Source organism: Pezoporus wallicus, unplaced genomic scaffold, assembly GCF_028554395.1.
Source record: "Pezoporus wallicus isolate ANWC-B61680 ecotype Strahan unplaced genomic scaffold, APGP_CSIRO_Pwel_v1 contig_13539, whole genome shotgun sequence".
Lineage (NCBI taxonomy): Eukaryota > Metazoa > Chordata > Aves > Psittaciformes > Psittacidae > Pezoporus > Pezoporus wallicus.
Window position 1 is genome coordinate 2,790 of NW_026638923.1, and position 144,179 is coordinate 146,968.

General features: G+C 38.9%; 1 protein-coding gene across 1 annotated transcript; it reads left to right on the forward strand.

Moving 5' to 3' along the window:
- Positions 1 to 3,087: 3,087 nt before the first annotated feature.
- Positions 3,088 to 87,830, forward strand: HIBADH (3-hydroxyisobutyrate dehydrogenase). Its single transcript, XM_057413262.1, has 8 exons — positions 3,088 to 3,220; positions 11,501 to 11,661; positions 15,960 to 16,069; positions 18,541 to 18,662; positions 74,403 to 74,536; positions 75,095 to 75,171; positions 82,141 to 82,297; positions 86,823 to 87,830. The coding sequence occupies exons 1-8, from the start codon at positions 3,151 to 3,153 to the stop codon at positions 86,979 to 86,981; spliced, it is 990 nt and encodes a 329-aa protein (XP_057269245.1). The 5' UTR covers positions 3,088 to 3,150; the 3' UTR covers positions 86,982 to 87,830.
- The last annotated feature ends 56,349 nt before the right edge of the window (positions 87,831 to 144,179 follow it).

The window sequence follows — 144,179 nt, forward strand, 5'->3', positions numbered from 1 at the left end:
CAAGTCTAGGGTAACATAAAGTCCAAGCTAAGCTAAAGTCTGAGGTAACCTAAAATCTAAACTAAGCTAGTCTTAGGTAACCTAAAATCTAAGATAAGCTAAAGCCTAAGGTAACCTAAAGTCTAAGTTAAACTAAAATCTAAGCTATGCTAAAGCCTATGGTACCCGAAATTCTAAGCTAAGCTAAAGTCTAAGGTAACTGAATGCGTAAGGTAACCTAAAGTCTAAGCCAAGCTAAAGTCTAAGGTAACCTAAAGTCTAAGCTAAGCTAAAGTCTAAGGTAACCTAAAGTCTAAGGTAACCTAAAGTCTAAGCTATGCTATAGTCTACATTAACCTAAAGTCTAAGATATGCTAAACTGTAAGCTAAGCTAAAGTCTAAGGTAACCTAAAATCTAAACTAAGCTAGAGTCTAAGGTAACCTAAAATCTAAGATAAGCTAAAGCCTAAGGTAACTTAAAGTCTAAGTTAAGCTAAAATCTAAGCTATGCTAAAGTCTATGGTACCCGAAATTCTAAGCTAAGCTAAAGTCTAAGGTAACCTAAAGTCTAAAGTAACCTAAAGTCTAAGGTAACCAAATGTGTAAGGTAACCTAAGGTCTATGGTAACTTAAGGTAAGGTAAAGTCCAACCCAACTAAACTGGATGAACACAGAAGAGTTTCAAAAAACAGTTCACACATGGTTTTTTGCAAATCTCTTCAGGTGCTTAAATGATCCAGAGACAATCAACATCTCTGACCCCCATCAGAAGGCACTGGCCTCCTTCGCACAAAGTGACAGAGCCAACGCCTATGATGGGATGATACCCTTTCAGTCCCTTACGCTAGTGCAGGTTTGGGATGAAATGTCCTCTGGTATTTCCTAAGCATGTACTGTTAGGGAAAGAAGGAAGTCGGGAGAAAAAAGTTGCAACTTGGAAGAGACCTACAATGATCATCAAGTCCAAGTGCTCAACCACTTCAGGGTTGGCCAAAAGTTAAAGCATGTTATTAAGGGTGTTGTCCAAATGCCTCTGAAACACTAATGGGCACATTGCATTGGTCTCCTCTCTACGAAGCCTGTTCTAGTTTTTGGCCACCCTCTGGGTAAAGAAACGTTTCCTAGTGTCTACTCTAATCCTCCCTTCACCGTAATGTATTCTAACCTAAGTCTAACCTAATCTAACTTAACCACAACTAGCCTAAACTAACCTAAACTAAGATATAAGAATTTTATTTGCAAATAAATAAAACACTTTCTCCACCTGTAACCTGACTTGTGTCTGATTTGTGTCTGAATGGAATGGAGTGGAATGAAATGGAATTGAAGGGATGGGACAGAATGGAATGTGATGGGTGGAATGGAATGTGATGGGATGGAATGGAGTGGAATGGAATGGGATAGAATGGAGTGGGATGGAATGGGATGGGATGGGATGGAAGCCTAAACTAGCCTAACCTAACCTAATCTAACTGAGATAAAATAACTTTATTTATTAATAAATAAAATACTCTTTCCACCTTTAAAATGATTTGTGTGTGATTTGTTCCTTTGATAGTGTCTTTGGTCCTGAAAACCTCTTGGCATTTCAGGTAGATAACGGTCTCATCATGATACTACTCACAACTGTGAGTGTAAGGAATGGAATGGAATAGTCACAGAATCATAGAATAGTCAGGGTTGGAAAGGACCTTAGCATCATTTAGTTCCAACTCCCCTGCCATGGGCAGGGACACCACACACTAAACCATGTCACCCAAGACTGCCCAACCTGGCCTTGAACATTACCAGGGAGAATGGAACAGAACAGAAGAGCTATGACATGTTATGCATATAGTTCTGCATGACAAGCTGTGACCTAGGTGTGAGGGGCTATCTGCAGTGCAGATCCCAAGGGAGGCCAGTCTCCTGAAAGACTGTGCCCCTGCAGCGAATGGAAGTCTATGAGGAGCAGCAGGTATCTACTTGCACCCCCTGTAGGACCCCACAGTGGACCCAAAGCAGGCTGTGATCCCATGGGAAGCATGTGCTGGAGCAGGCTCCTGGGAGGACTTCTTACCTTGTGGAGAGAGGAGCCTGAACTGCAGCAGGTTTGTTGACAGGAGTTGTGACCCTGCAGGGGACCCATGCTGGAACAGTCTGTTCCTGAAGGATTCACCCCATGGAGGGGACCTACTCCGGTGAAGCCTGTGAAGAACTGCAGCCTGTGGGAAGGATTCACATTGGAGAAGTTCATGGAGGGCTGTCTCCTGTGGGTGGGACCCCACACTGGAGCAGGGGAAGAGTGTGAGGAGTCCTCCGCTGAAGACGAAGGAGCAGCAGAGAAAACATATCATGAGTTGACTGAACCCCCATTCCCTGTCCCCCTGTGCTGCTGAAGGAAGGGGAAGTAGAGAAAACTGGGAGTAAAGCTGCGCCCGGGAAGAAGGAAGGGGTCCTACTCTGAGATTTGTATGGCAATAAATTAATCCCCATCCCCCCAAGTCGAGTCTGTTTTGCCCATGCTGGTAACGGCTGGATGATCTCTCCTCTTCCTTGACACAGGAGCCTTTCGCTGTATTTTCTCTCCCCTGTCCTGTGAGAGCGGCTTTGATGCGCATCAGCCGTCCAGCCAGGGTCAACCCGCCACAACGACGAAGCCAGTCACAGCCTATGTGCTGACTCGGCAAAAGCAGTACGAGGTGCCTTTTTCGCTCACCCCGAAGGTGCAGTTTACACCATGCTGCCCAGGCCGTGCGTCCCCGCATCTTCGCACCATGAACCGGACCCTCCCTTCACTTCAGCGGCGACACAGGAAGGGGAGGCCGCAGCGGGCAGGCGCAGCGGAGGAGGGCTCTAAGGAAACACCCCCCGGGGGCGCCGCAAGTCGAGGGACGCAGCTCCCCACCGCCCCCCCCCTCCAATGAGCAGCCCCAGCGCCTGCCCGGCCCCCGACCCGCCCCTCTCCGCGCACCGGGCGCGGGGAGAGAGCCCGCCCCCATCCGTCACTGGCCGGCGGGCGGGGCCGGCCGGCAGCAGGGGCGTGGCTTTGTGCTCCCATTGGCTGGGCTCCGCCGAGGGGAGTCTGTGGTTGGCTGCGGCAGCTGCCGCTCGCAGCGCGCTGGCGGTGGCGGGCTGGGAGGTGTCGGGGCGGGTGGCGCGGGCCGGAGGTCACTCGGCGTGGGGCGCAGCATGGCCGCGGCTGTGGTGCGCGGGCGACCTGCGGGCTGGTGGCGCTGGCACAGGCGGGTCGCGGCGATGGGTAAGGACCCCTCCCCTCGGCTCCAGCGGGTCCGCTCTGACCGCCGGGCGGTCGTTGCCGGGCGGGGAAAAGCCGGGCCTTCCCCCGGGCTCGGCCGGAGAGCGCTGCTGCTGCACTGCCTTAGGTGGCCCACGGGCCCTCCGCACCCCGGGGCCCGATGCAGCAGTCGGCCCCGCGCCTGACGGGCCCCGGAGCCGCCTGGCTGCGCAGGACGCCCGGGAACGGACCCCACAGGGCAGTAGTGGGGGTTGTCAGTGGCCCGGCGCGCTCCCGCGAAGCGGCCCCCGCTGCTGCGTTATGTGGGGCCGTGCTGGAGCTTCGGAGTGGCTCAGCTCAGTAAATGTTTTCATTCACTTGCTTAAAATAGCATGCCTGGAATTATCAGAGCCCACGAGTGGTGCCTGTGGCACCAGTGACGTGTTGGCAGTACCTGTTACCTAGATTTGGGGTGTTTGACCCTCTCGATCATTGTATATGATTATTTTCCTAAAATTGAAGGTAAATCAAGCAGCACTTCCCGCTGTTCCATCTCCACAGGCAGTCACTCGCATATATGTTGGTTCACAGGCAGTGGAAGGAGCAAACACATTTAAATGTCCTGTCAGTGTAAGTGAAGGAAGAATACATTTGCAGAACTGGACCTAGGTGTTTTCCCTTTTCAGAGTCCTGAAAATCATGCTATTGTTTTTTAGCACTGTTTCCACTGCGGAAGCAAATGATTGAAAATATACCTTTAGTAGCCTTTTCAATATAATATTGATAGCAGCCTGTGGTTCATGTGTGCCACTGTATAGTTAGGCTCCACACCAAATAGGTGAAAGTTTTTGAAGTAGCAAAGAGGAGGAAATATGTATTTTTAATGCTATATGGTTCTAAAATATTGACACTTTAAAAAGTGTTTCAAGAATTACTCAATTACTTTTTAGTAACTTTTAAACATTTGTAATTCTCCTTTAAACCTCATTTAAACTGATCAGTGAAAAGTGTTTGACACAATTTTGAAATTAGATTTCAGTGTTATCTTTGCTTGACTCTCTCAGTAATGCATGAACTTTATGGGTTTTTTTTACAGTTGCAGCTCTGGTACTGTGCTAAGTAATAGCTCAGGTGCAGTAGGCATATTGGTCACATGCTAGTAAAGTTAAATACAGGAGACCTGTTTGTGTATTTAGTACCGTCTGTGATAACACAGTTCAAATCAATAGCTTTCAGTATATTTTGAACTTGCAGTGCATGGTAGCTGGTGGAATTTTTGTAAGAGCTTTGAAATACACTGTCTTTGTCAATATCCCAATGGTCATATTTAACATAGAGAAGATAGAAGAGATCTTGTTTTTTAGTGGTAAGAGCAGGTGTGAGAAGCAACCAAAAACATTACACTGGCCCTTAAAGTTGAAAAATACAGTTTGTCCTTGCCTGAAGACCTGAATGAGAAACTGTGACTGAGTCTAAACATAAATTGTGACTCTCCCAAGAAACTTCCATAGAACAGAATTTCACTCACAGCATTTATCTTCTGGCTTAGTAGTGACTGCTGAAAGTCCTGTTGGCTCTGACAAGTGTTTATGAGATGAAGGTCTAAGCATTAAGACTTCTTAACTGCTAAGCTCTACTGCTTAGTTATATGTCGAGATTTCCCCATCTCTAATGCGCTTATTAGGCTTGCCATCCTTTTCTTTAGTTTTGAATAGCCTAGAAGTTGTCTTTAGATCAGTGTTTTCTTCACGTATCATTCTGAGTGAAACGCCATCCTAGCGAGAGAACTCTGCCAGATCCAAGAGCTGTCCAACACCACAGCTTTGTTAGTGAGCAGACTATCTTCATTCACTTACAAATGCTCCTCAATTTCTTGTCAGTTGCTCTTTGCAGCTGGTGCAGACCATGATGGTTTGTTTCTTCTGTATGATTATACTAGAGACTGTTAAATCGTCAAGGAGGAAAGTAACAGAATGCAGATTTTGGAGGAGCATCTAAAGTGTGTATGTTCATGTATTATCAAGTTAGACAGAGACCTTGTATTGTAATTTGCAGTTGGCAGTCACTGGCAAATGTGCTTCATGGAGAGGGTGTATATGACCTTACTTGGAGATACGTTTTTGGTGTATGTGGAAAAATCCTCCCCGGGGATTACTAGAGGGGATAAAGTGGGGGTTAATGAGGTGTCATGGCTGAGAAAGGAAGATTTTTCTGGTGAATGAAGATTCATCAACTCAAGTGTTCATCAGAGGAGACACTACCCTGCTAGAGAAAGAAAATGTCTTTACAAGTAATTTTGAATGAATAGTAATGGCCCATTCAGTTAATAGTTAAATAGTACTTTTGTTGGTGCAGGAGTTGTGTTTGAACTGTCAAATGTTTGCATGCTCTGTTGCACAGAAGCGTTAATTAGAAAGCAAGGATTATGACAGAAAGACATGCCATGACACAAGTCAAGCACATTGCTAAATGGAGGGATCAAGTGTAGCGTACACTTGATACTCTTTTAGATGAAAAGTACTTCCTACATATTTTTGTCCTTAATGTATTAGCAAACACTTAATGAGGTATAGCTACAGATAAGAAAAATGAGGTAAGAAGACTCTGACTGTTGCAGGATTGCATGTCTGGTTTTCATCATCAGACCTTTGCGGAGGCAATGAAAAGTAAATTGGATGTTTTTAGTGTAAAGCTGGCCAAATTTTGAGTTGGATAATCTTCTTAAATTATGATTTTGGCAGAGTGCAGTTCTGAAAATCATTGCATAACCTTTAAAAGCCTGTGACCCTGGGGCAACTTAAATTCCATTGGCAAAGCTGCTAAGAGCAGAAAGACCTAATTCTGCCTGTGTACAGCTGGCCTCTCTTAACTTCTATGTTTCTCCATCTAGTTCCCTCCAGGATCTAGATCAGTAGAGGTTTTGTAAGTTTCTATAGAGAAGTCTGCAAAGAACACAGAATCTCTCTCTTTTCATTTTTTTCAAAACAGGAAGGAGAAAAGGGATCATGTCTTCTCTTGTACCAGACTGAGGATGCTAAATCAGTGGCAAAATCCTTTGTTTAGTGGCTTATATTGAATTGTGTCCCTCTCCTTGTTATGTTACTTCATATGCAGCAGTACTTCCTGAGCAAAACAAGTGACATCAGTAGCTGAGCTTCCTCTGTGAATCTTCCCCTGCTCCTGTTAAATCTCTCCAACTGGGTTGGGAAAGAGCTCGTTTGACTGATGCGAAGAGATCAAGAATATTAATGCAACTTTGATTAGGAAATTTGTATGGGACAGGAATGTGTGTGCTATTCTCTCTTGTTCCAGATTTATTGGTTTCATTTGACTGTGGGGCTACAGATTCTATCCCAAGAGCTAGAAATTTTGGAGAGCATGGTTCAAAATAGATTTTATAAAGCCAAAAAGTAAGTAATATAGTTGAGATTACAATTTGAGAGTTGCTGGTTTCTCAGTCCTGTCCTTGGCCGGTTAGTCTGTGCTTTCCAGCCGAGTACAACCATGTTGGACCTTCTCCAGCTCTACTGTCTGTGGTCCTATCCAGCTGTTAGTTCCATTTTGTTTAAATACGAAGAGATTTCCTCTACACTGCATATTGTAGTGACTGTGCAGTCTGGTATTTGCAGTGAATTCAAGGCACCACTGGAGCTGAAATTTCTTCTCAGAACTGTAGGAGTCATTAGGTTGGGAGACAGTGTAAAATGAAAGGTAAACATCTAAACTTGTAACTGTAATCATTCAGATTAAAAAGATAATTGTTTGAGTATCTTTATGTAGAAGCTTGAAAAGACAAGTTTTAGGTCATCGTATAGGCCAGGTATTCTATGGTCAAGATTGCAGACTGTGCATTCCTGAATTTGCTCTCTTAATGGATGTGTTCTATTCAAGAAAAGACATTCAAAGATTCACAAACACTTAATTATTTTTTAATCAAATTATTTTTAAGGTAAAATTCTTATGAAATTGTAGATTAGGCCAAGTGCTACTATTGTAGGCTGACTTTTCAAAGCAAAACATTTTAATCTGTATTGTCTGTAAACCCCCAATATGGCAAGAGGGTCATAAATTAAGTCTTCTCATCAATGGAGTCTCCATAGTCATGGGGCTCTATGAGCACATGTTCCCTCAAGAGTATAATAAAAAATCTCCTGGGGAAAGCCCGAATTCTTTGGAGTCAGTGTAGCTGTAGTTGGTTTTACTGTCTATTAAGTTGATCTATAGATTAATCTGTGTTACTGGTTCTGTTTCCAGTGAAGGAGAATTAGTTGCACATTGTATCAGTGCTTATTTTAAAAGTACCTTCTGTTGCTTCTCTGTCCTGTTAGAATTTTAATGTGTACTGAGCATTTTTCCAGGCATGTGATTGCAGCAGGTTACCGTAAATTTTATGGTTGAAGTAAAATGGACTCAATGCCACAGGGACAGTTTCTGCGAATGCTTGTACAATTGGTTGGATTAGTTAAGCCTATGTGTATGTGGCTTTGCAGAATACCATTGTTCAAATTATACATTTATTTCAAAACTGATCCTGTACCATTTATCACATGGTGAACAGTGCCTGGATATTCAAGCTGGACATCACTTTCCATGATAGCACCTGTGGAGTTTCATTTAATATGAAGATGTGAAAAATCATGTCTTAAACATCCTCTGTTTGGCAAACCCCCACTGTCTTAAGCAGTCATTAAAAAATATGCCATGATTCTAAATGCAGTTGATTCAAATTTAATTGAAATCGGGTATATCCGTGAGCTAATTTTGTCAGTCCTTGAAAGCAGTTTTTCTCTATTTGAGTACCTGGGGATCCGGAGTTTTTTTTCAAAGCTGTTTATCAAATTATATAATTGTGAAGTGTCTAATTTAACACTGGGCTGTGAAAAGTTAAACTACACTAAGAAGTCAGAAACCGAGTCAGGAATAGAACTATTTCTCTTACAGGGCCCAATTCCTGTGGATTTCAATATGTTCTAGCTAGCACAGACAGAAAATGGTCCCTGATTCATGAACTAACATAAGAGAAAATCAACAGAGACAGACAAAGGGGAAAATAATAGAATACAGTGACTCAAAACTAAAAATACCAACAGCATGTTGCCTTGTATTCCAGCTCAGCTGTTGCTATGCCTTGTGGGGATACTGCAAAATTATGATTTTTAAGGAAGGTCTTACAGTAGAAGAATGAGTTGGTTTCATGGATATTTACATTGTGAACAGCTGCCTGAGAGAAGTAATAGAAATGCTTGTTGGCAACAGGCCTGTCATTGCCGTCCAATTACCAGTTCATGTCTTCATAGTAAGATGTGATGATAGCCATGAAAAGTTGTCAAAGCAAAGCAGTCTTAGGTGACATAATGGAGAAAAGTATGGCAGGATGCAAAGAAGGAACAACAGAAAGTAGCATGGGCAAAATGTCCTTCTGAATTCCCAATATTTCCATGAAGATCAAGGCAAGATTATTTCTATTAAATTAACCCAGATGACCATGTTCTGAAGTAGCTGAGATCTCAGATGTGATGAATGAGGAATTGATAAAATTTAAGCAGATCATGGATGGATCTTCTAAGCTTTAGGTGTGAGTGACAAGCATCACTGCTGGTGTTCTGATACAGAAAAAAAAAAGGTATCAAGAAAGTTTTCTGAAGATGCTGAAGAGATTTCTTGATGTTTAGCTTGAGATGATGGTTAGATGTCCATGAGATAGTATGAGGAAAGCAGCAATCAGGATAAAAGTGAAGTCTACAAGAATGAGCCTAGACATGGCAGCCAGATTTATGCTTCTGATAAGGTTACTTGGAATTCACAAAGAAGACTGAGGTTTCGAAGCAAGGCTATCTTTAAAGGTAGACCAGGTTGCTCTGGGTGCTCCAAGGTTGCTCCAAGGATGTAGGTTCCACCACTTCTCTGTGCAGCTGTTGTAGTGCAGAACCTTTCTCATCATCAGGGATGCTTTTCTTATTTCCAACTGGAATTTCCCTTCCTGCAGCTTCTGGCTGTTGTCCCATGTCCTATTGTTGTGCACCTCTATGAAGAATCTGGCTTCATTTGCCCTGTAACTCTTCTTTCCTCTCACTCTGTATGTAATAGAAGACTGCAGTTAGCCTTTGCTTAAACAAGATAAGCAAAGACAGTTCCCTTAACCTCTGGTCATACACCATATCATCCAGCTCCTTGGTCATAATACTTGATATCTGCTGGGCTGTCTGCAGTTTGACCACATCTCTTGTGTATTGTGCTGTGGGGGGTGGAATCAGCAATTTCTTTGACTTGTTCGGTATGTCCTTGCTAATGTTGCATGTTATGTCATTTATCTTTTGCTGCATGGATGCACTACTTACTCAACTTGCTCTCTGTGGGAATCCACAGGTTCTGCAGAGCTGCAGCCTGTGTAGCCAGTCCTCAGCTTGCCATGACATCTGCTGCCCAAAGCACAGGACATTGTATTTGTCTTTGTTGAACTTCTTAAGGCCCGTGTCCTCAACCTTTCTGACTGGTAGTCCTACCCTGCAGTTTTTCAGCTATTCCCCCCATTTGGGTGTCACATGTGGTCTTGCTGAGGGTGCTTATGTCCCATCACCAGAGTCACTCATGAAATTTTTAAATAGCAGCAGCCCCAGTATTGACCTATGAGGAACATCACACATAACTGACTGTAGCTAGTCTTCGAACCACTAATTACTGTTGTTTAAGCCTAACATTCCAGACGGTATTTCATCCATCAGTCCAGTCCAGTGCATACTTTCCACATTTGGCTAGTGGAATATTAGAGGAGACTGTTTTGAAAGCTTTGCTGAAGTCAAGGTAAGTAAGATCCCCTGGTACTAAGTGGTGGAGAAAGAAAGATGCTGAAAACCAGGACTTGAACTTCTTCAGGAAGCTGGAATCTTTGGGCCAACAAGAGGAGCAATCTTAGAGTAGTGTAAGTGATGTACTGGGTACATGATGATTGCTATGGCTCATGATGGTGGTTTAGGCTCTTAGTTCATTTGTTTCCTAGATCTGACATCTAGAGCTTCTAAAAAAAGCAACGTGCTCTTTTCGTGACTTATCTCAGTTCGTACTCAGCATTTTCCCAGTGCAGTTTTCTTTTAAATTGTGCTACTTCTCTAGCTATGTAATTGCTGCAGGCATCCGTGGAAACTGTCTCAGACCAAAGTTCTCTCAACAAACCTGATTTATTAAATGTGACACTTCCAGAATAGTGCTGCAGATCAAAGAGCATGGCCATTGCTGGCTAAGAAGGAGCTTGAAGTCAGAAAGACTTTAAAATGATTAATCAAGTGTTATTGGCCTAGAGAGGATTCTTTGCTAAGCATTAGGACCTCTTAGAGTCTCGATCCAGCTTAGACATGCTCTCTGTATGTGTGCTTCAGTTACAGTAGTTCTGTAGTTAGTTAGCCTCTTTCTGGCTGCTTAGATGCCACATTCCTTAGTGTTTATTCTGCATAACCTTTTCCTTTGTTGTAAAGGAGAAATTATTTTATGAATTGGCAAAGAAATCTCAGCACTGGCAAATTGTGCTAATTTGGAGTGATGAGATGGTAATTGCGGTAGATGAATACCTGCAGTGCTATTTATTGTCCAGCAGTTGATACTTGCTACTACTTGTAAAAACTGACTGAAACTGTAGCATTTTCCACAGATTGTAGGTTATGCTTTATAGTTCTGTATTGTTAGTACAGCAGATAGAATGCAGGAGTTATTCCTGTAAAGACTTCATAATACTGTGTTTATGCTATAGTTTGTTTCAGTTTTCAGTATTTACATGGCTTAAAGTATTTGCAATGATTTATTATGAAAACTGTCACCTTGTATGTGGGTGCAGGATCAGAAGAGTCTAGTTACTGTCTGTGAGGGGCAGCATGAAATAAAGTGACAGCCTTAGTCTATTTCTAGAGAGGAGGTGCTATATCCCAAGGCTGCAACCAAAGTTGCAAAGGAGTCTGTAAATTATATATAAAATTTTATTTTGCCTATCCAGTTTAGGATTTAGACACATAAAAAAATACAGCCAAGCCTGCATGTTTTAAGTCTGTGTTTGAGCCTTCTCAGACCTTAGCTTTCAGGGATGTTGCTGAAGTTTGATTATTACTATACTTTGTGAAACACCCACATAAACCTTTGATATTAGAAAAACCATTCTGGGATGGTTTAAATTATGTAGAATAGGATTCACATTTCCATTGTTTTAAGCATGAAGTTGATTAAATCAGTGAAAACAGATAACATGCTAGCTTTTGTTTCAGCATTGTTACACATTACTCTAAAATACAAATATATTGATATATATTGTTTTGAAATCAGTGTGTTCTAGGGCAATGGCTTCCAAAACCCCAGTTGGATTCATTGGGCTGGGTAACATGGGAAATCCAATGGCAAAAAACCTGTTAAAACATGGATATCCAGTTATTGCATATGATGTGTTCCCAGAAGCTTGCAAAGAATTTCAAGACTTGGGTGCTCAGGTATAGTAATAAACTTTCTTTATTTCAACAATGACTGTATGTGTTGAATGGTTCCTGCATGCAACTCAACTAAATAATCTGGGGTTTTTTCTTGGTTAAGATCACAATTGGAATTAAAACAGCATAGTGAATGCAATCAGAACCTAGGAGGTTTCACTTGTGGGCAAAGACATGATTCTAACCTAAGTAATTTTCATGCTGTTAGCCAGAATTGCTACCTTGCTGGACTTCTCTAGCTGGTTTTTTCTTCCCCCTCCTTTTTATGAGAGTAGGTTGATGGCCTGTTCTTTCACCTCCTTCTTTCTCATGCTTCCTCTTCCCCCAGGTCTAGATGTCCAGTGGGCTGCTTTTCATCTGGTTCCTACTTTGACCTTTTCAGGTTAAATGACCCTAGTTAAAAATTCCTGCTGGCATAGCTGTAAGGGTTATAGGGACATATGAGCTTTCCTGCTGCTTCAAGGTGCAGTCCTCAGGGGTAGGGGAAAATTCTAATTATTTAAGGAAGGTTATGGTGAGAGAAGAGGAAAGAACAAAAAAGAAAAAGGAGGGAAGGAAATCGATCACATTAAGGAGCTTTACCTTCCTGCCACATACCCTGCAAAATCTTGGCCCTGTTCAGTCAGTGCTATTGCTTTTGTTGATCTGTTAATACACCCAGAAACCCTTTCAGTCTCTCAGATGGTGGGTTATTTCTAGGTGTCTGAAATGCATTTGAATGTTTTTAACGTGCTTCAGAGCAATAGCAGTTTAGACGGTTGTGAGTGGGTGGATAGGTGCATAAAACACTGAAACAAAAGAATGTACTCGCATGAGGAGAAACCAATGGAAAAATAGTACTCTGATTTGACAGTGTAGAGGATGGGAAGGAATTCTCTAGCAGTGGCAGGGAAATTGTAGGTAGATCTAGATAGAGGAACTGCATGCATTGAAAGTCTAAACTGTTGAAACTTATTGCAGCTGTTTTATAATAATGAGGTAATATCAAGGTTCCCAAAAGATGAAATGATAAAGTGTACCTATTGGTAATTAACTGCAGCTCCCCTTGAACAATTACAGAATCATGGCCTCAAGTGGGAAACTAAGCTTTGCAGCTTCTTTTCCTAATTACCCTTTTTATTTTGTTAAAGCAGCTGAGATCCTCAGGAATGAACCAGACCCTTCTTGGGTCAGAGACTGGGCAAATGGAACAATTGGTTGTATTTTTAATCTGTATTCTGCAGTGGGATCTCTTTGCTGTGGCTGCCCGTTTAGATAGCTTATTGCCATAGTAATAGAATCCTTGGCATCCTCTGCAGGACTTAACATGTGATATTAAAGCTGAACTGTAGTCCTTTTAAAAATAAATCCCAAAGTATGTTTTAAGATCGTAAATCACTAAGAGAATACATGGGTAGGCTTAAATACAAATAAAACACACTTAAAGAAAATATGCAAACATAACTTCTTCTTCTTGATCTATAGGTGTAAATCCTACCCTGACGTTTTTTTTCAGGAGCTGGAAAATTGTGGGTCCAGGGGGCCTTATAGAAAGTGCTGTAGAAGGAATATTGGGCTCCAAGGGCTGCTTTCTCTTTAGTCTGGCTGGTAGGGTAAAATCATCAGGAGTGTTACAGAGGTGAATAGATTCCCCCCAAGAGACAGTAAAGTTGTCAGATGTTCATTTTTAAAGTCAGTGCTACTACCAAGGCATATGGAGGGTGATGGATGCTTGATCATGATTCCATATATTCTGTGACTCCACTTTATCTTCTAAAGTAAAGAACTGTGAGGTAATGTATGTCAGGAGGCAGCCACCTGCCTGCTGATGGTGAATAGTAAGGGAAAAACTGTCTGAGCAGGAGCATATGGAACCGCTTGCGGTGAAACTTGGAGAAAGTTGCAAGGCTGCAAACAAAGGCAAATACTGCTCACGTGCTGTGAGCAAGTAGGCTGCCTCCACACTCTACTGTCTTTCTCCTTCCTCCTAATTATCACTTTCTTTCTCACACATATGTGTCACACAGTTGCTTTGCTTCAGTTTATGTATCTATTTGACAGTTTGAGAACGTTACTGAAGTCATCTGGTGCATAAAGCAGCATAAAAACAGAGTTTCCTTCAGTGTATTCAGTAAGAATGGCATTTCAGGCAAGCAGAATTATTGACTTATCATAAATATAAATAAAAAATTAGGAAAGCATTTTGGACAGATATAAGCAGATGCACATGTTGAAGGGCATAAACCAATGTCCAGTTGAAGAAAAGTCTCCCCTACCTAGCTGCGCACTGGAAAAGTTTGTTTGAACTGGCAGGTGTCAGAACATATATGAAACTTGGTGAGTATCACTTGGTGATACTCCAACCCCGTATGCTCTATGTTAGTAATCAGCAATTAGTATTTGGTATGTTTTTTAAAGTTACACACATATTCATAATTATTTCAAATGCTTAATGTTTCTTTATAGCTTTCAAATAATTAAACTTGATTTCTGAGACAGAAAGTCCCAAATAAAATAAAAGAGGTTGTGTATACTGCTTGTTGAACCAGGTAAATAGGTTTCCTCTGGAATTATTAATCGTATTTGTTCACAGTACCAGAAAAGTCAAGAATGGCAATTCCACTTCAATTCCTACTTGTTTTTTTTGCTACTTACTTCAAGGTAACAAAATGATTTTCCTTTGTGTGGTTGTGGAAGTACTGTCCTAGTCTATGTACATTTTTAATCTCATTTTCTTCCTATAAAAGGTATGTCAGTATTCTGAAACATATGGATGGATGGAATAAATTAAAGACACTACTATGTTTTTTTGTATATCTCTGTTGCTTAAGAATTGTTTAAATCTGTAACAAAAAAAACATCTATATCCTGTCTAGCCAATTGCAAATGTGAGGCTGATGTAGTTTTTAAGCTGTGTGTCCAATATAGTATGTTTCTCAGCTTCTGGTCGAAAGGTGAAAATGGGTCACAAAGTCTTCAGCTGAAAACTTGTAAACCTCTAAGAATACTGGAGATAATAGTTTCAGATAAGAAGATGTATATAAATGCTGGTTCCAGCTACACACATCTTCTCTCTTTCTGTAATAATACCCATTGGAACTGAACCAAACCAAAGATACTCAGAACTAAAGACAAAGGTTTCATACTCTTATATAAAGAGCTAGGTTCTCCTGTCTCCAGGGAAGCAAGTCATAAAATTAACTAATCAGATATAGAAGCTTTTCTGCTTATAATTGCCTCATTTATTCCTCCTAAGCTTTGTTCTTTAGACTAGGGTATGTTTCCTTTTATAACTGTGTGGTATACCAGATGTTTTGTGTACTATTAACTTATTCTTTCAAAACCAAACCTGCCTCTTTCTAAGTCCCGTCTATGCCAGTTTCTTTTCCTTTTTTTTTTCTGAGTGAGCTTTGTTCAGTGAGTATATACATTCTTTTCTTCTCTTACTTATTTTATAGTCAAAATCAAGAAAGTTTCTTCTGCTGTATCCCAGAAGTCCTTCAAGATCGTATTCAGCATTTCTTACAAATGTGTATATAACACGCTTTCTTTGATGCTGAGTCATTATAAATGCATTGTATCTAAAAAGTGAATGCATTTACATAGGGCCATTAGTCTGAAAACTAACAAAAATGGTAACAAATACCTGTAGTTATCAATAGATAAGGAATGGTGAAATGAGGTCATCAATTTGTTATTTATTTAGCAGCCAATACCTAATGATATGTTTTGAAACTTGGTCAGATATTTTTAGTGAAGGATGCTTGAGTTGATAATTTTCCTTTTAAAAATGTCAGCTGTAACATTGTGAGGAACATCAGTTCATCTGATTTTTTTTTTTAAGGGGAGGTTGAAAGGTGCATTAAGTAATATTTTCTTTTACCTCAGTCTTCCTCTCCTCCAGTGTTGTACATAAGACAAGAAAAATAGCGAGATTTTTGTGGTGCTTCCTGTTGTCCCTCTTTAGAAATGTTCTAGAGCAATATTTCGTATAGAGGGGTGGTTTATAGTGAATTGAAGATTCATGAGTGGATTGGTGGGATGCAAGCATCCCCATTGACAGATGTTCTGGAGGACCTTCTGTGATAGGACATCCTTTCCACATTTTTTTGTTTTCTGTTACTGGATCCAATTAATCAATGTTTCCATTAGGAGGGCAGGTTTTGCTGTGTTACATTTTTTTACCTAGCTTTGTTGTGACCAGTGCCCTGTGAATACTGAAAGCAAACTCAGGAAATGTGTCTGATGTCTCTTTTTCAGGAAGTGTAAGCTTGCATAATTTTAATATGGGTTTGGTTTTTTGTTTTTTTTTTCTTTAAAAGGTAACAGATTCCCCAGCAGATGTAGCAGAAAGAGCAGACAGAATTATTACCATGCTGCCTTCAAGTCCCAATGCAAAAGAAGTTTACACAGGAGCAAATGGAATTCTAAAGTAAGAATTTTTTGCAGTTTGGAGCATTCCCAGTCCTGCTCATGGCTGTATTACATTGTTTGTCAAATGATTGCTGTTGCTGTGACTCTTGCTGTGCCTTCAGGGCACATCATGTTTTCCTCTGCTTGTCATTACTGATATTTCTAATTACATGAGTTCTCTTAATCTGTGTTTGCATTTGAATGGCTTTTAGCTAAACTCTTCATTTATTTTCAGTAGAATAATAGTTCATGTGAATTTGAGGTAATTTAACTATTATCTACCTTCTCAGTTGCATGTTTCTTTTACTGTATTACAGACAAGTATAACTAGAATATTTGCTGGCAAAAATTATTTGCTCCAGTGCTTCATTCTTTAACTTCAAATTCTATAAATTAAATGTTCTGAAGTGATGTCATTTTGTCTCATGGTATTAAAGTGCATTAACATGGAATACCTCACAAGGCTTTATTGTTTTATACTCTTATTGCCTGTTTATTACACAAGAAATTATCTGAAGAGTTTGTTTAATGCAAAACTGTTTTTTAACTTTTGTGGAGAGATTTCCACAAATCCATAGTTTGGGGAATTCTAATACTCACAGTTTTTGGACTTTTCAAATAAAAAAATAAATAGTATTTAAAAGGTTTTTCTGTACACATGTGCACTGCTCCTGACAGGCTGACTAAGGCTACTCAGTACCTCTGGGGATTATGTAGGATCTCACAGCTATCCGGGTTAATAATGTAAAGGAAGAAACATACAGAAGACAAAAACACAGTAGATTGTCTAAAACTGATGATAGGCAATATTAAGGTGGATGATAAGAAAATGAAGTAGAGGAGGATTATTTCTATTCTTCTTGCAATATCAGAAATAATAGCTGCTTCCTTCCCTTACTGTCCATAATTAATTCCTCACAAAGTAGGACTGAGCAGATCTAAGTATCCATAACTTAAGACTCTTCAGGGAAGGGTAATTGGATCAGTCCCACAATGCTGGGCAAGCAGCTGCAGGAGAATTGTATCCAGGATGGCGGCACTTGAAGACTTTGCAGTACTTACTGATGTAATACAGCCAGTTAATCTTTTGAGGACCTAGATGTGGAAGAGCACAGGGGGAGCAGGGAATGTGGAAAGCAGTCCTGCATTGCTGCAGTTTTTCAGCCACTTCAAGAGAAGAAGGTGTAATTTGACAGTAGTGGTTAATTGTCACACTAGAGTGACCTGGTCCTTGGTGATTGGTTTGACTTTGATCATGTTCTGAAGAAGTTGGTTTCTTTATCTACTGAAGAAAACACTGAGGCTCTGAGTGTTTAAAGGTTAACTTTCTCATCCTGTTGTGTTACCAAGGAACTGCTCCTTATTCTGAATGTTAGGGGAGATGATGTAGTACTGTATCTACCACAGTGGTTTTCATTTACATATGTTCAAACTAACTGCAGCAGCTCATCCCACCTGTGAAAAAGGACAGGTTCTGCCCAGTATGTGGCACTGTTTGAATCTGAAGCTGTAGTAGGGCCCACGGTTGTATGTGTGTATTCAGACTATTTCCAGCAATCTAGGCAGTTTGATTCGGCAAAATTCACTGTACTGTCAAGAGCACACAAGGTGCAGCAAAGCTCTTCATCTGTTATGCATAGCTTCAAATTACTTGCCTTTTTATGACAAAAAAATTATGCTGTTTGATTTCATGGTGGTTGCTGGTCCAGTGGACATGAAGTCATGCAATTGAATGGAAAGAGGGATAAAAATATAATCTTTTTTATTATTGTTGAGGGCATTAGAAAATTGTACTTTAATTGCATTTTTTGAACACATATACAACTTTTTGTGTTCTACAGTTTGGGGTACAATTCTTCTGCCTAAATTTAGCAGCTATCAATGGGAAAATTTAACATTTTCCCCCCTGCTTCACTTTAGAACTGCAGTGGGTTTTTGTGGTGTTAGTTAAGACCTTTATGTTGAATAAATTTTAGCAATGATTAAAAGAATGCAGTCAGGCTATTCTGATAAGTACTTAAGATATTGTATATGTATAGAAAGAAAATTGTATTAGTATATATGAAATTTTAGGCTGCTTTACCATTTAGTTCAGTTGCTTGCAGTACATCTTAGATGATCCTTATGTGATATACTGCCCAAACTAGATGATTTTGATGTCCTTTCCAACCCTAACCATTCTCTGATTCTATGGCAAGTTTTCCTAAGGCACCATTTTTGTGTATTTTTTTTAATAATAGTGTTTAGGAAGCATATCCTTTCTTGTGTTCAGATTTTATTGTGTTTGAGTCATTTAGAACTGCAGTATACATACTCAGCAGTGTACATACTGAGCAGATCTTGCTCAGTAACTTTTAAAACTTTCTGTTTATTAGTGTACCAAAAAGTGTCTCTACATTTATCATGTTGAGGAAAGCCAGTACCGTGATAATAGTTGCAGATGTCTTGTACAACAAATAGTTAACAATAAATCATAAATCTTAATTTTAGGAAAGTGAAGAAAGGCTCATTGCTAATAGATTCCAGTACTATAGACCCTGCAGTTTCAAAAGAATTAGCCAAAGCAGTTGAAAAAATGGGAGCCGTTTTCATGGATGCCCCAGTTTCTGGAGGTAAGTCTTCATTAAGAGTTTGCCTCATATTGGACATGTTGTCTCTTTGTTTGCAATTTCAGCCATCAGTTTGTACCCTTGCTGGTAAAAGTTGCTTTTTTTTGCTACATGTACAGCATTATTTTTTATTTTTATTTTTTTTTTAAGAAATGTGTGTTATTGTAGAAATATTTTTAAGATTGAAGAATTTGCTTTTGTGTTAGACCTGGGAAAACTGAGCTTTCGTATGATGTGGTACAGTGGTCCTTTTAATATATTTTGTAAAGTTGTATTTTTATGCAGGTATTAACATCTCTTCAGTCTCCATACATTTCTTTCTGTTAGGGAAAGACTGTTTAGTTACCATTAAGCAGTTCTGCTCCTTTTTCCGTTAATTAACAAGGAAATAATGAAGAGAGGGATGAAGGATTTTGTTGTCTGAAAAAAAAAGGGAGCTTTCCTCTGGTTTTATAACAGTTGAAGAATGTGGGTGATACTTATATATTCTTGAAGTTGCTGGTTACTGATCAATGAAATACTGAGTATTTCATCTCTTGTAAGAAATAACATAGGGCAGAGAGGTCTTTTATTCTGTGGAGAGAGGAAAGCAGAAGCACCAAATTAATGTTTTGAAAACAGAGCCATCATTGAATTCTTCTCTAAAACCCCTAGAATTAGAAGGTGAGGAAAACTCATATTGTGTGGGAAAATCTCGGAGTATTTACAATCCACTCTAAAATTTAATATTAGTGGCATCATGAGAATTCTTCATTTTCCTGTCTTTAATGAGGTAGTTCAGATAGTTGTACCTGAAAGAGGATAAAAATGTGAAGGGTAAGAGAATGTAGCCTTACAGAATTTGTAAGAGGTATGATGCTCAAGCTAGAAAGAGCATAGCCTGAATTACAGCTCATGAAGATGAGTGTGGGTGAGGAGCAAAAACTAACCATCCTTTTAATTTTCAACTGAAAACTAAGGCAGGGTTTGGCTACACACTAGAAGCCAAAATTTTCATTCAAATTCTAACGTTAACAGAAAGTTGGAAGATTAAGGTAGGCAATATTGAAAAAGATAATGGGGAAGACAAGATTCTTGCTTCTCAGACAAAATATTAATCCCTTTTTTTTATAAAATTAGATAACTTGTCAGCCTGGGAATAAAAACCATGGGAAAAAAGTATGCTGTGGGCTGATTATATATATCTGATCCTTTTCTAAACACAGCATGGCCTTCTACTTATCATTTGGGCAATTCTGACATCTTCCATGTGGTTCTTTTCAGTCGCTTTCCCCCAAATATGTTGTTTACCCAAGGGAATTATTTACCTTCTAGAAATCTCTGTAATTGTTTTTTAACTGCGAGGCTTTAAGGCTGCTATAACTACGAAGAATGAAAGAAAACCTTGATTCCAAACAACCCTACCTGTCTTGGGGGTTTTGTTTCTTGAGAAAATGGTGATGTTGAGTCTGGGTTTAATATACAGTGGACTGGTCTGAATACAAATTGCCTTTTTGGCATTAGTGGTTTATCTGAATACAAGTTATTTGGTGTTTAGTGTCAGTTACAGATGGAGTGATATTCTGAAGGAGGGAAAAGAACTGAGATTTAGCTTTCTAGTACATCAACATTTGTGAATGCCAGGGAGTGCTCTGTACAAATCATGTTTGAAGTGGGCAGTTGCTAGAAATGTGGAGAGGTTAAGTGTGTTGGAAAGAGATTTTATGTTATGCTTTGTTATTTCCATCTTTCAGGACCTAGCACATCAAGTTTTTGGGTGTTTTTGAATGTCCTGACTGGATTGTTGGCCTTCAGACAGAAGACTAAATGGAGAAGTATGCTCAGCTCTTTAGAAATTGGCAGGCATTATTCTGTTGCTGTAGACTTGGCAGGAGTGTGAGGGAGGGTGTTTGTGGGATGCAGTGAGGAGGAAGAGAAAGCAGCATGCCTGAGCTGTTGTCTTTAGATCTGTCTGTTTACTAGCTGTTATTGGCAGACAATTCCACTTGTGTTTTTAGATATTTGGGTGTTGCCTGATGGACGCTCATGTTCATCTGCACTGTGAACAAGTTATTTCTCAAACTAAATAATATTTTGAATATTGCTTGGGTTATAAACCTTACAGAGAAATAATGGTGATTTTAATCCTGTCTTGATATTGCAACAAAGTATCTTAAGGCCTAGTGTTAGTGCCAGATTTTATTGGCTTATTTGCAGCCCTTAGCCCTGAAAGATACCCCTGATCTTTTTCAGATGGCCTGTGCACCAATGTAGTAGAGACGTCTTCTTCATATGATTCATCTGCAGCATTTACTTGCAGCTTACAGTCAGGACGCATTAGTGGAAATTGATGCACCAAGTTATTTTGTATTAACTGACTTTGAAAGTACTTCTTATCCCTGTAGTTGCATGCAGATTATGCTGCTAATGCTGTCTAGAGATAGCAATCGGTTTACCCTGGGATTAGGATCTCTTGCAGGTCCACATGAGAAAGTTGTGTCAGAGTTCCCAGTGCTGCCCTGATTTGTGAGCTTTGTGAGAATATAACAAATGAGGAAACTTCTTCAAAATCTGTGTGGTTAGGTTTTTTTATTGTTTTGGTTGGTTGTTTTTTTAAATCTGGAGGAGTATATCTTTTTGCAAAGATTGGTTTCTGCATCTTGGTATGTATTAAAGGCTTTTAAAGCACACATTATCACAGAAGCGTATTTAAAACTGGCTTCTCCTGGTGGTGAAGATACTGCTGGTTGAATAAAGGATCTAAATTTAGCCTTCAAGAATTGGATTGAGTTTGTCCTTCCACTGATTTCACTGACAGTATGATACAGATTCCCACCTTGCAATCCAGAACAAGCCTTGCTAATGCTTTCACTGATGTTACTGTAACATTTCTCTCTTTAATTCAGTATACAAAATGTGGATTGTCTAAAGTACAGTCGGTGAAATGGCTTTTTTGTTCCTGATGTGATACTTTCTTCATTGTAAGCATTGTTAGTGTTCAGATACTACCTACTGACTCTTGAAATTACATCAGCTCCTCTTAGGCTCAAAATACGTTGTACTGCATTCTACTGGAACTTCACAAAAAGGTGCGACAGCTGGATTTACTTTTCTGGTTTTGGAGGTACAGATAAACTGTTTTCAATTCTTTTGTAAGTGCAGTTCTTTAGATCCGATAATGAAACTAGATCTTTCCTCTCATTGTTTCCTTTAGCCAATAAAAAATCAGACTGCTAATTGTTAGTAACAGCTGTCATTCAGAGAACTGGAATCATGCTACAATGATAATAAACAGTAGAATGAAACATTACTTTTGTAGGAACCATGGCTTCAAGCTGGTTAGAAAAGGTTGGAGATTCTATTGCAGCTGTCATTTCAAACTGTTTGATCTCATAGTACTACTTCCATAAGCTCCAGCTAGCCATTAAGTGATGGAAAGAACATAAGTAGTAGCACTCGCAAATTGAGATTTCAGCTCTCTGGTAATGTAAAGTAAAATGTGAGTCCTTGAAGGGCAAATTGCAGATTTATCTCCTGTATGACCAGATATGTACTTAATATGGAGCAAAGAAAAATAATGTTTATAAATACTGTGAAGATCTTTTATTTCATTTCAAAGAGCAGTATATTTCAATATTCCAGCTTTTTTATTAAAATTAAAAGAGGGCACCTGCTTAGAACTGAAGTGAACGTATTTCAGTGGCATCATCACACTGATAGCAGATTAAATAGGCCAAACGGTAACTGGTGAATGTGATTCTCTTACTTGAACATTGAACGTTTACTGCAGTGTCTTTTCAAAGGGAAGCAGAAGAGAGGGTCTTGAAGAAAAGTTAAGACTATGTATATGCACACCAGTGCTTGCAAAGATGATTTGAAAGATGTTTTCAGGCTAGACTAAATAATAAAAAATAGTAATTAGTGGTTCAAATGTTGTATCTCTTAGCTTGTAAATTCTGTTGTAATAAGGAGGCAAGGAGACATAACTGATGTGTTTGCCAGATGTTTTGTTTGGTTTTGGCTTTTTGACCTGCTAATTCAGTGGCTGGAATATCTGTTAAGATCCTTGAAACACTGGCATGATGAAGCAGGTTTATGACTTTGGAACTAATAATTCTGACCTGTCACCCTCTATGGCAGGTGTTCTTGTCGGTGAGGAAAAGATCTAACGGCATAGCAGTATTTGCTCCATTGTTATTTCTTGATTTATGCTTTTATGCTTTCTTTCTAAAGCCTGAATGCGTGTACTCAGGGTGGCCGCAATGTTCTCTGTGCTCCTGGTACTGAGCATATAATTTTCACATCATGTCTTCTTCAGCTCTTCCTCAGCCATTCCACATCTTGCCTAATCTTTCCTAACATGTTTCTTAATTTCTGTGTGTTCATTTTTTCTGGGTATATCTGATCTGATTAACTTTTTACAAAGTTGGTGATGTAGGTATGGTGGTAGAAATTACAATGTGCAACCTTAATGTTAAAGGTCATATGAAAAATGTTGTTGAGTTAATCTTAAATTTAAATGAGGTAAAAGTATTGCAGGAAGTAACTGATAAAAAAAAAGGGAGAATCAAGTGAAATGAGGACAAAGAAATATTTTGACATCTGAGATGGTTAAAAACCTTCTGATTCCTAATAGCTTACATTTTAACCTCTTTAATAATACTTACGTTTGTCAGAATTAAGCTGGTTTAATAGACTTATTTTGTTTGAGAGAAGATGGAAATTAATTAAGATCTTGAAAATGTTACACATTCGATGAGGATGCAAAAGGTAGCAGGAGGCATGAAGAATAAACAGGTTTGTTGAGGGTATCATCTAAAAGTGTTCACTGAGGTGGAGACAATTATCGTACTATGACTAAAAGGGTGAAATGACTGATTTTATTAAAGTATAGTGTATTTTTTGGCTGTGCAGTTGTGTGTAGTCTGGCCAACTAGTGACCAATGTGTAGGAAATATATCTGTCTCCATTTATTCAAAGGTGTGAAGATGAGTTATTTGTGATGACCCAATGGGATATAACTAGGAATAATAGGCTGGAAATCGTTAAGGAAAGAAAAAAATGCATGCTGTGTCTACCAGGAAAAACGTCTTAATGACATTCTTAATGCATTGTGGAATAATTTTCCAAAGGAGGTAGTTGAAGCCAAGTATCTCAACATGCTTTAAACTGTACTGGGCAAAGTGCTAGGAACTATTCTGTAGGGAAAAATCTTTAACTGGCAGGAGGATGGCTACATGATCTAATAGGTCTTTTCCATCTCTAATGTCTGCAATTCTGTTGTGTTCTCACACATGGTGTTCAAAAACAGTTAAAGGAACACTGTCCAGATGGAAGTTAAAAATCCCTATGGCACTCTTTGAAAAGGAGTAAGGGATAACTGTGGAATTAGAGCCAACATTCCTTTTCTCAGTAAAACTGGTTCTAATATACATGGCTGTATGTGAGCTGTTACGGCATTGCTAATAGCTGCTCTGTTTGCTTGTGGTTACTTTAATGCTAGTATCTGTCTCATCCTGTCATGTGTTCTGTGATACACAGAGTAAGAAAGTTCTTCACATTTTAGCCTGTCCTAAATCCTAGGGAATAAAATCATTTAATTTCATCTTTTAAATGTTGATTGCTTCTTCTAGAGAACCTTTAAAGTTAAGGAATTGCAGGTGGTGGTTGGAAATGTTTCTGGAATGCGTGATGACTTTGAAGCTTTCTACAAAGTTTGTTTTAATTTTGTATGTTTGTAAGCTTTTTCTCTCTTTTTGCTCCTTAGACAGAGCCTCATGTTTAAAGTGTATATTTTTCATTTAGTCAAAAAAATCTAGTATGACTTCTGTGCTCAGGACAGTGGGGATGATGAGCACCAGACCTTAATAACCCCTTGACTTCTTCTGAGTACTCATACTGTACTATGCTACTATGCTGAATGTGGATGGCACACGTGTCAGCAGCAAGCCCAACACCCCACGCACCAGAGCAGGAAGTACAGACTGGAAGGTGCAGCACAGAGTAGAACTGGAAGAGCACTGTACCGGCACAGCAGCCTTCAGTGTGAGGACAGTCCTCACCCGCTACAAGCATTGGAAGTGCCACTGGAGAAAGTGCAACTTACTCTGAATCTTAATGCATTGAAGTTATACTTGCAATTCAGTGTTGCCTTAAACAGACTTTTTCAGTCTGTGGGTGCAACTCCTGTTGTTTAAAAATAATCCAGAGAAATAGTCCAGAGAAACCTGATTTACTGTCTTGGTTTTGGCTGGGAGAGAGTTAATATTCTTCCTAGTAGTTGCTACAGTGCTGTGGGTTTTGGATTTTTTCTGCGAATAATGTTGATAACACACCAATGTTTCAGTTGTTGCTAAGTAGTGCTTATCCTGGTCAAGGACTTTTCAGTTTCCCATGCTCTGCAACAAGGAGGTGCATAGGAAGCCAGGAGGCAGCAGACAGGACACTTGACCCAAAGTAACCAAAGGGATATTCCATACCATGGAACATCATGCTCCGTATATAAAATGTGGGGAGTTGGCCAGGAGGGGTTGATCGCTGCTCAGGGACAGGAGTTGGTCAGCAGGTGATGAGCGGTTGTATTGTGCATCACTTGTGTTTCTTGGGTTTTACTTTTCCCTCTCTTTTTATTGTCTCCTTTTTAAATGACTATAATTATTATATTTCATTATTATATTTCATTTAGTAAACTGTTCTTATCTCAACCCCCAGATTTTACTCTTTGTTCCAGTTCTCCTCCGTGTCCCACCAGGTGGAGGTGATGGTGCGAATGAGTGGCTGTGTTGTACTTGGTTGCTGGCTGGGGTTAAACCACAATACTTACTTAGATGGATTGAGCTACTGAAGACTTAGAATTACATGTTTTATTTTATCTCTATTCTGGTTTCATCTGGGAAAATGTTAATTCTTCCTAGTACTTCCTATCACAGTAGACAATGGGATAAAGACAGTCTCTTAATCAGCAGGGGAGATCTGCAGATCTTAGACTAGACACATGAGAAGAAACATTAACATCCTAAGTAAAAAAACCCAAACCAACCAAAACCCCAAAAACACAATAGATGGGGGAAACTATTTGTCAGTCAGGGTCAACTGACCTTGCCTTTGAAAGTAAATTGTTTGTTGATCCCCTAAATGGCAAAATCCAGGATCAGCAGGAATGAATACCAGTCTTCTATAAACTCATATCCGGATGATGCTAGTATTCTGGGTTACTTATGTTTTCTTTTTAAAGTCATGGTGATGAGTTGGGCAAGGATGGGATTTAGGTGTGACACTCCAGAGCCATTCTAGGTCACTGGTTCGTTGCAGAAAGTTCTCTTGTAGAGGAGGATATCTTTATATTTTGACAAATTTCTTGAGGTGTGCTAATAAAAAAGGGGAGAATGTTCTGTTGGAAGTACTCTCTCTGCGGTTTAAACAAATATCTAAAAATTATTCTGTATTTATAGTGCTTACTGTAGTATCGCCTGTTGTGAAACAATTCAATAGCTTGAGCTTTTGTCCTTGGCAGGACTGCTTGTAATTAATCCACAGAGAGCACATAGAAATATCAAGATTTCCTAATTCCTCCTCCTCCAACCACAGTTTAAAAATCTTTATTGTTTATATGATTAAATAAAAGCATAAGAGAAACAGTATTGCCTTTTACAGTTGATAAGCATTTAGTATTCAGCTGTGAGCGTACAATCTATGTACACATTCACCTTTCAGTTTTAGTCCTCTTGGCTCACCACTTTGATCTACTGAAATGCAGGGGAGAGAGGAGAGTCACATACAGTTCTTTCATGCCAAGCACAACATAGGACCTGAAGTGAAAACAGAATTACTTACTGCACTGTATTTGGCCTACAACTTTAAACCTTAAAACTTAGTTATCCTTTTCATTGCTGTAGTTTCTCTGGGACAAAATTTGTAGAATTTCCTAGACTTTAGACAGCTTTAGTCTGTATCTATTCATAGGAAGAATTAAAGGGTGGCTTGACAGGAACGCAGTAGGGCATGGAAATACCACCCTAATGCTGACCCTTCAGTTTCTGTTCCTGGTTCTATAAGCAGTTGTGTTTTAATTATTCTGTATTTTGAAAGAATGTTAAATTTATCTGAAGTAAAATGGGGGGTGGAGAGGAAGAAGGTGAATTGTGGAATACTGTGTAATGCTTTATTAAAACCTGTACCGATTTTAAATAAATCCACCTAATGATTTTATAGCATCCCTTTAGGTTGTTTAAGTGTTAGTAAATAACAGGGATTTTAGAAGCATGGTTTAGGTCAGTATCAAAAATACTTATCTGACATATAATCATTATCCATTTGCTTTATTTGATATGAGCTGCTGCAAACTGTAAGATCCTAGGTACTCAGTAACTACATTGTTTAACCATATGCAGTCAGAAACAACACGTTTTTGCTGTCATTTTGTTTTGCATCTGTGTTTCCTTTGCTTTCTGAAATTGTATGGTGGGAATGCATGGCTTGTGGCTCTTGGCATATTTGCAGGTGTGGAAGTACAGAGAAAGTTACACTGACTTTTAGCTCTGGCTGGGGAGCACACGATTTGCATTTCATTTGTGTTAGATTTCTTGGTTTTGCTTAAAGTCTTGACTTTTCAAAAATCAATATAAAAGGAACTTGTAGATGTGTGCATATACATGACTATACATAACTCTTCAAACTCCGTTGATTTTTGATGTCGAACATTTCTCTGATTAAACTATTTCCCAGAATCGCTACAATTACCAGAAGTATAAAAGCAGTACTTGGGAGCAGCTAAAGGTTTTTTGTCTTGAATAAGGCATTTTATACTGAGTATGATGGAATAATAGAGATTTCTTCTCTCTTTTAAAAGTTGGAGGACAATTGGGAAAAGGAATTTTCAGTAGTGTAATCAGCATGTGGTACATTGTAGTAGAGCTCTTGTCAGAGTGTGTGTAACTTCCTATTTCTGCAGATACTTATCTTAGAATTTATATTAGTGGGGAGTTGGGGGTGTTGCTGGAGTAGTGGGAAGGTTTCATAGCAGAAGTGTTAAATGAGAAGCTGATGGGAATTTGGCAAGCAGGAGAGTTTCCTGAGATGGAGCATCCTCTTAGCAGCCTTGGGCTGAGCCCTGGCTGCTTCTTAGGGCTCCCACCCTGTCCAAGATGGAAGTTCCTGCAGAGAGCACTAATAGCATCCCTTATGGCCTCAGTGTATTATGCTAAGGCATGGGGTTTGACTGCTTTGAAACAATGCAATAAATGCCTCCCAGGGCCAAAATGGACATGCCTAATCACCTAAATGCAGAATTCCTGTGCTACGACAAACTGGACTATAGGAAGGTATTCCTATTTGTGGTGCAGTGACTGCACACCTAATAAAGAAGGTGATTAATCTGTTACTGTTTGGTCACTGGCACGTTTTTCCCACTGTATTAACATGCTTAGCAATTCTTAACACTAAATAGGTGCACGTAGTCACATTTAGTATGTTGTTTTCCTTAGCAGACAATTACACCAAGCCTGAGTGGAGCATTTTTTGGTAACTGGGTTAAAGGATCCTTAGAAGATTGAAACAGTAGGCAGCAAAGCTTGTTAAGGAGCTTTTATTTTACAAGCCGTCAAGAATTCAGAATATGGCTTGCTTACTACTTAAAAAAGTCCAAACGTCCCTTAAAGACTCCATTTCAGAGCCAGCATCAAGTCTATGCTGTACTTGTCTAAAAATCCAAACATGCGCTCTTGGCTGTTACTGTTTACTGAATCAGAACCCTACTGTTTCCACTTGCACTGTATCTAATTTATCCTAAGTGACCACAAAAACTAAAATTATTTATATGTTGGCACCTAACAGCTCCACCATAGTTAAGGGTCTGTTGGCATTTCCATTATAAACCTTCCCTTTGAGAGGTTTATAACTTGGTGGTTTTACTTTTGCTTCAGGCTCAAATGTGGCATTTTCCTCCAATTCTTCTACAGAATTTCATTTAAGCCAGTTTGGCCATTATTTATTTTAGAGTGTGTGTGTTGGGGAGAGGAAGGGAACACACTATTTAATTTTGGTTTCAGAAGCTTTTTGGTCAGACTATATAATGAAAGAAAAATGGTGCTTTTTATTTTATTTCGTAGGTACTTAACCCTTCTTTTCATGTGTCCAAGTTACTAAACCCATGCTTTTTCGGGTTGCTCCCAGTGTTCATGTGCCACACATTCATTCCCACCAACTCACCCATCTTGCCTGCCCCAACCCGATGACATGCTTTAAGGAAGCATCCCCTTGGCTTCTGGCAGGGAAAGGTTTTGGGGGGAGTGGATGCAGTAGCATACAGTGGATGTCCTGTTGAGACGCCTCAAGCCAACCAGTCCAACCGAGAAAACAGATGGAGCTTAATTGGAAAAAGACAGGCCAAACGCAGTTGTCAGTCAAATGTAACCCTGTGTGGTTAAGAGTGGCATTTCCTATGGCTCTGCCATTTCTTGTGGGATGTGTGTAAATTGCTGCTTGGGTGCAGTAATCCTCTGAGTCTAAAAGTGGAGTGAGTTGCCAGTTTCCCTTGCTCCTGAATGCTGAACCACAGAGGAATTTCAACACTTTTTAAAGTAATAAATTCTTGCCACAGTACTCTATTATGATGATAATTAAGTTCTTGCCACATAAATAATACCTATCTATAATGTTTCAGTACTAATCATAATAACACAGTATCAGTGTCCTTTTACATCGTGGTTTAAGAATACAAAGAGGGAAATTGTGTGCAGAGAGGTAGAAGCTTTTATTAGACCAAATGATACAGCTGAAAATAGAAGACAAGTTTCTGAGTCAGTTCCTTCATCACATGGTGCATTAAGCTGGAGAGTACAATAATGCTTTTTTTTTTCCCCCTTTTGCTATTGAATTACAAGAAAAAGCTACTCAGTGGAAAACAAAGTGGGGAGAGGATATGTGGCTTGACAACTTCTTGCATACTCATGATTGTGGGATCTTCTTTTTGCAGGTGGTTCATGCAGGTTAATCATTGGACAAATAAGTAATGAAACTGCTTTGTTGTATTTTGTCTTCTGTTTTATTAACAAGAGGGGGAAGGGAAGCATGAGTATAATTAATTATGGCAGCAGATACCTGTAGCTCATTGAACCATAAGGCATTAGATCCATTTAAGTATTTGAGTCTTTTCCATCTTGGCTTTTTTTCCCCCCCTAATTCCAGATGTTAATGAGTTCATAGGTCCAACGTTCCAAATCTTGAATGTTTAAAATTTTATTAGTTTATTTTTAGTTTGTTGGCATTAACACTTAAAAATGCAGAAAGCTGAAACTTAGCTATATATTCAAACCTACTATTTTCAGCTTTGGAGTCTAGAAACAGAAGCTTACAGAAACAGCAAATGTCAAAAGATGTATAATTACTTCATCGCTATCAAAACTTCAATTTTAAATACATTTTCACTGGTGTCCATTTATTGCTAAGGATCAAGAAATTTAAACTATATGCAATTGTGGAAAAGAAAATCATTAGAAGTACTTTAATAGAGCACATCTGGAAAGCTCCAGTTCCCATACTTAAGCATCTAGTGAAGACCATCCATTACAATGGGAATTTAGTGCAAACTGAAGAGGTATGTCCTTAGTGTCTGTTCAGTGTCTGCAGGGTAATCTGTCTTACACTTCTGAGTGACTGTCTTTGGAATTGAAGGATTTCAAAGCACTACATAGAGCTGACATCCTGGGCATGATTTGGGTGGAGTTTTCATGCAGCTATAAGCTAATAATTTTAATTATTTGGAAATATCCTTCATCACAAACTAAACATAGAGGATTTATTATTTGGTGTCAACTAAGTTCAAGCATTTATTGTTTGCTAGTTTCAGAATCTAACCTCACTACTACATTGTTTAAACCCTGTTAAATTAAAACGTAGCACAATGACTTACACTCCTTTCTGCCTTTCCTGGAAATGGAATAGTACTGGGTTAAAATATTTCGTAGTTAGTTTCAAAGCAGCATCTCCCGCAAATGCGACCTTGAAGCAGAACTATGTATTTAGGCTTCACAATTTGTTATGTTTCGTTACTACTTCATTTATGTGTCTTCAGCACAACAAACACTGACTCACTTTAAATGCTGTCCATCTCTTCCTGACTCTCTAATTGAAGCAGAGATAATGTCCATCCGCTCTAGTAGGTGTATTACTGTTTCTCATGAGGTAGCAGCTGGGTATGAGCATTCCTTAATCTCTATCACTTTACAACTTGCGTATCCTCTACACTGGCTGATGAAATAAAACACATTTTCTGAATTCCAGTTGTTACCCTGGATTTCCAGTGACAAAATATGTGGGGAAAAAGAACTGGAGGATTGTTAGCTGAAATGTACTTGTCTATAAGTACGTGGTGTAGACTGCAGTTGCAAAGGAGTGTTTCTTTTATTGGTGCATGGCTTTGGTATAGGTGTAACTGTTCCTAATGCTCCTGTAGGTTGCTGAAACCACTGAAGTTTGTTTGCAGCTTTGCCAAGTGTTATTAGAATATATAACAACAGCTCTCACTAGGACAGTACCTACCTGCACTTGGTCACCTGAATGTGTTGCTTCAGCTGTATTTGAACTTCCCACGCTGAGGATGTGTTTTTGAAGGGCAACACGATTTGGATACCTTAGAACTCTAGAGATAATTTGTGCAGACAATCATTACTTTGCCTCGCTCATTGGATAGTTCTGATGAAAGCCAACAGATTTAATTGTCACTGTGAATAAGTACTCACTATGGTTAGACAGAATTCCACAGTTTTTACGTATTTAAATAAGGCCCTGTTTGTAAGTGTTGCACATAGGCTCTCAACATTTTTCTTTTCCTTAAAAAACAAATGAAAGCAAACAAACTAAAAATGGCCACAAATATGTAAACATGCTCCCAAAAAAAGCCAGTTCCTGATTTTTTTTCATATATTCATGGAAATTTCTGTACTTTTTCCCCAGTATTTAGAAATTGTCAATATTCACTCACACTTATCTATGTTTTAGTGTACATGTTCACTATAGAAGGATATTCAAAAGTGCACAAGGTAAATATTACATGCAGGTGCTCCTGTTAACTCAGAAAAAAAAATTAAAATTTTAAAATCTAAATCTTAAAATTAAAAATTTAAATCTAAATTTACAGGAAAGACATAGGATAAATCTGATGTATTTAACTGATGATAATGGAAATGGTACCAACAAATACAAATAACTGCTGCCCCTTCTAAAATATGAGATTATAAGAAAGTGATTTATGTTATATTACAATACAGTAAAATCATATAACTTTACATGTATTAGTGTTTCAGTTATTAACAGTTAATATTTGAATGTTTCACTTTCTCCTTCTTCTCTATGTTGACTCCATGTACAACTCAGTCAGCAGCAGTTTCTTAGTATGAGTTTCTTAATGAGTAGAGATGTTGCACAATTAGTTTGATGGACTTTTCTTCTTTCTTTCTCTAGTTCTGTTGTGTATTTTAGGCCTCTTATTCATGTAGAAAAGTAAATAAGGATTTAATTGCACTTCTCCCCTCAATGCTAAGCCACATATTTGGCATATAACTGTCATAAGGGTTTCTTTTCTATGCCTTAGAATGACCTTAAGTTGACCTAAAATGACTAGTTTCTGCAGGGATTGGAATTGCTCAGGCTCAGAAAGGTTCTTGTCTGTCACTTGGTGACTGGTTCTTGTGCGTGTGTTTTAAATGACATCATAGTCTCTGTACTATCAGTTCCTAACAAAGACAGAAAAACTAGTTCCACATATTTTAATACAATCTGCATTAAAATGCTTCCATATACTCAGTGGAGCAGCAGAGATATCTATAGACACCATGGTTTTCTTTTTAAATAATACATGCTGGAATTATAATAGGTTTAAGATATCTGTCTGTTTCATTGCAAATCCATCTAAAATACTGATCATAATTCATGTTCCCTCATTCTTTCCACATTTAGGGGTGTTACCTGGGTTTGGAATAGCCAGCTGTCTCAAACACTATCCACGTTTTTAAAGGAATAAGAAGTCTTGGCAGACACTGGAACAATTAATTGGCTTTTTCAGCCAAGTCAGGTTAGGAAAGTATTTTGTGGGGAGGGGGCTGGGTGGGAGGGGAATACAACCTCCTGGTTTCAAGTTTGAGTTCTGTTAACCCTTTAGGAATGGTGGTCAGACTTTGCTATGCACAGTTCTCCATCTCTGACATTTGTGAAATTTATTTCTTAAGTGAAAAGATTCTAAACTATTAACATACAGGACAAACATGTTTTATTAGGGGGAGATGCCTGGTATGAGGTGACAAGTATTGAATTTAAATCATGGTGGGTTTAAAAATCTCTGAGGCTAAATAGAATTAGCATTAGAATCTGTATTAAAGAGCACTAGCCTCCTAGTATATACTTTTAGAACAGAAGGAGGAAGGTGACATCTGAGCACAGGATGACGCTCTATTCCCATTGAGTTAAATGAAATATTTCCATGCTGGACTTGCTCACCACATTCAACACCTTGGCTTAACCATGGATGCTTAGTTAATATTTAATTTCCAGTTCTATAGCTTCGCTTATTTTCATTCTAAACCAGAACAAGTACTAAGCACCAAATTTTAATTATGTCCTGAAATGTTTATTATGTTTATTACGTCCTGAAAGTATGTCCTGAAATGTTTAGTTTGAAGTCCTGGAATTGTTACTCAGTCTGCTTTTTCACAATTCTGTGTACATTTTAGTGCCAATGAATCAATTTATGGCAAAGAATTTTCAACTCTGTTGCTTTTAACAGTTGGCAGCCCTTGTTCCAAAGACTGTTTGTTTGTTTGTTTCAATTGTCTTTTACAGCGTAAACTGCTAGCAGTTTAGACTGGAAACTGTAAAGTTAAACTTTTTGGAATCGTTACTGCCCCAAGTGGGAATATAAACCATATTGAACAAAATTTATTTAGTCTATTAAAAAGTCAGCCTAAAACTGCATTTAATTAGTTTACACTATTACATCACTTCTAGTGGGGAGTAGAACTTAGGCAGAGTAAAAGGAGCTCTATCAGGTGAGCTGACTGTGGCCCATATGGGGCTTTAAGATAATGATGAGTTTAAATTTCCTCTTAGAGCTAAGTGAGAATAAAACTGGAGGCAATAAATACTCTTGGCCAAAGCCATTAAATGAAAAAGCTGGGAATTCTCCAGCTCTTGACTTAAATTGTTTGTTTATCAGCTGGCGCCTAGTCTGGAGTCAAGAGCTGGAGATTTCTATCTGTGACAGAACTTTGAAACTCTTGCAGGACACTTTCATTTTAACTTAAGGTAACTTGAGTTTATAGCTTTGGCTTTAAAGATTACTAATGATTTACTCATTTCCTTACCATTTAACCAGAGAGGACTTTTTCCCAGGAAGGGATCTGTGTTTATTTAGGGCCTTTGTCTGCGGAGGGATTAAAAGGCAGCCCACCAGCATTGTGAACTTGATGGTAATAAAAGGTCACCAACACACACCATAAAAACATTCTTACTATGGAATTAATTATACAGTGTAATTTTACAAAGCATTTCAGTAACCTTCCTTTTAAACTTTTGCTGTATTTGATTTTTCCTCAAATGGGGGAAATTCAACTTTGGCGTTAATTGTGTGAATTAGACTTTGTGTGTATGTGTACAACTGTTTACAGTATAATATACTCATCGGCAAGTTCAACTCACAATTGAAAACAATTGTAAAATTCCAGCTGAAGTTAGACCTAGACATGAGAGCTTAAAGACTTAAAATACTGCACACTGGGAGCAACAGAATGCAAAAAAGACTTGTTAGCTAAGAAATGCAAATGGTTAACTTAAACATTGTTGCCATGTTTGGTATTTTTATAGAATATCACATATTTTCCAAGCCATTAAACGCTGCTCAAACAAAATCCTCTTATTTTTTCTAAGCCACCAGGTGGCATTGCAGCCCAGCCTGCTCAAAATAGGCAATTGATCATTTATAGATTAGTGCAGAAGACATTCTCCCCTCCACCCCGTTCATTTTCTTTTACTTTTAGGGCTTAGCTTAGAATATCTGATAATGATGTTTAATATTCCTTAAAACCATGATTTCATTCTAGGTTTTGTTCACAAAGGTAAAAAGTGTTAAAATTGTCATAGCAGGGTATTGGCAAAACCTTTTTTTTTGCTTCAGTAATGTGATAGCAACAGAATTATGTTCCTATTTAACTTAGGGAATGAGCTTAGATTCATTGGCAGTGAAGTTCACGAAAATATCTTAAAAGCTGTGGAATAGACAGGAGTAGAAGAATACGTAGAGTAATCTGTGTGATTTTCTGTATCAAGTGCAACGATATCTTGCTATATTCAGAATAAAGATGAAAAAGTACAATTATGAAGTTGTGGTTTTTTCTCTTTTGCCTTAGAAGGATATATTTCCTCTATTTTCAATTAGCATTTTATTATACCTCCATACTCTTTTATAAATGGGCAAAAGAGATTACATACCCATGAAAAATAACTAGAAAATTGCCTTTCACAGATTAACTGAAATATTAAATAGCTCGTAATGTGTCATGTAGCCTGTTTGACAAATCTAATACAATCGCGTAGTCAAAAACACAGTAAACCTGTAGCGTGACTAAGGAGGATTCTTTTTCCCCCATTTTGTATTTTTTGAATGTGTGTTTTTATTCTTTCTCCGGAGACAGATGAATTTAAAGTATTACTGCAGTAATTTATCTGCAGTTTCACTAAATGCCACTCCTCTTGTGCTGCTGCCCTTTTTCTTAGGCCATTAAATGAGCATAACCCATTTTAAGAAATGTATATGTTTTCAAAGTAAGTGTCTCTGACCTCCCACCTTGTTGAAGTCCAAATGTACATATTTTGCTGTAGTCTGAGTATCTGAGATGCAGCCTAACTGAAACCCCAAAAATTCAGATACTAGGGGAATAAGAAAAACCCCATGTGGTAATTTAGGTAATGCTTTCAGCAAATCATACTTCAATATTGATTTCTTCACTAAGGAAAGTGGTACCTAAGATTAGGTAATTGAGGCTTTTGACCCTGGATATTAAACTTTTAAACTTGATACAACAGTCTGCCTCTAAGCTTTGTGGTATACTGATATTGCTACTTACTTAACATCAAAAAGCTGTGGTAGTTTGCCTTTATAGATTGCGCCTGTGTTCTGGAATTGCCTCCTGCTGTCCTTGAACTGTTTCTTAGTTTAACGTGTTAGATTTTCTCATCAAAGCTTTTAAGCACAATGTTTAGTTAACACTTGTTCTATCAAATCTGATACAGTAGACTGGTTTGGAGTAAAACTGTTCTTTTCATTAACAAACACGATAGCTTCTTTCCCAGCACATCATGGGGTTTTTGTGTAATGATATGCACATGCAGATTTTACATTGCATGTAATCTTTATGTTTGCCCAGTTTGCAGTCATTGCTCTAGGACTAGAGTAAATGACTGTTCTTTGCCAAGATTCCAAAAGTAAACGGGCCTCATTAAAAATAATGGTTGCTGAGGAAAGAATCTCTGGAAGTTGAAGCAGTTTGCTTACAGACCTGTTTAACCATAACGCAATTTTGATTCCTTCTGCTGGTTCAGTTCAGTGTGACACCGCTGCTGCTGAGAGCAGCTAGGGGATTCATGGCACAGAGGTGAAAAACAAGAATGTCTGGATAAAGGAAAAAAAAGATAGATTTAAGATCCGAAGCAGTGTTTGAGCTGGATAGACAAAAACTGGGGAGTGGGGAAAGAAAGGAGAAGAACAGAGTAATAAAATGTCTTTTAATGACTTCAGAAAACAGAATCCTCTTTGACTTTCCATTTGACATAATGTACATATTGTGTCAAAACCATGGCAATGCTGTGGATTGCTCTACCCATTTTTGAAGTAGTTTGAGAAACATGTTTTTTTAAATAAAAAATTCAATAAAAGCATATAATGGTAATGTTTAATTACTATAATGAGTTACAGCTACAGTCATTTTAGAGTGGGTGGATTTTATAGTATTTGTGTACTTACTGCTTTAAACTTTACAAGAGTTATTTCCTACATAGACACTTCTCTTTTTTTTTTTTTCATCCTTCTGTTTGTAAATGTTTTGGCTTGCGTCAGTGAAAATGGAAAAGCTTAAATATGCAGCCTGTGATCTTTAGAAAATTTGGAGAATGTTTGGCTACTTTCTTGTTAAAAGTTGGTGTTTTTGAGATACATCTACACGTGCACAAAGGATGTGGCTTTGCATACGATTTTTTGCAGTTGATATTCCTAGTAATATTTTGGTTTAACCCCATGTGAAATTTCAAAAGTATAAAAAGCCCTTTTCTTAAGGGGGAAAAAAAGTGCATGTTCCTGAAGTCTCTCAGATTTGTAGCAGATGCACTGAAATGCCACTGCTAAAGTAAAACAAAATCCAATTTTTTATTTTTTTTATTAAAAAAAAACAAAAAACAAACCACTAGTTAGTGGCCAGGTAAAGATACCACACTAGTGAGAACATGTAAAACTCCTAACCTCTGTTTTATACTCCAGGTCATACCTGCTTGAAAGTAAATGTAGAGGAAGAAATTAAAGCTGCTTCTGTAGAAAAGCCCTCAGGCTTTTAAAATAGATGCCCGGAACAATTGTTTTCACCATTTTCTGGGATTAGAGAATTATCATTTCATAAACTGGGGGTAAAATAGATAAGTAGAGAGATTATAAGGTAAAACCCTTAGAAGTCCCAGCAAGTTTCAGAACTGAAATCTGCAGAATCTACTTTGAAAGCAGAATTCGCAGCTGGCCTGTGTTGGGTAGTGGAGCAGGACTGAGAACAGTTCAAACGGTGTCTTCAAGAAGGTTAGTAACTTTTCAAAGGTCAGTCCTGTTACTCATAGTTATACTTTCCTGTACCTTTGCTCAGGGCTGTGCCTGACTGGATTGCAGAACTTCTCCTTCCAGGACACCAAGTAACTATTAAGAAAAGCTGTTGTGTGGGAGAAGTGGGGTGTAGGCTGGAGTGTTTGTGAAACAAGTGTTAAACAATGAGGAAAATACAGCGATTGGAGTAAAAACCATTCTACAGCAACAGGAATATAAAATCCTAATTCTTATATGGTCTTCATGTGACCCACTTCATTTGATGATAAAGAGGGACGAGAAGGTGTCAGGGAACATCTTTTAAGTGTGTGTTTGTTTGACTGTTTCAGATTATTACTCTGTTGAAAAAAATAAAAAAAATACTCATTAGTGCAACAGGCAAGGGTTTCCTCTCATAGAGAAATAATACATGGCCTGAAAAGCATTTCTGTCCTTTCCTGGTGTATGAACAATGTGCCTGATATAAATGCTTTTGGAATTTTTCGTTTTCTTAAGAATGTCTGTTAAGTAAGGTGACAACCAGTAAATTCAGAATATTCAGTCTTGAAATTTTAAGTACATCATTGCTTATTCCTAATTTGACTTTTTAAAATTACTTCAGAAATAATGTTTTAAGCAAGTAATAAACTGTTTACAGTTCTCACCTATGGACTATATACTTTTTAGGTGCTAGTAGATAGGACATATTAAATAGCGTTTATGTGCACGTTTATATCCATGTTCTTTTCTCTTATCTTACGGTGCTCTACCTTGCATATCAGAAATTACCCAATAAAATGAATGACCAAAAGTGTAAAATTTGCTTACAACAACAAGAACCTAAAATAACCATTTTATAATGCCAGTGAGGTAGCTGACTATGTGTGTTATGGGGTAATAAGATATTCTCTGATGTGTTTACTGCATTCAGACTTCCATGTTAACATGTATTGAAGCCATAAAATGACAGTAATTGTAGTAGCATACACCTTACCTTCTTGCTGAATTATTTCTGTTGCATTCAACATTATCGAGTTAAATAATTTTTGTTGCAACTATAAACATTTTATGGAAAGGAGAGTTGGTAGATTTTCAGTTTGTCAGTAACTTAAGTATATTGTGATCTCTAATTTTTTATCTGTGTAAAATCATGTAATGGTTAAAAGTTGCAGCACTGCACTGCCTCACAATATTGAGAAAACTTTGAAATTATTTACATATTAATATAGTTTATTACATATGTATGATGTATAGTGTTATAGGAAACTCAGATTAACATGATCAGACACTGGAAAAATATTTGTTACCATTTTTGTCAAAACTGACATTCTCTGTCGTTTCCACCAATGTGTTGAATAAGGGTGGTTGTGTTCTAAACATAGTATCAACACTTTGCCTTTTTTAATAGTGTCACGTTTTATATCATATTTTATAAGAATCCATTCCCTTTTAATTTAAAAAGGTTTTAGGTTTTTATCCATACTAATAAACTGTAGGAAAATTGTTAACATTTTGATGGTTTTGAAGAAAAATTAACCAGCATAGTGCAAGTTGTATCTGTTTCATTAAACTATACTTTGTCATGGATTTAGATTTTATTATTTAATACTTAACAATCTTCCTTACATTTTCCAACGCTGACTCACGTAACTATAGAATGTATCTCTGTTCCTCTGTTAACTTTATTTTTCAAGTGACACACTTTTGTCTTATGTAATGAAAATAACCTGTATCCTTTGAAAACCATTAGAGTAACAATAAGAGTAATCAACGTAAGAGTACCAAACAGCAGGAGTAATCAGTATATGCATGGGAAACAAACAGAAGGTAGCAATTGAGAGCTGTAGATACTGAATGACAATGAACTACTGAACGATGTGCTTTTCTTCTACTGATAGGACAATTTGAATGACTGAGGGCATGAATGTCTATGGTGAAAGAAAGTGAGGATGGAAAGGTATGTGTTTCCCAGTGAAAACAGACTGGCAAGTAAGGTGTTGGAGATAGTTTTGGGGCAAGAATGTTCTCTAAAGGAAGGAATTGAAAAGGCAGAGAAGACTGGCCTAGAAGTCTTAGTGTAGTCTAACATTTTCTCCTAAAATTTCTTGGGGAGGAGGAGGTGCTTGACTTTTTGGGGGGCGAATTTTTTCTAAAAGTGAAAGCAGCATGCTGAAGATGCTGCTTTGCTTCATCTGTTTTCTTCATGTAGTCTCTGAAGCATGCAGCTCTAGATAGGTAAACAACTAAGAGAAGCAGCTAAGTAGAAAATGCTGTAATGAGTATCGGGGGAGACTGTGACACTGCTGGATTGTGGACTGCCTAAGAAAAAGGTGAAGTGTCACCTACATACATAAGACAGATCCAGAGTTACTAAGGGGAAGCAGGAAGGGGGTCACGGGGACCCCTGACTTTGAGAGTTCTATACTGATTAACTCAAAGTGCCAAGGGTTTATGTCTCTCTCCAAATGAAGAATGGGATGCTTTTACACCTTGTTTTTGTGGGAGGAGTTTGTCTGAATGAGTATATTATACCATAAAGGAATAGCTTTGTTAATGTTAAGCTGAAAGTGTTCAAGGACAGGCTGGATGGGGCTTTAAACAGCCTGGTATACCAGAAGGTGTCCCTGCCCATGGCAGGGGGGTTGGAACTAGATGAGCTTTATAAAGGCCCTTCCAACCCAAACCATTCTATGACTATATGATTCTTGCTTTGACTAATAGAAAAACTATAGACCTATTGGATGAAGAATATGATTTCCTCAAAAGCACATACAACCTGAGCACTGCAGAACTACGAAATCTAGAAAGTAATATTGTTAGTACATCCTAGACTACTTCCTGCATGTCAGAGCTGTTGTGAAATCCAGTCTATTTAAGGGGGACAAATTCTGTCACTCATTAGAAAGGAAGTATCAGCATGCTGTACTGTCCTGGTGTCTCATTTTCATAAGAGCTCTGATTTATAAGGACTTTCGGAGGTCATCTAGTCCAGCCTCCCCCTTGAAGCAAGACTGTTGCAAAGGTTGGATGGGGTAGACTGTGGCTTTCTTCTGCCAAGTCTTGAAAACCTTCAAGTGTGGAAGTTCCGCTACCCTTATCTGGTTAACCAGATTTATTGACGAACTCCTGTCCCAGCAAAAAAGTTTTGCAGCCATTTTGCAGAGATCGGATATATATTCCAGAGTTATATCCCAAAATGTTGGGGAAAAGAAGCATATGGAAGAATTAAAGCCCTTTGTAGGTATACTTTTGTAGTCAGTCCTTATATTTTTGAGATGTGACAGACCTGAAAATTCTGTGTCTTGTTTCATGAACACTGTACTTTAGACATGTTGCTGGAATCTTAAACATAACAGTTCCGAGAGTCTCAGAATTGGTCTTAAAATATTAAACAGTGTCAGTAATCCAAAGACACATATAGCTGGACTTAAGATTCTCATTATCTAAGTAGATTTGAAAATAGGCTTTGCTTGTCAAGTTGTGTTTGGGTTCCAGAATTCAGACAAGTTGATAGATGATCCTATAATTTCTTTGAGCATGTGGTTTTCACTGCATGGATTCAGTCACAAATTTGGTGGCTTGTCTTTGCTTGGATAGATAGTGACAAAGCCAGAAGAAATTAAAAAGGCAATACAGTTCTTTTTCTAACTTTTCGGCCTTCAATAAATTGTTGATATATTTAGTCAATCAGCTCCTTGTATGCTTCTGTAAAAATGAAAAACGATGGTATGATTAGGACGTCTATAGCAATCCCATGACAACACAGTTGTTAAGTGATCTTTTATTGTCTGCATGTAATCTTTTTCTTAGAGGTGGGTCCTTTTATCACAGGGAAAAAAAGCTTATCTTCTTCTTTGATCAGTGTTTTCCTGTGTGCTTACATTAATAAGTCCTGGGAATTCCTTAAGAGTAGAAGCCTAATAATTATCTCTTTGCTGTCAAAGAGCTAGTCTAGTTGATGCTTGGTTTTTGCAATGTCTAATGTCAAGGTTCTATACCAGTAATTAGTACCAACACTTCCCACATACTGAATTTATGGCACTGTGACCACATTTTTACATATGTTGAGGGATACTTCAGTAACCCTCTTAACATGAGGATATTAAGAAATATGCTGTTATTTCTCCCTAGAAATTTAATTTGCTCTGGGTTTTGGTTTTTGCTGTCTGGCAGCAAGTGTAATATTGTGTTATTCTGTTAATGTTTTTCACCTAATTATACATGGTATTTTATAGAAGCATCCTTTCCATCCTGCCAATGCAAAACAACTTCTGTTGAAGACCCTTTTAACTGGTAGAAGATATTAAGTGGCCAGATAAAGCAAAAACACAGGGGGCTTACCAGAATGCAAGTTACTGATATTGAATCTTTAACCTTACAATATTCTAGGAATGAATGAACAAAGGAATAACTTCTTCTCACAAACTGGCACATGAGTAATCAATGAAAGTGGGATAAAAATCTTTTTTTTTTTTTTTTTAATGCTACATGAGACTACTTCTAATGGGGTCTTAGGAATTAATTTCTGTTCATTGCTGACTGAACTAGAGTTAAGGGATTATAGGAACCTATTTTGAAAAATGCGTAGCAGAAGCACTGTCAGCAGCACACATGTATGTGTTATCAGTCTTACCAGCAGTACCTATGTATTTTGCTACAGGTCAGATGGTCAAGCCCTTTTCTGACTATGAACAACACATCAGCTGTAAATCCTTATGCCTAAATTTCAGTGTTACAGAACTCCTCTGTCCGTTGCCATAATAATTGAGCTGTTTCTGAGCAGAAAATACTATAAATAGCTTCATTTGAAGCTTGCTTAGTTTTTAGGGGATTATTTTCATTTGTATGTGGGAAAACCACACAATCAGTTTTGGCTTGGAATGTATTGTAGCTAGTGGGTGACTTCATATTCTTCTCTTTAATTTTTCTTTTCATAGGATTGAAATCCATAATCTTGGAGTAATCGCCATACAGTTTCCATAACTTGTCTACATACAATTACTGTTGGTAAATGAATATGATAGATGGTATTTGTTGGAGGCTGAATTTATCAATGGAAGGAAATGTTTCTTTGATAGCTAGATGCACAATTCGGAGCATCAGTAGAAAAAATTATAAAGATTGTGAAATCAGCTTAGGTTGCTGAGGGACTAATACAATGCGGTTGTTACGGGAGAGGAATGGGCATGTTTGCTTACAGTGTTTTATGCCAGTACATAATTTTTTAAGTGTATTTGGGAGTTTCTGCATTGTGCTCTGTGGTGGGGATTTTTTCTGTGGCTGTGCTGGACCTTACTCTTTCTTTGTCATCACTTCACTTCTGTGACATGGGAATTCTATCCTGATTTGTATCTGCAGTGTGTTATTACAGTGTGTCCAAAGCCCAGTAGACTGGCAGACTTCTAGCTAGCCGCACATTGTGTGTATATGTTCTGCTGCCGGAGAGTTGGCAGGATTTGGTATCTGATCCTCTCCTTTACTTGTGTCCTCTACTGCACTCACACCATGGAATGTAGGTTCTTCAGCTCATTTCTGCATTTTGATGACTATAATACTTCTTGCTAGTGGCATTTACTTTCAGTCGTCTGTTTTTCATTTGAGCACTGATTCTGGTTTGCCTTCTTTTAACTTTGAAAAAGGTGAGTGATTGTCAAGAATAAATATAAAGAAAAAGTAGTTCTGAGCTTCCCTTCACGTATTCCTGGTGCTTCAGTCTACGCTGTTTCATTGGCTTTCCTACAGATCATAAATACTGTTTGAGTGAGAGGTTTAGAAAATGACATTTAACATTATATAAATGATTGGTGCGTTATTATTCACTGCAAAGGCCAAGGAGTAGCAGTAGATAAGGATTAAAGTCATGGGTCTTCTCCAACTCTGAAGTTCAAGTACAGATCATAGAGATGCTTTTTCATACCTTGTGATGAAAAGAGTTATGTCTGAATGAAATCAGTACAAAATCAGTATAGGGATCTTATTTCCCACTTGTTCTCATGGGAAATAATCTCCCTGGGAGATCTGTAGGAAGGAGCCTATATGCCTCTTTAGCTTAATATAGTCAGTGCTGTGCATACATATGGAGATTACTGTAGGAGTTTCCAGTAAAAAAGACTTTGCTTTAGGGGTTTGAAACTCTCACTGAAGAAGTACTGTTTGAGTGAATGTCATGACTTATTAGGGTGATGAATCTTAAGGAATATTTCAATTCATTCCTCTTGACATAGCCTTCAGTTCTGGTACCTGCCGTTTAGCAGCATTTCCAGAGTAACTAGGGTACCTAGGGTGCACAAGCACCCTTGTTTTGGTACCTGCAGTTTAGCAGCATTTCCAGAGTACCTAGGGTACCTAGGGTGCACAAGCACCCTTCTTTATGTAACTCATACAATTTTACTGTAAGAGCTAAGGTGGCTGTACCAAAGTCCACCTACTCTCTTCTCTGGTGGCTGGGAAGATGTTTCTAGAAACACTCCGATGACTTCTTTTTTTGCAGTGGCTCTACATTATCACCAAGACCGGTACTATCAACTTTGAGTCATTAAACATGGGAGAAATTGATTTAGGATGGGGCAGATTTGGAATGTTGCTTTTAGAACAGAGAGAAATAAGTGATGAATAAAAAGTGCATTTCCATCTCCATCTCTGTCTTTTCTAGGAGAGCATTTTTCCTAATGAATAATATCCTTTTGCACTTGCTGCAATTAATTAGAGTATCCAAGTGTGGCTGGGTGTGGGACTGGCCAGAACAGCTATTCTTTTGAATAGATCCCTCAGTTAATACAGCTGAAGGAGAGGCTTGATCAACATAAATAGGATGACAGAGTGCCAGGACAAAAGGGAGGTGGACACGGCTGCTGTAATGAAAGGGGTAGTATCAGACCACCATTGTGGTGGGCTTGTTGCAGTAGAGGTTTGGGGAAAATTGCAGGAGGCTGGCTCATGGCTGGATGCTGGTACTACTATCCCAAACATGTGACCCAGCCTGTGTGCTCAGCAGAACATTAAAAGGGAGTGTATTAAGCGGTAAGAAATTTAATACAGTGCTTCCTACTTTGAAGCTGAGACAAGCCTGCTGTAGGGTTTAATTTTGCTTGGAAACTGATGCAGCAGGCTGTGCAACACAGCAGAGTAGAAGCAGAGTACAAAAACTGCTTGTAACATGTGACAAAGTCAATTGTGAAGAAGCCATTCAAGGGGCTAGAAGGAAGCTTTCTTTATCTAGGATGATTGAAAATTGTGACTGAAAAGTTCCTGCCTGTCATTCCATGAGATTAAATTCTCTGACCCACCATCCTTTTTTGTTTTTCTACTGGGTTATCTTATCTATGGTATAGCTATCGCTTTGATGGTTTAATTGTATGTGTTTCTTGACCTCTTTAATGATAGCCTTCTGTTGGCCTACTCTTACTTGACTTGATCAGGTGACCATATGGCATCATGCTAAGTTCCTCCACTGAAGTGTTTCAATGGAAACTGCTCCTCCTATGCAAGGGAAACTTCCTATAGTATAAATCTCTCTTCTGCTTCTCCCAGGGTCTCCTGTTTGTGGCTTGGGTCTCGTGGGTCTCATTGTGACTCTGCATTTTCCTTCTCCAAGTCTCCTCTTGGCAGATCTGCTTCACACCATCTCTGTAGTTTGCCATCATCTTTTATTCCTGATGTTGCAGATTTTTCTTTCCATGTTTGTCTTATTCATAGGTTTTGTGACTCATAACTTCATTCCCACAGTTCATCGAAGTTCAGTAGGAGATGCTGGGAGCAGTGGAGAAACTAAATTTCTTTTCTCAGGAAGAAGATATGGCTTGTCAGGTCTGGGAAGTATACTGAGAGTAGTTTCACTTAAATCTCCCATAAAATGGTTGAAACACAAATCTCAGATAATAGCCTGCTTGGCCAAAGCAACTGTGCTGAGGAAAGTGTGGCTTGTAGTTTTTTTGCTCAAACAACAAAAATAAATGCCAAATTCAAATGCCTTAGATTTAGTTAGCATAAACATCTTTTCATATGAGACCTCAGAGCCTCTGTTTGAAGGAATTGTTCCAGAGAACATGATTGAAATTGAAAAGATTTATTCATAATTGGCATCAACCTCACAACTGGGTGATGTTTCAGTTTGTGAGTTAACTAGTTTGTCTGACATGAAGTGTAGATTGTGCTGTAGACATGCTCGAAGCAGAAATCTGGTGACATTGGCACAAGGTTAAAAACTAGAAAATAGTTCAGTATGATCACAGAGTTTTTATTACCTCATCTTGATAATATTTAAATGTAAAATCAAAGGGCAGAGCTGAAAGGAACAAGAAGTCTGTGTACAGAGTGAACTTGTGTATTTCTTGCCCGGACTTCCTTTTGCAAAGTAATAAAGCTGCAGTAGTGGTGTACTACTGTTGTGTCAAAATTACACAAATTAAAGTTTGGGACAAAAATAAATGCAGAATTTCATCAAGGCAGATCTACATCCATAGCATGCATTTTTATTAAATACTCCTTATTGTAATACAGTCTGTATCCACAAAACAATTTGTGGAGATATATCTGTAGTAAATGTTCTTGTACCCCTGTGGTTTAGTCTTTTTGAATGTTCTTTTTATGTGGTGGAATGGGAGGTAAATGTAAATATCAAATTTTATGGAGAAAAATATGGTGAAAAAAAATCTTTCTCCGGATGTTCACCTAATGATAAAGGAGGGAGCAATTCCTGATTTTTTGGCATATTAGAGATTCATACACCTTTTGGACAGGGCCATTCTAAAATTTGGTTTTGTTTTCATAATAACACTGTCCAAATAGTTTTTGTCCATTGCCGCCTCCTTACAGGTGCCTCTGTCAGGCCATGTCCTTGCCTATATTTGCAATTATTTTTTTCTTTCCAAAGGGTGAAGTCTACAGCTCATCTTTTGTGAAGTTCTGTGAAATGCTGGAACTGTTAATTATTTATTCTTTTACTTGGATCATGTGTGTTAAAATCTTGCAGCTTAACTGTATTTGTGTGTTTAGTGCGAGCTGGATGGAAGCTTGCTATATGGAAATAACGGCTCCCATCTGTTTTGGAATAAATTAGTTGTCATAGTGTCTTTACAAGGTGAACACTTGTCATAGATATCCTTCTGTTCTGCCTTGATTATATTTCTGACTTGACCACTTCAGTTTTCAGAGAACTTGAAAATTGCTCAAGAATGACCTTACAGACTCCATTATTAATCTCACGTACATAAAGGAATGGTTTTCACAGAAAACATTCAGCACTTTGCTCATAATGAGCTGAGGCAAGGAACATACGTGTTCCTACTTTCTTACCTTCCTCCTTTGGCTTGTATTTTGATAGAAAGGGATAAAGTAAAAGCAGATGAGCTAGGTTTTTGCACCAAGTGAAATACTGATAGAATTGCACTCAGGTCCACATATATATTCTTTTCTGGGCCAATTTAATGTCCGCACTTAATATTTGTGTACACATTGGGTCTAGTATGAATTCCTTTATGAGAACAGGTTCTGAGAAGACGCGTAGTGATTGCTGGGAATGTGGGAAAGGTACAGCAGATACCAAACAGCTGCTGTTGAAAGGAGCCCAATACCATGCAGATGACACCTTCAGTGCAAAGGATACTCTCAACAGTATTTCAGTGAGCCTAGGAAAAACCCTGGCTGCCATCAGTAAGTAACTGAATGCAACAGGCTGGGTAACCAAAGTGAATCTTTACAAAAGGATGGGACCAAACGTTTTCCAGCAGCCTGGATGAATGATAGCTCAGTGCAAAGGATACTCTCAACAGTATTTCAGTGCAAAGGATACTCTCAACAGTATTTCAGTGAGCCTAGGAAAAACCCTGGCTGCCATCAGTAAGTAACTGAATGCAACAGGCTGGGTAACCAAAGTGAATCTTTACAAAAGGATGGGACCAAACGTTTTCCAGCAGCCTGGATGAATGATAGCTCTTCCTAGACATAAAGCTTGCCCTTTTTAACCCTTTAAAATGCCCTTGAATCAATGTCAGTGGCCCTAAGTGAAACAATTCTGATCTAATGAGGTTTTCCTCTCTAATCCCTCTGAAATCTGCCAGGTTTCAGGAAAACTAAAGCTATCTTATTCTTCCTTTCTGTTCTGCACCTTTCACTATCTGCTGCCACTCTGTGAAACTATAAATGTTATGGATGGTAGAGTTGCCTCCCACCCCCACAAATTTATCTCCACATTGTGAACTGATTATCTTGAAATAAAAGGAAAAAAACATACATTTAGAAGTCCTTCAAAATTGTTTTGGTCATTTGAGAGTAGAAGAGACCAAGATACATTGGCTTTTGTGGGATATGATTCCAAAAGAACATTCAATTAAATTGTACAGCAATAAATTAAGATAGGTGATCAAGCAGCATGGGATCAAATACAGTTCAGTGTTGATAAATATAAAGTGGTACTCACTAAGGAAAAAACACCTGATTAACTCCTCATTGCTGCCTGATTTTGAATTAGCTGAATGCACTTAAGACATTTTCTTTTTTTAGGCCCCTCACTGTATATCTTTGCATGCTAATTAGTGAAAGCTTCTGTATAATGTGGATGGATGCAAAACAAATAAATGTTAGCATCTATGAGAAGCAGGTCTGAAAAAATAATACTAAAATGTTAATCCAGTATAGAAATGAGTGATGTGTCACACTGCTTTATGGATAATATATTCTGGTTGTACTGCTTTCGCAAGGATGCAGCTAAAATGGGGCGACTTTCAGACCATTGAAATGGAATTTGAAACAAAGGAAAAGAATAAAATAATAGTTTACTTTTCAAAATTAAATCTCTGAAGGTAGGCAGTGGCAGAAGTGTACACTGGCACAGTGTAGACTGAATAAAGAGCTTATCCATGGTTGACTTTTCTCAAGGTACGATGATAAAGGGACATTCAACCATATTCTATGGCAACAAAGTAAAAACTAGCACTCAGTTTTTTTCTCATGCAGTGCAGTATTAATCTATTAAATGAATGCACTTATGTAAGTTATCATTTAGGGCAGAAGCTTGTTAAGATTAAATTAAAGAATTAAATCAGCATATGTACCAAGATTTCTCAGTATAAATCTACCAAGAACACCCACAGCTTCATTAGACACAATTAAACAAAAATCTAGGAGGCATATACATTTTCATACTTCACTGCATCAGGTACCTAGGAAATGACAGAGGTTAAGAATAAATTATTCTTATGTTATTCTCATGTAGGATTTCAGCCTTTCAGATTGAAAAAAAAAAAGAAACCCCTGACTGTTAACTGGAATTTTTGAATATGTGTGGGGGAGTCTAAGTTGTTCAACCAGTTTTAATGAGAACTTTGCACCACTTGAGCTTTAAAGCTGATGTTTCAAATGAAACATCAGTGTGGAATCCTGCATAATTCAGAAGTAGAACTTGCCATGTGAACTGCATGATCAGACTTTCTGATTTCTTTGGCATTCTTGGAGAAAACCACAGTGTTTTTATAACTTGGTCTAGAAAAACCTGTGAGGTGCACCTCCTTACTTCTGGTAGGGAACAAGAGATTGGGATGAAAGAGTCAACAATAAGCTATTTCTCCAGTGGCTGCTTGCATTCGTTCTCTTGGGAGAAATAGTTATACCCTTTTTCTTAGCATGAAACAGAACTATTAGGAGCTAGGTTGTTAATTCTGTGACTAAGGAATACAAAGAGTGAAATTACTAGTTGATGTAGTTAGGGTGGATCAGGGTGGATACTACCAGCTGGTGTAGTCCTGTCATCTTGAAGGTACTTTGCAGGTGACCTAGTTAGCTGACATTAGATTTTCTCCATTTTTATTGAAACACCTGTCTTTGTATTACCTATCCATGTCTTTTTTGCCAATGGAACGTGGGTCAGTATTGCTTCTTAACTTCCATTTATCTTGATTTGCAATAAATAAATGTTAACGTCATATAAATAGCAAAGAGCCTGATAATTTTGACAATATTTGCATAATTGTTACAGAAATTTTGTAGCAAACTTGACTTGGGTTTTTTTCAGACACTAGTATCCTGGGGGTGGTGTCATCAGAACTGTCTATATTGTTTTGTCTGGAGGGTGTCATTTAGGATTATTTCAATTAAACAGAACTTTCCCAGGGTACTCATTGATCTCTGCATAGGAATAATGTGGGTTTTGTGGATGGAAAGTAAAATGAAACTAATTTTAGATTTGGTATTCTCTCAGACTTTCCTAGTCTCCCATTTTTTTTAGAAAATGCTTTATCATGCCACCTCTTTAAAAAGGCGAGGATGAGGAAAAGGGATGTGAGTTCCATGCACAGCCCTCAGTTGATTTTCACAAGAATATCTTTGGCTTCGTTAGGAGTGAAGCCCTTAAAGCTTCTTCAAAAGCAATGCTCCTAAATTAAAACCAGATATGCCAATAGTGTGCATTTCTATTATGCTTTTGCTCTTTCACTCTTTTTACCATCTACCCCCACCCAGTTCAATAAAAATAATTTCCTTTGGGAAATATAATCTTTCTGACTTCTCTGAGGTTGTTTACACCCCTTGGTAGGATCCTTCAGCAAGGCTGTTAAGTTTTTTGATTGTTACTTTGCTTAATTGAATTTGGGTACCTTTATAAGAATTGAAGAGGCTGTTTCAAAATCATTTCTTCTGTCTAAGTTTTGTTCTGAATTCAGACATCCATTTTCTGATGTACTTGCAGATGGGTCTTTATTTTCTTTATCCCTCCCCATCAGTAGTACTTTTCCCTTTCACACTCCAGTCCCACTCTCATATTTCACTTCTGTTCAATTTTTTTTCCAGTAAATTGGGTGTCTTCTAAATATTGCAGCCATTTCACTTAGTTTTGTTTGAGAATCTTCCCATACTATTGGTATGACTATGGTCCATGACCCAGTTATCTCAGGCCTTGGCAACTTGCATATTTTTAACTTCTCCTTGGCTTCTCATGATCTTTTGTCTCCCTGCTATTATCTTTCACATAAAGTCTTCATTTCTTGCAGTCTGCTGTATTTCCTGGAATCCTTTTCCTGGTTTCTGATCTCTGTCTGCATCACGTATCTTCTCCTTTCAAGAATTAATGCAACAATACCTCTCTCTCAAATACATCTTTCTTCCCATCTCCCTGTCTCATACCAAGCGTTCTGCCAGCACGGTGTGCTGTGCCATTTTCCAGTTTCTCCAAAAGCTTGACTCATATCTTCCTTCACAACAGCTCAAGTTCCTAGGCATTAATGAGCTCATACTGTTATGATTGCATCTTGATATTTTTCCTCAGTCTTCCAGCACTGATTTGTTTTAAATTAGGTTAGCAGTCATTTTTGAAGACAAAACTTTTGAGGGTAAGTGATAACTTTTTGAAGTAATTTTTCCCCTAATCCTTTTCTCTTTACAGAAGCTCTCTGTTGAAAGGAGTTGGAAAGATGACTGAACACTTAGAAAGGCTTCTTCATTCCTGTGAAGAGAAAGAGAACTAGGTTAGAGAGACTTGGTTTGATTTGTTACCATCTGCCCTGAGACTTGAGTTGGTTGTAAAAGACACTTCATATTGATCTAGCTAAGTAACCATGCTGTAGCCTTGTACTCACTGTAGTTTAAAAAACCTCTCTAGTATTCCTGTTCACTAGCAATATTTCTTTTGCTTGGTGACAGTTTGAAAAACTGAAACATTTTGAAATTAATAGCTGCTAGTTACATACTTACACTAGTTTGTTCTGTGTTTTATCTGCTAGCATTTGATATGTCAGCTTTTGAATAACTCTTCAAAATTAAGGCATACAATTTCACAATAATATTTTTAGCAGAAACTTTTATTTATGCACTGAGCAAATCAACAGTACAATGCTTTCTAAATCTTCACCAAACTTTTCTGTTGTACGTTTTTATACTTATATGATGAATTCTTTATGTAAAATCTTTCTTGTCTCTGCATCAGGGAAAACTACTAATAGCTCAGACTACATCTAAATTAGAATCAGTAAATAAATATTTTATGAAAGAAGTAGGTGGTTACTGCTGCAGCAGGCCTGCTAGTTGAACAAATCTGAACAGCAGCATGCTGGATAAAATGAGAAATCTTTCTTTTCATTACCTGTATCCCTGTTAAAGCAAATACCTCAAACACAATTCACTGCTTGCTTGAATATTCTGTTTCACATTTATTTGTTTGCCTTTTAAAATACTCGTCAGATGAGCTAGAATTCTGTCAAAGTTTTATAATTCCTGTTTCTAGTGGCAAATTATGTAGATAGTGTGGCTTTAACTCATGTTTGATTAGATGCTGTATGTTTTTAAATTAATTTCTCTCTAGCTCTTTGCAAGGAATAGTAACCCACTGCAGAGAGGTTACAGTACTATGGACTCTGCCTGTTCTGCCTTAATGATACAAGGGAATAGTTGAGCAAGAATAAATGAGGTACTTTTGGTGGGTAAAAATGTGAGCTGACTGTCAGTGTGAGATTGGTTCTAGGAACAGTTAGCAAGCAGTAATAGGGCACACTTGAGTAATTGAATTTGCATAACAAGGCTTGCTGAAGAGATCTGACAGGGCCAGAGATTTGTCTGGCTGGAGATCTCCAGATGGACGTGACCACACAGCAGCTGGGTGGCACGTTTCTCAGCATGGTCAGCAACACCCAGACTGTCAGCTGGCCTCTGCAATTGCAAAGCCCTGGCAGGCCAGCTGGTGGCTTCTGACAGCCAGTGGCCCCGTTAGAGAATCTTTTCATTCTGCCTGTCAGGGTACAGGACCTGCAGGGACCGGTGGTAAGATGTAACAAGTCACCAGTGAGGGTTGTTAAGATGCTTCAGAAACCTGCTTCTGTTAAATACCGCTGTGAGTGAACCTTCTGAAAGCTTTTTCCATCCTTTAACAAGGACAAGACTAACCTGTTCTCCAGCATTTTGTTTGGAAATCTATCATTTCGTGTTAGTTTCTACTTGTTTAGTTTCAATACCAATATTACTGCATCTGACCATGCGTGCCCAGTGACAGAAATGCATTTTTATGTGCTTAGCACTTCTGTGAGGCAAAATACTAGAGCTTTTTCCCCCTGTATCCCTTCAATGGGCACTAATGTTGCTATATTCTAGATTTAGCAGGTTCAGTTAAGCAGAGCTGTTTATGGAAATATGCTGTAAAGGAACGTGTTAGTAACAGTTGAGGCAACAACTATATTACTCGAGTAGTGCACAGAAGTGTTTTATATAGGTTGGAAAAGAATATGCGTAAGTCTAGAAATCTCTTCCTCTCTCATCCTCCAAGAAAGTGATGTAAAAAATTAGGTCTATCCCTCTTTTGTTCCAAGTTGCTTGGTCCTAACATCCTTGAGCCCCAGGCACTAAGGATTAAGGTGTTGGATTTAAACTCTGTACCCCCTTGCAAACTCGGGAATGTTCCTGTTCACCAGGAGCTTAGCATCCAGGTCATTCCACTCCCAAAACAGTGATTAAAACTACTACAGAGAATTACATACTCTTACCCGCTTATTATTTCTGTCCTTACTGATGTTACTTTTCCCCGTTTACAAGGTGACATAGTCAAAAAAAGTAGGTGCCTGCTGTCTAACATACAGGCTACTGATTTGGGCAGGTTTTTTTCTGATGCATGCAAACTCCCACAAACTGAGGGAACTACAAACAGGTTTTTTATTGGAGGTAATATCCCTAGCCGTTCTGATCTCTTGAGGATCATCTTGCCTCACTGAGTTTATTTTACTTTCTTTTGGGAAGACTGGAGAGAGACCTATTTTCTGTTGTTCTTTAACAGTTAGTGTCTGGATTGTTCCTATGGTGTAGTCATCTATAGAGTTCTGTCAGATCAGTAGCCCTAACTTTTACCTGTTTTCTGAGAAATTCTGTTTCAAAGTTGAACATCAGTCTCTTCCTATTTTGTTCTCTCTCTTTCTGGCAAGTAGCATTCAGCCTCTGTAAACCTGACCAGTTGATTCCGCCACCAGGTTTTCTTTCTTCCTCACTTGATTAGTCCTGTCACTTACGATTATGACTTATCACAACCTTTATGTAATCCTACCTTCCACTTCTGAAAGCTTGGGTACTTTAACAGGCATTCCTAATTCTACTGCAGCCATGCTCTATTACCACTCTCAGGTCAGGGCAGCCTGGCTGTAGGCTCATCTCTACTCCCTTCGTAATTTGAAGGTAGCCCGGAGACCCTTATGAGACTCCTCTAATTTAATGATTCCACCTCTGCAGGTAGGCTGGGATTCCCTGCCTGTACTACTGCACCCTAGCTTTAGTCACACTGCAGTGTTTTTTTTGATGGAGGGTGTTATACCCAACTGATAGCAGCAAAGGCATTCTTGTGCTCAGAGGATTCTGTATGGGTGAGAGCAGTGTGAAACAGCCTCATGAAGCATCTCATTCATTCGGTCCGTGAGCATGCTCTAACACACTAATTCAATGCTGGGTTCCTACTCCATTTCTTTGCAAGCTGGCTTGAATTCCCTGCCTGAACTACTGCAACCTGGATTTAACAGTCTGGTGGTCTTCTGGCACTGTCTAGAATCAGCTGTATAATGTCCTAATGTATTTTGTCTCTTTAATGCATCTTGTGTTGTTGCAAGATGCATGAGTTCCTTTTTACTTAAGAAGATACAAATTAGAGTCTAAAAATAAGACCAAAAACTTCAGAATTTCGAGGGATATGTGAGTTTCTTTTTATCAAGAGCAATTTGATACCATCTCAGAGACAGTTCAGAGCAGCTTTTCTCTTTTAAAAGAACTCCATATGAATGGAGAATGAATAAGAGAAACTGTCAAAATAAAGACCACTTTGATTGTTTTATATAAAACAAGCTTTAGACATTTGTACTTGTATTTTTTCTTACTGACTGCAATAAATGCTCAGCATGCAATAAGTAATTTACAGAAAGTTTCACTTTGAAAGGAGTGGAATAATGCCATTAAACCTTTTAATTATTTTTTTTATATTTATATTTATTCATCAAAGAAGACTGAAATAACAAGTTATAAATTTTGTTGAGTCCTGTGGTGCCGCAACATAAAATTCACAGGCTGTGACTTGTAGCATGGGAACCTCAAAGCATTTCTGTTCAAACAGCAATGATCACTAAGCAAACCACTACTTTGGGTCTATCAGGTTAAAAAAACAGGCATTTAAAGGACATACTTGACAAAACTGTCTTGCCTTGCCACCCTGAATTTTTGATACGTACATTGTTTCTGGGTGGGGAAGTATTTTAAGCCTGATGTGTATATAATTCCTGTAAGTCCCTACGCTTAAGAAGCAGAAACCTTTTGAGTGCACTTGTATCTGATTCTGGAAATTTCCTTTTTAGGTCATTAACCTGGAATTTAAACTGGTTTTGCATGAAATACCATTGACCAACCAATCTCTCCTGGCACAACAGTGCAAATCTCTAATCAAAGCACTGAACAGCTACCTCAAGAAGGAAGGCCTGGCAATTTCTGGAAATGCCTACATAATCATCTTACTGTTTCTTATGTTGAGTTCTAGCTAACCCTTGACATGCGATAGAAAATAACCTTTTAAAACATAAGTGTGAATCTTTGCTTCCTGTAGGTGATTCTGATCCCTTTCCTTCTTCTGTGTGTGTGCATTTTGCACAAAGAAAAGCAGGAGTTATACTTGATATAAATACATGGAGGCTGCACAGAGGTAGGAATGTATTCTGAAAAACTGTACACACAGCGAAATGAACTGTTGAATGCCAAAGTGCACCTTATATGTTTAGCCAAAAGTGATTAAGGGGCTGGTATTTCAAACAATGTAGCAGGTCTGATTACCTTCCCTGATAAGATCATAATATTAGGCTGTGTTTAGCAGATCTGATTACTGTCTGTGTATAGTCTGTGCTAATTTTAGTAATTTCTGGTGTGGATGCTTTACTTTTATGCCAGTTGCTCAGAAGCTGGTTCAGACATTTAATTTTTTATGTAATTTCAAGTTTTAAATTCAAATTTGGGGCAGTAATTTATTTAAGATTATAGAGAATTAAATAAACAACTCTCTTCTCTCTTCTTTCCTTCACTCTCCAGGAAAAGGGAGATGCAGGTGTCATCAAAACCTCTTTTTTGAGGTTTCTCAGTACAGAGAGCACAGATTGGCTTCCTGCTGAGTCTCTGGATATGTAGCCAAAAAAGTTTCTATCAAGTACTGATCTGGTAATATTTCTGTATTTTCCCTACTCAAGCCCCCACAGAACTGTAGTTTGTCAATGAATAAGGGGTACAGCAGGAGCCAGGCTGTGTACTTCATGTACATGATTCACCTGTTAATCTAAGACTGTTTAAGAGTGTTAGAATTAACTCCATACTCTGAAATAAATTGCTGTAGTTCACTTATCATTGCCAGTTTCCTCATCATTCTTCATGAATGAAAGCCCAAATCTCTGGTTGAGCTACATTTGGGGACAAAAAATAAGAATGTTTCCTAATTACATAAGACCAGAGTAAGTACAGAAAGACTGCAGGGTAACTTCTTAAAAACCTTATTTTCCGTGTTTATATCAGGCAAGTGCTGTTCTTTCTTCATCTACATTCCTGTGTACTTAAAAAGCTAATTTGAAACTGTAATGTTATCTCCCTATGAAGGCAAATGTATGTTTTCTTCTCATTTAAGAGCTTTTAAAAGCATACTTAAAATTATTCTAGCCACTGTTTTCTCTTTGCTAACATTTCAGAATGATCTAGGATATTTTATAGATAGCTATAAACCAAGTAAAAAACATGCCAAATTACATTGTTTATTCCATGTTCTTGCTTCCTTGTTATTTTTTTGTGACTGAGGAGGAAAAAAAGCAGTCCAAGTCTACTGAAGCAGTTACATGCATGCCAAAGTATTATAGAGATACTTGAAAATGGGAGTGTTTGGACTGTTCTCTGACTTCTTTCTTTAGTATTAACAATAATTACGTCTCTTCAGTACATGCGATTTAGTGCATTTCCAATGCACTCTGATTTTTCTAAATAGTTTTGAAAATAGAAAAAAATGTGGCTTAAGATGAGAAAATTGTTCACCCTCAAGGATGGCTGTTTCTTTCCTTCCAGTGTATAAATCATGTACGTTCTCTGCTTTATTTTTGGTCCTTCCTTTCAACTATATTCCTAGACAGGATGCAGTTTTGTCCTCCATCCTTGTCTCTCCACCTTTCAAACCGTATTTGTATCTTTCCTTGATTACTTACATGCGCTTCCACTCTAGCGTTGATACCTGCAATTTTGCTGAGTTTATTTACAGTGCTTGAGTTGCAAATAATATATATTGTATTTTGGTTGTTTTGTTCTCTTATATGAACCTCTTATATAATGAGGAAGAGTAGAAAGCAAATAAAATAACACAGCAAGTAAATAAAATTAACTGAACTACAGAGAGTTCGGAAAATTGGGATTTGTTTGGTTGTCACCTGCCTGCCTCTAGCCAAGAATGACAGGTCCCTTTTTTCTCAAGGTTCATCAGTTCCGTCTTCCATGTTGTGGTAAGCTAAGCTACCACCATCTTCAAGGTATTCCTAAGATGGTTTGGGAATCTGTCTGTCCAACATTAAGTAAGAATTCTCTTATTTGATACATTTTAACTGTTACTTAGAATCATAGAATCGTAGAATAGTTAGGGTTGGAAAGGACCTCAAGATCATCTAGTTCCAAACCCCCTGCCATGGGCAGGGACACCTCCCACTAAACCGTGTCACCCAAGGCTCTGTCCAACCTGGCCTTGAACACCGCCAGGGATGGAGCATTCACAGCTTCCCTGGGCAACCCATTCCTTACATTCCTCACCGCCCTTACAGTAAAGAATTTCTTCCTTATATCCAATCTAAACTTCCCCTCTTTAAGTTTTAACCCATTACCCCTTGTCCTGTCACTACAGTCCCTAATGAAGAGTCCCTCCCCAGCACCCCTATAGGCCCCCTTCAGATACTGGAAGGCTGCTGTGAGGTCTCCATGCAGCCTTCTCTTCTCCAGGCTGAACAGCCGCAACTTCCTCAGCCTGTGTTCATACAGGAGGTGCTCCAGTCCCCTGATCATCCTCGTGGCCTCCTCTGGACTTGTTCCAACAGTTCCATGTCCTTTGTATGTTGAAGACACCAGAACTGTACACACTACTCCAGCTGAGGTCTCACAAGAGCAGAGTAGAGGGGCAGGATCACCTCCTTCGACCTGCTGGTCACGCTCCTTTTGATGCAGCCCAGGATACGGTTGACTTTCTGGGCTGCAGACGCCCACTGCTGGCCCATGTTCATTTTCTCATCGACCAGCACGCCCAAGTCCTTCTCTGCAGGGCTGCTCTGAATCTCTTCTTTGCCCAACCTGTAGCTGTGCTTAATACTTAATGTACTTAATATGTACTTAATACACGTTTTTATCTTCAACACCGTGTTTATATGCAAAATCTGCCATTTGTGAGACTTGTAGTGTCTACCCAGCATGGCCAGGACTATGAAGGGTTTTTACCTTAGTCTGAAAGGAATTCTCTATTGCTGGACTTTGATTGTGTTTGGATAGGGGAAGAACAAGTCCCCACTCCCTTGTTCCTATTTCTTTCCAGGAGGCAGAAGTGGTGAAATGACGTTTATTTGAACAGAGCAAAAATGACTATGGTGAACAGAATCTCTTAAAGGGTTTGTAGTATGAGTGGGCAATGAGGAGCCATAAAGGCAAAGCAGCTTTGGATAGCGGAAGAGACTCACAGGTGAGCTAATCTGCAAGAGTAAGATGGGACCATGATTATGAAAGTGGTCATTAGTTACAGATAACAGAAGGGGTTTGGGGCATCCTATCAGACAGGTGTACAGTTTGTGTTTGATGGAGACGTAAATAGAACCTCTCTGTGTTAATGCTTCTTATTGCTAGATCTAATGCTTCCACGAGTGAGCACACCATGGCTGTGCTACTATATGGCAAACCCCTCTTTCCCTCTGTAAGTTCAGAGGAGGGGTGCAAAAGAGGTTTTAAGCTGCTGTCAGATACTGTTAACCTTTCAGACACACTGCAGCTAGCAGTATTTGCAGCTGCATAGGACAGCCTTTGCAAAAAAGCCAACACTTATTAGTCAACTGGAATACAAGAGCTGTTGGGTTTCTGAATGGAAAAGCAAAGCTTAAACATATGTCTGTGCTGGCAGCATGAATTACTTTCCTACGTAAGTATCCAGAATTCTTTTATTCCTTCTTTACGTTTCCAGCAGAGCTCTGAACTGGGAATTCAGACTTTAGGGTTCATGTGTTGTCCAACTTTTAGTCAAGTCAGTTTGACATATTCTTTCCTTGGCTGCCAGTGGTTTTAAGTCAGTACTTTGAGTGATCATTCTCTTCTCACCCACAGTCATTCCATTCATATGTGGGCAGTTTTGGGGATTTCACTCAGTTCTTTTGCAGTCCCTTCTCCTGAAAATCCCTTAACCCTTTCTGTACCAAATGACAACAATGCAAAGTGAGGAGTTAAACCATTGTGGTTTTCATTTTAAAAGTAACTGCAGCAATTTTCACCTATTTTGCAATACTGTGTGTTAGCAGTAAACCCTAGTAGTCACTATGCTTGTGCCAGTTAGTATAACTTGACAGGTAAATGCCATGTAGTTCTACCAGCTTGTCTGGTTTATTTATATACCCTGATGTGCAGAATCCTGAAAAGCTGCCTTTGAAGTTCTGTGTTTTCTGTAAGATTACTAGCCAGGTTAAATTAAAGAGATCTGGAGAAGATACAGCAAAATTGTACTAAACTCACTGTTACGGTAAATAGTGGGTTGTTTTCTTGTTTTCATGGTTTATTCTCCACAGACAATAGATATATTTATAAAAATTGTGTTGACTGGGGCTGTATCATAATGAATTACAAAAGGAAAAAACTTCACTGTAAATGTAATAAAATGAGGAGTGCTGCCCATATATTCATGAAGATAACTGGCACAAGTTTCTAATCTTCTTGAAGCGTATTGGTCTTACTAAGCTAAAGTAGCTTTCTACTATGAGCTGTGCAGCATCACTCGTACAAACCTTTTCCTACTTACAGATCTGTATTCTTATTGCTTCATTGACCTTAGAAAAGCAAGAACAATTTCTGATCATTTCTTGTTATGAATTGACAGTAGCAAGTCTTACACTAGCATATTCTAATTGTTTTTTCTTATTTGTATCAACCTGGGGTTTGTATTTGGACAGCCATTTTGAAATGTTTCACTGTACATCAAAATAATGGGTCCTAATGGATTGCTTCCTGCTTGACTAGAACAGAAGTATATTTTATTTCAAATTGTGCCATAGCAAGTTAAAAAGAAACAGCAGAGCAAAATAAAGTAGATATTCTGTTAATGGCTCTGCTTGATCAGGTATTTGTATTCTGTGTATGGTTTTATTATATATTAAATTCTGGCAATAAGGTAGCTTTTCCTCTCAGAGGTCAGTAGTGTTCAGATTAATCAGGCTGACATTTCATGCCGGTGGGTCATGAACTGTTGATAATAGCATTAAATGGTGATTCACTTGCTGCGGGGAGCACAGCTCATTATCCAGTCACTATATTAAATCATCGCCACAAACAGCTAGAATCCTGTGTGAGTGCACGCACACACAGACATGAAAATCAGGGTGGGGATCTCTATCCTGTAGTTGTACATTTCTCTGTTTGTAACAATTGTTAAAGCTGTTTCCAGAATACAGGGATGATGGACTTCTCCCTGTTTGGGAGACTGGTATAGTTCTCTCTGTGAAATCTGTTTATGTATGAAACAGGGCTATGTGGTTTATTTTCTAGCCTCTCTCTGATAAAGGGACATTATCTTTACAGTCAGTTCCATGTTAGACAAAAGCAAAGAAAAATACATGCACATCGTTCCTACAATGTTAGCGCTGAAAAAAGGAAATACACAAAATGAAAATAACTGAAATCTAAATTATTTGATTGATTGCATTGAGTATGGATTTTTATTTAATACTGTGTTTCAGGGGCTTCTATATTAGTATCAGATGTGCTACTTCCTCTTAAAAACATTCATACTTAGAAAAAAGAAAAAAAATCACTCTAGTGTAAGAAAACATGTATCTGTCATAATGGAAAATTTTAAAATAGAAGATTGTCAAAACAGCTTAACAGTCGATTAGTTATGTTGAATGAGGGTAAATTCCACCCTCCCCTTACAAGATTTTGCAGTTAAATGCAAATCTCAGTTAAATTTAAGTTGCATATTTTAAAAAATGAAAGTTGGGTTAATAGCATTGCAAAGTATGTGTTTAACAATTAATATGAAATGTTGGGCTTTTTTCTCCTACCTGGAGCAGAGAACTGGGGATTTTTCTTCCTCCCTATCCTCTGCCCCCTCTATCTGGGCTAGTATAATTTCTTCTAGTGTCTGTTGTTCAAAGGCAGTACTTAGAGATACTTCAAGATACAAAGGCTTACTTAAGTATGAGCTTCTCAAGGTCTTTGTAACTAGCGCTGGAAAAGTGATTTTGTTTTTAATGTGTTATATATTTTTTTCTGGAAGAAAAACATATAAATATTAATTAGCATGAGAACCGTGGTAACCTCAGTGTTAACTTTAAAACTGAGAAGTTGGGGGGGTTTCACATGTATGTACATTTTGATACTTTTATGCAAATGGTTACTGAAAGGGAAACCTTTTTCTGAAGCAATTAGCACACTGTATACTTTAAGAGAAGTAAAAAAAAAAAAAAAGAAAAGAATTGTGAAGGGAAACATTTTAAATTCCTCAAATTGCCTTTTTTTTCTTTTTCTCTTTTTTTTTTTTTTTATGTTAAATAGCAGCTGAAACTGCCGAGAGAAACAAGGTAACATGAAAAAAAACGTAGGCCACTAGAGGTCACTGTTTGGTAATCAACTTCTAATGAACCAGAACTGTCAAGAAGCCCAATAAATTACACTGTGGATTTTTCTAATTATGAATTCCTATTTAATCATTCAATGACAAGTTAACTGTGGCAGCGGCTCTATGTACTTTGCATACGCAGTTATGTTAATGTACTATTATATTTCTTAGGATGGAGGTCCTCCATCATTAGAGCAGTTCATTACCAAAGACTCTCTTATCTAATCATAATTACTGATTATGAGAAATAATTAACTTTGTTACCCTCCTGATTCTGTTCATAGGCAAAATGCACTCTTCTTCTTTCTTTATTTTTTTTTAATGGAAGACCAGGGCATGTACTGACTTTTGATACCTTTACGTTAAAGAAAAGAGGTTAGTTTGGTTTTGTGCAAAATTGCCTAAGTTGTAGTGTTGGAATAATTACAGGTAGCGGGGGAAAAAAGAGGTACACGAGTTATTTTATAGTGGGTGTCCTTAAGTTGTCATTCGGTACAGTGAAATGTGAAAATGTGTTTTGTTTCATGAAATTGCAGCATTTGGAGTATGTAAGGATTTGCAAATTTAAACCATATGATTGCATATTTGCTCGTCCTGAAACAATAAAAGTAATAAGAATAGTATCTCTTTTTAAAGATATTTCCATACTAAACTTAGAATTAGTTCATACATAAGGAAGGATGATCTTTAATTAAATTACGAGGGTTTGAACTCATTGGATAAGTGGCATCAAGTACATTTGAGAACACTGAAGAGTACAGTGCATTTTAGGCTGGAGGGCAATGCTAAATCTAGTTCTCTGAAAGAGATGTACTATCTGTTTTGCAGAGGAGTAATAATAGAATTGTGCACAGAGGATCCCTAAACAGGAAATAGAACTGGGAAAGGCCTTATAACGAAGGGATTCCTTAAATGGAAGTTGTGTATCTTTCCAATTTAGGCTGCTTTCCTAGCAGTTTTTGTCGTCTTGCGTTATTATACTGCTTTGCTTTTTCAGTGCCAAATAAAAGCTTTGAGAATTAACTCCAAATATGCTGAAGTTGGGCAGCAGAAAATGCTTTGTTACTGTAGGGATAGAGAGTTAGGTGTGCTTAAAAATAAGCATAAATTTTAAAGGAGAAGCTGTGTGGGCTGTTTACTGTATCGGAGGACATGTTTCAATGCTGAAGTGCCTTGCAGAAAGGACAGACGTACCTGAAGCAATTCACTCTGATGGTGGTTCATGTTATCAAAAGAATCATTGGTTTCACACCACTGATTACACTTTAAGGAACAAGGTTCAAAAGTATGTTCAGAAATGTTCGATGCAGTCTTCTGTCCTATTATTTAAGCATTTCTTTCCCATTTCAGTTGGTAAAGCTGTGTCAGTTGTCCTGTCATAGACCATACCCAAAAGAGGTAAAATCCAAATTCACAGTCGGGCAACTCCAGCAGAAAATAAATACTGGAGGTGGATTTATTTTAAAATTATGAGCCTGACGCTTTTTTCTGGCTATACATTGCTATTTTATTTTAAAATTTTGTTGAATTCCTGCTATTAAATACTGGATACTTTTTTAATGTTGTGAATGTCAATTTGCCCCTACTGTTTGTGATTGGTATGTGGCATTGCTACATCTTCAGCTCTTAAATAAACCAGAAATTCTTAAGAATAGGTATGCTATGCTATTCCACTCCATTTTAATGCTTTTTACTTTATTTTTCTGTTTACAATGCTTTATTTTCTTATATAACAGGAAAGGACTAATGAATGCATCAATAGAAATTTACCTGCATGACTTAAGGCTTCTGCAGCTGGCTTTCTAAGCAAACCTTTTATTAAGGAGAACACTTGAACCCATGCCTACCGAGTAATGAAGTAAAATGTGTTCCTCAGTGTGATTATTTTTTTAGCAATGGGCTTAATGCCTTCATTATTCAGCAAAAAAAAAAAAACCACGCCTGCAGTGTTTTGGTGCTTTGGGGGGCCTATATGAGGGTAGCATGGTAAAGAAAATCATAAAGAATTGAAGTATTTCAAGCATTTTGTTTTTGTAAAAGGGGATTAATGTCTTGTTACAGTTGCATTAATACTAGAGAAATATGTAACCGATAATATTAAATTCCTGGTTTATTTTTTCTTCAAAGATTTTTGGTTTTCTGTTATAATAAAAAGGTTTCAGCTATTAATCTGTTCCACAATGTTGTGTAAACAAACTTGCATTTTGCTATGGAGTTAAGGTAGAATGCAGGAGTATTTCATCTGTTCCCGATAGACATTCAAGTCCAACTAGCAGAATCTGCAAACAGGGTGGTGTATGCCTAACTGCTTTTTGTAATATAGAGAGTTCAGCAGGGTTGGCCACGTGTCTGGTTTTGAATTTGTATGTATGTTGCTCAGTCAGAATAGATGAGATGAAAAGCCATGATGGCAAAGTGGACTGTTGACTGTATTTGTGGCTTTTGCTATCCCACACAAAAATTAAGCTTTCAGGGTTTGATGTTGTTGTTTGTTTTGGTATCGTCTGTGGATTCTAGTTAGAGCAGATAGAATAGCTCTTGTGGGATTTTGCCTTCTCTTTTTCTAAGGGGACATAATAAATGTTCAACCTTTTGAGTTTTAGCTCCTATAGTTCCATAGCAGTCTTATTTTCTGGTGGCTGATCTTCTGCATAGAGTAGCAACGTCTGAAGAAAGTGGGTTGTTATGGTCTCTGTGGGTGTTAAATGTGCAGCTCTGTCACCTTTCTAATGCAGGCAAAAGTTATTCTTGTTTCTGTACTATGTGATTGAGAGTAAGTTTTATTTCTAGGACTTGAAGCCTCATCTGAGCAAGTGGGAATTGTGCTAGAGCCCGTCTGTCGGATTTCAGTTGTGCAGAGGGTTAACACTGGCCTACACAGTTAAGAAGCTGTGTGCGTGTTCATGTTTTATTTTTGGAATTCCCTTAAAATACTAGAAATAAAAACAGTAGTACTGGGCAAGAAGATGGTGGGTTATTTTCTTTGTTTCTCTTGTATTTGATACTTCTTTTGTATTTGATACTGTGCTTACTTAGAACCTAGCAATGGTTAACCAGATAGCTTAGTGCCATGTGCTTTACATTTGGGCTGTCCTGAAGGCTGCTTTGAAACTTTGGTGTCTTGGATATATGGAGTGTACTGTTCTCGTTCTTCACTGGCTGTCCAACCTTCTTGCTAAGATTCAGATGAAAAATGAAATACTTATTTTGAGCTGTGCTAAGCTCTGTGCAGTTAGTTTTGCTGTCCACAAGTCTAGATGCTTGCAGTTGTTGTTGTTAAATTTCAATATTTCTGTATAAGTCTGCAGCCCCAAGTCAGATTTTAACCATATATCTAAGTATTAGAAATGGGTAAAGGAGTAGCTCAATCTGGTACTTCAGCAAAAAACACCTAAGGGCTTTTTCTGTTGTCTAGGGCTTTCTGGTGGAATATGGATTAAAGGGGAGAATAGGAAAGATGTCTGGCATGAGCTACTATTTTTAGATGGTTTTGATAGAGTGTTTTGGGTACTAAAAATAAATAATCAATCATACTTCATTTGCTTATTGCAGTACTGTTAACCTTTTTACTTGCTAACTTTTAAGGTGCTTTGATATTTCTCTTTGATATTACAGTGACTAGAAATAAATGTAATGTTTTTAAAAAACCTGCTGCAGACAGAACAATCTCATCAGGCCTTTCAGCTTGTACTCTGTTGAAAAAGTTAAAGTATCTTCTCTGTGTATTTGCCTTTTGCAACTTATTTTCTTTGGCTAATCCTTTTGGAGGCATCAGTTGCTACTTAATACCATCTCGTAAAATTTTTCTGGTCCGTTCTGCTCATATTAAACTGCCTTAATAACAGCTTCTACTCAGTTTTTGAATGATTTATTGAGAAGGGCATAATCTTTTCTATGTTTTGGCATCCTTCTATAATACATCTAAATCAAATTGAAAATTTTTATTCTGGTGTCCATGGCCAAGTTCAAGTACTGATCCCTATGCAGTTCCACTCAGGGCTTCCTTTAAAAACATAAAGCTGCTCATTAATATTTTGCCAATTTTGTTTAATCAGTTCTTTATCCTTCCTTCTACAGTGCTTTCAACCTTAAGTTCCTGATGGTGTTTACATCATTTTTTGTCCTCCCAAAAGGGATATTCTCTGCTACTATAACAGATGTATATGCCTATTGTTTATATACATGTATCCTCATGGTTCATGTAAATCCCAAAGCATGTTCTCCTTGAGGCCCCCGAGGATCCTTGCATTTACAACACCACTTCTCAGATTGGCATGTGGGACTGGGGAGTTTGGTGCTGTCTTTTGTCTTCAGACAGCACCCAGCAAAATAGGGACCCAACATGACAGCAAGGGAAGTGCTAAGGAAACATTGTTACAGCAGTTTCTGGCTGCACCTTCTACCTTCTTCTGATTATAGGAGGCAAAATCTGTTTAATTACTCCCTTTCATGCTGGGCTGCCCAGAACAGGTAGCATATTGTGCACTTCTCTTGCATCTTTCTTTCAGTCTCTGCTAGTGCTAGGAAAATAGCTGCATAGAGCATTAATGCTGATGCACACAGTCTGATCCACTCGTCTTCATTCTTGCCTCTGTGTGTGGGAGGGGGGAGTGGAGGAGGGGGAGGGAATTATTATTCTGCTGCTGACACAGGGAGAATGAGAGTGGCTTGATGCAACAGAAGATTATGTTCCCTGAGGATAAACAAACAGAAGGAGATAAATTAGGAGAGAGGATAATCCTGTTAATATGTGCATTCCTTAATTCTGATTCAGTTTTTCAAAACGTACAATTTCATATTGGTTAGAGATTTAATTACTACCTGTAAACCATCTCTGAAAGTTTACCTTTTTGATTGTGGAGTACCGCTTTGAGTTGGCATTTGAGATGCACAAATTTGCCCATAAATAGGAATTGTAGGTCGTGATATGAGTATCATGCGAGTGAATAATCATGTGCACATCACCATCCTTTCCTCAACTGAAAAGAAATAATAAACTTTTCTTCTCTGGACTTTTTCACAATACTGTTTGTTAGGAAGTCAGAGCACCTTATCCTTGCAGTCTTCTGTTGCTTTTTCAGCAGAAGCTGGGCCATTGTGATATTTATCTGAATTCAGACAAGGCTAATTAAAAGAGCTGCTGACAGTTGTTGTGATCTGACTTTGACTGGAGCTTGATGGTCATTATGGGTAAATAATGAACCAGGTCTGCAAATGTAGCAGCTGCCAACTTGGGATAGAAGAACAGCTATTGCGTCCAATTTAAGGATCTATCGACCGCTTCCCTTCTCCCTGCAGATCTCCTTCGTAGCAAAGAACTAATGTTTTCTAGTGCTTTGTTTTGTGGTTTCAGCTATTTCTGATACGGTCTATAATTTCCTCTTAAATATTTAACCTAGTCCATTATTAGCTTTCAGAGTTAACAACTTTTCCATTGGGCTTTCTTTGCATTTTTATTTAGTTTTGTTTCGTGGGAGGGGTTTTTTTGCAGTTTGTTTTTATGTACAATGTAACTGCCTAAATAATGATGATAATGTGTATTTAATTTGCCTGTTGCAGCAGAATAAAAATCCACTAGGCTTTTTTCTTTCTTGTAGCCATAATCTAACAAATTATATAATTGGATTAAGCTGGAAAAGAGATGCTTCTACTTCCTTAGGCACGCTTTTGTCTGGAGTAATATTGAATGCTTGTTGAATAAATCTTCAAAGCACTGACCTGAACCTCCATTTCCATTTTTGTTGAAACATCACTAGTTTATGAGGTACGGTGATGCAAAGCTCTATTTATCAGAAGAGAGAAACAGCAATGACTTTCATTAAGGTGCACTTCCAAGTATGTTGTCACTTCATCATGAGCTTTGCCTTGTCCCATTAGCAAGCAGGAACAGTGCTTTAAAGTGAAAATGGCAAATTTTAATAATAGGTTAATTTAACTTTCTTCTAGAACCCCTGCCATTATAAATACAGTACAGGCATTTAAAAGCCACTACAGAATTTGATATACACAAGAACTTGCACATCTACCCAGCATTTGCTCAACTGCCATTAAAAAAGGCAGCGTGCATTATGTAAAATGTACGAAGGCGCGTGTGCATAGTGCATAATGCAGCAGAACTAGGGATCTTGCTGGGAAGAAATGATCCCAAGCGTGCCCCTAAAAGACAAGTCTTGCTTTGAGCTATAATGATGAAAAATTGCCCATTTATTTGTGTCTTTGCGTTTCAGCAAAACCGAAACTTTGACTCGTTGTCTGTGGTGCCGCCGCAGGGGTTTTGTGCATGTATGTGTACGTCCACGGGTGTTTCTGTGCTTGCTCTGGAAAGGCCAGCAATACGTTAACAAGGGGTTATGTTATGCTGGTTTATGTTAAACCAGATCACCCCCTAACATGTGCGGAGCCATTCATCTGTGTCACCAAAACCCAAGAGAACATCTGACATGGACTTTGAAACAGAAACAGTGATCACTTACAAATCAAACATGGCACGCTCTAAACCGATTGTGCACGGCAATCTTTTCGAGAAAGGACAACTAATTGAACATGATAAAGTGTAAAGTTAATTAACACCCTTAAATTTGTTGATTACTTTCACGGGATTATATTGTTCGTTGAGGAGCAGCTTTCCATCCCAGCTGTCGCCTTTTTAGCGAATGTCGCTGGTAAACAATAGAGACACCATAACAAGTCGTAAATGGTCCCTGTGACAGCAGCCCCTTGTGAGGCTGCATCTGTAGAAAATGATTAGAACAATTGCATTTTAAAGACGGCTCACATTGCAGCCGGGTCCCATAGGCCCTCTTCTTTATCTCCGTTGATGGCAGACTGGTTAAAACATTTAAGTTCTTTTGAGCAAATTAAGTGATTTACTGTGTTTTAGTTATAGAGCAGCAGAATAGCTTCATAGGTCTAGCTTTGATGCTGATTTTTACAAAAGCCCACTGAGTGGTGTGTTGTGGGAGGTTTTTTCTAAGATTGTTCTGTTTACTTGTATCTTGGAAATAGATTGAGGATGGCAGATGTTGTCTATGAAGCAAATAGAAAAAATTGATGCCCTATTAATATTTTATTAAATAACTAGTATCCTCGTGGTTGTTTTAAATGTTTAGTATGATCTGCTTTTATTTCCAGGAGGGTTTTGTAGCTGATTTTGCCTATACATGTCTTTTAGTTGGTTTTGGATTTATATACATAGAAAACAATAGTACTTGTGTATCTGGGTTTAACTTTTTGTGAGTTGCAAAAGACAGAGTATTTCATGTGAGTTGGCAGGTACTTAATAAGAACTTCTCAGTCCTTAAAAACACATGCACAAGCTACACAGATGCAGGCTCTCAAGTTCAACCTATCTGAAAGAGAACAAACATGACAAGAACTTGCTTGTTTGAGGCAACTACGGTCGCTTAAACTGCAAAATTTTGCAAAAATATTGAAATAAAGGACCAGTGTTCCCTTGCACTTGTATAATAGACAAAGCCTATTACAACTCTTAGGCTTGACATGTAAAACAGGAGAGGGGATTCAAACTCTAGCAACATTTTTCTTGTTTACTTTTTTATCCAGTTTAGGTCACAAAAAGAGTTGTTAAAATGGCTCAGTAGAGTACATGTTGAATAGAAAAATTACGGAATAGATGCTTTTTCCCTAAGCTTCTTGAAGTCATAGCCTTCATCTCCAGCCTGTCCTTTGGAGTCTCTGAAGCAGCTGTGTTCACATTGTCTCAGTTTTTCTTCTCAACTTTGTCTGCAGCAGTTTTTTTTATCTGCAGGTGCAAAGCAACAGCGGTTTCAATATTTTGGCACAAGGGTACACGTGGCTGCTCTGTGTTTTCAGCAGTGTAACTGTTTTCAGTATTAGTACTGTGATGGTGCTGTAATGAGTAGCCTTATAATACCACTTCTTTTTAACTCATTTGTACTCTGCTCTTCTTATAGAAATGTAATAAAACTGAAACCAAAAAACAGGTACTTTCCTGTAACATCTTTACATTAACATCTTTTCTCTAGCAAATTGTATTCTTAATAATCAAACTGAAAACAAGATACTATAATGACGTAGCTTTGGAGGTAAGACTTTAAATCTGGAAACGTGAGTGGCAAATTACAATACTTTTTCCAACATGTTAAAAACTGTTGTAATGAGGACAGAAAAGTGAGTATTGAAGGGTAAGTTGGCTCCTGAACTGCCTGGCCTGGAGGCTAAAGCTTGTTAGGTCACCTCTAAACTGTCCCAAGATAGCTGCGACCAGTTGCTGCTGTCATATGTGGGCTCCTAAGCCTTTTCATCTAATATTCTGAACTCAGTAACTGCTCTGCACCAGGTTCACTGAGCAATCCATTGGCAATCAAAATGAGAAGCATGTGGATTGAACTGTTCCTTGCCCCACAGGTTACTCGGCCAGATGCAACAGGATGCTTTGAAGAGCAGTGGTTTATGTACCGCTTCTGCTAAACTAATTTTTCAGATCTTAGTCCAAAACTTTCTATACCCGAGTGGGAAACCCATCTCTAAGTATGTATGCCATAGTGCAGTGCTAGTCTGTAACTTCTCACCATGCTTTTTCACAGATTAACTTTTTGCATGCCACCTCACTAGCTAGATCTCTTACAATATTTGTCTGCAGACCTGTTCCTGACAGTTTATATATCTGGGAAAAATTCTGGTGGTGTTATGACCTTCGGACTTGATGTATGACGTACTGAGCTGCTCTGTGGGATCTGTTGGTGTGACCTCCTTAAAGGATTCTGCACAAAGATGTGGGGGAGTCATCCTAGAGAGGCCACATGTAAGACTGCAGCCATGGGCTCCAGCAGTCTTGCTTTGCAATGGAGGGAATCTTACACATGCTAATCACAAATACAGTTTCTCAGAAAACTATCCCTGACAATGAGAAGAGGCTTTTAGTATCTTAGAAAGAGCAAATAGATTCTGAAGGACTTTTAACCTTAATCAGCAGTGGTACATAAAGCACTGTCTTGGCTGGTAAGATGTCTTTAAAAAAATCAAAATATGGAAAATAATTGTTAGCTTTTTTAAATTACATTAGCTGCTCTGCTTTCTCCATTTCTGTCTTAGTGTTAGAAGCTGATAATACTTTACTGGCTTGTGTTGTTGGTATGGAATCTGTGATTGTGAAATAAAGCTGTGTGTTCCCATCTCATGATTTTTTATTTCTATTTTTAGCTGAAGTTAGCTTCTGCACTCCTAGACTCCCTGCCAATTGTTGGGTGTTTTTTTTTTAATTGCCAGTGTTACAAATTTGCTGTGTTGCTTGTTTAATTCTGATAAAATAGCTGATCGTTGACAAGGATTCTGGATGAAAAAAAATTACCAGGTTTTAAATTTAATTTAAATTTAAATTTTAAATTAATTTAAACGAGTTTTTGTTTTTTAAAAGAGAATTTTCCAAGCCTTCTACATTATACAACAAATTACTCTTTTTTTTAGTACTTAACTAATTTATTTTTTCTTCTTGAAATGTAAGCATTTGAACAAGTGAGAGAGTGCAGCTGTCAGAAGATTAACCAGCTGAAAACTATTGTCAGCATTAATTTTGCTCTAATAAATGACTCTCTGAAGCTATTTAGCAGTCTGTAATCTAGATACAAGGCTATTGACCTATGATGGATAGTACTGGATTTTGTTTGTAAGCTTTGACTTAAATTGTCTACTTAATTTGCTGCAGGTCAGATCGCAGGATTAGTGGTAAAGGCCATTATGTGGTTTGAATAAAAATAGCTAGAGGAATGGAATGAAAATCATTGTGTTTATTAATGTAGCAATCTTTGCAGTCATGTACATAGTAAACTAGTAGCCAACAAGATGACAGTGACCTATTTGTGTTAGGGTTTGCTCTTAGCCCAGTCCTGTGAGTTGCCTGGGGAGGAGTTGTTAAGTAAGATTAAGGATTGGGTACAAATAGGGTGTCTTTCAACCTGAGCAAGAAGAGCTTTACCACTCTAGATACTGGTGCCTTATAGACTGTAAATCTATGGGTCTGACCAAGTTCTTCTGGATGCTCCAGTTCTGGACTCACCAGTGCAAGAAAGATACAGATTTACTAGAGTGGATCTGGCTAAGCACCATGAAGATGATGAAGAGACTGAGCATCTTTCATTAGAGGAGAGAGAAAGCTGAGACTGTATACCACAAAGAGAAGGTTCAGGGGGGATCTTATCAATGTCTATAAAAACCTGATGAGAGAGAATGAAGAAGAGGGAGCTGGACTTTTCTCTGTAGAGGGAGCTGGACTTTTCTCTGTAGTGCCCAGTGACAGGACAGGAGGCAATGGGCAAAAAGTAAAACAGATGGTGATTGTAGGAGGTCCCTTCCAATCCCAGCAGTCCTGCAATTCTGTGGCTCTCGGTTGTAATATAGGTTGAGCAGCTACTTCATCAGTGGAAGCCTCTTTCCTCTACTCTGTTGCTTATTTTCTCATAATTGTAGGCTTTTCTTATTTTTGAGACCTTGATCTGTGAAATTTGTCTGAAATTATTTGGTGACTTCCAAAGATGGTACATGTTCGAAAGCAGGATCAGGGAAATAAATGTATAACAGATACAGAAAGGGGCATTTGTAGACATAGAGGAGTTGCACCAAGACAATGCATCAAGTGAAATTTTTATGGGAAAGCAAACAAAAATTCTTAAAATTCTTCACTGTGAGGAGCTGCAGTGTGGCTGTCCTTGATGTCAGAAAGGAAGTCCAGTGCCAACCACTTCATTCTTTTGCTGTGGTATAGTGCTTACCTAAGGCTTAAACTTGAGATAAGCTTTGATTAGCATGCTATGATCGCACACTTTATCAGAACCTTTTGTGCACAAACTTGGTTGCCATGGTGGCTTAGTTGTAGATTTATTATTTTATCTTTCTGATGTTTTATCCTGCATAATTTCATTTATTAATGGGAAACAAGGAAAACAGAAATGCCCTGTGTAAGTTACTTTAACAGAATAACTTCCTGTTGTTTGAGGTTCAACTGTATTTTTTCGTTTGTTTTACAAAACTCTTCAACTAATAAACTTTTTAAGAGTGCATTTTCATTTGTTCCTGCACAACATCTAGCTCAGCAAAGGCAGTTCCAGTTACACTTTGGAAACTATTTCAGTTGAAACATTTCTTAATGTTTATTATGGTAGCTAGTTCGTGAGCAAGAATCATGAACCACAGCTGGAGAGCAGCCTGACTTATGGTAGAAACAAAATGGTCCACCACGTGGAGTAAGAACAAATTTTCACTTGGACATTCTGTTTGTAAGAACACCATACCTAGTTGAGCACATTTAATTTGAAAGCAGGTCATCATCTGCAGCTGTATGTCCTAACAGGCCAAAGTCTGATGCATAGCACAGAAAATGTATAGTAGCTATGCTTCTTGACAAAGTGAAAAATAATGAGGAAGTTGATGTGTTCATCAGTTTGGGCCAAATTTTCCTAGCAGCTAGCAGTTCTATCCATTAAATGTTGTGGATACGATTAAGGTTGTATCACTAATTCATGTTAGAATTAGGCTTCTTTTAAGAAATAGTATATTTCATGGAGATTATAAATATCACCTGACAAAAAAAATGCTGGTTTTGTCCTTAGGAACTGTATAGTAAGTTCAAGGTCCTACCTCTGTGTTGGGGGCAATCCCAGGCACAGGTTGGGCAGTGAAGTGATTGAGAGCAGCCGTGTGGAGAAGGACTTGGGGTGTTGGTTGATGAGACACTAAACATGAGCTGGCAGTGTGCACTCGCAGCCCAGAAAGCCAACCGTATTCTGGGCTGCATCAAAAGGAGCGTGACCAGTAGGTCAAAGGAGGTGATCCTGCCCCTTTACTCTACTTTTGTGAGACCTCACCTGGAGTATTGTGTGCAGTTCTGGTGTTCTCAGCATAAGAAGGACATGGAACTGTTGGAACAAGTCCAGAGGAGGCCACGAGGATGATCAGGGGACTGGAGCACCTCCCGTATGAAGACGGGCTGAGAAAGTTGGGGCTGTTCAGTCTGGAGAAGAGAAGGCTGCATTGAGACCTCATAGCAGCCTTCCAGTATCTGAAGGGGGCCTACAAGGTTGTTGAAGAGGGACTCTTCATTAGGGACTGTAATGACAGGACAAAGGGTAATGGGTTCAATCTTAAACAGGATATTTAGGTTGGATATAAGGAAGAAATTCTTTACTATGAGGGTGGTGAGGAACTGAAACAGGTTGCCCAAGGAAGTTGTGAATGCTCCATCCCTGGCAGTGTTCAAGGCCAGGCTGAACAGGGCCGTAAGCAGCTTGGTCTAGTGGGAGGTCATCTAGTTGCAGCCCCCTAAAATGGGTCCTTTCCAACCCAAATCATTCTATGATTCTGTAATCGAAGAGCTATGGTGTGCGCTTACTGACCTGTGGTAAAGATAGGGCAGACTTACAGGAACTATATAGGAACAAAACTAGGAATAGTGTGTTTGTGTGTGAGAGAGAGAATCATGTTTACATTGTTTTTTACAGAGTTCTTTCTGTCTTTCTGTATGTGTTAAGTTTAGGAAACGTAGCACAAAGTTTCTGAGATTAAGTAGAATTTTGCTTCAGGTTAGAAACATAGCAGACTGCAGAGGTTCAGAAGGCTTGGTTTTATATGCCTGTGTCCTTTAGATGTTCCATTATGTGACAATCAGGAAGCGTTAATGAAAATTAGCCCAGGTTTGGAAAAGCTGATAAAAGCAGAGTTAACTTTGCGCAGTAGTTTGTCAATAATCGCATGGGAAGAGTAGTGCGACAAAACAAAGTTTTTATTTAGTAGTTCAGATACAGTGAATTTTGTGGGGTGCGAAGGTGCAGGAAGGATTGATTGTTTCTTCATATGAGGCTACAAAGAGCAACATTGTCAGTTTTCTGCATGTCTTGTGAATTGTTTATCTGCCAGTATGCCTGAATCTAAGGTGGCTTTGTCTTCACCAAATGTTTGAGAATTAAGATCTGTGATCCTGTAAGTAGTGGGACTATAGGCTTACTGGAACTATAGGCTTACTTTTACATAGACTTTGAGAAGTTCAGAATAAGTGAAGTATGAAGCGCATAACTTTTACATCATCAGACCCTTACTGGTAAGATAAACTACATACGTTGTTTTTTTTTCAAATAGTGATATTAAATCCAGTGTTGCCTTGATTCAGGTGTTGGAGCTGCTCGGGCTGGAAACCTAACTTTCATGGTTGGTGGAGTGGAACAAGAGTTTGATGCTGCCAAAGAGTTGCTGACATGCATGGGTTCTAATGTGGTCTACTGTGGAGCGGTTGGAACCGGACAGGTAATGCTTCCTGAGGCATTGCTAGTTACCTCAATCTTTTATTTTTGTCGCGTTGTTTTTCTTTACTGATGCCTACTCTTTTATTCCAGAACTAAAAGCATGTTAATATCTCTTTATACTTATTTGCTTGTTTACTTGTCTTCAACCATCTGTTTATAAAATAACCTCATGGCACTCTTCTCCACCATGTTGCATAGCTTAGCACCAAAACATCTGATGTGGTACTTCTCCACACTGGCTTGATGATACTATACTTCTTAGAGGACACAGGTTTAATTTTGTTTCTTCTGAATTTAAGTTTACTGAATGTTCTGAAGGACAAAGAGCCCCATACGTGCCATGTATACTAACTGATCTATTGTACTAAATAAAAAAGGAACCATAGGGCAGCTTTCATTAACTTTATACTGTCATAGATCTGTGCTTACTGCTGCTGCTTTTAGAAGAGAGCTGTCAAACCAGATTTGATCATACTGCCCCAGACCTAGTTAAAGAAGATTCTTATGTGTTAGGTCTATGAAAATGCAGAAGCTAATTGATAGTTTAACTTATTTTCAGGCTGCAAAGATCTGCAACAACATGCTTTTGGCCATCAGTATGATTGGAACTGCTGAAGCAATGAATCTTGGAATCAGGTTTGTTTGATTTATGCTACTGGATTGAAACATTTTTCACTCTGTTAACAGGTTTTGTGGTTTACGGTTGACTTTTGCTGAGAGAATGATGGTTAGATGGCATAGATAAACTTTTGCCAGAAGTTCTCCTATAAAACATGCTAAAGGGATTATTTTACAGAAAGTATGGCTCTGCACAACAGGAATATTCTCTTATATTGGCTGTATAGGTTACATTCTGCATCTGAAGTTATGAGTTCATTTGTTCTGCTGTAGTGCAATGTACAATAATGTTTATCTTGCATTATAAACATATAGAGGTAATATAAAGGTGACTGTATTCTAAGCTAATGTACGGTGTATTCAGAGTATTACACTCCCATATGGCTTGTTTGCTTTGCTAAATTGTTCCAAAATATACTGTAAAGTAAAATTTCCAGTACAGTGTGTATATCAAATTAAGTTTCAAAGCATAAAAAAGAATATCTACATTTCTGTTTGACTTTATCACTGCAGTTTGTCCTAATTGCCAAAACTGCTACTTTGTCAAAAGGATGGAGTATGCTCCACTGCATTATTGTCAATGCTAAAAGTACCATTTCTTTTCTAGGAGGTAATACATTTGACTTTAAGTGGCAGCATATTGAAGCAAAATTATTTTTCCATTCCAATTGTATCCTATTTATTTTGCTGTGGTCTTTGGGATTTTGTTTTGTTTTCCAATAGAGTGCATGGAAGTACCAGTTCAGTATCACAATATTTGAACCTTTCATAAATTCTCTTATCCAGATCTAAGTAATTTGCAAATTTATAACCAGGCAAGTTTTATGTTTAAAGAGATTATCCTGCAATTGGGTATATTTTAAGGGTTCTTCATGAATTATTTATTTGCACAGTTGCATCCTAAAGTTGGCCTGCTAAAACTACAGATATCATAGATACTTACCAGCTGGGCTTTAGACCATGTGTTCGTGTGGTTTTGATACACTATAAAAGCCAGCAAGAGGGCATCAAGTGCTTAAATAAATAAAATAGAAGGCCTACATATGCACACATATACAAGGCAATGTAATGGATTCACATTTCCTCTTAATTACCATATCAAGATGCAGTTGTTTTATTGAATTGCCCTTGTCTCAGATGTTAGACTATCTTGACCTATTAAGTTGTCATGTTGTAATTGAGATAAAAGAGGAATTTGCTTTGCATCAGTGCTAATTGGTTTATCAATATCCTGTACCATTTACATTTTAAAATTGAGAGTCTGTAAGATACTGAAGCATGTCTGCATCAAGCTATAATAAAAACAGTAGCATTGTTTACAACTGTTGTAGTCCAATGTAGTGTAAAGCTTTCATCAGGTTCTGGTTTAAGTCATTGTTCACTTAATATAGCATGTGCAACTGATTTTTCGTTATATTTTTATCTACATTTGTAGGAATTACTGGAGTTACAATTTGAGATAAAATAAAATCAAGAGATTTGGAAGACACATATTCTGGGCATGTAAGCCCTGTGCAGAATGAGTTGATGTCTGCAGGCACTATAGCTTGAGGGGTTTAGAATTTTCATTTTTAATTTTGTCCTTTTGCAGTTTAAATTTTGACTGAATTTATATTTAGCATTTCTAAACAGAAACCCAATGTGAAGGTGACTATGCAAGCCTTCCTACCCTATAATCATGGTAATCAAGGAGGAACTGTATTTATTTAGAAGAAACCTCCTAATTGAAACCCAAATTATACAAAGAGCAGAGTCTTGTTTGTCTGAAAGCTGCATGAGATTTAAGACAGATGCAGTAATTTAAAGTCTTACGAAGTAATTTAGAGCCCTTGCATTGATTTTAATGTGCTGTGATTTAAATCCTGGAGAAGATGGTTTCTGCTTGTAACTAAAATGAGAGCTTTTTGCTTCTGGTGTGTACAAATTTCTTATGTACAAATTCACAGTTGCAATTCTAATTCTAAGTTTTGCTGTATTAATACATTTATTAGATTTTTTTTTTTTAAGTCTAAAACTAGAAGGACAGTATGGCTGCCTCATCTGGAGAGAGTAGGAAGCTGAACCTGATTTATTAGACTGATGTATATCTGGTGAAGAAACTCTGACTCTGACCTAATAAAGGACACTGGGATTCTAAAAGATTCATAATAGGAATTAGGGAGCTTAGACATGTTCTCAACTTTAGATAGAGTATAAAATATTGTCATGCCATGCACTGTGTATATCTGCAGCATCATTTAAATCTTGAGGTTTAGGGATTTTGGATAATTAATTATTCAAAAAATTGCTGACTGAACTAGGTGTAGCTAGAAAGTGATATTACAGCAGCTTCCAGAAACCAATATATACTCTGAGCTGATACTACCACAATGTCCTCAAAACAGGGTAGTATTAATTCTATTAATAAGCCACCTTTTCTCTAATGTTTTCCTAAACCATGTAGTCTAAATTTTCATGTTCTGAAGCAGAAAGTTACTGGTTTATTCATTTCAGATTTTTAAGTTACATCTGCTATTGGTTTATTTATTTCATATTTGAAGTTACAGGATTTTTCCAAACTTCAACATAAGTAGTAAATAGACTGTGGTGGGGAGGAAGGAAAACAGACATTAATGAGCAAAAATTCCACAGTGAACTCCCAGAAAAATAGGCAATATTTCTGTGTAGCTTCTGAATTTATATTTCACTCAGTTTTCTGCTTTAACATCACCTTTATGTACAAATCATCTTCATTAACAAATGAAGATGTGTGGTTTCATTGGAAGTGATTTTGTTTAAATTTCAAACTAACATTAAAAAATAAAAATCTATCCTGAGTTCTGACCACTGAAATTCTTGTTTTCTTATAGTTTGGGTTTTTTCCATTAATTTCCTGATGTTTTACAAATGGTGCCACTGAAAGTTAGAATGTGTGGCAGGTGTTCTGGAAATGAATTCACATTGTCATTTGTATTTTCTTTCTGTTCTAGCATGAAAGTGTGACTTGTCTGTAGAAGAATCTTGAGTAGATTTTGCTATACAGTTTTACAGATAATGTGGGTATTGCAAAATGCCTTACTGACCATGTCAAACCAATACACAGAGTACATGTAAACTTCACAAATAAGAAATAAAAACATTAGGTGATACTGTCCACAGCCAGAGACTATTTTTCTTTTTGCTGATCATCTCAGTGTCAGTAACTTTCTTTTACTGAGCCCTGAGTTCCAGTGATATAATGTGGAATACTAGCAAAATAAAGATCAGAAATTAAATATTGTTAATACCTGGTTTGTGTTTAGGTCAGGTGGAAGTTGCTGCCTGCCAAGGAGTTTGCCATCCCTTCAGAAACTGCCTGCACAGGCACAGGGAAGGGCTTATATGGCAACACAAGGCAGGGCAAGATTGTTTAATACGGTTGGGATATAAGGGACCAGGAGAGGAATAAGGGCTCTATGGTAATAACCTCACTGCAAAATCACTTTTGTGTTTCCAACAGTAGAGAAAGGCTTCTCTGTGAGGGGGGCCTGCAGAGGCACCCAGATTTATGCTAAAAGTTGCAACTACAGCTCTTTCCTAAGCAATTTTACTGTGTATGGATTTGTGCCTGCTTCCTTTTTAAGATACATAAAGTGAAACAATGGTAAAAGAACCTTGTCCTCTGATGCTAAGTCTAAATATGCTTCAGTCTCTAGATCTGGTTTCTGTGAGCACCCATGGATTGCAGCGGAAGACATGAGCAGAAATGGGAGTCAACAGCACAGAGAGGAGCATATGCTTCAGGCTGAGGGATGATTAGCCCTGGGCACATCCCCACTGCAAATTTTAGAGTGCCTTGAAAAAAGAGAACACTGCAGCTCTCTGCTGTCTTCGGCATGGAGCTATAGCTAAATGTTGTGAAAGTTAGTAATGACGCTTGAAAGCACTTACCTTGTTTAAATTGCCAATGGCAAAGTCATTTTTAGCTGTGGTAGAAGGGTCCTAAGGGTCTGCTTGAGCATTTGCAATTTCATATGGTATTTGTCCAAAGCACCTTGAGACAGGAAACTCTCAACAGTTCAGCTACTTCAGTTGTTACACCTTAAAATGAGACAAGGATGTATCTTTTTTGTGAGATGCCATTTAATTTTTCTGTCTGTTTCAGACTGAAATATTGGAGGAGTGTATGAAAATTACAGTACATGGTTTTATCAAAGCTCAGCAAAACTTGAGTTTTGAGAAGTGGCTCGCAGAGATCCTATTTTAACCTTTTTGGGAGTGTGCATGTATTTGTTGCTGAGTTTCTGCTGTTCAGTTCATTAGGAGTGTTATTGAAGAAGCGTTGATTTGAAGGAAGCAATTGGTTTTGCTCTGTTATAAGTACAATTATACATGGGTTTCTTTTCTGCTTATAAGGGAGAAGAACATTTTGGTAATTGTAAATTCACACGCGCATGCACAAGCTCTTGCCACGTCCAATGGCAAGTTGTTATGGGGACTGGCAGACTGTCATCATTTTGATAGCTTGAGCAGTATATCTCTTGAACAGAAATGGAGCTCTTATGCAGAGAGTATCGTATGTTCCCAGCCAATTTACAGGGAAACAGCAATAACATTTTATCATGGTTGAGAGCCCAGTAGCTGCTTCCTATTAAACTTGCCCTTTCAGATACCTGTCTTGGATTAATTTGTTGATTTCAAATGGAAACTCAGTCTTCTCCACTGAAGCATGTCTTTCTAGGATAGACTCTCCTTGAATGACAATTACTGTATATTCTAGCTGGTTTCAGACCATTACAAGCTTTGGGCACAGGGGAAGACAGAGGACTTCTTCAGTAACTGATTTTAATATATGTCTAATTTTAACAGTCAGTTATATATGCACCAGTGGATGAATCCTCAGAAAGATGAAATGCAAAGCACTTCTAACTTGCTGTTATTAATGATACACTTGCTCAAAGGAGGAAAAAAAAATATATTCAGGCCTCCTGAAGAGAATCTGTGTGGTGTTTAAGAGCAATGAATTTTGAAGAGGCAGGGATTTTAAACTGACACCATATTCCTTTTTCTTTTTCAAGAGCAAAAATATGCCAAATGTAGTGCAGACAATATTTCACATATCTGTATAATACACACATATCTTTTAAAGTATACTTTCACACTGTGAGAAGAGCATTCTTCGGGAAGGTTATATGTGTTTTGAAATAGCAAGCTCTCTGTCTTGCAGCATACTCTCAGCTGTAATTATGGGCCTCTGCATGCAGCTAGATAAGGCACAGGCAGGCACTGCATTGTTAAAAACACTGACCTGGGTGTAACAATGATAAGGAAACAAACAAGCCAAGAGATTTGTTTGGGGAAAAAAAAAAGCAGCCTCTGTATATTTGAAAGCTCAGGTATTTCCTGCTCCCAGTGTGGGTTTTTTGAATGACAATTAAAGCTGTTATTCAGACTGGCTCTTGATAAAGATTTTGATGCACTGTGTAAGATGAAAGTACAATTCAAATACTGTGAAAATATATTGGTGCTGGAATACTTGGGGTTTGGGGATTTTTTTTTTGTAAATAAATGGCCATCGAAAGCATTCAGTTGAGTCAGATGGTTGGAAAAAAGTGGGGAGGAGAATAAAGCTTGATCCCATTCAGGCCAGCAGGGGACTTCCCATTGAATACCAGGGGCTGCTGCAGCAATTCATAAATAAAAGTGCACAGCAGTAATGCTAAAAAGCTACTTTGGCGGTACAGAAAGTGATCCTAATGCTTTGTATTAGAAGGGCGGAATTGTAGGAGACACTTGCCGTCACAGGAACAGTAGTCATGCTGCAGGGCCCACTGTCGTAAGTGTATTTTTCAAATCTGAAATACCTATTGGAATAAATAGACATCAATTTTAGCAACTGTTCCATTGACAGGGAGCACCCAAAGCCTTGGGTCCTACAGCACCTGGAAATGGTGCTAGGATTGCCATGGCTAAGGAGATCTGCAAAAAGTCTGTGGTTTTAGAGCTAATGTAAAAAGTGTTGACTTCTATAAAAAATCTTTCTAGAAGGTTGTGATAGATCCCTTTTAAAATGTCCTTTCCTCATCTTGGAGTGTTACTGGAGATAATTCCCTTGCTTTCTTTTTTGTCAGGAGTGTAACTGAATATTTCTACAGGGCCAGATAAACTGCTGCTGCTTGTCACTGGTATAAATGCAGTTGGTGTAAAACTACACTTGCAACTTCGTAATAGCATAAATATGAATTCATAAGAGGGTTAATTTCCTGTAATACTGAAGAACTTTCAGGGTCTACACTGAGCAGCAGTTTATGCCATCGGCTCCATGATAGAGCAAATGATGTTTCTACTTAGACAAGCTTTGTTTTATCGGGATCAGTAACCTTATCAACAGTTGACCCAGAACTGTAATGCATGTTTGCGAATAGATAACATACGTCACAGAGCCAGATTTGCGTGAGTATATGATGATTTAATAACAGATGTATACAGCAGTAATATTTTTTAAGAAGTGTAGCATTTCTGTTCACATTAAAGCAGGATCATTTGCATTATCTTATATCAAAAATGCACTAGTGTTCACTTATAAACACATCACACAGGTACTTTCATGCTGCCACATTTGCTTGTGCTTTTTTTCCTTTGTTCAGCTTTAGAGAATATAATTTTGATAGGAGGAACAGCTAGGTGACCTAATAAGTAGCAGAACAAAAAATGCCTTTTAGTAATTGAAATACAAGGGAACTAATGTTCACTGAGGACCTTTATTTTTCTTGCACTTTCAGAATTGCTAGGTGAAGGGGATATGCTTAGTACAAAAGGAAAAAAGGTCTGAAAACCTACTGCTTAAATGGTGAATTGATGCTCTTTAATTTATGATGCAGCATCCCTACCCCCAATATCAATACTCTGTCATTTTTCATGACTTATAATAAAGGGAGAGAAATGATTGTAGGGTCCTAAGATATAAAACAAGTCACCCATGTCTTGTGCATTTTGACATTAACACTTTTCTCCCTTGACCTTTGACAGATTAGGCCTTGACCCAAAGCTACTGGCCAAAATCCTAAATATGAGCTCAGGTCGTTGCTGGTCAAGCGACACATACAACCCTGTTCCTGGAGTGATGGAAGGAGTACCATCTGCTAATAATTATCAAGGTGGCTTTGGAACGACACTCATGGCTAAGGTACATAACAGTTGCATGTAAAGTATGTGCAGTTGCTTCTCTCTGGGCTTCTAGCAAATGTTCTTCTCATTGAAAATTTATGATTACAAGGAAATATGTGTGTATGAATAGAGAGGAAAACAACCTCTTATGGTGGCTCTGAATTAATGTAGGGGGCTTTTCCTTACCCTCTAGACCCTTTCTGTCCACTATTACTGCTGAGACACTCAGTGAGATTATATGCACTGTCTTTTTGAGTTCTGCCTTAATCCAGGAGTCCTGATGGACGCGTGTGTATGGCAAGCATTCAGCAAGCCATTTAGGTACCTTTTACATGACTGCCCTACAATTTAGGAGCCTGAGCTCAAGAGAACAGTTCAGGGAAATCCAGGTGACCTAAGTAGGTGTGAATAGTGGCATAAACACTAAGATTTTGGGCTTAATCTCTTCTATATACCTTAAACTGTGCTACTGGACTAGCATCCCTTTTCCTTGCTAAGGCAACTGCCTATATGCTTGTCTTTCTGCCTCAGGCCATTTGTAATGCAGAAAGAGGTTTCAACGCACACCCGGCAGACTGATTTTTCTGCAGGTATCACCATGCTGTGAGCTCTACTGAATTGTCTTTGTTGGTGGCAGAAGTAGTGCTTCTTCTTATGAATAATAACCTAGTAATCTAAATTACTTGTCCACAAAGTGAGAAATCTGGTCCTTCTCAGTATGAGGAAGTAAGTGGGAAACAAATCCTTCTCAGTATGAGGAAGTTGTAACCTGCAGTTATCCTACCCCAAGAGAATGTACTTACTGCTATGCTCTTGGCTGTTCTAGGAAAAGCTCTCTTCTGAGTCACTCTGTGGTCAGGAAAGCAAAGCTCTTATAGGCCAAAGGAAAGTAGGCAAGGAGGTCAGGGCCTGCATCCCACTGATGAAGACACACAGCTGGAGGAAGGAGCTATAGAACTCTGACTGTTGAACTACTTTTCATTCAGTGCAGTGGTTGCCTAAGGTAAATTATGAAATCAACCCTGGAAGAGAGCTCTCATCTAAGCATGCAAGTGCAGTAAATCTTTTCACACTGAATATTAGTATAATGGGGATACCGTCCTGAGGGAAGCATTTGTGTTCATACATAGAATCATAGGATGATTTGGGTTGGAAGTGACCTTAAAGATCATCTAGTTCCAACCCCCCTGCCATGGGCAGGGACATCTTCCACTAGAACATGTTGCTCGAAGCTCCATCCAGCCTGGTCCTTGAACAGATGGGGCAGCTACAGCTTCTCTGGGCAACCTGTGACAGTGTCTCACCACCTTCATAGTGAAGAATTTCTTCATAATATCTAATGTAAATCTACCCTCCATCAGCCTAAAGGCATTCCCACTTGTCCTGTCACTACATGCTCTTGAACAATGCTATGTTAAACTATATGGATGTAAGACTACTTGAATGAGACAGCTGATCATGTTCAGAATATTATTTGATGCAGTGGTGACCTCTCCTATGACACTGCTCCTTAATTTGTGGAAAGACTTCTGCTATGTCCATTTCATTCTGGTAAATGACATATCACGTAGATTGTGAATTGAGTTGGAGAATTTTTTTCTCGGAAATACGGAGCATGCTTTTGCCACTTAAGAAAAGAGGAAAGCTATAGTCAAAGGAGAAAGAGGTAGGCACAACCCTGAGGTTGAGAAGAAAATACTTCACAATGAAAATATACAAGTGACTCAGTAACAGTCACTAAACACAGTTACTAAACTTCAAGTTACTGCTCACATATCAAATATGGTAAAAGTCAAAGGTTTTCTTAAAAATATTTTGTCAGCAATGGGTGTGTCAAGCAAAGCCAGAGGATGCTTAAGTGTTTGGGACAGAAACGTTTGTCAGACACCTCAGAAAAGCTCTTCAGTCTTGAAATCTCATACTGAAACATAGAATTTGGTCAACAATGTGAAACCTTTTAAAAAGGTTTTAAAAAAAAAAAATCTAGTTTACTTCACCTGTCCATCTTTGTGTCCAAGGCATTGAAGGCCAGAAGTTCCATCATCCATTCACAGCACAGTTGCTAATTAAATGTCATCTTTGAATCCTGAAAAGAGGTAGATTTATGTCATACTATTCTTGAGTCATGTCAGGACAGCCTTTCAGCTGTATTCCCAATGGCAGTTTCGTTTATGTCAATAAAGGTAAGGAACCAGGTATTTCCAAAGTAAGCATTGGAAGCAGATTCTGAAAGAGAATTTGGTTCCCTATTCCAAGCTGAGAAAAAGCGATTAGAATAGTCGGTACAGTGAGGCATCTGGAAGATGTCAGTTCCAGAGAGTATGACAGAAGCCATAAACAATTATCTGATTTTTACTTTTCCATAAAGGTCAGCAAAAGGCAAATTTATTTCAGAGCTGTTTTGTACTATTTCACTCAAAGAACTTCCAAACTCAAGACAAAAGTGCAAAACACCTCACAGCCTGAAAACTAAAGATAAGCTTTACTTACGTTTTGTTTGGTTATTTTTTTTTTCCTTCAAAGCTCTAATTTGTAGAATGGAATTTAAAAAACCAAACCAACCTTCCTGCACTTTGGGATTAGGAGTACTTGTCAATTTCATTATTGATACCTTAGCTGATGTTTCAGCCGTCTTGGAGAGAGAGTTTCATTATTAAAGTGAACAGACCTGATCTATAAATTTATATTTGTGCTAGTAGTCTATTTATTCAGAATTTTCAGGGATTGCTTCTATGAATGTCCCTTAAGGAAGAAATGTATCACAATTATCCCTACCAAAAACAAGCACCTTCACTAGTTTGAAGTTGGCTATTTTGCCATTCTACTATTCCATGACATGATTTAAGCTTTTTTGAATAAATTGATAATATGGTAATAGGTTTCACATAAAGGGATTAGGAGAGGCTAAGAATATGTCATGGCATATCTTATTGTAAGTGATGTTAAAGTAACTGTTCCTGGATTTGTCAGGTCATCAGTCTTTCAACAGAATTGCTAGACAAGAAGGAATGATCTGCCCTGGTGCAGATGAAGAATATTTTGGACCCTGTGACATCTGATACGTATGTTTTTCCCATTTTCCTAGATCTTGAAGTCATTCGAGGGTAATAGGAAGAGTAACTGTAATTCTGATTGGTATCAGAATGACCTTTATAGAGCCGATTTACAGATCAAAGTGACATTTAGAGAGTAGAGTAAGATCTTGAATTTCCTTGTGCTAATTCAAATCCAGACACACAGAAAGTAAAGACCTGTCTTGTAAGTCATCTCTTGAGAAGCCAAAAGTGCATTCAGCAGTACTACAGTCACTCAGTTCTTCTGTATCAAAGATTTGTTATTAAAAGAAAATAAAAATTAAAACACATCAAATTTTATAAACCACCATAGTCCTGGATGGACAGAAAATCCAGGCATTTCCTAGTAACACTTGAGAGGTTCTTCAGCAACTTTCTTAAAATGTGGGCCACAAACTGATTTTGTTAGCAAGACACTGTGTGCAGGCATTTCTTTCATACTTAAACAAGAGATCTGTTTATATATCTAAGACCTTATTAGCTTTTCCTTCTTTGATTGCTTTCGTGTCTGATTCAGGTTAGACTTCAAGACATCCTCCAGCCTGGCTTGTCATTTCTGTACAGCATGCGTGAAGCTGACTGTTTCTAGCTAACTGTGGTTTGTCATAGTTCCTGCTACTCACCTTTGAGTTCTATCCTATTTATTTCAGATTATAGGTGTAGTTGATGAAGGACTCCTGGAGGAAAGGTTTAAAATTCATCCTCTTTGCAAAGTCCCCTTCTTCTTTTGCCCCAAATTTAACATTTAAAAATGCAGTGGAATTATTCTCTATATCCCTTTATCTTCAGTCATTAAAGAAATCTTAATGTTGTAGCAGACCCAGGACAGTCCCCTAAGGAATTCTTTAATACATCCTTCCAGTTAGGCTGCAAACCATTCATATTCACAAAGTGGCCTGTGCATCTCATTTGGTATTAACTAGTCACATTACAGTAAATGTATGTATGCTAAGTGGCTTCAAGTTTGTTGTTATTTAAATCCTTCAGCTTGATTATTAACTTTTTTTTAGAAAGGAAGATGTTCTCTTGCCCAAACAAGAAAATGATGACATTAGAACCTATGTGAAATGCTTAAGTGAATACCCGGGGAAACTTAGTTTTTGGAGATGACATAACAAAGTGAGGAAAACAAGTCTGAGTCTTGCTACCAGGCTATGTAGTGATCTAGACCCGTAAAATCCCTCCTGTCCTGAAGGAGATCACCTGCCTTGCAAAGTTTGGGTTTTTTCTGTTGAGTAACATTTAGTTACTGTTTTGAAAATTAAAAACTAAACAAAACTCCCTTCTTCCAGGACTGGAATTTTAAGACTGGAGTGTTGCCTTTGTTGTCATTAGAGCTCTCTTCACAACAGAAACCAAATAACCTATAATATGTACTGGCTATTTACATCCTTGTTCCTCCCCTGAATTTTTTTCTTTCCCTCTATTTTTTCTGTCTGCTGTCTTCCTCACTCTACTCCCTTCCCACAGGATCTTGGCTTGGCCCAGATTTCTGCCACCAACACAATGACACCAGTTCCTTTGGGATCCCAGGCACATCAGATCTACAGGATGATGTGTGCAAAAGGCTATGCCCTGAAAGACTTCTCAGCTGTGTTCCAGTTTTTACGTGAAGAGGAAACCTTGTGAGCTGTCCTTTGGAAATGGACATGATAACAAACCACATTTTTTTTATCCTTATGGCTCATTTGAGAAGTATGTGGGTTTAATCAGATACTGTGCGTCCTGATCCTATACAGACTAATCATCTTTGGTTGTCTAGATCACAACGAACTCCAGGGTTTTTTCATGATTCTTGAAAAAGCAAGCCAGAGGACGGGAATGTTTGGCAATTAGCCAGGCAGTGATTTCTTTTTTTTGTTTGTTTTGTAAGAAGCATCAAAGTTTGCTCTTTTTTTCACTAGATGCAATAAATAAATACTTTTTTTATTAAACACTTAAATACTGCATAAAAAATAACTTACATTATGGCTACAAACTTAGGTGAATCTTGAATAGTAAAAGAATGTTGTATAATGATTTTATGACATAAAATGATCTATTAAAATTAAAAATTAATACTTTATGGAAAAAGGGAATATTTGTTTAATGAAGAAACACAGCTCAAGATGGTTTGTCGGGTTTTTTTTTCCCTTGGACCTACTAAGCCTTGAATTGATCAGTAGTGAATTTTTCCTGGGATTCAGGCTGCAGATTAAGTTTATAGGCACACATTTCTAAGTGGAGAGCTGTTACAGCATGTTTACCTGTCAGACTTAGTTAAAATAGAATATGTGTCCCTCGTGTAAAGCTCCGTTACTGTATTTTGCTAACCCAATTTTATATTTTCTTGTTTTCTGTCACACATTTTCAGAACTCTAGAGCAGCACTTATCAGAAGTTCTAACAAAGTGTACTTTTGTTTTAGGTAATTATTGGAGTATTTTAAACCTAAACAAACCCCATTATTTTGAAAAGAAATAAAAATCTATACTGGTAAGTGGTTGCTGTATGATTATTTGCTTTTTGTTTTGATGCGCTCCTGTACTCCCACAGTTAACCAAAACCTTGTACTAAGTTACCTCAATTTTTAATTTGCTTGGTTTTCTACAGATTATCTTGCAAAATCAAGCTTTTCAAGAGCTCTTGCTGTGAAATGCAGATGGTAATATATTTGCATATGTGTTACTTTAACCATTCACCATCCCTTTGGTCTTGCAACAGTACAGGTACACACTTGGCTTTATGAATAGCAATACTTACGTTGATTTCACTAGAACTACTTACATTCAAACTTACTTGCAGGCTCTAGGCTTAATGGTCAATTATGCATTTACATTCCTGTTTTGGTTGTATGACAAATCCTTTTATATATGCACATTTAGGTAACAATTGTGTGCTCGAATTAGCTCAAGTCTGTGAATAATCTTCTGAAAATTTTGACATTATATTTTAACACCTTAGTAACATTATACAGAAGTCATTAAACAGTACTGATTGATCTGTTCTCCTTTTAGTTTTCTTTGAAAACAGTTTGATATTCTAGGTTATTCAGGGATATGGGGCTCATGAATGTTATGTATGAGTGTAGGACTACTGTGAGCAATCTTACTTTTACAAATTGTTTGTCTCTCTTTTGATAAAACTACTGACTCCTGCCTCACTTAATACAAAGGATGGATCTAGCCTCATAGTGAATTTGGGGTTGGGTAATAAAAGATGTTTTCGCCAGTAGGATCCTTGTTCATTTAGAAGTCTTGTGATAATGTATGAGGTAAGGAATTGTAGGAGAATCCTGGTTAAGTTTGTCTCTTCTGTGTTTGACTTGGGGATCTGGCTGGCATCAGCAGGACTGCTGAGAGATGCTTCCTTTACCCCAGCCTGTAGCAGTGTTTGCTATGAATGTGTTTGCTGGTAGCACTGGGATTACCAGTAGCCCTGGGCGTCCAGGAACCATAATCATTTGTTTTCTTTATGCATTATATGCACACATAAATGTTGGGATCTATGAGGGAAGAAATGCACTCAGTGAGACTTTAGGAAGTCTCTAGAAGCTTTTAGCTTCCAAAATCATAAAGTCTCTGTTACAAATGTGGAAACTTCATTGTTACTTTTATGTTTCTCACAGAGGCTTGTAGCTTAGGCTTCCTGGGATTCATTTCTCTTCCCCCACAACCTCTGATCAAATTTTCAGTTCCTACTCCAAAGCATAGGGCGCTCAAGTTGGAGGAAGGGCTGCCAGAATGCTATTTTGGCAAACCAGCAGAATGTTTTGTGGTCTCCTTCTTGGAGGAGGATTTTGGCTGAAATTAAAAACAAAACAACAACAAAAACCCAAACCCCCAGCTTGAGGGCAGACAGCCAGCATGTAAAGTTTTAGAACAAGCAGTTAGTTTGGCAAAGTTAGAAACAACTTTTTAACTAGGTCTTATTATGGAAAGTGCCTTGAAACTTTTAATGATGTCCAGTACCTGAGGCCAGTCATACAATTTATATTAGAATACACATTTCTTTTCCTAATTCTGCAGGGGAATGTTGTATGACTGGATACCTGTAATGGTGGTGGTATTCATGCTAGCAATGCTATGCTGCATGTGCATAAAAATATAATGTATCTTTTGCTTTGGTTATAATTCTGGTCTGTGGAAATTAAGCAAGTAATAAACTTATTGTCACTGCCAGAAACAGGTGTCGAAAACTGTAATTTGTTGAGTTGAACAGAAAGATTGTAAAATTGGTTGAATTTCTACACTAATTACCTCCCAGTACATACACACAAATTAGGTGCAACAAATTAACTGCATATTTTGTATATGTCCCAAAGGGAAACTTGAGGTAACTTCTTTTTAAATTAGTTTGAATGTTAAACTAGCCCTCCCATCATGCTTAGTTTAGAAACTCATCTATATCAAATGCATTTATTAACTAACAGGAAAACATTGACAACCAATAAAAGTAGTGATGGTTTAAAAAAAAATATATCCTAAGCAGCCTTCTCTCATTTATGAATCAGTATAACCCGTCTTGAGCGACTATTTTTGGTGGTCGTTTAACAGAGGAGGCCTTCTATTAAAACTGGTGAGTACTATATTGCTTTAACTTTATTTATGGCTCTTACAAGCCTCAGGAGGAAGAAGAGGTATTCTGACCAAGTATTATATGTGGTATTCTGGCTCTGCTTTAATCAGTGGGAATTTTGCCATGAGGTGCAATACAGCCAAGATTTCACAGTGTGTGTTGAATGCCCATGTGATTCCAGTGCAGATGTGGCCAAGATGTAACCCTGGAGCAGTTCGAGCACATCCCTCTAGCCAGGGATTGTGCCACGTTACTGGCATCAGGAATATGAGAAGTTGGGGTGGTGGCCGTGAGAGGAAGGAGCCAGCATGAACTGCTGAAGTTGATACTGCCTGTCTCCTTCCCAGCCTTGTTCCACATCTCCCGGATGGGAGAGATGCTGAGTAGGACAGAACAGCTGCTGTCCCTGCCTGCCTGAGAACAGAGCTACCTGTCTTTTCAGCTGCTTAAATCTTATGGCTCTTTGCCACAAGAAGGTTTTATTAAATGGTTTGTGGAACAGAAAGACTGTGGCCACTCCTGGATCAAGTAGAGAAGGGCTAACGTCATACAAGGCTACTGTATTTATGCAATAGATGTCTTTCTGTGCTTTCAGTCCACCAGCTTGATTTGTAAGACCAAATTTTTTTTTGTCCAGGCACAACACTGAGGGTACTAAACTGATTGGTAGCAATACCTGTTGCCTTCAGTTTGTATTTACATCATCATCATTGGCTTCTCCTTCATATAAAAACAGATTTAAATCAGCTGTTCTCAAGAAAATTTGAGAATCCTGTCTGTCTTTACAAGGCTGGCTAATTTTGTTGTGGAAACTTCAAAGCAGTTTAGAAAGCTCTGTTGGGTTTTCTTGGTGCGCTGGCACATGTGGAGCTGGGGTTCTCTGCAGTATTTTAGACCTAAGGTTTGCTAAGACCCTCTTAAAGTCTGTGGGACTTGTGGGAGGGATGCCTTTTTATTGACTTCAGCCTGAAGTTCTTAGAACTGTTACTGCAAGCCTTGCAAAAGTGAAAAATGTGTTTCACTAGTGGGAGAAGTTCAGTTCAACATCTACAAATTAGAATAAACAGTGCTTTTGACATGCTCAGGCTTTCAGTGGCAAAGATGTCTGCCATTCTGTGCAAGAGCATAATGGATGTACAGTCTTTGAAGGCTACTGGTCTGTTTAAGATTTGTTGTTTTCTGTATGTGATTTGTCACAATCCATCCTGCCTGCTGGCACAGTTACACATTCATTTTTTTCCAATAAGAATAGCAACAGTTACAAAATTTTCTTAGGTGGACAGAGAATGAGTATTTCGGTGGTTGCTGTGTTCAATACATGTATGACGTGCATCTAGGTGTCCATATGGTGATATTTTTTGTTGTTGTTTTGGCATTCGCCATGGATTGTGAGCACTTGGGGTAAATTGAAACAGGTGGACAAGCCTTTCTAAACTACTCTATGTCTCATAATAACCAGTGTATAATTAAAAGCCATAATACATTTCAGTCCTTACAGCATTTTTTTAAATTGTATTTTGTCTTCTTGAATTTCCAAAGAGAAACCAGACAAGTAAAACAAAAGTAATAAATGTGGTCAGACATAAGCTTTATTTGGCCAGAATCAAGTGTTACTGCTGTCTGTCTTCCAGTTTGAGATGCATTACAGAACTAGCTTGGATTTATGCAGGCAATTTATAGAACCAGCAGCTGTAGCGAAGCAAGTGATGTGGGAAGCAACTTAAATAATACTTCTTAAAATCTCTGAGCTGCCTACTTTCTTCTGAGCACTTTCTTCCAAACGATTTAATGGTGTTAACTGGACTGTAATCACTGAATGCAGGCATGCCTGAGCCAGCTGTAAGCTAGCTTGTTTGCCTATCTGCAGATTTCTAGTCCCAGAGGCTTTCCTAGGAAGTTGGGTAAATAGTGGGGCAGCAGTGCTGTGTAGACAAGCTGTTTCCAGCAGCTAAACTGTCTAGTTTGTGGCTAGAAATAGTAGGCCATTTTTGCTTTCCAGTCATGTTACTCCATGACTGTAGAGCCTGGAAGCTTTCAATGACTGGTATTTAGTAGGCTAATAATGCATTAGATGTTGTAGCTGTTACCTGTTTTACAACATCATCTTGGCAGTCTGTGCCTTTTTCTCTTCCTCTGTACGATGCCTAGGACAAGTCCCCTTGGTGTTGTGTAATTGTGTCAGCCAGCCATCAGTCTGCTGTTCACAAAACAGACTAACTTCAGTCACTCACTGGTGATTGAAGCTGGAGCCACAGGCACGTGGATTTAAGATATGCTTGGATTCTTCTCCATTTCTACACACAAGGTTTTCAATACAACTCTACCTTGTTTGAACCTGTGTATAGCATAGCACCAAGAGTCCGCAATATGTCAGGTGGTTCTTTTTTTCCTGCATTTGACTGTGTCTGGGCTACATTTACTGTTCGTGCTTAGAAATAGCCAATTCCTCATCCCTGTCAGGAGAAGGGGAGAAAAACACTGCTAAGCAATTGGAAGTTGGTAGGTCACAGCAGCTGATGCCAACATGTTACTCACACTGGAAAGCAATTGGGTACTGTCCCTACCCCATATTGCTATGACTTGTTTCCTCTGCTTGTCCCTGGGCAGAGAACTGTGTTAGCTTATGTGCATGCAGTGGAGCCTGTGATTAATAAAAGAGGAGAAGTAGGCAGCATCTTGTGCTGTGTGACCTATCAGGGGAAGGTGGTTTCTTGTTAAAGAGATAAGGGAACAACAATCTGCTCCCTCCGGCACCATGATAAAGACGGAGACACCAAGTCTGCAGACATCTTTAGATACCACCACTAAAGTCACAGCCAGCAGAATGCAGTTCCTGTCCCGCACTGCACCACCCAGCTCTGCGTCTGAGCAATAAACATCACACCAGCCTCTCCAAACTCTCCCTGGGGCCACTTGTGGCTCTAGTTTTGGCAGCTTTGTCTGCCTTGGCCCTGGCTGCCTGGAATCTACTTCTGCGCTTCCTCCCAAAAATTCCTTTTCCAGTGCTGTGCCCGAGCTGACTGTAGGCCTTCAGTGTGCCTGCAAATAAGATGTTAGGTCTTACCCGCTTTCCATGTGCTCCCAATAGTGCCAGAAAGCACATAATGAATGTGTCTCCCTTGTTTCTTCCAGACTTAATAAGTAAATGGAGCTATAAACAGTAAGCCAAAAGGATGGGGATGGCAGGCATTTATGGGGTAATAGGAATTTGTTCATTGAACTGGTCGTTGTGCTACTTCGTGACTGCGGTATCTCAGCTTTTTCTGAGAGTGGGAGCAATGTGTGTTTCTTTTCATAGAAAGAGGAGCCAAAACTGGCTCTGTCCACTGACCTGTGGCTGTCATTTTGAAGCAGACTCATTTGTTTACATTTGCAGTAAAAACGAAAACTAGCCCTTTTCTTGTATTAAAAAACAGCTGGTTTGCTTTGTTGAGATTTTTTTTTTAATCCATTTTCCAGAAATGGATGTTCTAATCTGTTTGCTAGTGTTTTATTTGCTTCTCTATCTATGTAACATCCTGCGTGGTTTAGGCTACATATAACATCTACAGTCACGTTCCGGAATCTATGAGAAACTGGAGTCTTAAGGTACCCCTGCCATGGTGCTGTTAATAACACGTTGCAAACAAGAAAGTAGTAAGTGGAAATAATGCACTCATTTAGAAGTAATAAATCCTTTGATCTTTCTTTGAAGCAAGGGTATATGCTTAAACTACCAATTCAGGGACAACCAGATGCCCATAAAGAATGGTTCTTTGCTTTGATAGAAAATCACTGAGGCCTGCCCAGCAGCTCTGGTCTGTAAACAGATTAGTTAAGTGCTCATCAGCTCCGATTTGCATAGGACAGTCATTGCACACAAACCCTACTTTCAGCCTTAACGAGCTATTTACTTGCGGGAAAGCTACTGGGTTCCTTTTAGATATCTCAGCAGAAAATTGCTTTGTGAGGAGGGGCAGGATCCTGATTTGGAAATAGTGCCTTTCCTCTACATAGATGTTAATAGGCAACTGATGACTGGCAGTCTGGCATGTTTGCTGAGCCTCTTTAGACCCGGAGTGGGGGAATTAGAAAAATAGCTCATACTTGGAAATTTGGAGAAGAATTACTTCTCATTGGTGGCTTTCATCCTTGGCTGGATAAAGAATGTACATGGGAGAGGACTGGGAAGCAGACACTTGTATCTGCGGGAGAACGATCGCAGAGCTGAAGTGTTCACTGAAGAGGATTTCGCTAGGCTGTAAAATACTCATCGCCTTTGAATAAAAATAAATGCCTCGTGGATGCTTGCTGGTTTGTGTGCAGAAATTGTATGCAGCCTGCAAATCTGGCACTTATGTTTTTTCCTCATTTAAACTTCTTTTGATCCCTGCAATTACTTTTGTCTAATACAAAGGGAGGTCAGTCTCAGCCACAAACACAGCAGATGGTGAGATTCACCCTGGGTTGTAGAAGAGCTACAGTACTTCAGTGTCTTTGCATTTTAAAGTGCATTACATCTCAACTGACTTCAGCCTAGCCAACAGTTTGTTTTTCTTCTGAATCAAGAAAGCAGCAAAACTGCAGCTTTTTCTGATGGGTCGAAAAAGTATCAAAAGGGGAAAAAACATCACAGAAGTGTTGCTGACCAGTGTGAGCGGTTTCAGTGTAAACCTGCTGCAGCTGTAAAGGCCTTAAAAAGGACAGACTAGATTCTTTCTTCATTTCTCACAAACTTTTGAGTGACAGGTATACAAATAAGGGTATAATGCAGGTATGTGTGGTTTAAAACATAATATTGATGCTAGACACAGGGAATTTAATTGTGTAGTTCTGCCGTGCCCTCATAACAATGAAAAATGTTACAAATATATTTTTTTCACTGCTTACGCTATTTCCATTTTGTGTCCCCTTTTGCATGGAAAGTAAACTTAGCTTTGTGTCTTCGTGCCTGAAAACATAGGGTAGAAGGCTGGGCTGAGGAAAATCCATATAATTTTCATGGACAGGCCAAATGTAGTTAGAAACTCTTCCCTGGTTCTCATTTATTTATTTCATCAGCCAGATGCTAGTTTTTCAATTCAACTACGGTAAGAACATTACCCAAGCACTTCCTCAAAAAAATAAAACCTGCATTGTTGCAGGGCACTCTGCACTAGCCCATCAGCTGTCTGCCTTTGAAGGCTTGTGTTCAGCCCCTTGGTTTTATAGTGCCAAGATTCAAATATGGGATTGCTAGAGGAAATTAATTACTAGTAAATTTAGAACAAAGGAAAGAACCTGCAATTTCACAGCATGTAAAACACCTTTTGGAATTCTTTGCTCTCTTCTTGGAAACCAGTGTGTCAAATTCTTGGAGTTATTTTAAACGGCTCGGTAAAATATGTAGCTATCAAACAGGCCATAATAAAATCTTATGCTTAAGGATATAAATAGCAGGCAGAAAATTATTTTGTCTGTAGCCACTTTAGACCACAGCTATTCAACATGCATTGCAAAGCACTGCGGGGCTTGCTTTTCTGGTGCTGAGGGTGCTAAGTATGGCTGTGGGCAAAGAGTGGAACCTGATGGGATAAAGCTGTGATCCAAGGTGGAACATTCTCTGTTGCTGTGCCTGACCCCTGAGCTCTACAGCTTCTACCTTCTTCCCTTCCAGCCCAGCTCCTATCCACCACCAGAGTCCAGCCAGGGGCAAGAGTGGGCTCAGGGACCTGCATGGCTTCACACATCAGATGTCCCACATGTCCAGCAATACCTGCATCTTTCCGAGCCTTCTGGAACCCTCTTCTGTCTTCAGCCACTTCTTAGGTACCTGTATCTGTTCATACTGCTTCATGTCACCTCCAAGGTGGTTAAGGAAACATCTTCATTTTAGTGTGTATAAAACTAGCCTTTTCTGTTATTCTCTTGATGCTGATTCTCACTTCTCTCTCTCTGACAGTTCTTCTCTATCATTACATCCACATCACAGGCTGTAAAAAGTGTCTGACTCGCCTCCTCCCATAGCCACTGTGTCTTGTGGTCTTCTCCTCCCTTCTTCCATCACACCTGAATGTGTATGTCTTTTTCTGTCTCAAAACACCATCTGCAGAGACACATCATTCTCATGCCTAAAGTCAGCATATGATTCCAATTCCACCCCAACCATTGCTATAGGTCTCCTTCCTTTTATCTTGTTAGCTAGCATGTTTTGTCTCCATTGGCTCTCCTGCTCAACTTAAACTGCACTTTTTTTCTCTTGTACCTTTGCAACCCCTAACACTCACACAGGTGTTATACACACTGTGTGGTCAGTTTGAAGAGTGATTCCTGAATCATGCTTAAGTTATTAAGAAGGTTGGATTTTATGTCACTGCATTCACTTTTTCTCACATCTTGTACCTTGTCCTTGCTCCCAGAATTGACTTTTTGACCCAGTTAGCATCTAGTGTCCTCTCACTTCTTCAAAAACAGCTGCATCACTATCAGTCTTTAAGGCTGTGCCTAAACCAGTGGGGCAGCCCAGAGCAGGAACCTCCTTTACAGCGTATTTTCTGACTGTACCTATTTACCATACTTGGATTCACATTGCAGAGCAATCCCAGAGTATACAGGCTGGTTTTCTTTCATATGAAGCAATGTAGCAGGATGGTGCTCCAGCTCTGTTTCAGGTACTTTGACTTGCTCATGGGCCTTCTGTGCACAGGACCCATCCTAAGGCTGGGTTGGACAGGGCTTTGAGCAACCTGGTCTAGTGGAAGATGTCCCTGTCCATGGCACAGGTTTGGAACTGCATGAGCTTTAAGGTCCCTTCCAACCCAAATCATTCTATGGTTCAATGAACAGGCTGCATCTGGTCTGAGCAAGCTCCAGATACACAACACGTACGAGTGTGGACACCGGCTCTCCAAAACCAACTGTGTGGCTTTCCAGATTGCTCCTGCTGTGCTGCTGGTGTAGACAGATCCTGTTCACCCTTTCAGAGGAGCTGGTTTTTCACTGCTGCTGTAAACCTCTGTTATTTTAACATCTGAGAACACCTGTGCCACATCAAGTCAATGTGAGATTGCAAGCTTTAGCCTTCCACTAGTGGGGAGCGGATCCTGTTCTTACTTACACTGATTTTGTATCCGAGCACATTCATGGACTTCTGTGGGGATTCTCTTGGTGTCATCTGAGGTGAGATTCACACTGAAAAGTATCTTCTGTTTAGAAAAATATCATGTCTGCGACCATATTCTGCATATTGTAAATACTCACTCTGGGAAACATACTGATAATGGTCTAGATGTTTTTGTAATACTGGAGTTGCAACACTCAGTTGGCTTTATATTCTTAGTCGGCTAACCCAATTATTATTGTGGAAACAAGACATAAATTTGATTCAGAACCTGTTCTCTGTGGGGGCTCTTTTTATGACCCTGGATTTTAAAAGATTTCAAAATACATTTGCATTCATGAAAAATGTATTTTAACAACATAATGGCTATCAATCCTGCTAGTTGTAAGGAATTCCTTTGATGGTGAGCTACAAAGTCCTCAGTAGCCCTGGCAGAGATACAGGGTTTCCAAGCCATCAGTCTCCCCTTTATTTTATTTATTTTATTTGAAAGCTTCCCTTCCCAAAACCCACAAAGGAAGAATAGGAAACAATCATCCGTGTGGAGGTGACTCTTCCACTTCCTTCTCTCTCATGTAGTTGTTAACAGTAATTTACAGTTGCTCAGTTACATTGAGAAGGCTGTGATCTTTCTACCTAAAGTAATAAAAATGAGTATGTAGCTCTTATTAATTTACTGCATGCCATAAAGGCTGACAAATTGTACTGTACTAAAAGAATGCTATCGAAGTATTTACTAAAAGCATATTATAGTGAAAGTAATTCTGGCTCCTGTAGACTTCCTTATATCTGTGGGCGAAATGGTCATAGCATTAGGCATGTTCATCAACAAGACCTGAGAATCATAGTGCTTTTCTGAATATGAAGGAGAAAAACTGCAGCTGATATTTATGACACATTGCTTACATCTTCTTTCTGTCTTTGAGCTGAGTTGTGCCACTTGATCATGATTTTGCCTTAAGCAAGTAAAAAAATCTGAGTGCTTCTGGAGTGAGTGGAAATGTTACGATTTACTGCTGCATACCAGCTAATGATCTGCCTATAGGACAACATCAGTAGGACAGGACTTTTTCCCCCATGTTAATTTTTTTGGCACTATGAAACTGGAATTGGGTTCTTCAAGTTACGAAAAGTGTCAGGTGTTTTATAAAAACTGGGTCATATCATTAAACCAATTAATTTTGCAGGAAATAGTGAATATGAAGAGTGTAGCTGATTTCTGAATTGTATTGCTGTATGACAGGATCTTTCAGAAACAGAGGGGCAAATCATCTAGACTTGAAAGTTGAGTGAGATCAACAAGTTTATTGGTGAAAGGTAGCCAAATACTGAATAGCCAGAATTCAGGAATTACAGGGTCACAGTTAGGAACCTGATTTATTTATTATTTTCATAGATGAAGAGGTAAACAAGGACAACCCATTGCTGAAATTTGCAGCCACTGCTATGCTGAGCAGCAGTCTGCCATCCCTGTGGCCTCAGGTGTGTGGAAGAATCGCAGAATCCCAGACGGCTGAGGCTGGGAGGGACCTCTGGAAGGCATCTGGTCCAACCTCTCCTGCTCAAGTAGAGACACTGAGAGCCAGTTGCCCATGACCATGTCCAGACAGCTTTTGAATATCTCCAAGGGTAGAGACTCCACTCCCTGGGCAACCTGTGCCAGTGCTCAGTAAAAAAGTGTTCCTCTGTACACATCCTCTTCCACAGTGTTACCCACAGACACCCAAGCACGCTGATCTGCAATGAGATGGCTTCTTGCTTCTTTACCCTGTGGTAAGGTTAGAAACCTGTGGCTTCACTGCAGCATTCTACCCGCAAAGGGACCACTTCACAACTGTAGAGATTCCAAACCTTCAGTGAAAGAGTAAACTATCCTTTCTAAAATAAAACTTTCTTGTTCTATTCATACTATAATAATAATAACTGGCAAAAAAAAAAGCAGGCTGTAGGTGAAAGATCTGTGCTGGTGGCCAAACCAGCTGTGTTAAAGGAGCCAGAGTGAAAATAGTTAGGGGTCTAACTCAGAAATTATTCCTACTCTGCAGCGGTTTTAAATGCTAAGTTAATTCTTTTTATGGTGGAAAAGAGCTAGCTTATGTCTAATACTGTACAAATTTATCTCTTTTCCTTTGTAGGCTGGCCCTGTGAGTTTTTATAGTCTAAATCAAGGTGAAAGGCAAGCTTTGCCAGGCCACCCTGAATGTAGTGGCAATGTCCTATGAAAGCTTTTCTGCTAATGGGTAGAACATACTTAGAATTCAACTGGCAATAATTTCATTTGCTGCAACTTGATGAAGTGCGATGAATTTACACATGACTGCCTAAATCTTCCATTGATCTAGACTCAAGTACTATCCCTAATTTGAGATAAGAAATAGCAAGCTGATCATAAACAAATAATGAACAGAAGGAAAATCTGAGTTGACTGGATAGGTTATTTGCTGTGAAATATTGACTCAACTCTATAAATAACATTTGGTTTCCATCCAGAGGAGGAATCATTTACTTCACCGAACAGGTAAAATAGAAAATATAACAAGACCCTAATACACTGAATGAAATGAGAAAATAAAAACTGTGATAGATGTGACCTTTGGAGAAATATTCAATTTTGTTTGTCACTGCTTGGAAACAAAACAATGCACCTACCAGGAGGTAAGAGCCAGTCAGCAGAAATGTCACTGTTTTCTGTTACTGTCTTAATTTGGAATGCAAGTTTTTAAACAGATCTAATATATTTTAATAGTTTGATCACTTTCTCTCATTCATAGAGTTTTTGTATGTGGAATCCCTCCACCTTGTGCTCTATAGCTTGTCACTGTCACACATGACCTAAGTATTGCTATAATGTGCAAATGTGTCTACAGTTTTTTCCGCAGGATTCCTGGGCCTTTAGTGTGCTGATGAGCTGGTTTTTTTACTTTGTTTCTTCTGATTTAGATCAAAAGAATGACTTGCACTTGTGTGAGCCCCTTGCAATACATTTGATGCTCTTCCAAAACAGTGGTGATAAACCTCATTTTTATTCCCCTGTAAATCTGCATGTTCAATACTTAGGAATTTTGCAGAGTCTTTACTCACAGACATTATACCCCAAAAAATAAATCTCTCTTCTCATAAAGACCCTACTGAAATGAGCCCCTGGCTACCTTATGTTCCCTCCTTAGTTACCATCTACCTTTAAGGAGGGAGCATGCTGTGTATTGACATGCAAAACCAAGCTCCAAAGAAGAGACCTGCTGTGTCCGGCAATTTCTCTACCAAGTAGGTTTTAAACTAGAATTAACCTGAGATTTCAGCCAGTCTGCTCATTTACACATCAATATCCTAATGTTCCTCCTTAGTACTGGTGATGTCCCAGTGTTACTTTTAGGATAAGGTGGCTAGCTTTGATATTTAGAGATATGCGCACATTAGAAAGCTGGATGTGATCCTGAATAAACTTTCAGGAGTGTTTTGGATAACTTCATGGGGCATATGTTAGAGATCTTTGTAAAAACTACAACTTGGAAAACACTCATGCATGAGCTGTCATTGGGAAAGATGTGTTTAGGACAGCTATAGACAGGTTACACCACCAGAAGTGCTGGGGAATCATGAGTCAACTGGCTTTCCAAAGAGGAGGTAAAGAGCAGACCTGGTAATGATGAGAGAACACATCCAATACTGGCCAGCCCTTTAGCCCAGCAGAGACACAAACTTCAGTTCTCTTCCAGTGTTCAACACTGAAGCCTGAAAAATCCAAGTGAGGGAAATAAAGGTGCTGTTTGCTGGCTGACAGCAACAGTAATTAATCATCAAACAGTTCACAAGAAAAAGTGACAAATTCATCCTTGGGAATTCTTTTAACAAGCATATTCTAGCTCAATCACCCAGCTACTGGGTTTCACAGGATCACTAGAGGATGTGTGACAACATCTTTGAATCTTTGTCATCTTCTTTGTATTCAATATTAAACAGAGGCTCTGGCCTTTAATTAGTGTTCAATACATTTGTCCTTTAGGATTTGGGGTGAGTTTTTTGGCTTTTTGTACTAATGATTTGTGGTAAAAATGCCCAGTGATAGCTAAATGTGAGATACAGGTGTCTTCCTGATGGATTTGGGCACTTACTGCTATTATCATAGCAATAGAAGTTATTCCTGGGTCCATCTTCCCAATGTTGTCAAGAAATGAACTTCTTATTGGCATGAATTATGTTCTCAGCTACGTCTCCCGTTCTTCATTCCCCCCTGTTTAGACTCAACTATACTTGGAGGAGAAATCTGCAAAAGTTTGAAGTTTGCACCTCAAGCAAATGTGGCTGTTAATAAATGCGGTGATTCTTTTTCTTCTGTGAATGTCTGTTCATATAATTGCAGAGAAACAGTTCCTGTGAAACAGTTCTCTTTGAACTGTAGTCTTGTGTAAGAAACAGCTCACGTCCAACCATAAAGTTCTGCCTCCTGTCATACATAGCAATAAGCGATGGAAGTGGAGAGAAGAGTGTGACAGCAAGGGAAGCACACCATGAAATTTCTCCAGTCTGCTCTCCTGCTCTCTTGCTGGTTTCTGTACTTTTTTCTAGTTTTCCACTGGCCTGATCCAGTGAGTAAAGGGCACGTAGCCCCTCTCACAGTGCGCTTTGCATGACTTCATGAAAGATGTATTAATCTTGCCAGATCTCTGGCATTTGAGCTGAAAGGTGCAGAGAAACTTCAGGGTTAAAATGGGCTTCCCCTGGAGACAAAAGCCTCAAAAGAAGCTGTCATTTAAGCTGTGGAGGCAGGTAATATGACTATTTCAATTTTTTGCTGTCAGGAAAACGGCTTGTGCTTAATCCCACTTGTGTTACATGTACAGAAATAATCTCTTCAGACTCTGGAAATGTTACATTTCCTTTTAAAAGCCCAGGGGGAGGACTCAAGCGCACAATCATTGCTTGTATTCTACTGGTCTTGATTTCCAGACTGTGTTTCCAACTTTTGAACAGATGCTTCTTCCATTTTGCCTTTGTACCTACTAAGCAAGGAGTGACCAATATCTGAGTTGAGATAATGTTAACAAATTCCACTGGTGGTCCGCTTTCATCAAGTCTAGAATTGAATGCAGAATAACATTAAAGTAAATTAATCCTTAAAAACAAAACCAAACAAACCAAAAATCCCAACAAAAAAGCCAAAGGTTTTGAAATTCAAGTAATATCTTGATATTGCCAAAGCATCGTGGAGTTAAACCTGCTTTCATGGACCCTGTTGTTGTCAGTAAAGGGCCTTATCCTCAGTCAGGAACCAATCCTAATCATCTGAGAGACATCCTTTGAGCATGGAAATATATGTTACAATGTTTTCCTATTTAATTGCTCCAATTTTATTTAGAGAGGAGGTTAGGGTATTAGGAAACACCTTCAAAGCATGTAGAAAAGATTAGTTGTGGGATAGGTAGGAGGCTGTTTTCTCACTGGGATCTTCAAAAAGCAAAGATTTGTAAAGCTTTCAAGATGACTGGGGACAGGATTGACTTCTTGTTAAATCAGATAGGGACCTAATTAGAGATTTATGAAAGCAACAAAGCACCCTGCAGCAGGCAGTTTCCCTGCTGGGAGAGAACTCACTGAAACATGAGGGTAAGGCTAATAGCAGCTACTAAGAAGAAAGAAAAGAAAAAGAAGGAAAAAAAAACCAAACCCAAACACATCCCTTTTAGCTGTTTTAAACCCTGAAGCAATTGGACATCCCTGTCAGGGTTCAGAGGAGATAGCCTAACTTGCCTGATACGAAGACAGGAGACACAAAACTGTTGCCAAAGGGAGCAAAGAAAAAAAGACTAAGGTGATCAACAGATGAGCAGGTATCTCCCCTCCAAGTAGAGGGATGAATTAGCTTTACAGTTGCTAAACTCAGCATAACAAATCTGCCTAAAGCCTTGCTTCCTCATTGGGAAAATAACCATTGAATGGATCTCTGGAGCAAGAGAAAGAGATCAAGGAAAATGTGTCAATTTGGGATAATAAAGGAAGCAGAAGGGCCATAAATAGAGCAGATATGCATCCCTAGGCAGCATCCACCTTTTTTTTTTGTTCTAGCAATTGAGAGTAGCCCTCGAGGTGTTGTTACACATGATGGGTTCTCAGCCTTGATACTGCATTTCTCTTATTGCCATCTGCATAATATATGACCCTTTGCTTTTGTATATATGAAACAATCTTGTGATAGAAATGTGAACACATGGGGGGAAATTACCCACGCTCCATCTGTTTTGGTACATTCGGATTCAAAATAGGTATTTTTCTGAATCCATTTTTACAAATGGAATACAAAGACTAACCTGAACTTTTGATTTTCCTTTTTCTTTTGCAACCAATAGAGGTTGAAGTCTGGAAACTGAGAAAGCTTTAGGGCAGAAACCTGAATAGCTTCACTTAGAAACATTCTCTCATAGAAACGGGCATTCATAGCTCAGAAACAACATTTCTGTGTTCAGCAGGAGCTAGGCAGTCTGGCATGCTGGACCTCCTTTTGCACTTTCTAAGTGAAAAAAGGCTGGTCATTGTTTTCGTAGATGAAGTTATTATTATTTTAATACACTGCAGCACCAAAAATATTGTCCTGAAAGTTTCTTTAATGGGAAATAGCAAACAACAAAAATTACTGAAGTCATTTGCCACTAAGCATGATAAGCTCATTTATTCAGCACTGAAGAGGTGACAGAGGTCATGCCTGTATGTCGTAGCATTCTAGATGAAAACAAAACTTCCACTCTTTTCCCTAATAAATGTTGAATACTTCAGTAATGCTTGCATGCTTAATTTATGCATGCTGTGCTAGTTTAATCTTCATAAACTTGATTGATTCAAATGTTGACTTTACTACCATAGCTTTTATATCCTCATCTAATCAAACTACATGTTTATTATTTCAATTTTACATATTTTAGTAATTGTGTACCTTAATGGTACAGCAAGGTTTTGCATAGTTTACTAATGAAAAAGCTGACTTGATACTGTTTCTCCTATTCCAGTGCAGTATTCTTAATCTTTCTGGGACAACCTAAGATCTTCAGAAATTACTTTACAGGAAATATGTATAATCAGGTTGAAGGGAATTAAATGAGACGCAATTCGTGAGCTCTTGCATCGCAGCATTACTTCTGCTTATCACTTGGGACTCCTCCCCTGAAGCTGCCTTAGCCTGATACAGTGGTCATAGCTTTTCAGATTCATGCAAGTGGACCCAATTCCTATATGATTCTTATGGCCTTCTACTTGGACAATAAAAACTTTGAAACTTGCAACAAATACTCAGTTTTGTCTTCTCTTTCCAATTTCTTATCATAGGGACAATCCACAGAAATCATTCCTTCTTTCCTTTAATTTAATTTTCCAGATAAAATAATCAAATAGGATTTGAAATGCCAAATTCAAGACTTCTGGTGAAAATTAGAGGTGTATCTGGTTGGACATAGGCTTCCCAACTTGTTAGTCAGTCTTGAAAAGCCTTTATAAACATATAAACCATATAAATATTGCAAGGACTGTTTTTCATCTCCGCATATTTTTAAAAGTTTAGTAATTTAAAAAGGTAACAGCCTAAATCCAGTTTATCACAATGCAAAAAGAATTTTTTATAGATAATTTGTCATCAAAATATTCAGGTTGATTCAGAAATCTATTTTTGCTGATGTGCTCTATGTAAAATAGACATCCTCTATGAATTGCTAATGTTATTGGATGAGTCTAGGATTTCTGAGGAGAGGGATAATCCAGGTACCATTTGAAATGTATACTCCTTTCATTCATGTTTTGTATTACCAGAGGGGCTGTTACACTTATTTTTAAAACAGATTATGTGGTCAATATATGAATTAATGTAATTTATTGATTAAGCTTTATGTGTTAATAGCTTGACTTCTGTGCCTCAGTGGTATTATGTTTTAAGCAAGTACCTTTATGTGGTTTTTATAAACAAGATGATAACTGAAAGTAGATCTGACCGGTAGATCGTATTTTGCTAAGAAGAAAGTGTAGATTGGATGGCAAGTATTTTTTTTTCTAATATTCTTCTCCCTTTTACTATGCTTTTTTACACTTTCCAGTGCAGGCATATTGCTTAGGTTGGGGTGGATTTGTGGCTGACAAGGGCTTGAGCAGAAGGGCTCTGAGGAATGTGTTGGTGCCACCATGAGTGGCACCCATACTTAGTAAGTGGCAGTCTGGAGTTGGAATTGAACTGCCAACCCAGCCTGGAGCTTAGGAGACCATGCTCATGGAGCTACTGTGTTTTGGGTGAAACCTAAAACCAAGGCCCTGTCTGTTGTGGTCATTAGAGACTTTTGGCATATATCCTCTACTAAGCTCCTACATGGTATTGCATTAAGAGTTGTTATTTCAAAGTGGATTAAGAGATCCTTTTGTACGGTTTCTAAAGTACTTTAGGATTTGGGGGATAAAAAAAACCCTATATAAATGTAAGTTACTATAATAATAAAATGAAAACACTCTCTTCTTCAATGTTCAAACAGGAGCACATCGCCTTTGAAAAAACAAAACCAGCTCAATGTTTCTTTAGAATGTAAACTCAGAAGCTGTTGACCAGATGTGACTTAAGATCAGCTTTAAATTCGGGTTTGGGTTTCAAGTTAAAGGCTGAACCTTGGCTAAGTTTCAGATTCTGGCTTAATGGTAGGGAAATCCCATAAGGGTCTCCAGTCTCAACTTTGTGATAATTTCATGAACTCATGTGTTCTCCTGAGATTCTCTTATTTGCCCTCATGTTCAAGAGGATCCTTCTCCTCAGGCTCTGAAAGACAAAGGAGCAGAGGGACTAGATTTAAGTCGTTGAGTATGACTTAGTGCTGAGACCTGCATGGCAAGGGTTCACACCTGGTAATCTCACTGGGGCTTGGATCTAACACCAAACACAAAAATAGGTTTGGAAGGAGAAAGAGGAAAGTGCTATAGAATATAATGTAGCTTTACTGCTTTGTATTTAGCATAACTCTAAGTCTTCACTGATCACTTCTAAGAGCCACTTGGTAAGCAAAACTGTGTAGGTACTTAGGCAGCACATAAGCTTAGATCTAAACTATCCACGCATCATTTACAAATATTCACAGTTAGCACTTTGGGAACCCATGAAAACACATGCCTTCAACCCATCACTTTCTAGCTCTGTGGTAATCCATTTTGCTGAATACTTATCTTTGCACAGGTCAGCACATTTCTGTCACACAGGCTGGCAGTGGGGGCAATATAGTAGTAGATCGACATTATCTGTAATCATGGCATGAAACCGCCTGCATGCTTCAAGTCTGTCTTTGCCTCATCTCCTCCATTTATTGTAGGATCTGTTTTGGGACAGATCTGTCCCAAACTGTCCAGGTGGGCACGTCAAAGAGAATTTCCCTCTAGAGATTAAAGACCACGTGGTGGTAAAAGCTGATTTGGGGATAGCTCAGACAGCTATGTCGTAGTCTACATTTGTGATAAGCAACTGTTGGTGGAAATATATAACTGTTTGAAAGCACAGTTGACTGGTAACCATGAGCTAGAGGAATGAGTTCAGGAAGAAATACTGTCCAACAAGATAATATGGTATGAGATCAGAAAGCCCATGCAAGTAAAAGATGATGGGATGATCAGTTTTACTCAGGTAAGTGTGGCTGTAAAACAGGAATTTTGTCTGGAAAAAAAAAATCCCACTGTTTGACATTTGCTTTGTCTTGTGATAAAACGAGGCCTCAAGCTCTATCAGTTTTAAATGGAATAAAAAATATCCAGCTCAGAATTGCTGAGGCAAACCCAGGAAAGGTGGGTATTTGGGAATTCAATCCTGTACATTACCAGCTTACTCTGTTCCCTCTGACCAGCCATTCCGTTCTGGATCCCCCAAATCTTTGCAATATTTATGTAAATGATATTTTCTCACAAAACGTTCTGATGGATGGACCTTCATTTTTCTATCAAAAATGGTTTAAAACATTATTTTCCTGATCTTGCTTTCATTTTCATGAATAGGTGGGTAGGTGTAAAGGAATGTTTGGATAACAGGGCAATAGGACAATATTCTGTAGAAGTTGGCAGTAATAGACCAAAAAATTAAATAGGTCCTTAAATATGCAACCTAATCCATGGCTGCTTGCTGACAAAATCACGAACCCTCTGAAGACAGTAAAAATCTTCCTGAATGATGCATCAGGCACTTGGTAGAGTGTTAAATAACTTCAGTTTCTCTTAAAGCTACAACTTTCAACGTTGTGTTCTGTGTATAAGAGGCATAACCTTGGAATACTTTTATGACCTTTTCTGTGTCTCTGGAGCCAAGGAAAGTATTTGGGCTGAGAACATCACAAGACTGGGACCAGGAACATCAAAATAGATGCATGTACTTTAAGTTGTTCCAGCAAAGGAAACTCTTTCATTGAAGTGCTGTAAGTTGATCTAAGTGAGTTTTCTGATGTAATGAACTTTATCACTTTGATCCCCATGAAGAATCCATCTGAGTCAAAGCCAGAAAAACATGTAAATCTGATGCTACAATAGGAACATTTGTTTAAAATGAGTAACACATCTTAATAGTTTTTTTGATAGCTGAAGTTTATGCAGTACAGTCTTGAAAGCCTGAATGGATAAAACATGTTTTAGCTCTAGTCAGCTATTCTTTCTTTCTGATTCGATACAATAAAAAGTTAAATAGTTAAATCCTCTGAAGAGTCATTGTACCAAACTGACTGGGTCTGTTATGATAGAGCACATATTATAGTAAAGAACTGGTTTCATACAGATAATTGTTGTGGCAATAGAAACTGAAGCAGAGGCACAGACGCTTGTTGTGTTCTGCTAGTCCTACCAATGGTTATTTGGAAGTCTGCAATCAAACAGAAAGATGAGAGTGTGTGTTAGGTTGCTGCACAGAGTGCTTTCCTACTAGGGTTTATGCAAACAATTAAATATATATATTATCATATAAAGCTTATGGTGGTTCTTTCCATCTATAACTCCTGTGACTATATCAAAACAAAGTCCCTGGCAACTGCAGATTTTTATAATAAAATCAGATAGTGAGGAATATGTGTAGCATATTTATTTCAGAATATTTAAATGTCCATCAGTTTTTCAGAGTTCTTTACAAAAATACAAAATTTGAAGCTTAATGTGCTCATAATGGGCATCACAGCTACACAGCTCTCAGTGAGAGGCATCTGCAGCCAGTTCCCCTGCAGGCTGTCAGCTGATATATTATCAATTAGCCAGCAGACTGACCAAAGACATCTGTGCTATGTTTTGCCTGAAGATTGCTGAATCACATTGCCTGGTACTCTAAAACACTGATGACTAAGTGCATTAGAAAGGGCAAGATGGTGGTCAAGCAAATCTAGAGGAAAAATGTGATCCTTATTGTAGAAAAGGCCAGTTTTCCAACTGCTCTGTACACAGTTATGTTTCCTGCATGGCTCACATTGAATTTCCTATTCAGTGAATGCAAGTAGTTTTCCAGCAGCATCACCACAATACTGCAGTCTCAGTTCTTACATAGGGACAATTTAAAGAAACCTAATGTGTGAATACATTTTAGAAGGTAAAGAATTAAGGGATGATGGTTTCTGGAATAATCTGTGTTAATTGTTTGTGAAATAACTCAGTAAGCTTAGTTCAATAGCTCACATTTAATAGAAGTATGAGACTTAAATGAAAACTGGCGGAAAGAAAACATAAAAACTTGGGTTAAAAACACAAATTTTTGCAAGAGGCTGGGAGGGAAACATCAGTAACCAAATTCTTAGTGATTATTTTGTCTCAAAAGTACATGAACCTCACTGCATGCTATAACTTATGATTTCTTATAGGGAGTGTGGTGCTGGCATAGCAAGAAACAGCAACTGAGGTGAGTGGCTGGCTGACAAACCAATTTAAGATGATGATAAGCACAGCAATGATGAGAGGATGTGCAGAGGTGAGACTTCCCCACATCTTAACTCCAGAAACGCTGATTAATGGGTTCATTGTAAGCCCCCTGCTTCTGCAAAAGCTTTGGATGAGATGAAGTATGAGCAGATGAGTAACAGAAGAGGGCAGTGAAACAAGACAGTAAAGAGACTAATATTTCCCAGCTGAGATGGGAAGGCTTTGTGGAAGGACTAATTTCAGGCCAAAAATATGAATAATAGAGATTATTTCCGTAAAGAGAACATTAGTTTTAAGTCTACAGGGACTATTTCTAATAATAACACAGGAAGAAAACTAACAGAAAGCATCCTAAATTTGTATGTTTTTTTAAGATAGAATCAAAAACATCACTGCATATGGTGAAGAAGCTGATAAAATGGTATCTTCTATAATATGAATTTACTTCTTGACCCAAAGTGGAAACAAAGCTCAGAAAAATATGAGATTTTTCCCTCTCTTATGTATGGTATATAACTTAGCTTTGGTCCTGTCCTTTAGGGTTTTGAAGAATTCAGATTTTACAAGTCTTGGGTCAGAATCATAACCACTGTGCCTTCCACAGACATGAGCAGGGTGAGACACGGGAAGGATTAAGACCCCAGCATGCTTGTGGGGACATCACTTGATTCATGAAGAGACTTAGGCACTGGTTTCTACAAATCCTGTCTGCTGCGTGTTTGTTCGGTGCCTCCAAGAAGTTTTACCAGGCACTGTCTCTTGGACTGTGCATACACATGTGCATCTGCACAGCTCTGTGTGTGTGTGCATGCATACACATGCATGTACTTGGGGATCTCATTTGCAAATCTAATGAATCTGATCATGGATCTTGGTTTTTCTTTATGTTATTCTCCTGACTTGACTGACAACAGTGCCCTTACCAATCTGGTCAAAGTCTTTCAGAGCAGAAAGGCAAATATTCTCAAGTCACCACAACTGAAGCAGTTGGGGACATATGCAGATGCTGAATGTCACCTGTCTGGGTCAGCTTGCTGTTAAAAATTGAAATGCCAATAGGTTTAGATTGCAGTTTCAAGGAGCATATTTATGGGCTTGATTACTCGCGTTCTGCCAAGTCCTTTACAGGTCCGTAAAAGGCCACAGAGCTCCTTTTGCTGTGTCTAGCCTGGCAGACAGAGCAGGGAGGCAGCAGAGGCCAGCGGTTGTCCATGCTCCTTAATTGCAAGCACACTCCCAAGTGCAGTCCTGGCTGTGCTGATTGCTGTTCTTCCAGACAACACACAGACACGCTTCAGGGGAGAGCATGTGCCAGGGACCATTCCCAGCAGGCAATTTCGACTCCAATACCCTGGCTCTGAGGGGGTGGGGAAGGGAAAGGAGAGACTATGGTATGTAGAGCTGAGCCATGCTGTGCTGCCTGGCCTCCGGGCCAAAGCATGGTCCCTGGTTATTTTACTTACTAGACATTTCCTGTGTGTCTCAGTCCTCCGTCTGTTCAAGAGCAATAGCAGCAGTTCCCTGCCTTGCAAAAAATAAGTGCCTTTTTAATGTGCTGCAGGAAAGGTGCTATTTTAAGTGTTCACCAGAGATGAATCCAGTATTTTTGCACTCTGCGGGGGGAGTAGGCCCATGGTAAGAAATCTTTTTCCTGCAATCAAGATTTTGACTGGGTCTCAACCTGTGGTGATCTCCAAATCTGTAGGTGTTTGAATTTGCTGTTTAAGTTTAGCCCACCGTGGTGATAGCGTTTGTGCAAAGTTAAAGCTTGAAACTGAACTGGAGTGGAAGGCGAGAAGGGTTCATCTTCATTGCTCTGCCTATTGGGTTGCTTCCTCTCTGGGCTATGTAAAAAAGTCAACTGTCTTGTTTTTTCTTTTCCATGGCCAGGGCCAAAGAATGTAGGAAAATTAGCCAAGAGCAGGGGTGAAAAAATTGAGCTTTGCTATAGCTTCAGGGATCCAGGATACTTGCCTTTCTCATCAGAGAGCGAGCGACCAGACTGATATACTATTTTCCATCAATCAAGTCAGCAAAGCCAGGCAGAGCACTTCCTTTGACATCAATGCAGTGGTGACAGTTGTAGAGTTAATGCATTCCTTCTTAATGGAATACCATAAATCTAGGTTCAATGCTGCCAAAATAATGGCTGCAGTTCTCACTGGAGAAGTCAGCTCTCTCCCTGAATTCCAATGGGCCTAAAACAGTTTGGTTATACAACTAATAGTAATTATTTACTGTTATTAATAAGGATCTCTAGGACAGTTTACAGGGATGATTTACCTGTTTGAAGTGATGCTGTTGCCTCTTCATTGAGCACACCATAGCCTTTTAATAATTGCACCATATTTAACAGCTTCAGAAGAGCTATATTTCTGGTTTGAAACCGTAGGACAAATCTAGAATGGAACAATTTATATTTTTTCCAGGAAGATGTTTGTATTATGTCAGAGACTCCCTAAAGCAACCATAGCTTCCTCAGGTTTAGTGTCTTATTTGTAAGGGAATATATAAAGAAGAATGCAAATGTGACAGTAGGATACAGTACTGATATGTGAGGAAAAAAACCCACCAATTAATTCACCAGCTGTATTATATTTGGGAACCAAGAGGTAGAGAGGAAACAGGTATACTTGCTCAGGAAATCATCAGATCGGATTTAGAGACACTCTGGAGGTTCAGATGAGAGTCAGAAGACCTCTTTGCAATCTCAGAGAGTGGCTTTGCAGGTGGGGTGCATAGCCCAGCAGCCTGTGGCTGGAGGAGTGACAAGCGTATGCTCCACGTCACAGGTAAAATCCCTGACCCCACCAGTAGCACAGCATCTACCCAGCATATCTTGATCCTCTTCCTCCTCTCCCACGAGAATTTACTCAGCCCCCAAGGGGATATTATTTGAGATTGTCTAACTTGCTAAACAGCTTTATAGCACTATTCAGGCTCAAGGCTCTACCTCTCACTTACAAGTTTATTTCACTCTGCAGGGATCATAAAGCACTTTTCAAATTACCAGCCGCTACTGCTGGGACACAGCAGAAACCATTGTGGTACAAAGTCCATTGAGCATAGGATGTAAGTGTAGCAATGCTTTTAACTCCTCTCTTCATGACAACCTGGGGACAGATGGTAAATGCCCAAAGGGTAGGTGGTGCCGGGAGCAAAGGAGGTGTACCGTGACCATGGGGTAACCTGCATTTTGGTTCAGTGTACTTCCAAAGTGCAAGCACATGAGCAGGGCTTCCTCAGAGGGGAACCCCTAGTGAGAGAAATAGTACCTCTGCCTTCCCACTCACTTGAAAGTACCTCACTGACATACAGCTGGTGACAAGAGCAATGCCCTAATGCTGCCCACCTTCTAAAGGAAATGAAAATTATTGCCCATATTTTACAGCAGCCTGTTAAATTTGGTGTTCGATTTACGCACCTACAAGTGATCATATGAAAATCACAGCTTTGGTTTTGTTGGCAGACCTAGACACTCACTCACAAAGAAAACGTGCAGGATACAAGTAAAACATAAGCAGAAGGTAGCCTAAGGGGTCCAAGCCTTGAAGGCAGATAATATCCTGATTCAATTTTTGAAAGGAATTTCTTGTTTATTAAACAAACCACCTTAACTGGGAAGTAAAAGCTTGATCTTGGCACATCTAAATCATAAATGTTCAACTTGCATTTAGTTCCTAAATACAGTTAACAGTGAAGGTCAGATCTGGGGAGGGATAGCAGGACCTACATGCTGTGGGTCAGGTGAAAACTGTTCATGTTGGCTGAGATCACGGGACATGAGTGGAGGAAGAGTGATGCTGGCTCTCGTTGCAAATGCTTTGGTGTGGATGCATGTAGGTTGGCCTTTGGTCCAGAGCTGTGAAGACATACTAGCAAAGAAGCAACACGCATTAGGTTGCTCATGGTGCTGTGCTGATGTGTTTGCCTTCTGGGCCAGACAGGCTTGCATCTGTCCAACTAAGAGCATGGGCTCATCCAGGCAGGCACTAAGTCTGATCCCTGGGCCATTCCCCGACAGAACCGCAAAATAAACACATGCGCGTTCACTGCTGTCTAAAGCATACCGGATGTTCATAAGCAGAATAATTTGCAGTGGCTTGACTACTGCCTTTGTTTTTTAGCTTGTAGCTAATGCAGGAAGGCACTGCTGATCATTATTGTGCCAATGACCTATTGTCACGTCAGCTATTGCAAACTGCATTACTCAAAATATTGATGGTGTTCTTTTTTATTGGACTGAAAAAAACACAAGTGGGCAAGCTTTCAAGAATCACAGTCAGAGTACAGTATGTCTGCATTTAATTATGGGGTTGGAGCAATTAACACTTGGGCTCTGCTTTGTTCTGTATTCCATGGCTGGTTGTTGAGAAAATACAATTCTCAAAAGCTTGCCATTTAAAATGTATTCAGCCTATTTTTAGTTAGCGTGAAGGAGTTTACATACAATGCTTAGGGCTGTGAAGGTTGGGTTAGGACTCAGGAGACCCTGGTTCAATCCAAAGTGTTCTTTGTGACAGGGGGGAAGTCTTAATTTGTGTTGATATCTCACTGGCTTGCTGGAAAGTAATTTCTTGCTGTAAGGCAGGACTCCATTAGCTGTAAGGTGGTCACAATGTGGGCTGCTTAAAGTATGTCAGTCCTTTCTCAGGTTTTATTCTTAATGTATGACTAACACAATTTACATCAGTTTTACTCTCTTATGACCAGAGACCCTTAAACTAAAGCATTACACAATGTGCAGTTTGTACAGCTTTGCCCCTCGTTCATGAATTCCCTTAAACATCCAAGTGTGACCTAATTCAAAACGATATTTCTCAAGCATGTACCTTAGATTAAAACATATGCTTCAGACCCACTGAAGTAAAAGAAAAAAAAGTTATGTTACTAAATACCTCCTTTTTTATTATTTCCCCTCACAACTTCACCTTGCAACACTTTCTTAATTGCAAAACAATTTTGGCTTGAACTTCTATGTCTCAGTCCGCTGTACTGTGACCTAAAGAACAGTACATACACATGCAGAAATTAACTGGTCCCTCAAGACTCCTCTTGCACTGGCGAGTGAAGGAGGAGAAGGCATATTTGCAAATAGCTATATTTTCTTTCACCAACTTAATTGCTTCTGTTTGGAACTTTTAAAATCTCGCCTTACTATGTAACCATTTTCAAAGTGAGCACAGCATGACTGACCCAAAACAATCTGTTTGATTTTTTATTATCATTTCAGTTGTGATATTTTATTAGTGGGGGCTGCAACACCCCAGAGGAGTAACAGTCGGCTGGTTGTGGCACTTCTGGCATTTCATAGCATATACTCTGATTAACTCTGCTATATTAATAAAGTCCTTTTAATATGCTTTGGTGAGAATAATTTCCTAGGGCTTTCAGGAAAGCATATGGAAAAACAAGCACCATGTCCTGGTGTTACACTGACACTCCTGTGGATCATCAGCAGAGCTGGACCTTTGGACCTCTAGTAGGTGAGTTAATTGAGTAACCAATAATAGTACTAAGCTGTCATCATTCTGGGAGACTAGTACTGGAAATATTTACCAGTTTTCATAGTATTATTTTTGACAGAAGAATAGTAGACTCAGGCTGGGGATCCTAGTTACCATTTTGCAAGGATACGTAGTGACAAGACAACGGGGAAAGGCTTCAAGTTCAAAGAAGATGGATTTAGATTAGAAATTAGGAAGAAATTCTTTACTGTGAGGGTGGTGAGGCACTGGAACAGGTTGCCCAGAGAAGCTGCTTTTGACCCATCCCTGGCAGTTTTGAAGGCTAGGTTGGATGGAGCTTGGAGCAATATGGTCTAGTAGAAGCTGTCCCTGCTCATGGCAGGGGGGGTTGGAACTGGATGAGCTTTGAGGTCCCTTCCAACCCAAACCGTTCTATGGTTCTATGATTCACAGCTTTGGAAAGATCTTCCTCTCCCCTTTCAAGTGCAACCCTTTGCTGAGTCTCCTACAGCCTCTCTGTCAGAGTGCAGTATCCTCTTACTCCACTGCCCTTCCTCACTGAGCTGGGCAGCTCTTCCTACCCATGTTCACCATTCAATCCTGCCTCATATCTGAAGTCTTCTTTCTTGTCTCAATCAATCAGACCCAGCCTCCTTGCTCAGCACTTCGTGTGATCGATTGGGTCCCTTCCAGCACACTTCTCTTTCACTGGTAACCTCAGTGGTGCCTCTGATGCAGTCTCTCTCCTTTCTCGATCCCACAGTTCCTTCCCAGTGTCCAAATCCTCTCTCCTTGCCCAGCTAGTTGTCTTCTGGCTGTCTTGCCTTCATTTCTACTTTTCTGTTTCCTTGTCAGCCTCCAATGTCAAATTCTCTGTATTAAAACCACTGGTCCATCTTCGTCACATATCCCATCCTTCCCTCTTCCTTAAGGTCAGAAAGAACAGTTTCTTCTGCTGAACTGGCCTGGCTTAACCTTTGCTCTTAGCTTGGTACCTGACTTAGACCAGCCAAGAGTCAGGAATTTTTCAGAAGAAGGGGATACACAATATATGGTTGTTGAGTCTTCATGACAGTTTCTGTGTCACTGGAAATGGACACCGCTAATGGAAAATTGTCCACTTTAGCAGTTCTCCGGTATTACTTTTCTATCTGTAATCCTCAATATTTCAGTTCAAAACAAAGGTAAAACTAAGGTTAAGGGTGGTACAAACCAAGTTAACACAATTGAAAGAGACTCTTTGATTTTGTTTTTTCTTTTGCAGCCATGCCCACAACATTCCTTATCCAGCCAAGTCCATAAACTGTGCACAGATTCCCACGTACGTATAACCTTTTGTGCAGTCCTTTGATCTTTGACAGGAATCTTCAGACACCCTTTGGACTCAGAGACACACTCATAGCCTTCTACAGTTGTGGATATATTTTTAGTCTGGAATAAACACTTGATCTAGTTCGGGAGGTTTTCTTATTCCTAAAATGACATGAAGTCCTCAGAAGGAGATGAAAGTACATCTTTATAGCTTTGTACTTGTGGGAATATTAGCCATTTATAATTATCTGGAATAAAATAGAAATGGAAATACAGAGAACATGATGCATAGTAAACAATCACAGACCTGTAAGACATGTATTACTCATGAGCACATGATCAAACAGCTGCTTTTCCTGCTTTTTACAAAGCGTTCATGACATACTGTTCTCCTCCTTAAGCAATTACTGTATTTACTGCACTAATATAGCACCTGATGCTGATCCCTCACCTCTTTCCATAGTTTCTTTTGTTAACATTCAAAAATTTATTAGGAAATTTTGTCCTATAATATCTTCCCACACTGTTTTCATCTCCAGAGGTCTACAACTACAGAAATTCCTACTCTTGTCCAGCCCTACCTCCCATCTAGTGATGTGTTTTTTCTGGCTGTCTGAAACAGACTTTTTCCTCCCAGCATGAGAGGCACAAGACCTTGCTCAAGTTGGGAGTGCAGAACCAAGGATTGCAAATTGTCACCTGATTCCTTTCATCAGTTCTCCAGAGCTCCCATGCCTGAGAACATGACCACAGCTGACAGAGGAAGAAACCTTACCTTCTGTAATTACAGCTGGAGAAGGATTTTGAGAAATTGCTATTGAGAAATACATCAACATATTGTTGATGCCTTTGACCTAGTGAGTGATGATCTAATATCTGTCTAATTGACCAGCAGCCAATTTACGTTTGCATCAAAGTTTGAAGTTTAGTTTGTTTCTTCATAGTGTGGTCTGGTCTTTATAAATGTGAATCATAATAGCCCTCAGTAAGGGATTAATCCTGCAAGAGGCTGAACACTCTGTGTGGGAAGACAGGTACTCAGTATGCCACCTACTTTATTCTGTACTTCATCAAATCTCTCAACATCATTTCTCTCAAGCTGATTTGACAAATCGTTCATAAAGATCTATACTGTAAAAACAGGCATTCATACAGACAAATACGTTGTACTGTTCACTGAGGAAGCAGAAATTAATTACGCTCAAAGATACTCATTCACACCTGCTTTACTGGAGTCTTAGGTCAATCTAAATCCATTACTAGCTCGAAACTGATGAGAAATGGTCTTTCAATTATTTGTCTACTTTACTCTGTTTTCTGTCAATTAAGATGGCAAAAATAAATCAAATGCCTTGGTCAGTGACAAACAGATCTAACCTACTTCTTCTTAAGAAAAAAACTTCATAAACTTAATCAGTAGTAGCATAATGCATGCCGCAACTGACATAATTATTTTAATTATTTAAATAATTGGAATTAGTTAAAATAATAAAAATACTCTATGTCCCTCATTAAAAATCTTTACAAGAGTAACTAAAATTGAAAGGAACAGTTGAAAGATCAGGGTCAACAGCTATTCCTTTTTTAGCTATTTTAACTCTAGCTCTCAATTATTTTAGATGCTATCCATAAGGGTTAAATGAAAAAGAGTGATGGGAAGAAGACAGAGTTTTTCAGGGTAAAATTCATCAGTTAATTCAATATATGGTGTATGAGAAAAGAACAAACAGAACAGAGTTCCTCTGGTCATGAGCTAAGAATAGAGTCTCTAGCCAATGCGAAGGGTAGGGTCAGGCCTTCAGTGCTTTGAATTCCTGACCTGTGGCACGTTGCTAGAAGTGTAGCACACATGGAGAAGTAGTGGTCTTCAGTGGAAGCAGCACTGACAAGAGCCACTCTCAACCTGAGAGGTCATGTTTTGTTCCACAGTGTCCCCAGGTTCACAGCACCTTAGTCTGGCATGCAGCTAAGGGACTCCAGTGAGGAAGAATCGCTGAAGAAGGCCCTTGTGTAGTCAATAGAGGCAAAGACAGGGAACCCTCCAGAGGACAAGTCCTTTCTTGTGGCTAAGAGTAGCTTGGTTTTTTTAGCCCATAGCTAGCTCAAGGTCATTTGACTTACCTCAATGCACAACCAAATAGCCTTAAGAGAGGTCAAATAACTTTTCACTTATAGCCAGCCCAAAAAGAAGAAAGAAAACTCTTCTGTCTTCTCCTGTTTATCTTCTGCCTTGGCTATTGCCTGGGGCCTGAAATCTCTGGATTCAAAGATGTGAAATGGAGCATGTTAAAAAGATGAGCTACTTCTTTCTCTGTGGGGAGTCTTCAGGTTCTCCTTCACTATGTAAAGTGGAGCGATCCAGCTACCCTTTTTCAATACAAATCTCGCCAATACAACGAAAAATCAGACAATAAAAACACACTTTCTCCTGATGCTCTTTTTTCTCTTCCCTTCCCTCTCCCTGGCCCCACCTGTACTAACACAGTCACACTTTCAGTAGCCCGTACTGGAAGCAATGCCAGCTTTCAGTTTTTATTAAGAAGGCTAAATCAGGAGTTTATAATAGTCCTTTTATACTTTTAATGTTGCCTATTTTACTGCTGCTTTAACATTCACTGCCCAGACCTGGCTTGTATTCCATGTTCCCAGATCTGAACAACAGAACTACCCTATTAATTTAACCATGTCCTTTCTATTGCTACATTTCTTAAGCAGTACAGCTGTGATTTTGTCTTAACTTCCCTGTGGCCCTTAAGCATCTTTCGAATCCATACATGCAATCACTGCAAAGGAAGAAAGTCAAAGGGGAGTTTGCAGTCCCCAGTGCCTTCTAGAAGTCTGCAGTCATAGATTGACTTTGCATTGGCAGTTGAGAAAACCTGCCCTGTACCAAAGGGGAATAGCTATTGGGTGCACTCAATGCCTTGACATGCCCAAGACAAGGCTCACCCAACTATACCGGTGTTCGAAGTATATATTTGGTTTTGTACTTTACTCTCACAGAAAAACAGGGTCAATTGTTTGCCTTCCTGATTTTGAGATCTGCTTTCAAAATGTAGGTCATGAAAGGACCAGCCTTCTTCCATGCACCCATATCCCAGGTTTAGGTATCATTCAGCTGCTTATTGTTTCCTGCAGCCTGGTGAAGATGCCAAAGACAGGAAGATAAGGAAGAAGAATGACAGAAAAGTCTGTGTTTTGGTGATGGTCTGTAAGATGCTTCTCTGTACGGCTGTTTATAGATCCAGATTTCCAAAAATATTTTGGTTTCTAAAACCAGAAGTGGCTAGGATCTTTCTCAAGAATTACCTTGCTGCTAAGCTGTAATTGGCGTTACAGCTAGTGGACATACCAGCCTCCAAACTTCAATTCAAACAGGAATTCAGGCCAAAACTGAGATTCAGAAAGCCCCTATCTGGATGCTGCTCCCTAACATGCCTAAACTTTCACTGAGCTGCACTTTGCTGCCATGACCCATTCTTGAATTTAAGTCTAGCCACCTACCTGTGTTTGCTGGCATTTGCAACCTCAGATAATTTGCTTGTCTGGACTAAAATGCCTGAAACAAATATTGATTGAGTTTGTGATGCAAGCCACTCCTTAGGCACACTATTGCTTAAGGCAGGTCAAAGATTCATTGTGCTCATTGTAAGTTTAGAAATATTAGAGAGAAAAGCATTTGCACAGCACTGTTCCTGAGTGGAGATTGCTCCTCCTCTGGGGTTATGCACCGATGTACCTCTCCACCCTCAACACACTAATGAAAACAAATAGTGTGGTAGAGTGTGACCTCTCTACGAGCAGAAAACAAACACCATCGTGTACCTAAATGACAATATATTAAGATTATTATCGTATTTAATATAGTCAACCCTATCACTAATCAGTAAAACCAGGAGCGGCAGTATGTTCTTTTCTAAGGGACAGGTTTGTCAATAGAATAAAAAAAGCCTTTCTGTTGAGACATGGTAACATAAATACAGGCATCTTGATGGAATAAAAAAATAACAGGCAGAAAGGAGATCTCTTTTACTAAAAAGGAAAAAAGTTCAGTTATTGACTAATTTGCTGTAAATCTGTCTTTTGCTTTCTAATCAGTCGTTAACAATCTAAGGCCACCTGGCTTAATTGAGCCTAATTTTAAGGAAGCCTGATATGGCATTCCTCGCACACTGTTTGGTTGAAATGTGTGTAAGAGCAGGAAAACAGTAGCACTAGTAAAGAAATTAAGAAAACCTGACATTAAAGCATCTTCTTGAGCATCCACAAAAACATTTTCTCAGTAACAGAAGATAAAATATGACAGTCGGTGGTCATTCAATAAACTAGCAAGGAAATAACATGATTTTTTCTCTCAAAGGCTTTTAAGAGGGCATGCACACATACATTATCACAACTATATATATATATTTTTTTTTAAGCTGAAAAGCAACAGGCTATGATACGACCATCTGGCTACTGAAGTGAGTGGTTTTGTACAACCACCGCTCTAAAGACATGCTCTGGCATGTGGGCCATAGAAAGATTTTGAAGGATTTCAGCCTAACAGAGTAAATGAATATCCCAGATAACACACTTCGCACTTTGGCAGTGGGAAACATTTAGTGGAAAGCTAATTAGAGCCCTCACAGCTCTCTCCCTCCTGTGCAGGAAGATCTCTTGTTTGGACTCTTTACCTGGCTCCACCTTTCTTGCAGAAGCAGAAGAGCATCTCCAACCCTTGCATCTGACAGGACATAACACCATTTACACAGGGTGAAGGTTGTGGGGGCCTGGTCCTGGGCTCATTGAAAGTTGTGGGGGCTGGTCCTGAGGTCATTGCAATGGTTTGACTGCATGCTGGTGATGGATGAAGCCTTTGTTTTACATTCTGCCTGAGTAATTGTAATAAATATTGATAGGTGTGCTCCATTATTAATTTATTTCGGGCAGATTGTGTCTGTGAAGCTGCAGAATGACCTTGACAGAGGAAGCAGTGCTTACCAGGCATAAGTATCTCTGCTGAGGGCACAGCAAAGGCCAGGGGTTCCTGTCAACACAGCTGAAAGATATCACTACACATCCATAGCTTCCTTGGTGCTATGGAAAGGTAAAGTATTGCTCAAAGGCAGAAATTTAAAAGTATCACTGAAGTGTTTTTCAGGATTTCCCCCAAATGAGGTCATCAAGAGATGCAATAGCACTGGGCACCAGAACTGTGAAACAAGGCGTTTCATTCCTTTACAAGGAGAGGAGACGTGTCATTCCTGGCCTGGTCTTCTTATTTGGGATTGAGCCTCAGGTCTGAGTTATCCTGCAGCCATGGCACTGGTCTCCACGCCATTCAGGGCTGTGTTACCCATGCAGGCACAGCGCTGTGCTTATGTGGTGTGCCTCAGATCCTCTCTCTATAAGCACAGACCACTGCTTGGTCTAGTCTTTTTATAAGATCAAGTCTTTAATCTCAATTTCAATTTCCTCCATAAAATTTGTGTGCAAATATTATCGTAGTTCACAGACTTATTATGAATGGGATTGCCCTCTGGGTGGTTGCCATTCAGCTTGGCTGCCTTTACCATAGACTTTACTGGTTGGCATTGAGTTGGTTTGCATGTACAGACTCATCTGCAGCTGCAGCAGCAGGTTTCTTCCTGGAATTTTGCATTTCAGAGGTCGCAACCTGTTCATGGAGCTTTGTTTGTTAAGGTACTTTACTTAGAATATGTATATAGCTTGTTTATTCATGGCATCGCTGAGAGCGAGACAAAACTCAGAAACATATTTCTTTCCTCCTCCCCTGCACCAAAGAGGAAGCACTTTGTGAGCAGCCTTTTCAGCCCCTAGTTGTTTTTCTGTTGATTAATATATAGTAAGCATTTTGAATTTTCTGCTCTACCTGACGAGATCCGTCCCTCTGTCCTGTTTTATCCTTAACTTGTACGTCATCTCTCCAGACTGACTGTTAATTTAGATAGACAAAATGATTGTGCTTTGGATTAAGGTTCTGAGTAACTGATAAAGGACTAATAAATAGTTAATGGATGTAGTAATAATTTGTTAATCAAGTATTACAGAGTCCAACAGGTTAACTGATTTCAAATAACCATTGCTTAAAAGTATTATTCTTTCTACTGATGTCCACATTTAATTTAAGCCATAAGACACAACTCTGGTGACAGCGATACGTGTAGTCACTCCTCTTAGTGCCTCAAATATGGAACTTCGCAATGACAAATATTTTAAAGCACCACACACACACAAAATCAAACTAAAATATTATGAAGCCAGTGGAGTTTTGTGGAAACCTCCCCCCTTACTTTTTAGATCAGATACTTGATGATAGTGAGGCATTTTTGGGAACAGGTGATTTGTGGCTTCTCACACCAGATATAAGAAGTGCATTTTCCATGTGTACTAGATGCGAGTGTTTCTCTGAGAGACATGTCACTCCTTTAATGAATCATGCCAGCTGCACCCACTTTGTCTGCTAGATATATAAGTAAGTGTACTTTGGCTGATGAATATGTAAACTACAAAAAAGTAATGTTAACAAATGTCCCCCTCCTCTCCACCTTTTTTCTCCCATAGTAGCTTTATTATAGGAATGAAGCTCTGAAACTTCTTCATGCTTACCAAGCAAGACTGAGTTGGCAACAGGGAAGAACACTGTGTTTCCTGAACAAAACTAATACCAATGAATCACACAAAAGTCTTGTATGTTCCAGCTCCAGTGCACCCATTAGTCCCATTGTAACAGAGATGCTTCTCCTGCTCTGTATTTCCTACATCTGCTGTTTTGCTGTGTTGCCTCATTTTACCCGGTGGCAAATGAGCCATACAGTACTGAAAAATATCATCTATACTTTTTCAGCTATGAAAAAGAGCTGGGGATAAATTCTGATCCTTACTGCAAGTAGCAAGTATCTCCACATAAACCAGAATGATGCCACTATGATCATGGAGATGAGACTTTGGGGTGATTTTGACAGAAACAGAGCTGGGGAGACCCAAAGCTACACAGTAAAGGTGTCACACCTCTGTTCCAGGAAATCATCCACTCTTGATGGACTGTAACCAACTAGTCTTCACTCACTTGCAGATTTCCAGTAACTGAATCCTAACATTTATTCCTATCCTGCTAGTGAAAGGATTCATTAATAGCGACAGTGATGCTGGGACACTGGGGCAATCATGGTAGTGTTCTGCAAAAACGTGGGAGAGCACTTCCGCATGCCCACACCAGCATAATCAATGGAGGGTATTTTCTATGATGAAAAAGACAACTGCTCTATTTTAAGGGCATTCCCATCATTTGCTTCATTCTAATCAGAAGGAGAGAAGTTTATGTTAAACAAAGGCTCAATTTCTTCACTTCCCTCTTCACATCAGTCACTGTCAGCTTGATATAGAAAATATGGCTGTTAATAGCTTGCAGTGGAACAAACATTTGCATAACTGTTACCTCAGAGCCCATAACTCTGAGCTAATTGGCTGGTGGTGATTAAAATGATTAAGTGACTGTAATATATATGATCAACCAATTAAGCCATTCTCTTGTGATTGGCCCAGGGTAGGGTCTGGGATGCAAGCTTGTTTCCCAGCATGCATGCCGGCAGTGCACAGTATTAAATATTCTTTTAAATACTTGCTGTTTTTCCTGCCAACAGCACTCAAGGTGCTTTAAAGGTAGTTTAATTACTCCATGTCATTTGCGTGGCACAGAGAGTCGTACGTTGAAAGCAACCCATGAATTATTGACCAAATAAATTTAGCACTGGCTAGGATAACACAGAATTACTGAAGGCAGTAAGTAGGACAGTGAATTTGATCATCCAGAACTGACGTATGACTGACCTGTGTAAATGCAGACAATATCACTGCCTTGAACAGAAGTTACGCTGATTTACCCCAGCATGACATCCAGATTTTGATCCTTGGAAACTACAAGTTCACCAGCAGGTCTGAGGAAAAGATAGAGCAAAATAATTACAATTTCTTCTAGGTAAAAGAAGCAACAGACTTGGTTAATTTGTAACTGCTTCCATTAGGAGTGCATTTGCCAAGGGAGTGAATGTTATTTGAGTGAGCTCTGGTTCTTGAAGGAGCGAGGCAGGTGGGCAGGAAGCAATAATTAAGCATATTCTTTGTTAATCTCCTGGTAAGGGAGCTCACTGAAGGGAAAACTTGCTGTGGCTTCACCCCCCTCATTTCTCCTCCACCACCACCTTCCTGTGGGTTGCTGTTGCGAAAACAAGGGGCTGCTCCCTTTCCAGCTTTTTCCCTTCTCACCCTCTACCAGCAGACAGTTTAATTCCATGCTTCCTGAGGCTAAACACATCACCTCTGTCCACATTACTTTCAGTTGCTGTGTGTCCTGAAACCTTAAATCCGCTGCCAGTTAGCCTGGACCATCAGTTTTGATGCTACAGCATGGTAGTCTTTTAAGGGATGAGAATAATACGCTTTTCTTTTCAGCATACCTAAGGATGGACTGCAATTTCCTTTGTGTTTTCTCATCTTTCCTGGCTGCTTATTAAATGTCAACACAATACAGATTGCTAGTATTTTACTATCACATGGGTTAACCAGTTCCATGTGCAGTTTTTTCCCAAACGGTGGCCTTGGCAAACAGGCAGATGTTACACCTTGTTGTTGCTACTGCTGCTACTTAACTGTGATGCTGTATTCCCAGTACCTCAGTGAATGGTTGCTTAGGGTATGGTATTGAATTTTCAGGGTAACAAGGTTTGAAAAGTAAATTATTTCATGAAGGGTATCAGAATCTGAACAACTGCTTTTGATCCAGGTGTTTTGTTCAAAAAGGCTTTGGCAGGATAGCTGTAGCATCAGAATGTCTGTTTTGCAGTATGCTGCATGAAAAATAAGTAAATTGCCAATACTCCCATGCTGAGCCAATGGTGGAGCCAGAAATTCAACCTCCGGCTTTGTGTCTGTTGGATGATATTGTCTCCATATTGCTCACAGAAAGTGCCTGGTGGAGCTCTAGGGATGTCTGTGAAACCGTTCACAGCGCTTCAGTCCTGACCTTTGTGTACGTGTGTATCAATCTGATTGGCTATCACATTGCTATCACGTCTATCAAATCATCTGATTGTCTATCACAATATACCACAAACATTTTAGACTTGACCCTGGGAAGTTTCATGAAAGCTCTCAACAAAGTAAATAGCTATAATTTAAGCAAAAAGGAGAGCAGTAGTTAAGGCTGACGCTGGAGCCCAAGAGATTCCTTATCAGACTCTGTGCATGACCTTGACCCATCACTTCACCCCTCTTTGCATCAGTTCCCTGTTGTCAGAGGGAGGAATCGCACTTTCATCACTCCTAGCAGAGCTTGAGTACAAGGCTATTAATATACATAATGCACTCACATAGTACCAGGATTACATCCATGAGAAAGCTTATAAATAAACATAAATAAGGACCTGATGAGTAAAAGGCTGGGTCCTGCCCAGGCTTCAGTGAGACTTAAAAAGACCACACAGAAAATGAATCTTAAAATAGACTATTTGAAGGTCGTAGCCTCCTACCCTTACCTGTCAAGACCTGAGTGGAGGCTTTGCCTGCAAAGTGATGGCACTGCTGATGACATCAGCACTCTCCATGCAGGTTTTGGCAGGTGTTAGCCATTTGCTTCACCTTTGCTACTGTTCACCCAGGAATTCCTTCGGAGTCATGACTTGCCATGTGCTTCCGTGGCAACTACCATTCAGTTGTATGAAAAAAACCCACCTTTCTGCTGGAGATCCGCTGCCGCGATACCAGGACTTGAGAAAAGGCAGAGCCTCTGACTGGGTTAGTTTGGGTGTTTTTTTGACATGTTATAAAATATTCAAAGATGGCAAAGTTTTAAAACTGATTTTTAAGTATCTATCTGCAGCCAAGTGCTGCTGGCCTGAGGGATCAATCAATGAAACAGCATTACATAGAAATGCTGAATTCATGTTCTCCTGGATAATCTATATTTCAAAAATAAGACTGAGCTCTTAAATGACCCGCACATGGATTTGATCTGCTCCTCCCTTTTAACTTGCACTTCAGTAGCCTGGCTTTAAAAAAATTAACTGTTTCAGTAATGTGGGAGTCCTTTCATTCCTACAGTCTTCTGATTAGTTCCAATAAAACTGGATAGTAATAAAGTTAAAATCCATTAGTGGGTACAAGACACACAACAGAAGTCATGCTGGTATTTAACAAAATTCAGAGCCACTATTGCCTCCTGTGTAAGCTTGAATTTAGCACAGATACTTTTCGCTTTTTGCTTTTCACTTTTCGCTTTTTCTTTTCACTTTTCGGTTTTGGGCTTGGGTTTTTTTCTTTCTTTTAATGTCAAACACAAGTCTCATTTCCCCATGTAATACTATAAAAACTGTTCTGGCAGAGTACTGTGGAGTGGCTCAATACATGAATGATGAAAAGCATAAAAAAAGGACAGAGGTACCTTAAATAAGAATTAGCCTGATTTTGAAGATTTAAGACTTCATCTACATATAAAGTGGTGCTGTAGAGGGAAATTTTTGGTCCTCCTTTGGTCTTCCTTTTTTATTGGGAACCCAGTGTCCACACTGTTCGTGTTAGGGCTGGGGGAGCAAATTAAGGAACTTCTGGACCAGCACCAGTAGATGTCCATAAGGGAATTGCAGCACTATGCTCTCCCAGAGATCTTGCACCCAAAATGGTCCAGATTTGCAATGAGGCAGCACCCTGATGCAGCTTCAACAGCCTGTGCAGGAGCTCAACCTCATACCTAATGCTGCTGAACAAAAATGGTGCAAAAAGCCTCTTAGCTGCTTGGCCGAGGAGACATTTCCAGACCCCAGCACTCAGCAGCAGGGTCAGCTCCCACACAAAATGCTTCTAGTTAAAAAAATGCTATGTCAAGGAATCTCCCCTTTTCTGAGCTTGTCCCCAGGAAGGTTGGCCAGCCCACCCCAAGGGGCTCAAAACCCTTGTCTCCCTCATTGCTGGGCAGGCAGCAGGGCTGCAGGGGAGATTTCCCTGCTTTTAGCACCCCTGGCTGAAAAGGAAACTAGCCCTGGCTTTCTCCTTCTCTGGTTAAATGCCTGAAACACCTATACAAAAGGACAGGCACCCCCAAAAACCTCCACCAGCAGCTGGGCTTTAAAAGGGAAGACAGATTAACACAGTGCATAGATGAAGTAAAGGCTCTGACAAGTGCTTGGATCAGAGGGTTTCCTCACAGGAAAAACAGTAGACTTTCTCCTCCTGAGGAATAATTGGAAGCCTGGCAGGTGTGCCTGGTGCTTAAAATAAAATAAAAAATTCCATGACTGCACTGTTTAGTGAAGTCCTCTTTTCCTGGATGAAAATCAATTAACTCTTCACTGTGCCTTGAGGCTAACAGACAGGAAAGAGATTAACAACAGGAAAAGAGACTTCAGCTTTATTGTACAGCAGCATAGGGCTCCCCATGCCTGATCCACTCCATGAGCCCTCTAATCCAGGGTCCCGTCTCTACCATGAAAGTCCAAGACGCTTAAGCACATGCTTAACTTCAGGCATGGGAAGATTTTCAACAGCCTGGTGGAAGTCTGGCATTCGCCTCTCCTCCTCCCCCCTGCCTTGGGTGGGAGTTACACACCTAATTGTTTTCTACCCCTTTGAACATTTCCACTCAACAGGCTTTCCTAACTGGTGAAGAACTGCTGAGCAGCGGCCTTCTGGAGTAACTGCTCTGTTAAGGAAGCTTCTTGTTAACTCTCTGTCTAGTGGCTGGCTTTTGTCCCAGGCATGAGGGTTTATTCGCGTGCTTAGGAAAAATCTGCTTAAAATTCAGTTTCAGATGATGCTGGCCATTCTTTTAGGCAGCGGTCCTGTCTTTCTCAGTCCCGTGAAGTATGTGGCTAAAATGAGGGTTTGTGTCAACACTGGTTAGGCACTGTTAAATAAATAAATTTTTTAAAAAGTTGCCCTTTAATCATATTGACTGCCTTTCATTTTTTAATTAAGATAGAGGGGAACCAAAAGTGTAGACATCCCACCTTCATGCTAGACATGACACTGTATCCTGTTGTTAGCAGTTAAATTCACCTTTTCCTTCAAGTTAATCCTCTCAAAATAAGAATCATTTATATATTCGTTACCATCCATAGCTGTTTCCAAGCTCTCCAATTTCTGTTATGTCATCTTTTAGATGGAAAAACAAAAGGATTCTAGTAAGATTTACATCATGCTATTACAACAGTCCCTGGATTAGTCGCTCTTATCTTTTTCTTTTCTTTTTTTTTTTTTTTTTTTGTGTGTGCTATTTCAGGTGGTTCTGACAGGTGATTGAAGAGTAGCTACAGTGAGAGCAGAACCACATATGACCAGATAGTTCAAATTAAACTTTCCTCTATGGATTAGTTTCCATGTATCACTTAGAATTAATATCAGCATATTTTCACCTAATTTGGATAAGACCCTCCCTCAAGTTCCTAAATGATTTTGCCTTCTCTGCAGCACTGCTGCTTTGCTATTCATTCTTACAAAGAGTGATGGTTATTCTCCCTCTTGCTTTGTGCAATGCTGTCTGTAGGGAACAGCAGAATATTTGTGCTGTCTGCTCCTGCTACCTTATTTTTTGTTTCTGAACTTCATAAGTACCAGATACATGCTAGGGCAGCCTATTCCACGATGTGCCACATATGATGGTTCTCTTCTGATATACCCACAAACAGTGAAGACTATCTGGAGCCTAAGCATCATCTTAGCAGACTGCTTGCATGGACTGTAGGTGCTCAGCTACTAATACACTCTTTTAGTTCAACTACAGCACAAATACTAGTGGGCAATCTGATCTTAATTTTAAAACATCAGGTTGTAGAAAACTTCTTCCTCTACCATCAGTCTGTTGTAAGATCTGCCTTGCTCGTCTTAAAACCTGCATGCTTCTAGTTTCAGTTCTTTCTGCTTTTGGTTTCTCCTGCCCGGACCCTGTTATGCACTTGTTAATTGAAAAGGATCAGAGTTACTTAGAACTTCTTTCTTTGGGCGGATGTTTATAAACCAGAACTGCTAGCTCTTAATTTCACTTTCATAAGCTAAATATATAGAATTTCTGTCATAAGGCAAACTTTCTAGTCCTCAGATTATTGTTACAGCTGTTTATCAACCAATGGTTTGATACCCTTATCAAGGAAGGACACTAAAAAAGAGAGACACAGCAGTCTACTGGTGAATTAACTGATACCATATTTATAGACAATATCACCCTCCTATCCTCAGTTATATATACTGAAACATTGCATAAGTGTTATAACCATAGTTTAACACTGAGAAATCATATTTAATTGTCTGTCTGCTGTGACCAACTGGTCCTTTCCAAAATCACTTCTTTCCCAGTGTTAATAGTATGCCTTCTCTCTACCTGATCTCTTCCTACCTGTATGACCTTGTAAATGACTGCTGAAATGCATATTGTTTGACTGTTTCCAGTTCATCACATTACGAGGATTATAATAATACCTGACCTATCCTCATCATTATTTAACCACTTCCTCCATCCTTATCAGACATGCTTCATAACTTTTACATTCCGTATAAAATGATTAATATTTCTTTTTAGCAAAGAACCAATCTCTACAGAGCCCCACTAGAAATGCTGTCATACATTCATGACTTTTCATTTATAATTATGTTTTGAGATACAACAGTTAGGTAATTTTTAACAGTAAGATACAGTTTGTAATGACCTGTTTGCATGAAATGTGTATGTTCTGCATCTGGGCTTAAAAAAAACATAAATATTAGGATAGAAAAAATTGGTATCAGTTTGTCCTTTCAAAAGTTTGACAAACATAGGAAAAAGTAATTGTCGTCAAAGTTTTCTACTGAGCAGTCATCTTCTCACAATGAAAAAAAAGGCAGCAGAACTGAAAACTTGCATTAAAAAAAAAACAAACCAAACATTTAAACAGGAATTTCTGTGGTGCTTTCTGGGAGTCATTGAAATGCTTTAATTTTTCTTCTAATTCCCTAAGCAGCCCACATATTTGACCTTACACCAGAATCTCTTTCTGAGGAATGATGGTACATTGTGGGACTCCTTGTTTCACTGTATTACAGGCAAAACTGGTGAATCAACATTGAAAGGGAGGAATCTACATTATTCATAGCATGTTTGCATAGACATATTTGGGGTCTGAAAGGAAAATTTACAGCCTTTCTGTGTTTGGATTTTTTGAAGGAATACTACTCTTTCTGTGGAAACTATTTGAAGCCTTAATTTGTGAAAGATGCAACACTGTCCCGTGTAGAAATGCATTTAAATGTTGCCCACTTGCTTCTTCTTTTTCAATACAGCATTTAAGCACAATTTCTTACAATTGAGTACCTATGTGCTTTGTGAGTAAAGCTGCCTTGCTTTTATAACCCCCCAAATTTCTAGTCTTGAGCAATGATTTGCTTTATACTGGTTTGAGTTTCTTCCCTCTCATTTCCAACACAGCTCAATCCTTAAAGTTTCGGTTAACTCAACCGATTTTCTTTACTTTCACCAAATAAACTTATTCCTGCTCAGCTGAAACTCTGTCTTGTGCCTGTCCTCTGAGTAATTCTCCTTGCATATGATTTCTCCCTGGGCACATACACACACACACATAACCCCTCTTCTCTTTCCCTTCTGGTCTCTCTCTGCTGCTCCACTCCTGCCAGTTCCTTAGAAAATATTGCTGAATGTATTTCCCTGTAAGTAAGTTTGTTAAATGGCCTAAATGGGGCAACCATTTTCCTCAGTTTCGTGATTGTATATCAAGACACAAAGCCACAGAGATTTTATTGTGCTACAAAATCTGGTCAAATGTACCTTCTGAAAATGCTACCCTCTCCTGAGAACAGCTTAGCCAAACACATCTGTTAGTTGAACCATTTCTCCCTTCTTTAAGAAATATTGGACCTCAATCTGTACAATTGCCTGTAACAATTGTTAGAGAGGATTCAGGTGGTTTCCCACTCTGCAATTGGCACTTTGTGTGGTTTGATGTTTAACAGGCAAAACATCTCATTGCAAAGGCAAATATACCTTCTTGGTATGCACAAGAAAATTCAGACTCCGATACCATCTTATGTGAAACCAGTTTTACAACCACCACTATTCAGCTGATTGCATATCTCTTTTGTAGTTCCCTTCCCCTTAACAGAGACAGCATATAGTCTTAACTAATGAAAAAAGGTCTATTCAGTCAAAATAATTTATTGCCATAAATCAAGAGGATACTGGTGGTACTGGAACAGCAAATGGAATAGTGCTGGTGAGGGTGCATCCTGAGCTCTGCTGGAGAAGTCTGTATGAATACCCTGTACAAGTAAAACAAGTGCCTAAGTTTTGCCCTTTCTCCTTCATCTGGACATCTCCTGTCTCTTCCTTTTCACTTGCAGAGTGTGTAATTTATACAAAATACTGCTTAGCTTTACAGTATTTTCTCATTCAAGTGGAAGGTTATATTCAAAATTTTGGTGTGAGTGCAAAGGGAAGTGCTCAGTGAATTAAAGTGGAAAGTAGCAGGGAAGAAAAACAAACACTTGTCATGTTCATAAACTATGGACAGGCAAAGGGACAAGGTGCAAGCTTCCAGGCAACGTAACTTTAAACATTGTCAGTCTTTGACCTAGAAATAAGGAAGGACAAGTGACAGGATATCCAAAATGAGACTATACCAATGACACAACTGTGGTGGAGCTCTAGATTTGGCTCCTAATTTGATGGCACAGTTGCGTTTTACCTGCTCAGAAAAGGCTTTTTCCTAACCTCTTACGAAATTTCCTCCTAAATGAGTGTCCACATCTTACCTACTACAACAGATGTGTGATTCTCTAAATGATTTCTAAATCATCCCTGCTTAACCTTGAATCATTATGCCACACCAGCCAGAAATACAAATCTTGTTATGAAAGCCCTTATAATCAACTTGGCCTTAAATGTTTATTACAGCTTACTGTCTGAATTAACTCAATCCAGAACTTCTAGAATATGGGGATAGTATTCTTCTTTATAAATGCAGATGTTCCTATCCCAAGATTGGAGCTGCCCAAGGTCTTTATAGCTGCTCCCTATGCTGTGGGAAACTTGGGTCTGAGACCAGCTCAGCCAGCCTGGATGGTTCAAAGTTTACATCTGTATTCTGAGCATTTAAATGCACAGATAATAGAATAGAATAATGAGATGTTACACTGCAGTGCTTGAGTCTTTTTCTGACATTGGCTACCAAGAACAAGAGAGGTCAGAAATCTCTCTCCTTCTTCCTCCAGGTCCCTTATAACCTTTGATTGCATGAGTTATTCACTGTGGCAGATGAAAATCAATTAAGCAGTCACAACCAAATGGTCAGAGAAGAGCTCCCTGAAGAATAATGACAAAATAATTTCTCAGAGACTTGCACCATCTTATAAAAACAGCAATACTGCCACTATGACCAATATACACTTCATTATGGTAGAGAGTTAGGATAATATTTAAGAGGCATTCCCTGCAGTGTCTACTCCAGCAATTCTTTCTGTATGCACATAGGAAATGGAGTAGGAATAGTGGAGAAATGCCACACAATGCCTCTTTGCTTCCCTAGCCATGTCATACTTGAAATATGAAGCACTCTGAGCTGATGACTTCCTTGTGCTGCTTATACATTATCCTGCCTGGACAACAACCAAGTTCTGTGCAACAGTACTTCATTATTTTAATTAAGCTCATTGCAAGAGTAATCATCATTGCCATCAGTATCAATCATCAGTAGTATTTCCAGTGATGTCTGTAAGTGATGAAGTTCCTAACTGACGATAAATAATAATGCTCCTCGCTTGAGCTGACACTTCATTGGACTTTGCTGGGTTGCTCTAAATACTCCAGGGCTTGCCACAAAAAGAACTATTTATCTAAGACAAAGCCAGGTCTACATCATATTTGTTTTGACTTCCCAAATGGATATGTTCATAATATTTGAAAAATTTATCCTTTTTATCATGGCAGCTACCATGTCTGAAACACATTTTAAAAGAAATTTGAGAGGTCTCACTCCTCTGCTGCAGAAATACTTTTCCATATATCCTTAATTAATACTTATTTGAGTAATTTCTTTATTTTCTTGGAAGAAGACAGAGTACAAAATTGTATGGATTACAGAAATGCTTTTGCCATTAGTAGGGAAAAGTCTGAGGGGACGTCTCTCCACTCGCATGTAAATAATCCCACAGCATCAAGATCTGATTGAAATGTATTGCTTATATATTTAGTCCAATCTATCAGTACACTTGCTTATTCTTGTCATTATCCTGCTGCAGTTTAAACACTCTGCCTCTTCTGGTTTGTGCTACAGATTTTCTTAGCTAGACAAAGACATTTCTGGGATTTTAGAGTATATATGAGAATAGAAATAGCTCTCTATTCTCATTTCTTTGTGTGCTTGTTAATGCTCTGAGGCGATACAATGCAAGAGGAAATACATACAGTTGTTCTGGAAACACAGAACTTAAAATATCAACATAATATTTCCAAGAAGTTTCAAAATATTAACATCATAGACAATAACCCTGAATTATCTTTTTATTGTCGCTCATAAAAAAGCAAAATCCAGGACTATTCAAGAACAGTCATCTACCTCAGCAACAGCCAAGCTCAACTGCGAGGTCACTAGCTGACAGTCCACCCTTTTTCCTCTCTGTCCCTCTTTCACCTCTCTTTTCCCCCTGCAAAGCAGATGTCACTGGGGTCTTTGATGGATGATAGCAGGGACTTCTTTATTGCACCAAACATTAGACAAGACTGACATTTTCCTAAATCAGATTTTCAGGGAATTGAAAGTTTAATAATTTGTACATATTGATGGGTAGCACAGTGCAGAAAATCTCTTTAATGATATAAAACAGCAGAAAACACATCCTACGGCAACTTGCAGGACAAGAGCCCCTGTAAATACCCACCTCAGTCTGTGGGGGGGAAGTAATTATTCAACACGTTCCAAAAGAAAAGCTGCTGGAAGCAGTCATCCAAATAATCGTGTCAAGCAACACTTTAAACAGGGCCACACAGGCATTCTCCAGAGTCCCTCAGGAGCTATGGCACCATATCTGTCCCACTCTCTCTCTCCCTCCTACCTACCTACCTACCTACCTATATCTCTCTTCTCAACAAGTAATTCCAAAACCCAATGTAAAAATGCAAATAGTGGTCTTTTTCACTTTCAAGGGGCTGAACCGATTAAGTATTATTTTAAGGTCAGAGAGTTTGGCCCAAAGGACACTCTTGTGTGCCTCTTTGTGGCTGTTCACTGCTGGAGTGGTCCATCCTTGGGGCTTATGGAAAAGGAAACCCTCGGAGGTAAATATCCTGTGCTGCATCGGGAGCTTGTCACACCCTCAGCTCTGAATACAACATAATGCAATTTTGCTGAAAGCCAGCCTGCTCCTGACCAATCCATCCCTCTGAGGACTGTGAACACAGAAACAGGAACATTATCATTATTATTTTGAAGCTTTGTTCAGTCTGTAAAGCTATCATCACTTCTCTGAATGGAAGTTGCTCTTTCCATTTTTTCCACTTTAATGGTGCATCCCACCTTCACAAAGATGTCTCACTCTCCCAGTTTCTTCTCCTTACAGGTGTTGGACATGTCATATATCTCTTTCTATACATCATCTTACAGCAAGTCATGCTCCTGGTGCTTTGGGCTCTTTTTAAAATTACATTTTACACATCAGTAAACTTGTAATGTAGGAACTGCTTTCTTAGTGTTATTTATATCCCTGTGTAGCAAAAGAATTTGTCAGAGAGTAGTATGAACGTTATTTATCTGACGGCTCAGCTTTATTGACTGCTACATTTCATATCCTTCAGTACTTTTGGGCAGAGGAGTAAATAACAGTGCTATTAACCTCTAGCACCAGTATAAAAATAGGCATTTATTAAGGGGTAAATATTACTTTGATTATTATTGCCCCAGTTTGCTTTCTTTGTAAAAAATCAGATTCCTTTGTGGGTCTAAAAAAACCCAAAAATTTGTTTAAGTTTTAGGCAATTATCCACCCACTTGCTGTGGATAGTTTCCTGTGCTTTCAGCAGTAAATAAGGAATATATCATGCTTCAGCCACCTGACTGGGTAAGATTTAAATAAGGACATGAAAATAGTAAGAACTGGGCAAGTTAAACCAATGTGCTTAGGGATGCGCTGGCATCTGTCTGTGCTGCAGCAGTGGCTGCCTTCCATGATCTATTCTAACCTCAGATAAATACCAAGAAGACTTATGAAGACCTATTACTGTTTAAACAGCAGAAGTCCCAGACAGTAACAATAGGAAATGTGTTAAGTTCTACACTTTCAGCCCTTTTAGCAACAATTAAAAGGCACATGGGGATCACATCCTCTGAAGTCATTTTACATCAAGCTACCTTTGGTTTTGAAAATCAGTAAATGTGTTATCATTAAATACCCTGGAAACCAGAGTCCCAGCACCTCTCCAGGGGTGTTCAGAACCTTGCAGGATCAAGGCCTTTGCATACAACCCTCTAAATCCCTTCAAATGGCAATATTTCATTACAGAGAAGGGAGAGCAGTAAAGTGGCATTTCTGTTTCTATGGCAATTGCAGCAGCAGGAAGCAGAAGGGTTTGTTACTCCAGAGAACTCTTATCTTCTGCTGCTGGGTGGAAGTTTCCTCTTTAAAATCTCATCTGCTTCCCCTAGGAAAAAAAAAAAAAAAAAAGGAAAAAGGAAGGACTGATAGCATGAAGAGATTTTCAAATATCTAGTAAATAAAGCAAATTTGTATATAAAGTGTAAATGCACATATTGCATTACATGATGTAAAGAATTGGTATACCTGATAACCTTATAATGCCTAGACATTACACTCTCAGGTTTAACCCTTCTGTGTAAGAGTTCAACACAAAGTTGAAAGTATCATTACTTCAGGCTACACAACATGCTGGTTTTTCTCTTATGGAGTATCTTTGCTCTGGAAGGTATTTTCACCCTCTTTATTTCATTCCTCAGGAGGATTATGACAATCTTTTAGTGATGGCTAAAGCTAGCATCTGCCAGGCCCCATGAATCACCTCAGGAAAGCAGCCACTGTCCTTTCTGGAATGTGAGACAATGTGCAAGCTGTTGTGAGTCTCGAATGGGGCTTAGCAGCTCCTGTGCTAGTGCAGGATGGGACCAGAGTTAACAACCTCCACGTTCTTAACCATAGTCCTCCCTGATGGCCCAGTGAAAGTATTCAAGCTTTTAGGTTAGACAATAGCATCAATGTGAAGAACTGAAGCTTAGCCTGAAAGAAAATGAAAAGGTCTTCTTTGACAGACATGACAAGGTGAGACATTTTCTCCAGTCAGCCTCTGGAGCCCGAAGTGCCACAGAAGTCCCGGTTTTGACGTCAGCAGGAGCTGAAACTGACTGGCAGGCAGACCACAGGCTCACCCCCAGCCACAGTGGCAGTGGTGAAAGGTCTTGTTCTTCAGGTGGCAGCTAAACTTCCATCCTGGTACCAAATAGGTCATGGCAGGAGCACGCTTCCAATAGCATGTAGAAAAAAAGGCTTGTTAATCCTGGCCAAAGGAGCATCAGTATGCATATGGCCATTAAAGAGGAATAGTAATGGGAACAGTACAATAGGAAATATATGAGGCCATATCTTGAGTTTCTTTACTTTTGTTGTGAACAAAGATTCATTTGGTCTTGCCTAACAGAATCACATCTGCTTAAAAGGAGCTTTCAGAGATGTCTGAAACATTTGCTGGATTTTTTTAAGAATGGGGAATCAAAATGACTTGATGGGCCTATTGAAGATCACAATCACTGAAAGCCAAAACTGATTTGATCAGGCTGAAACAACTTAGAGCTTTGACACTCAAAAATAAGGAAAGTAATTCAGGAAAGAAGAGTGGCTAAGAAAAGTGAGAATTTGGAAATTGTTATTTTGAAAGTAACAATATAGAATGATGACAACTTTTAAAGTCAGTCCTTAACTCTTGGGCCAATTTACTGTATCTTCATTGGGTGGAGAAACTTTTGCTACATGCGTTTCATACAATGAGTCTCATTATATGCTTGCTGATCAGATAAGAAGCAGATGGAAAATGAAATTAACTGTAAGAAAGCAACAGCTAAAGCAGAGTGTTCTTTGTATACAGACATGTTTGATGAGGTTATATCTGTTCTTGCTGAAAATCTGATCTTCATCCATTCAAAAAAAATTAGTCACTACTAAAAAGTAGTTTGCAGTCTTACCAAGCATGTCTCCATAGACACTTACAAATTCATTGTTATCTGTTTAATTTTAAGTTTGCCAGTTTATCTTGAAAGATGGTTCCAAGTTTCATTCATACATGCTGCTTTAAAATCACACACAGAAAAAAATCTCTATATTGAAAACTTCTATTTTCTCTCCTAGTAAGGAGGCAGGAAGTTAGCATGTATTCAATAGGACTTAAATGGAAATCATAAGGAAGCATGCTGTATCTAAAAATCTCATTTAACAGTATTTTTAAAAAGACAGGGAACAATAATCCCAGAACTGTATCTGAAATAAAACCAACAGTTGTTTCCCAAATTGTTGGGTCCTTACCCAAGTGGATTACAGCACTGATCCAGATAAGTGGATTGGGTACATCCAAGGCGGCCCATGTATAACATGTATTATGTTTATAACTTGGTATGTGTTAAAATACAATATTTCTGTTGTAAATAAGATAATGAAGTCATATTGAGAGAGAAGATTTTGAAAGCTCAGGAGGACATTTGTTCTTATAGACTTAGAAAAATGTCTTCCTCTCTCCCTCTCTCTGTTCCTCTCTCCCTTTTTCTCTCTCATTTGCAGAGAAAATCCTAGAAACACATTGAGTACTTTTTCACTAGGCTGTTTCTTAGTTTTGTTTTTTGTCTCAACCCTCTGTATGCTGACTTCTTCAGAAATAATAGATTGTGTAGGATGGGTTATTATGCATGTGCTTCACTGCTGCACAATGGCAGGGCACTGCAGAAGATCACATCTGAGGACAGACCATCTTCAGCTCAGGGGATTGCTACACCCTGACCTCAGGAAGAAGTTAAACACTTTCAAAGCTCTGCAAGTCACAATCTACCCTAAAAATTTATGACTCACATGAAACTGATGATGTCCAATGTCTCTTGAATGGATTTTGCATACCTATCAAGTTTGAATCTCTCTGTCTCTGCTCACAGAGGCAACATCAGTTGCAGGTGCCCCCATTGCCAGCTCCTGTTCTTAGACATGACCCATTTTACTAGTAAGGCAGAGCCAAAGAGAATAAACCTCAAAACAGGTAAGAGGTGTAATGGTGCAGGAGCTCAGGAGGAAAGAATATATATCCAGTGTAAAGTGGAAGCTCAGAAAGAAGTTACATGGAAACTTATACAAATGTTGCAGCTCCGTTTCTAAGCATAAGAGATCTTCAGGAGAACACTGGCGTACAGGATCATGCATTTTAATGCTTTCCAATAATACTTGTAGTCACCTGCTACCCTGGACTTTTTGTGCATCATTAGAAGCTGATAACATATTTTTGCTCTACTGAGAAAGCTACATTCAGAGGAAATGTTGCAAAGGAAAGAGTCTGGGGAAAGATAGTTGTGGGTACCAGGGTCTCAGCTGGTGTTTAGAGATTGTATATCTGCAGGTACTGAGCAGATCTTTGTCTTTCAAGTCTTTGTGGTCATGGCAAGGAAAAAAAGAAATACGGGGGAAAAAAAGCTGGAAGGAAAAGGTAGTAAAAGAGAGAAGAAAACCTAAGGGTCATTGAAGGAATTCGAAGAGGTTAGATGGGGTTTCTCTTCTCTTATTTGTTCAATTTTGCATGTGAAATTATGATTTGGTGGTGAAAAGCTTCATAGACTAGGTGCAGTAGAAAAAGAGAAATTAAAAGTCTTCACAAAGATAAGCAGCTGTAGAGAAGTGACCACAGCTTTACCTATCAATCAAGCATAGGGAAATTTCATAAAAATTTATCATACCAGCAATTTAGCCAGCATAAAGCAAACAAATTTCATAATTACCAATTTCCCTGCCATTCCCTAATGTCAGAAAAATTAGTCCTTATACATCTTACTTACAATATGAATGATTTATCTTTTAAACTCCCACAGCATTGGTTCTGCAAAATGTTCATTTTATTTATTACAGAAACCAACATCCAGCAGCTACACACTTTTCAAGTGCTAAGATGTCTTTTCAGAGTATTGTCTTCAGGAATGAACACAGTATATTGGCACAGGAAATCCATCTAATGGAGAATAATGTAAAGGAATATTACTTAAATTTGTGTACAGTGACTTCCAGTCTTTCCCTCTATGCAATTTTATCATTGCATTTTCATGATGCAGATGCATCTATACAATCAGTCCAGTCATTCAGTACTGATTATATTGATATAGTTGACTCAATCACCAGAACCTTCCAGAGCAGCATGGTCTACCCACTGTTTCACTTGTGATGAACAAACATTTTTTAGGCAGTTCCTTATAATTTTAAACCTCTGCATTTATCTGAATTGATACTGAGAGGTAACCATCAAGGCAATAAAAATACATCTATTACATTTTCCCACATTTAAATATATTATCCATGCTCAAAGTTATTAAGAGCAAGTTAGTTATTTCATACTCAGGGTTTCTGAAGTCTGCAAAATCAGCATTATGGAAATGAGTAATTTTTGCTCATCTCACATTGTTTAATAGGTTAAACTGAGCATAAACTCAATGGTAGCATTGTGATTCACATCTAAACTAGGCTTTGTTTCTTCTGTTCCTTAAGGGTCTCTCCAACTCCCACTGAAGTCAAAGACAGTAATCCCAGAATACCGTATAAGATTATATACATGCATTGCATGTGATAGCTATTGTACATGTATATGTCACAGCCCACGAAACTTGGATATGCTATAGCATGCATTCATTTCAGGGACTTTATAATCTCCTAAGGCAAAATCTTCCTGTGGTAGGAAGTACACAGTTTCATTGGAATATTTTTATTTTTTTATCCTAATGGCACTAATAATTTTTCTTTTTTTGGTAATAAAAGAGTAATCATTAATTGTTTATTTAAAATTACTTAAAAGAACTATACAGTTACTTCTTTATTTCCAAGATTTCTGAACTGTTAAGGAATTGATCACTTTAGAAAATACTTTTTCATGTGAGCCATTCCTAATGTGGAGTGGTCACTTTGTTTCTGTAAGTTCCTTTAATTGCTTCATTTGTTTTCTCTCTGGAAGCTGTAAACACAGTATAATTACTGTAAATGGGTTTGTTTTTCAGCTAGTAGGAAATTACAGCTGATTTCAAGATGACTTAGGACCCACCATCACATTAAGTGCCTTTGCTGCCTCAAGCCCAGGGGGATTTGAGCATGTATTGTACATGCTCTGTCTGTCCATTTAGCTTTCACAGAGTTGTGGGGTGGGAAATCCTTCCTTTTCTCTGTATTGGAGCCAAGTCACTATGTGCTAGAATTAAATAATCTTTACAATAAATGTTGTGATCACCTGTAGAGATCTTGTGGTGGAAAGACCATCCAGTCAGGACAAAAATAAAGGGCTTGGAGCACAGAAAATTCTTACTCTCCCTGCCTGCCACCCACTTATCTGCAGCACATCCTGCACCTCTCTGATAATTCCCTGGAGAGCTCAGTAGGCTGCACTAGTACTTCTGCTTGTCCCTTTGTGGCCCTAGGATGTTCTTTCTCCTTTCATACTCACCATGAACTATCCTAGATGTCACAGGGCAGCTTCAGCAGAAGTGGTTGAATCTAGCTTCCCCCATTGCCTGGGACAATGAGACTTGCTAAAGAGGACATTCATGCATGTTCCAGCAGGTAGGACAGTTTGGTCCCAGGTCTTTTATATTTCAGAGGAAAGCTCTAATTGCTGAGCTCCTGAGCAAAAGCACAGCATGACACTGGCAACCCTTGCCAGGTGCACGAGACATGCTCAGGCACTGCAGGTATGTACCTAAACATAAGGCTTTATAATGCCCACATATTTGGAAATTACAGATAGGGCACTGATTTCAGCTGGAAAACCTAAAGTTTTGCAGGAATTTTAATTAAAGAAATTTTTAATGTGGGACACTTAGTAGCTTTGAGGATGCTAGTATTTTGCACTAGTCCTGGGTCCTAGTTGAGCTCACCTAATTCAAATCCCAAAAACTGATAAAGCCAATATGGTCCCACTGCATTTTATCTTCTGCTGCTCTTGAATTCAATTAGAGAGCCAGGTTGGCCTACAGAGCAAGATAGTACCAGGTCTCCTCCCACTACTGCCATCTGGAAGGATTATTACAAGCATGAATAGATTGCCAAAATACTTTTGATACAAATTTCCCCTATATGCTTATGATTGCCACGGAGGGACACTTTCCTGGCATGGTCAGGAAAGTCAATGAGAATTGATAATTCCTGGAATACCCAGAGAAAAAAGGTACGCTGTCACCATATAGGACCTGCTTAACATGCACATTAGCAGTAGCTTGACAGCAGCTGGAAGCCTTTGCCCACTGAGAAACGCAACTAGGAGATGCAACTTCTCCCTACATTGGCATTTTCTCAGCATGTTCAAGACACATGTAGGGAGGAGGTTCAGGATGCCTGGCACAGCTCTGGGCTTTCCAACTCTGCAAGGATAAGCTCTCCTCTGGAGAATGTTCCCTAGCCAGGGAGAGCAAAGTGAGATGGTTTTGCTTTGCACTCATGGCAGCATCCCTTGAAACTACATTCATTAGAAATACAACCTAAATTCTCCCTTTTCTTGCTGACAAAGCATTAGGTGAGTAAGGAGAGCAGAGACATGCTGCTTTCTTAGATTACAAAACAGAAAAAAGTCTGTCAGAGTATCACGACTTTTTAATAGCAACTATTAAAAGTGAGTTTCTTTACATCCTTCTCTTTCTCCTCTAATACAGGCATCCTTCTGCTTCAGAGTGTCTGTATTGCTTCCCCATTCTGCTTCTCCTAGCAGGTAAAGATTTCTGCCTTTAACAAATTGTCAGAAATATGATTGCAGAAGAGTGCAATCAATTTCTTCAGAGTTTACCTTTTTATGCATGAATCTTCACCACCAAAAAAAATGGCTTTCCATGAAAAGGCAAAACAAACCTCTCATGGCTCTCTGGCTGTCTGGACAATCTTTTAAATATGCATATGGCAAGTGAAAAATGTCAGGGACTGTGTCTTCCCCTGCCTTCTCTACTTTTTTCATAGTGAGAGCTCAATTACAGAAAAGCTTTTTCTCCTTCACATGGGAGAGTTATTTGCTGTATTTGATGTTCAGGGTAAATCAGGTCCTTGGCACTGCTGTACTTAATATTAAGCCATGAGTTTTCAGGGAAAAGGTAATGTATGAGCAGAAGTTGCAAATTAGGGGTTTTTTTCCAAAAAAAAATAAGCCTCTTGGGCTAGTTTCTGTCTTCCTTTCTTCACTTCTCTCTTACCTTTCTGACAATTAATAATGGCACAAGTAAGGTAAAAATCACACAGTGTGAGTAAGTTGTTGAGTTTGTTCACTGTATACAGAGCTGAGATATATGGTTAGGAATTAAAAAACAGCTCATCAAAATTTAACCTTCCACACTCCTTTTATTTTTAACTTCCTAGGACCAATTCTAATTTATCTTTACTTGCATGCCTCATGTGAAATGGTTTGACAGTAAAACAGCACATCACATCACAGACACACCACCATTACTTTAATACATTTATTCACCTGTGTGTCTTGTTTCAATGACAGAATATGAAGCTACAATGAGGGCTGACATACAGCAAACATATGGGATATACCAGAGAAGGAGAAATGGCAAGTAGAAAAGACGGACACTTGTCTGAGGTTTTCTTTTAGCAGCTTGTAGAAAACTAAAGTGAGGTTTCTGGGCTGGAGGAGACACTCAGGTCAGCCAGTCAGCCATGTTCCTTAAGATGGGTCCACAAATCTGTATGCAGAACACACAAAATGGTACAATCCCAGCAAGTGCAAGCTTACACCACAAGATAGCTAAAGGCTGTGTCACTCCATCTTAGCAGCAATACACCTGTCCCTCGAAAGGGTTTAATTAGCTTGGGCACTACCCTCCCTACAGCTGCATGACTGGTAGTCAGCTCAGAAGTTGGTTGCAGGGAGCTAGCAGTGGCTCACAACACAACAGAGCAAATGTGTAAGCACTCCCTGTAGATGATCCAACACCTGTTGATCCAGCCAATGATCCAACAGACGTGTAAGAGACAAACATACAGACTTTATCTCACATGTGCGTCCTTTTCTCCTCCTATGTGATCAGCAGCAACAAAGAACTTCCAGACTACCTTGTACTCTGTGAGGTTTTTGTGCAGTCCTGATGAGGAGAAAAAGACAAAGGGAAAAAACAACCAAGTTCCTGTGTCTCATTTGCAGAGCATGACAATGTATCTTTTTCTTGCTAGTAGTCCAATGTGAAATAAATGAGCTGAAAATGAGCACTTAGAGCCCCACCATGTTCTTTTGCTGAGTCACCTTGCAATGACACAGCCATATTTTCAAGCAATATTATGCCTAAAGCCATGCCTTAGGTCCTACATCTTGGTCCTATTTTTATAATAGTCCAAATCTGAACCTCTAAAATCTGGGAAAGTTCAAATCTGGGTTCTGATTTTATGCTGCAGCCATAAAAACTAATAATAACAAACTCATCGGAAACAGGATGCCTTCCAAAGATCCGTCATGGTGAAAACATTAACAAAACATTAAAAAAGGAACAGTTAGAAAAGATAGAAGTGTCATTGACAATCTAAATGAAATTTTTACATTTGTGCTCACTAGGAGGACCTTAACAAGGTTCTTACAATAGAGATGATCATTAGAAGGATGAATCTACAGAAAGGTTGTAGATGCCCCATCCCTGTAAGCATTCAAGGTCAGGTTGGACAGGGCTCTGAGAAACCTGGTCTTGTTGAAGATGTCCTTGCTCATTGCACAGGTTTGTGACTAACCAACTTTTAAAGGTCCCTTCTAAACAAACCATTCTCTGAATCTATGAATCTAAGGACCATTTTCACATTTTAGTGATAATAATACAGACTTCAGGATAACTCAATAAATGGAAAAATAAGAAATTGCCAGAGTCAGACAGTATTCACACAAGAGATCCGAACAAGTTTAAGTGCAAAAATGCATTATTAATTGTGATACAGATAACTTACTGATCAAACATACATTAATACCAGATTAATATAAACTAGCAAAGGTGATATCAAAGAGGTCATATTCCTCTTTGAGGGATTATGAGATTTACAGACCAGTAGGTCTGACTTCTCTGCCATGCACCCCAAGTAGAGATTATAGCGAGAAGAAAGCTAGGAGCTGTACAGATAAATGTGCTGTAGCAGGAAAGAATCAAGAAGGCTTTTGTCAACAAGTCATATCTCACAAATCTTTTAGAGTTCTTTGATTTCCCAAATTGGAGGAGAAAGGCACATTGGTCAGCCACCTCCCAGGCATGCTCAGGACAACAACACGCCAGGGCAGGACACCACTGCAGCTTTGAGGGCTGTTGGAGGGGTTTCT

What these genes read in the sequence shown, in the direction of transcription:
- HIBADH (XM_057413262.1), top strand. Translation starts at nt 3,151, where the DNA reads ATGGCCGCGGCTGTGGTGCGCGGGCGACCTGCGGGCTGGTGGCGCTGG. An exon ending in TTCAAGACTTGGGTGCTCAG is followed by an intron (nt 11,662 to 15,959) that starts GTATAGTAATAA and finishes TTTCTTTAAAAG; the next exon opens with GTAACAGATTCCCCAGCAGA. An exon ending in GAACGACACTCATGGCTAAG is followed by an intron (nt 82,298 to 86,822) that starts GTACATAACAGT and finishes CCCTTCCCACAG; the next exon opens with GATCTTGGCTTGGCCCAGAT.